We start from the raw sequence: 139838 nt of genomic DNA on the forward strand, positions 1-139838 counted from the left end.
AAACTCAGGTATGGGTGAGAGACACCCCCAGATACAGACCTGGGGGAGGAGGAGACACCCCCTGACACACAGGACATGGAGGAGGGGGACCCCTTACAATGACACAATGAGCAAGACCTCCCAAAAGACAGATATGGGGGAGAGACCCCCAGACATAGACATGGGGGAGGGGGACCCCCCACAATGACACAGCTATGGGGGAAGGAGAGACCCCCCAAAATACAGAAACGGGGGTTCCCAGAACCTCTTTATTCCTGCTTCCTTTGGAGGCTCTTTCCAAACAGGCAGGGGCGGGGTCAAGGCCTAGGAGGGGCGGAGCTTGTTCTCCCCCCCTCTCTCCCCGCCTCCCGGCTGAGGCCTGATGGCAGGATGTCCCGTGCAGGGCACGAGCTGTGCAGCCTGACCGCCCCGCCCCCATCTCCCAGCGAGGTGTGAACAGGAGGCGCCGGGGGGGGGGGGGGCGGGATGCGGGGGGGGGGCTGCCAGCAGGTGTCGGGGGCGGGGGGGGGGAGTGGAGATCACAGGGGCGTGTGGACAGCACGGGCCCAGCACGGGAGACCCCCCGTCGTCGCCCCAGCCTGGCTGCTCCGCCCCCTCCCGCTGGGCAACAGCTGGGAACATCTGTCCGCGCCTCGCCCTTCCGCCCCCCACACACAGGTGGCCGGGAGGGGATCAAAGGGACTGAGATAGATAGATAGATAGATAGATTAGATAGATGGGGTGGATGGGGATAGATAGATAGATAGATAGATAGATAGATAGATAGATAGATAGAGGGGGTGGATGGGGATAGATAGATAGATAGATAGATAGATAGATAGATAGATAGATAGATAGAGGGGGTGGATGGGGATAGATAGATAGATAGATAGATAGATAGATAGATAGATAGATAGAGGGGGTGGATGGGGATAGATAGATAGATAGATAGATAGATAGATAGATAGATAGATAGATAGATAGATAGATAGATAGATAGAGGGGGTGGATGGGGATAGATAGATAGATGGGGCAGATGGGGATAGATAGATAGATAGATAGATAGATAGATGGGGTGGATGGGGATAGATAGATAGATAGAGGGGGTGGATGGGGATAGATAGATAGATAGATAGATAGATAGATAGATAGATAGATAGATAGATAGATGGGGTGGATGGGGATAGATAGATAGATAGATAGATAGATAGATAGATAGATAGATAGATAGATAGAGGGGGTGGATGGGGATAGATAGATAGATAGATAGATAGATAGATAGATAGATAGATAGATAGATAGATAGATAGATAGAGGGGGTGGATGGGGATAGATAGATAGATGGGGCAGATGGGGATAGATAGATAGATAGATAGATAGATAGATAGATAGATAGATAGATAGATGGGGTGGATGGGGATAGATAGATGGATTACGGGGCCCTGATCTCGGTCGGGGTCTGTGCAGCGCCCGGCATGACGGCCCCTGATCTTTGCACCTGGTTGTTTCACCCCAGCGCCAGCCCCCCCCCCCTCTTCTCAGGCCCAGCATGGGTGAAGGGGAGCAAATATTGATTTATGACACAAGACCCCCCCTCCAATTTCCCCCCTCCGCCGATACCCTGTTCATGTGGGACCTGCTAATGTCATTGCTCTTCCCTCCCAAGCCCCTCGCCGCTCCCCCTGATCGCCCCAGACACTGTCACCCCCGTTCATCCTGCCAGCAGCCGCTCTGCGCTCCCCCTCCCCACTACAGGACCCAAGAGCACTGATTTGGGGGCGCTCTCTCGTTGACCCTCCCGCCTTAGTGTGGCGGGGGGCAGGCAGCCACCGGGGGTGTCCTGTACAGGGGTGATCATCTTCCCCCCCACCTCCGGGCCAGGGAGCCCCATAGGGGTCACAGATGGCCGTGGTATTGGGGGGGAGGGGGCGCAACCCCTTTATGGGAGGGGGGAAGCAGCCTCCTTTCAGGGTGTAGAGAGATCCCAAGTCTCCCCTGAGCTCGGAGACCCCTGCTCCACATCCTCCTAGGGTGCACAGATAGGGGGTCACCAGGCTCCCCCCCGCCCCCAGCCACACACAGTGATTCCTGGCAGGGGGGGGGGGCGGTTCCCAGCAAGCCCCCCCCCCCAGCCCATAATCAGGGAGGTGTTAATGGGCAGCACGTGTCCCCTCCCCCCAGCCGCCTGTGAATTGCAAAGACCCCTTTGATCTGCCGGCCCCTCCCCGCTCCCTTTCCATTGACACCTGGGGGGAAGGGGCCCAGGCGGGGTGTGTGTGTTTGGAGGTGCAAACTTTCCCAAGAGATCCAGCCCCAGCCCCCACTCCCAGCCCCAGCCACTCAGGGTTACCTGTGTGTGCCCCATAGATCTGTATAATACATATCAATATCACAGGGCTACATGTGTTTGCACCATAGACAGGGCCAACTAGGGGGGGGAAAGCAAATTACCGGGGCCCGGCGGTTCCCCCCCCCCCCAGGGCCTGGCTTCCCCCCCCTCGTCGGCCCTGTTTAGCCGGTCTGCCCTTGCTGGGGGGCCCGAAAATTTTTTTTCACCGGGGCCCGAACCCGCTCTCGGAGGTCCTGTCCATAGATCCGTATGATACACGTCAATATCACAGGGCTACCTGTGTGTGCCCCATAGATCTGTATAAATACACGTCGATATCACAGGGTTACATGTATGTGCCCCATAGATTTGTATAATATGAACCAATATCACAGAGCTACATGTGTGTGCCCCATAGATCCGTATAATACACGTCAATATCACAGGATTACCTGTGTGTGCCCCATAGATCTGTATAAATACATGTCCATATCACAGGGTTACATGTATGTGCCCCATAGATCCGTATGATACACGTTGATATCACAGGGCTACATGTGTGTGCCCCATAGAGCCGTATGATACACGTCGATATCACAGGGCTACATGTGCGTGCCCCATAGATCTGTATAATACACGTGAATATCACAGGGCTACATGTGTGGAAGGCAGGGCCGTAGCAACAAAGAACGTGGCCCCCTCCGAACCGTGGCCCCCTCCGAACATATGTCCGGGCGGGGCCCCTTACAATGCAGAAACTGGAATGCGGTATTTATTTTGCCACTTTTAGGGGCCCCCTTTCTTGCGGGGCCCCCTCCGGTCGGAGGGTACGGAGGGCGCTCGCTACGCCTCTGGTGGAAGGACCAGCATGGGGAGGAAATTCTGGGCTCCTAATGGTCTCTCTGACCCAGCAAAGAAAGCCAGGGCCAAAGTCCCGGCCGGCGGTCGAAACCAGCCCAGGTCCCGTTGGAAATACGGTGCCACTTTTACACGAGAATAAACCGGCCCGAGGAGTGGTGGACGGTCCGTGGCTCGGCAGCCTGGAGACCTTCCGGCAGATGTTTTAGCCCAGTGGGTCTCAACCAGGGGTGTTTGTCCCCCTGGGGGTACACAGAGGTCTTCCGGGGGTCCATCAACTCAGCTAGAGATTTGCCTAGTTTTACCACCGGCCCACTCCTTTCAGCCCGGGGCCGCGGGCCGAGAGCGTGTGCGTGCCTGCGATGTGCACTCGCTCACTCACAACTCGGAACTTGATCGGGCCTCAGCATCCCCCATTTCCAGGGGCCCGGCCCCGTCAGCCCCCCACCCCGCCCCCTTGGTGTCTCCGGCCTGTCCAGTCGCGCTTCGCCGGGTACTTTAATTAAAGGGTCGTTGGGCAAACCTATTAAAAGCCCCTCTGCCCCACACGCTCGGGTGGGGGGGAAGATTAAAGGGGGGGATTAGTGAGCCAGGGGGCAGCACTAATCCCCCGCCGCCCCCCAACCTGCCACCCTTGACTGCTCGCTGCAGCTAAGCCCCTTTGTGGCGGGGCGGAAGCGAGGGCTGCACATGCCATCGGGGGACCCTGGCCTCTGTCATGGGGCGATGGGGGGAAGTGGGTCAGAACCAGAACAACGACCTGGGGGGGGGGGGGGGAGATCAGAGCCCAACCGGGATTTGTGCCCAGCCCCCGACGTTCTTCTCCCCAGTGCACTTCTCCCCAGAACCCAACACGTGGGGATCCCTCCATCTATCCCCATATACACCCATCGATCTATTTAATCTATCTATCCATCCGTCCCCAGGCACCCCCTCTATATCTATCTATCCATCCGTCCCCAGGCACCCCTCTATATCTATCTATCCATCCGTCCCCAGGCACCCCCTCTCTCTCTATCTATCCATCCGTCCCCAGGCACCCCTCTATATCTATCTATCCATCCGTCCCCAGGCACCCCTCTATATCTATCTATCCATCCGTCCCCAGGCACCCCCTCTCTCTCTATCTATCCATCCGTCCCCAGGCACCCCTCTATATCTATCTATCCATCCGTCCCCAGGCACCCCCTCTATATCTATCTATCCATCCGTCCCCAGGCACCCCTCTATATCTATCTATCCATCCGTCCCCAGGCACCCCTCTATATCTATCTATCCATCCGTCCCCAGGCACCCCCTCTCTCTCTATCTATCCATCCGTCCCCAGGCACCCCTCTATATCTATCTATCCATCCGTCCCCAGGCACCCCCTCTCTCTCTATCTATCCATCCGTCCCCAGGCACCCCCTCTCTCTCTATCTATCCATCCGTCCCCAGGCACCCCCTCTATATCTATCTATCCATCCGTCCCCAGGCACCCCTCTATATCTATCTATCCATCCATCCCCAGGCACCCCCTCTATATCTATCTATCCATCCATCCCCAGGCACCCCCTCTCTCTCTATCTATCCATCCGTCCCCAGGCACCCCCTCTATATCTATCTATCCATCCGTCCCCAGGCACCCCTCTATATCTATCTATCCATCCATCCCCAGGCACCCCCCCTCTCTCTATCTATCCATCCGTCCCCAGGCACCCCTCTATATCTATCTATCCATCCGTCCCCAGGCACCCCTCTATATCTATCTATCCATCCGTCCCCAGGCACCCCCTCTCTCTCTATCTATCCATCCGTCCCCAGGCACCCCTCTATATCTATCTATCCATCCGTCCCCAGGCACCCCTCTATATCTATCTATCCATCCGTCCCCAGGCACCCCCTCTCTCTCTATCTATCCATCCGTCCCCAGGCACCCCTCTATATCTATCTATCCATCCGTCCCCAGGCACCCCCTCTATATCTATCTATCCATCCGTCCCCAGGCACCCCTCTATATCTATCTATCCATCCGTCCCCAGGCACCCCTCTATATCTATCTATCCATCCGTCCCCAGGCACCCCCTCTCTCTCTATCTATCCATCCGTCCCCAGGCACCCCTCTATATCTATCTATCCATCCGTCCCCAGGCACCCCCTCTCTCTCTATCTATCCATCCGTCCCCAGGCACCCCCTCTCTCTCTATCTATCCATCCGTCCCCAGGCACCCCCTCTATATCTATCTATCCATCCGTCCCCAGGCACCCCTCTATATCTATCTATCCATCCATCCCCAGGCACCCCCTCTATATCTATCTATCCATCCATCCCCAGGCACCCCCTCTCTCTCTATCTATCCATCCGTCCCCAGGCACCCCCTCTATATCTATCTATCCATCCGTCCCCAGGCACCCCTCTATATCTATCTATCCATCCATCCCCAGGCACCCCCCCTCTCTCTATCTATCCATCCGTCCCCAGGCACCCCTCTGTATCTATCTATCCATCCATCCCCAGGCACCCCCTCTATATCTATCTATCCATCCATCCCCAGGCACCCCTCTCTCTCTATCTATCCATCCGTCCCCAGGCACCCCCTCTATATCTATCTATCCATCCGTCCCCAGGCACCCCCATCTATATCTATCTATCCATCCGTCCCCAGGCACCCCCTCTATATCTATCTATCCATCCGTCCCCAGGCACCCCCTCTATCTAATCTATCTATATCTATCTATCTACCCCATCCACCCCCTCTATCTATCTATCTATCTAATCTATCTATCTATCTATCTATCCTCATCCACCCCATCTATCTAATCTATCTATATCTATCTATCTATCCCCATCCACCCCCTCTATCTATCTATCTACACACACACACACTCTATCTAATCTATCTATCCCCAGACACCCCCTCTATCTATCTAATCTATCTATCTATCTATCTATCCCCAGGCACCCCCTCTATCTGTCTATCTCTCTCTCTATCCACACCCACCCCCACCCCCCCTCTCTCCATACCCAGCACTCTCTGTCCCCTTTCAGAGTAGCGTCCCTAGTGGCAAGGGGGAATATTATGACAACGAGGGGCAGCTTGTATGGGCTGAGCTCATGCTCCCCTCTACCCCCCACCAGCTCCCTGTGTGCCACCCCCCGTCCCCCTCTACGTTAGGGGCTCCCTGCCCCTCCCCCATCGTCCCCTGGCATGGGCTCTGTGTGCCCCCCGTGTCCTCCGTCCCCTGTGGCAGGGAACCCCCCACACCAGGGTCTCTGTGTGCCCCCCATTCTGCCCCCAGGAGCTGTGTGTCTCCCCCCCAGCCTCTCGTCCCCCATGCCAGGGACCATGTGCCCGCCCCATTCCCCGCCTTGCCAAGGGCTCTGTGCTCCCCCACCCCCATTCCACCTCTGTGCTAGGAACGCTGTGTGCCCCACAGCCCTCCCCCCATACTAGTGACCTCCGTTTTCTCCCCCTCCCCCCACGCCAGCCTCGTTAGCCTCCTCCATTGGGCTCACTCCCCAGAGCCCCGTTATCCATGCCAGCGACTTCCAGTGGCGGTGAGTCCCACAGGCTAAGCCACGCCCGGCGGTGCGAAAAAGGTCTCCCCGGTCTGTCCATTGAGAATCCCCCCCCGCACCACCACATCCATTCCTCCAGCCGCCCCCCCCACACACACCTCCCTCGCCTGTAGGTTGGGGACGGGGGGGGGGGGGCAGCATCTCAGACTGCCACTTCTGGGGCGGGGCTTCTGGCTCCGGGCAGGGGGCACTTGGAAACGGGGAGAGCCAAATGACAATTAGCCTCCGGTGTCCTTAATGGACAAAGCCCTTGACCCCCCTGCTTTGGGATGTTATTGGGGGTTGCAGAAGCCCCCCCCCCCTTATCCTAAATGAGCTCCCATCCCAGGGACGGCCACCCGGGGCCCTCCTGCCCCTGCCCTATCCAGTGCGTCCCCTAGTGGTGAGCCTGGAGCATGTGCCGTTACCCACCGCTGTTAGCGATAATCCCCAGCATCAGCTGCCCAGCCATCGGCCGCCACGCCGTGAACTAAAACACTCCTGGGGCGCCGGGGCCTGCATGCCAGGGCAGTGGCGCCCACCAGCCTGGGTACCCGTGACTGTGTTCGCCACACGCTGACTTAGGCCGCTCAAGCTAAGGGTTGATCGGATGCCAGGACAAGACCGGGGGGATGGGGTGGGCACATTGATTGCACGGGAGCTGAGGAACAAAGAGGCGCAACTGGACGTGCTGTGTGATGCCCTGGAGAGCCTGGGTTGGCCCAGAGGCTGGCAGGCACAACCTGGGTGCAGACGGCGCAGGGTGGCGCGATGAAGGACAGGCGTCTGCCAGGGCTTCTCCATGCACGGGGGCTCCGAGCCCCCCGGCCTGCAGGAAATGAGGCCTAATGCAACAAAGCTAGTGTAACGCCGCTGACTCCTGATTCACATGGGGGTGAGTGAGCGGGGAATCAGCGCCTCTAACTCCACTGGAGTGACTCTGGAGTCACACTGGAGTGAGCGAGCAGGGAATCGGCAACTCTGACTCCACTGGAGTGACTCTGGATTCACACCGGAGTGAGCGAGGGGGAATCGTCAGCTAATGTGAGTGGCTCGATCAGGGGCCATTTCCAGCCACCAGCTGCAGACCCAGCCTGGCATCTCCGCTGTACCTCTGCCCTGGCCTGTCGGCGGATACATCCCTGCCGGTGTCTGGCTGGGGAGGCCACTCTGCGGGGATCAGGACTCTGGCACCGGGCTCACGTCCACAGATCGGCCCTGGGGGCAGAATCCCACCGGAGCTGGGGCCACCCCAAGTGGCTGGGTTTTGGCTGGAGAGTCGATAACGGGTTTGTTGGGTGGAAGGATCCCTGAGTCAGAGCGCGAGTCCTGAATGCTGACCACCCAAGGCCTGTCTCTCCGAGCGTCGGGGGATCCCTGCACCAGCTCCTCAGAGGAATTTGGGGGGCATTCTCCATGACCACAGAATTTGCTTTTCCTGGACCCAGCAGTGCCACCCACCCGGCCAACCCACAGGCCCCTGCCTGGCATTTCACCCCCGAAAATGCCCCGAGCCAGCGAGATCTCCGGGTGTCGCCTCTCCGAGCAAAAGCAGCCAACCGCTGCGAGCAGGATTTGAACCTACACGGGGATACCCCACGTCCAACGCCTTAACCACTCAGCCATCACAGCTGGTTACCTGTGACTGTCCTGCCTCTCACTGGGGTCGTTACCCAGCTACTGGTGTGAGACCAACTTCAGACAGCAAAATACAAAACCCTCCCGCTCTCATCCCAGATAAAACACAGACTCAGGGCAATTCAGCCCGGCCCTAAGGCCAGAGCTGAAGAAACCCAGCGGCGAATGGCTTGCGAACGGATGCTGAGCGGCCGGCGGGCGAGCCCACAACGCCAACTTTGGGGCCTGGCTTTCGATGCCAACGCTCGCTCGACGCCGGGGGAACGCGCTGGTTGCAGGGTTGATTGGAGGGAGCCGGCGAAGGGGAAGTATCTTTTATTGGCCCAACTTCGGGGGAAGAGGGAGACAAGTAGGTCCTGAATAAGCCTGCGGCATCGGAGCTGGGGGGCTAGAGAAGATGGGTGCCCCAGCGTGAATAGGGGGGAGGAAATACAGCGAAGGAAAACGGGCCTGACTGAAGACGCAAGAGGTAGGCCGGGCACGGGCTCATGCGGCCCAGCCATGCCACGGAGATGTCCTGGAAACAGGCAGGCCCAGGGACCACATCTGGGGAATCTATGGGGGCCTGCGTCCCCCCTTCCGCATCTACCCGCTGCCCCCCTCCCCATCTACCCAGGGCAGATCGTGGTCTCCCCGTGCAGCCATGGGCTGCCAACTGCCCTGCCCCCACCCCCCGTGCAGTTTCTGTGACTCAGTTTCCCCACTCCCACGGTACGGCTACCCGCTAGCTGTGATGGGGTGAATTCCTCCTGGCCTGCGGAGACCCCGAGGGAGGAGGCAGGCTCGGGGTGTCAAATACACGCTAGCACCACTGTGCCCCTGGGACCACCCGGAGAAACCCCGACCCAGAAACCCCGCGTGACAGGCGAACTCAGCCAAAGGACGGAGGGGGGGGGGGAGCTACACCCTGCCTGGGCTCCACTGCTTCTTCCAGCCCGGCTCCCAGGCTTGACTCAGAAACCCCCTTTTTCCTGGGCGCTAGAGAAACAGGCACTGGGGAGGGGATCCCAGATTACTGGGGTTGCCCTAAAGGAAGCGAGGGGCTGGCAGGGTAAGAGGGTGCCCCCAGCACCAAGGTGCCCCTAATCCAGTGAAGGTGGAGCACAGAGGATGGGGCCCCAGGTGTGGGGCAGAGATGCCAAAGGAGGGGGAGCAGGAGAGGCCCATGGTGCCAGCTGGAATTTGGCAGGGGGGTTTCGGTGGGCCTGATGGCCAGTCCCCGTTTGGGGTCACCCATCCCAGCCACATCGGGGCAAAGGGGAGTGCAGAAGCCAGCCCCAGACCCCGTCCATGGGGTTCAGGCCAGAGCCCACCCCATACAAGGCTGGGGTGAGGTAACAGCCTGGATTCAAAGCCCCCAGTGGGGCGTTTCTGCCAGAAAACCGGCGCTGGCAGCCAGTGGGGCGGCCCCGTGCTGGGCGGCCCCGCGAGGCTTGATGCAATCGTACAGGGAGGGATACAGCAGAAAATGACCTGGGGGTGCGCCTGTGGGGAGATGCCCCCGGGGATGGGGGCAAGGGAGGCCCTGCCCACCAGTAGCAGGAGGGGAGTGTGCCCTGGGGAAAGTAACCAAACACCACTTGATCCTTATTAGGACCCCAGCCTCTCTCAAACTCCCAGTTACTACAATGAGCAGCAGTGACGTGAAAACAGGGCTTCAGCCCTGACAGGAACGATGCCATCAGGGGTTCAGGCTCTTAGCAGACTCAGGCAGCGGTGGTCCCATGGGGGACAGCTCCCCCTTCTCGCAGCAATGGGCTCAGGCTCTCGGCAAACTCAGGCAGTGTTGGTCACATGAGGGGCAGCCCCCCTTTCTCACAGTGATGGGGTCAAGCGCTCAGCAGCCACAGATAGCATCCTGGGGGGCAGCTACAGGTTCAGGCTCTGGGCAGACAGGCAGTGGGGGTTACTCTCACTTGGCCCCCGGGGGCCACTACCAGGCTGTTGTTCTTCCCCACCCTGTTTTGCACAGGGCCTTTGTAAATAGGACGCACCGTCTCCTGGCCCTAGGCCCCCACCTCCGTACACTGGCACGCCCACACGTCCCTCCACCCCTCCCGCCTCCGCTGGCGTCACGGCTTGGAGAAGGGGGCTGAAGCGGGGCTGCCTCCGTGCATGACCCATAGGTCGGGCCGGACTTCCCAGCTGAATCTTGCCTACAAGGCCCAGGGTGATTTTTTTTTTTCCAGTTAATGGTGCTGGAGAATCCGCCAGGGCCCCCGGGAAACAGGGCCAAGGGGTTAATTCGCCTGGCGGTGAAAAACTCACACCGTATTTCCCAGCTGAATCTCGTCAGAGTTTGGCCAGATCAACGAGCTCTCCCCGCTCCCGTCTCAAACTGTCCCTTCCCCTACACGGGCTCCTAACGTCTTCCCCCTTTAACCACTCACAGGGCTCTTGGGCGAACCCTCGGGCAGCCCACCTGGCCACAGGGCTCCACAAAGGGAAAGCTGCCCTGCTCCCACGCCGGGGTTCCCATTCAGACACCCTTTCGGCCACAGCCTGGCCCGGGGGACGTACCTCGAGGGGGTCACTAAACTCCTGGGCAAGGATGAAAATCAGCCACGTTTGTGGGTGCTGCCCCCCCCCAGGGCAGGGGGGCACGTGGCTCAGAAACATCAGGGGATCCTGCTTTAGGGGGGCAGGCGCTGGGCAGCGGGCACGGCTCCCCCACCCCTGCCTTGGGGCAAGCAGGGTGGAGCCGGGGGCACACCCTGGGAGGGAGACGGCGCCCAGGCCTGGGCAGACGGGCGTGGGGGAAGGACCAGGTGAACATGGCACCAGGGTCAGACCTTTGCCCAAGCAGGCAAACCCCAGCTGGAGGATGGGATGCAAGGCTCAGGCAGGCACCAGCCCAGGCCGGCGGGCACGGGCAGCTGGAGCAGACAGTTCCCACCGTGGCACAAGGAACGTGGACTCAGGAGGGGAGTGGGGGCTAGTGGTTAGAGCAGGGAGCCAGGACTCCTGGGTTCTCTCCCCGGCTCCGGGAGGGGAGTGGGGACTGGTGGGTTAGAGCAGGGGGGCTGGGAGCCAGGACTCCTGGGTTCTCTCCCTGGCTCTGGGAGGGGAGTCGGGACTGGTGGTTAGAGCAGGGGACTAGGAGCCAGGACTCCTGGGTTCTCTCCCCAGGTCTGGGAAGGAGGTGGGGTCTAGTGGTTAGAGCAGAGACTGCAGCCAGGTGGACAAGGTTAGGGAGCCGCGTCACGGGATTGGGGAAGCCCATGGGCCACGCCACTCCCTGGGAACAAGGGGGCGGCACACAAAGGAGGCCTTGGATCTCGCTGGGACGTCGCCGCCCACGGGGGACAGCCGTGGCTACGGTTTATTGTCCCTTTTCGTACAAAAAACACCTTCCAAAAATAAATACTCCGCCCTGCGCAGGGCCAGCCCCGGCCTGCGGGCAGGGTAGGGTCCGGAGTGCAGTCCGGCTCGGCTCTGCGCTCGGCCTAGCTGAGTCCCGGGGCCAAGGCCGGGCTGGCACTTCTGGTCCATCCCGTGCGGTGCCTGGCTCCGAGGGGCAGCCGGCGCTGCCTGGGAGTGTGCGGTGAGGCGGGCCGGGGCCTCAGCCAGCGTTCTCGGTGCCCGCCTTGGGCCGGGCCGGCTGCCCCGCCTCCTCCTCCTCCATGGCCATGTCCGGGCAGGGGGGGGCGCTGCTGCCCTCCTCCATGGGCTCCAGCGTGGCGCTCAGCTCCATGGCGTGCGGCTCCGTGTCGTAGAGAGGCGCCAGGCGGGAGGCCGGGTTACTGCCGCAGTCCACGCAGGCCTGGGGGAGAGAGCAGGAGAGGCGGGTCAGTGCACCTGGGGTTGTTCTCCATAATGTTTTATGGAAATATTCTTATGAATGTAACTATAAGGTAACTGGAATATGCTTTCTGCAAAAGGTCTCTTGTAAGGCAGCATAACAAAGCTTATGATCTACTGCGTGTGGTCATCCTATGTATCGTTCTTGTATCTGAAACTTGAAATATGAAGTTAACTCTGAGGTGTGGGTTATTAGTGGTGGTTTGGAAGCTTGATGGCTCCCGTTGACTAGAGCAATTGGTTGTAAATGGTCTGTTTACTTGCAAACGTTCCTGGGGGAGTGTGGGCCAGTCTCACAGGACATGTGACCATGTCACCTGATACTGGAATCCATCTTAAACCTGGTGCTTTTCCATTTAGAAGGAGGGGTGGGGACCCAGAGAGACAAGAGATTCCCGCCTTGGGCCAAAGCTAGAAAAGGGGGTGGAACCGAACAAAGGGGGCTGCCAGTCATGAGAAATTCTCGAGTTACCACCTGAGCTGGAACAAACAAGGACTGTACCAGGAGGAAAGGATTGGGCCCAGACTAGGAAGGAGTCTAGTCTGTGAAAGCAGCTTATTGGAACATCTCTGAGGTTGAGATTTACCTGTATTCGGTTACTTAATGTATTAGGCTTCGACATGCGTGTTTTGTTTTATTTTGCTTGGTAACTTACTTTGTTCTGCCTTGGAACCACTTAAATCCTCCTTTTTATACTTAATAAAATCACGTTTGTTTATTAATGAACCCAGAGTAAGTGATTAATACCTGGGGGAGCAAACAGCTGTGCATCTCTCTCTATCAGTGTTATAGAGGGTGGACAATTGATGAGCTTACCCTGCATAAGCTTTATACAGAGTAAAACGGATTTATTTGGGGTTTGGACCCCATTGGGAGCTGGGTGTCTGGGTGCTGGAAAGAGGTGACCTGCTGAGCAGTTTTTGGTTAAAGTCTGCAGCTTTGGGGGTATGGACCAGACCTGGGTCTGTGTTGTAGCAGGCAGGTCTGTCTGACTCAACAAGGCAGGGTTCTGGAGTCCCAAGATGGCAGGGAAAATGGGCTCAGAGGTAATCTCAGCACATCAGGTGACAGTCCCAAGGGTGTCTCTGTGACCGAACCCGTCACAACCCCCCTACCCAGCGCCCAGGGAGCTGGGTGAGTCTGGACCCCCCTCACCGTGACATTGATGGCCTTGGGCAGCAGCCCCTTCTTCACCCAAGGGTGCACCTCGGCCAGCTCCTTCTTCTGCTCCTCCGTGAAGCGCGGCTGCTGCTTCTGCATCTCCCGCAGCTTCTCCCGGTCGGCCTGCAGCACAGCGGCCGCGGGGCTGTGGGGCACAGAGCGTCAAGGGGGCGATCCAGCCCTGCCCCCCGCCTGCAGCGCTGCCCCCTGCCTGTCATCCTCCCCTGTGACCTGGTCAGCTCCCTCCTCGCTCCAACCCGATCACCTTCCCCTCAGCCCAATCGCCAGCCCTGCCTCTTCCCCGATCACCTCCCCTGCCTCTGCCCCCAACATCTCCTCCCCCCGATCGCCAGCCCCAGTCACCTCCCCCGCACCTTCCCCGATCACCTCCCCCCAATTGCCAGCCCTGCCTCTTCCCCCGACAGCCAGCCCCGCCTCTTTCCCTATCACCTCCCCCCCTGCCAGCCCTCCTCTGCCCCCCCAATCGCCAGCCCCGCCTCTGCCCCCCGATCGCCAGCCCCGCCTCTTCCCCCGACATCTGCTCCCCGATGGCCAACCCCGCCTCTTTCCCGATCATCTCCCCCCTCGCCAGCCCTCCTCTGCCCCCCAATCGCCAGCCCCGCCTCTGCCCCCCAGATCTGCCCCCCGATCGCCTCCCCACCTCACCGGTCGGGCAGTTGGTAGGTCATCATGACCTTCTCGTCAGTGTTGGCCATGAGCAGCCAGAGGGGGTCCTGTAGCACGTACTTGATGAACTGCTCGCCAGCCCCCGCCCCGCCCGGCGGCTGCCCCGCCCGCTCTGGCTCCGACGAGTCGATGCTGCCGAAGTACTTGCTGGTGTGGCTGCTTTTGCTGCTGGCTGCGCGGGGCCGGGGGAGCGGGGGAGGCAGGAGAGAAGGGAGCAAATCAGCACCAGAGGCAGAAATAGAAACCAGAAGTCCTGGCTCCCAGCTCCCCTGCACTAACCCACCAGCTCCCACTCCCCTCCCAGAGTCGGGGAGAGAACCCAGGAGTCCTGGCTCCGCCCCCACCAAGGCTTTAGCCAATCCACTCCCAGCCTGTCACTTACTGGTGCCGCTGGCTGAGGTGCTGCCACCATTGGAGCCGCTGTGCATGAAGCCGCTGCCCGAGGTGGCCGAGCCGGTCCCGGAGCGTGAGTCCTCCTGCAGCAACAGGTCCAGCAGGTCGCTGGAGCTGGACAGGGCGTCGTTGTTGGAGGAGTCCTGACCTTCCGCCTGCCGGGATGGGAGTGGGGAGGAATGGGGAGATCAGGACTGACCTGGGGGGCTGCATACGCATCTCCCCCAACTCTCACCCTCCCCAAAAGACAGGGGTGGGGGCCCTGCCTGAATACACAGCTGGTGAGTGCCAGAGCTGGGGAGAGAACCCAGGAATCCTGGCTCCCAGCCCCCCTGCTCTAACCACCAGCCCCCACTCCCCTACCAGAGCTGGGGAGAGAACCCAGGAGTCCTGGCTCCCAGCCCCCCCTGCTCTAACCCACCAGCCCACACTCCCCTCCCAGAGCCAGGGAGAGAACCCAGGAGTCCTGGCTCCTAGCCCCCCCTGCTCTAACCCACCAGCCCCCACTCCCCTCCCAGAGCCGGGGAGAGAACCCAGCAGTCCTGGCTCCTAGCCCCCCCTGCTCTAACCCACCAGCCCCCACTCCCCTTCCCAGCGGGCGGCTCCTTACCAGGCAGGTTTCTTTCTGTGGGCCGAGTTCGCTGGCCCCAGGTGTCCCGCTGGCCCTGCCACCTCCCGGCCTAGCCTGGCCGCCAGGCACCTCCTGCCGCTCAGCCACCTTGGGGGCCTCCTCCATCTGCAGCAGGTTGAGCTGGAGCGGGGAGCTGCAGCGGGAGTCGAAGGGGGGCGAGTTGGGCCGCTCGGGCGTGGTGGAGCGCGAGGCCTCGGGGGGGGCAGGCAGGCGGGGACTGAAGGGCTCCCCGAAGGGGGCCGGGAAGTACGGCGGGGGCAGGACGTAGTTGGGGAGCATCAGGGCCACCACGGGGGCAGGGAAGTGGGGGGCGGGCTCGACGGGGGGCTGGCTGGGCGGGAAGATGGGCAGCACGGCGGGGAAGGGCAGGGAGGCCGCCGAGGGGGGCCAGGGGCCGGGGGGAGGCGGGGAGCCGGTGCTGTCGGATGCCTTGTACTGCTTGACGCGCTTGGCCTTGGATTTGCCGCGCCGGCCGGCGCCCCGCCGCGGGCCGCAGTGCCCTGCCGGGAGAAGACAAGGCGGGGGGTTAGCTAAGGGAGGGACGGGAGCCAGGCACGAGCCCCCCCCTCGCCCCCAGATGCGGCCCCCACCTGGCTCGGCGCCCTGTCCCTCCTGCCGGCTGCGCCCGGCCGGCGCATCGAAGACGTGGAGGCGGCTGAGCTCCTGGAAACGAGTCAGGAAAGCCTGCTCCTCCTGCTGGGTGTGCACGGACAGCACCTCCTTGGTGAGCCCCACGCGGCGGTACTGCTCCCGGTCGGGGGGCGCGGGGCCGGGGCCCTCCTCCAGCATCGCCGTGTCTGGGGAGAGACCAAAGGGGGGAAGGGGGGGGGTCAGCTGGGGGGGGGCCACCGCACGGAGCCACGTGCAGGGAGAAACGTTACGCAGTGAGCGAGCAGCAGAGCCGGGGATGGAACCCAGGAGTCCTGGCTCCCAGCCCCCCTCTAACCACCAGCCCCCACTCCCCTCCCAGAGCTGGGGAGAGACCCCAGGAGTCCTGGTTCCCAGCCCCCACCCCCAACCACCAGCCCCCACTCCCCCTCCCAGAGCCAGGGAGAGACCCCAGGAGTCCTGGTTCCCAGCCCCCACCCCCAACCACCAGCCCCCACTCCCCTCCCAGAGCTGGGGAGAGACCCCAGGAGTCCTGGTTCCCAGCCCCCACCCCCAACCACCAGCCCCCACTCCCCTCCCAGAGCCGGGGAGAGAACCCAGGAGTCCTGGCTCCCAGCCCCCCTCTAACCACCAGCCCCCACTCCCCTCCCAGAGCCGGGGAGAGACCCCAGGAGTCCTGGCTCCCAGCCCCCCCAGCTCTAACCCACCAGCCCCCACTCCCCTCCCAGAGCCGGGGAGAGACCCCAGGAGTCCTGGCTCCCAGCCCCCCCAGCTCTAACCACCAGCCCCCACTCCCCTCCCAGAGCCGGGGGAGAGAACCCAGGAGTCCTGGCTCCCAGCCCTTCCCCCCACCATGCCATCAGTGCCCAGGGAGGACCCTGTGCGGGGGCTCCCCGCAGCCGAGGGGCTGTTGCCAAGCAGCCGTGCTTTGTTTGGGGGACCTCCCCCCAACCCACCCCCATCCCAGTGGGGGCTTCGCCGGCGACTCGGCCGCCATCAAGGAAGGAAACAAGGGAGGGAAAAAACGTGTCAGCGGGAGGCAAAAAAAAAAAAAAAAGGGGGGGGGAAATGAAAATCCATTCGGGGAGGGCCACGAATCCAGAGGCCCCCCCGGCCCCCCCCCCGGAGTCACCCGCAGGGGCGTCCTGACGGCAGGCGTGGGGGTAAGGGGGGAAAAGGCAAATTAAATACACATGGAGAGGGGGGGAAAACCCAGCCACCCCCGCCCCCCACCGCGATGCCGGTGCGTCGCGGAGCCGTGGAAGGAAGCGGTTATGGGGTGCGGGGGGAGCAGAGGCTGCCGTGGAGATAAGGCCCCCTGAATATTATGCTGTTACTGAGATGCGGCGGAGGTGGGGGGGGGGCCCGACGGCAGGGGGAGACCGGGCGGCTCGGCTCTCTGCCACGGCCGGGAACGGGGCCGGGGAGCTGGCGGCCCCGGGCCCCTCCCGCCCGCCAGCCCAGCGGCGCTTCCCCTCCCGTACCCGATTCTGGGGCTTTCTTATCTCCCACGTGGACGATGGTACTGCTGAAGCTACACTGACTGGTGAGGGACACCACGCTTTCGGCTTTGCTGGGCAACGCCAGCGGGGCCAGCGGGGGTCCCACCGCCGCGGCGGGCTCCTCCTCCTCCCTCCTGGACCGGCTCGGCAGCATTTCCTCCGCTGCATCTGTTCAAAGAGACAACGAGGGGTTAATGAGGGGAGACGGGGAGTGCGCGCCGCGGTCCCTGGGGCGGCACGGAGGGCGGGGAGGACGGACGGGGGGGAAAACATCTTCCCGGGCCGTTTTCCCATGGGGAAAACATGGCCACGACACCAAACATGCCCCAAATCGTTTCGATTTCAAGGGAGTTTCGGCGTCGGGAGCCGGCAAACTTTAACACACGGACGGGAAGGAAGCATTTCGAGGCGGTCGAAGGGAGGGATGTCGACCGCCGCGAAACGTGTCTCCCGCTGGCCGAATTTCAGCTGGTTTTTCTCTGCTGGGCCGATCTCAGTGCCCCGGGCCGGCGTCACGACCCCCCTCCACCAAGCCCTGTCAGCAGCAACCGGGTAATATCCAGAGGGAGCGAGAGGGCGGCAGGTGGACCTGGGAGGGGTGGGGGGAACAGGGCAAGCGGGACGATACCTTTGGCCAAGTCGGCCGCCTCCCTGCCTGCCCGCTGTTTGTCGTCGTCCGAGTTGGAGGAGCCGGTGTACGAGGAGGAGCCGCATTTCCGCTTCACCCGGCTGGGGATGTTGCAGCTTTCCAGATACCTAAAAAAGCCACAGGTCCCAGGGTTAGCGGGGACAAGGGATCCTTATATAACCAGCCGTCCCGCCCCAGAGGTGGCTGCATCTCAGCACCGGGCGAAGGGTCCCTGTATAACCAGCTGCCCCGCCCCAGAGGTGGCTGCATCTCAGCACCGGGCAAGGGGTCCCTGGGTAACCGGCCGCCCCGCCCCAGAGGTGGCTGCATCTCAGCACCGGGTGAGGGGTCCCTGTAACCAGCCACCCCGCTCCAGAGATGGCTGCATTTCAGTGCCAGGACAACCCCCAGTGTGGGGAACGGCTCTGAGCTGGGGTTCCCGGCCCCTGCTCACCTGATGATCCCGTCTAGGCAGTTGATCTGCTGGTAGGAGTAACTGGAGGGCTCCTTCTGGCCGGACTCCTCGGAAGTGCCCACTTGGCCCGCGCCCCGCTGCGCCTCACACAGGGCCTCCCTGCCCGGCCCGGCGCCGTCCTGGGGCGTCTCCAGGCCTGCAACGAGGGGGGGACCCGGTTCAGCTGGAGCTGCCCTCGATCCGCCCCCCACGCCTGCGTCTCCCCAGCGACTAGGGGTGAGCAAAGAGGGGCTGGCAAACCCACTTCCCCTCCAATCTGCCTCCCCCCGGGCGCGGGGGCCCCAGGGCTCTCACCTGTGCAGGGGGGCTTGGCAGCTGGCGGCTTGGTGCGGGACTCGATAAACACCTGCTGGCCCCGGTTCTTCACCATGTGCACGTCCTTACAGAACTGCTGGAAGGTCATCTGGGGACAGGAGGTGGGGTCAGGGCAGCGGGAAGCCCCCCCCGCCCCCCCGCTCTCATCACTGGGCCCCACTCCCCTCCCAGAGCCGGGGGAGAGAACCCAGGAGTCCTGTCTCCCAGCCCCCCCCCCCCCCCGCTCTAACCACTAGCCCCCACTCCCCTCCCAGATCCGGGGAGAGAACCCAGGCGTCCTGGCTTCCAGCCCCCCTGCTCTAACCCACCAGCCCCCACTCCCCTCCCTGAGCCGGGGAGAGAATCCAGGCATCCGGGCGCCCTGCCCCCCCCGCTCTAACCCACCAGCCCCCACTCCCCTCCTAGAGCCGGGGAGAGAACCCAGGAGTCCTGGCTCCCAGCCCCTCCCCGCTCCCCTCCCAGAGCCGGGGCTCTTACCGGCCGCTGGGCCCTTGTCTCCTCGGCGGGGAGGCCATTGCTGTCGCTGGAGGAGGCCGTGCTCAGGAACTGCTCGTGGGAGGCGTTGCTGGCCATGCTGCAGAGCCCCACGGAGCCGTTGCTGTGCACAGGCTGTGGGGGGGAGGGAAGCGGGGGGGGTTAGCACCCGGAGGGAGGCGTCTCGGGGGGAGGCGATGAGGGGCTAAGGAGGGAGCATGACCCACCTGAAGGAGCAGCCGGTGGATCTGCTCCGAGAGCTCCTGGATGTCGGGCTCCAGCGGCCGCATCTTCAGCGCCTTGGGGGCCGTGAAGACGTCTTCGTTGAGGGGACCCCTGTGCGGCAGGGGAGAGAAGGGTGAGGGCGAGGACGGGCAGCCCCTGATACCGCGAGGCGGCCGGAGATCCCCGGAGGTGGGCGGGGGGGAGGACGGTACTCACGTGCGCACTTTGTGGCGCCCCATGACGAAGGAGACCTTGCGACTCCAGGGGTTGACGAAGCTGGACCAGCTGGTGTCGATGGTGACATACTCGCCGTTGCGGGTGCAGAAACGGAGCGGGGAGTGGTCAAAGGGCTGCCCGCCGTGCTGGAGAACTGGGGGGGGGGGGGGGGGGGAAATAAGGATCAGTGTCTGAGATACACACACCCCGTTCCCCTCCCAAAGTCGGGGAGAGAACCCAGGAGTCCCAGCTCCCAGCCCCGCCTGTTCTAACCACCAGCTCCCACTCCCCTCCCAGAGCCGGGGAGAGAACCCAGGAGTCCTGGCTCTCAGGCCCTTCTGCCCACGGCCTCTCTAATGCAGGGAACTGACTAGGCAGGACACGGCCAGATGATGCCAGTCGGTGAAAACTCCCCAAGGCCAGGCTAATCTGGCTGGGGGGTGCAGGGGGGGGGATAATTGCTTCCTGACCCCAAACCTGGCAATTCTTTGGACCCCAAGGAGAGCTAGCCCCATCACCCAGACAGCTAGGGAGAGGTTTTATGTGCCAGCTAAAGTCACCAGCCCACCCTGGAGCTGAGCTGTGACGTTTCAAAGGAAGGTGGAAAAAAATCCCTGAACAGATTTTGCCAATTGCACATGGGGAAGAATCTCCCTTCCTGACTCCCGGCAGGCTCCAGGCTGAAGCATGAGAGTGGATTAGAGTCAGCGTCCGAATGGGGAGCTGCAAATGACACTCACCCTTTGGTTCTTTCCCCCCGGCACCCTTGGGATTCCCCCCACCCACTCACTTTTTTTGTGGATGGCCAGCATGAGCGGCCTGTCCTCCGGGTGCAGGTAGAAGAGGACGGGCGTGCCAAGCAGGTCCTGGGGGAGGTAACCCAGCAGGGGGGCAGCCCTGGGAAAACAGACAGGCACCGTGAGCTGGCATCCCTAGGTGGGTCCCGCCGCCCGCCAAGGTCCCAGCCTCGACAGGCCCCACAGCCCAGCTACAGACAAGGCTGACCCAAAGCAACAGGAGGTTAGGGGGCGGCGCCGGTCCGCTGGAGACCCTCCAAGCCTCGCTGTGCTGCTGGGGGGCAGCACGGATAGATAGAGGGTGTCTCCCGCCCCCACCCCGGGCTCGGCCAAGCTGCTCACCTCTCGTCCACGTCCTGGAACAAGCAGCTGGGGGTGTGTCTGGTGGTGAAGATCCGTTTATCGGGCGGGATCCGGGGAGCTGGGGGGAAGAGACACGGGCTGGGGTTAGGGGCACAGGGCCACCTGCTGGCCAGGCAGAGGGAGGAAGCCGAGGGGTCCCCCGGCCCTGTTCCCCCGCCCCAGCTCACCTTCGTATCCCGAGTGGATGCGCTCGGCAATGAGCAGGCAGCAGGGCTGGCCCTCGGCACTGTCCGCGGGGCGCACCTTGGCCAGGTAAGGCGTGAGCCGGAAGGGGAAGTAACACAGCTCCCGCCCACGGGCATGGCCTCCACTGAGAAACAAACGCCTGCAATAAGACCAGAGGCCAGAGGAGACCGGGACCAACCAGCAACGACAACCGCCGGACCCCTCTGCCCCAGCCCCCCGGCATTGCTGCCCGCTGCCCGTCCCAGGCCCCAATCCCTTCCTCCTGGGTCCAGCTGGGAACACGGCACGTGGGGTCCCCTCCCCCGTCCCAGATCCCCCAGGCACTGCTGGGAACACGGGGACCCCTTCCCCGTCCCACATCCCCTAGGCACTGCTGGGAACACAGGGACCCCGTCCCCACCCCAGATCCCCTCCTCCTGGGTCCAGCTGGGAACACAGCACATGTGGTCCCCTTCCCCGTCCCAGATCCCCCTAGGCACTGCTGGGAACACGGGGACCCCTTCCCCGTCCCACATCCCCTAGGCACTGCTGGGAACACGGGGTGTGGGGTCCCCTTCCCCGCCCCAGATCCCCCCCCTCAGGAACGGCTAGCAACACAGGTTGTGGGGTCCCCTTCTCAGCCCCCAATTCTCCCCCCCCCAGGCACGGCTGGGAACATGGGACCCCCTTCCCAGCCCCCTGCCCGGGAGCTGCTGGGAACATGGGGCATGGGGTCCCCTTCCCTCCAGATCCCCCAGCCCCCCGGCTTCCAGGGAGCTGCTGTGAACACGGGGTGCTCTGCCCCTCCTGGCGGCACTGCCCACGCCGAAGGGAGTGAGTGGGAAGAGGGGGCACAGACAGGGTGAGCCTGGCTTCCCCAAACAGAGGGGATCTGGGGCTCGCTGAGATATTTCTCCCCGTTCGAGGATCTCCCGTCTCGCAGCCTGGCCCGGAGGGAGCGTGAAGGCGGCAGTGGAGAGGCTGGGATGTGGGACACAAGGCCACAGGGGGCTCGGCGCGGCAGAGGGAAGCTGGCTGGGGTTTGCAGCATGGGATCTGAACGCCGGGAACAGTCCAGTCCCTAGGGGTCCCCCAGCGCTGCACCCCCTCACCCCGTCCGAGACAACACCCCGCCTGCCGCAGGTGGAACTCACCTGATCCGGCAGAAGACCGATTTCTCTTGGGTGTAGTCCACAGCGGCTGCAGCTGGGGACAAGGCCAAGGGGTGGGGGGTTAGTGGGGGCTGGGAAGGCTCTGTGCCCCTTCCAGAGCTGGGGAGAGAACCCAGGAGTCCTGGCTCCCAGCTCCCCCACCCCCGCTCTAACCACTAGACCTCCCTCCTCCCTCCCAGAGCTGGGGAGAGAACCCAGGAGTCCTGGCTCCCAGCCCCCCCGCTCTGACCACTAGACCCCACTCCCCTCCCAGAACCGGGGAGAGAACCCAGGAGTCCTGGCTCCCAGCCTCCCCTGCTCTAACCACTAGATCCCAGATGAGAAGACCCTGGCCTCAGAGCCCCCTCTCCCAGGCACTCACTGGCCGAGGTGCAGGCACTCCAGGAGGGCAGGTGGAAGGGGGTAGTGGAGCCGTAGAAGATGCTGACGTCCTGGGGGGCCAAGAACTCGGCGAAGGTGGCCCCCTTGAAGACGTCCCTCTTGCAGTGCAGGACGAAGGCCGCCTGGTCCGAGATGTAGAGGATCTTGCCCGTGACGAAGGAGACGGCCACGGCGAACGTGTCCTGCGGGGACAGGGGGCAGTTGGGAGGCAGGCGGGGCACCAGGGGAGAGGAACAGGGCTCGCAGCACTGGGGGGTATCCCGGGAGCCGGGGGAGGGGGCACTCACAGGGTTCTTGAGGGTGTACTCGGAGGTCATGCCCTCCAGCTCAGCGATGGTGTAACTGGCCACATCCAGGTGGCAGGGCTGGTTCTCGTCAATGGTCCACTGCTGGTAGTAGTCGTGGCTGGCTGCGGGGGAGGGAGGAGAGCCCGTCAGCCCTGGGAGCGTGGGCACCCCCTGCCCACCACAGGCCGGGCACAGCCCAGCTGGCCCTGCCCGGCAACCTCCGCGGTACCACAGACAGCGGGCGGCTGGGTCCCTTGGATCCCGCCCTGGGGGCCCCCGCCGGGGCACCACGCCCCCCAGCCAGCCCAGCGCCCCCTACCTTGGACCTGTTTGACGCAGGACAGCGCGTACTGCAAGGTGGCCAAGGTGCCCGACTGGCCCTTGCCGCGTTTCTCCGAGGGCAGCCGGATCTTCATCTCCTTCAGCGCCTTCATCAGCTCCTTCTGGGTCTTCACCCGCGCAGACTGCTCGCTGCTACAGAGGGGGGGGGGGGGGGGGGGGGGGCGGTGAGCCACCGGGCTACAGGCCCGAGCCCCCCGCCACCAGCCCAACACCCCCCCGCTGGCCCCACACCGCCCAGTTGCAGGGAGGGGGAAGGAGTTGCCCAAGGTCACATTGTGAGTCAGTGGCAGACCAGGAAGAGAACCCAGGAGTCCTGGCTCCGAACCCCACCTGCTCTAAGCACTGCACCACACTCCCCTCCCCGAGGCAGGGAAAGAGCCCAGGAATCCTGGCTCCCAGCCCCTCTGCTCTAACCACCAGCCCCCACTCCCCTCTTTACTCCCACTGGTAATTCTGCACAGTCTGGCTTCTCCAGAGGGGAGAGGAGCCGATGAGCGTCAGCCACGGTGCAGAACATGGTGTGTATGGGGGGGTTGGGGAGGATCTCCCCTAGGGCCATGTGCCCCCCCCTCCAGGCCCCCCACCCCTTGTGCTCGCCTACCTGCAGCCGCTGGTGGAGGGGTTGTCCTGCTCGGAGCTGGTGCTAAGCAGGCTGTAGGCGATGGAGCTGCTGGGGGGAGACGGGCTCTGGGAGTTGGTGCTGTGGGGGAGAGAGATGGGGGCTGGTCAGAACCGCGGCCCCGCTGCCCACCGGGCGCTGCTGCTGCCTGGCTGGAACAGCACGAGGGGCAGGGAATGTGGGGCACCCCGAGGCAAACCCAGAGGGGCCGCCCAGCCCTTCTGGGGGGGGGGGGGGGGAAGAGATCAGAGCGAGCGTCCCAGGCCCCCATGGGCAGCCCCCCACCCCCAAAATGCCAGGCACTAATGGGCAGAGGGGCCCCTCCCCCCATTCCCAGGCTGGGGGTGCATAGACCACGCCCCTCACCGTGGCATCCCGGAGCCTAGGTCACCCTGACCTGCCTTCTAAACACCCCACCGTCCCCACGCCCCTCCATGCCCCCGGATGCCGGGGTCTGCCAGCCGGCCCAGCGCCCCTCCATGCCCCCGGACGCCGGGGTCCGCGCACCCCCTACCTCTTGCTGCTCTCGGTGGTCTCCAGCAGGGCCGAGTCCTTGCCGTTCCCGCTGCTGCTGCGGTCGCTGCGCAGGGAGTCCCGCCCGTGCGACTCGGTGCCGCTGGAGCCGTTGCTGTTGGCGTCCATGTCGTCGGTGGCCCGGCCCTGGGCCCGGGTCCGCCGGGGGGCTCCGGAGCCGGCCCCGCCCACACTTGCCCCCTCGAAGGGCGTCTGGCCTGGCTCACAGCCGGTGCTCATGATCGGGGAGGAGCCGGGGACATCACCCGGCCCGCGCGGAGGTGCAGGGTTCGGGGCTAGAGACAGATCCAGTCAGAGATGTCGTAGGCTGTACCTGTGAGAGCGGAGAGAGCTGCGGTTAGAGGCACCGGGTCCCCACCGACTCCTAGGTCCAGCCTGCCCCAATGGGCTGCAGGGGGACCCCCCTCCCTGGCTCCTGGGGGGTCAATTGGCTCCGACACAGACCCTCCATCCGCCAGCCAAGCAGACCCCGTCGGCCTAGGTCCAGCACACTGCAGGGAGCTGGGACATGCACTGAGCAGGGCCAGGGGACAAGGCCCAGGGAGACGGAGGAGCCGCAGCCGGCTGGCGCGTCCCAGGCCAGCTGTGCCCTTGCCGGCTGTCAGCACTGGGCCAGGATTTCGGCTGGCTCTTACCACTCAATTCACTCCCCATCCCAGAGCCCAGCCAGCCCTGGAATACACCCCACCCCGCTGGCTCTTACCACTCAATTCACCCCCCATTCCCTGAGCACAGCCAGCCCTGGCATACACCCCACCCCACGTGGTGGTGAGTGAAAGGAGCTCTCCATCAGACCCCATGGCTTATTACTCATCATTACACTGCTAAGGGACAAACGCTGCCCAGAGCCGGGGAGAGAACCCAGGTGTCCTGCCTCCCAGCCCGCCCTGCTCTCACCACTAGCCCCCACTCCCCTCCCCAAGTTCGGGAGAGAACAGAGAGTCCTGTCTCCGACCCCCACACCTCCCCCACTTTAACCACTAGACTCCACTCCTCTCTCAGAGTGGGGGAGAGGACCCAGGAGTCCTGGTTCCCAGCCCCCCTCTAACCACAAGACCCCTCTCCCCTCCCAGAGCCAGGGATAGAACCCAGGAGTCCTGGCGCCCAGCCCCCACCCCGCTTTAACCACTAGACCCCACTGTTCTCCCAGAGCCAGGGAGAGAACCCAGGCGTCCTGGCTCATAGTCCACACCTCCTCTCCGCTGCATCAATTCCGACAGCCAGGCCCAAGCCCCTGGCCATCAGTCGGGCAGAACCCTGGGACACAGCCCGGAGGTGCGGGCACCGAGCCCCACTCCAGATGTCAGCCCCTTTCTCCCGAGCCCACTGGAGCCGGTCACATGGGGCCCACAGCAGTGCAGTGAGCTCTGAGCCCAGTGAGCCGCTGTGGGTCTATTTCAGGCACCAAAGCCGGCCTATTCTTAGCGCAGCTGTTTGCTCTCAGCCTCTTATTGGGCCTCTTTACACTCGGCCGGTAAGTTCTCCGCCACCCGGCTATATTTAGCAGCCCGTCCGAGAGACAGGGAGCTAAGCTGGTCTGGGCCGGAGCCAAAGGTTTTGTAAACAGAGAGTCGGCAAAGATGCTGCGGAATGAACCGGATTCGCCGATTTCGAGGCCGCGAGATCCGCCCGGCTGCAGGGACCCCACGGCCGTGCCTATAAAGAATCGCCCATTTCAAATGGCCTCCTCTGCTTTAGCTACCAGCCGGGACCTGAGCACCGTGCTCCACGTTCCCCTGGCAACAAGAGGCAGCGATGGGGGAAGTCAACAGGCGGTTACCAGAGAAACTGGGAATTTGGTGCTCGGGTCCTGACAGATACGTACACCAACAAATGGATTTTAATTTTTTTAAATGCTTCTTTAGACAGACAGACATTGGGGATAGATGGACGAATAAATGGATGGATAGATGGATGGATACTTTTACTGCTGGATACCCAGATCTTTTGGGTGTGGAAAGCAAGAGACCTGATCCCCTAGTTAATGGAACCGAACAAAAGGTGCGGACCACCTCAACTCCTGGACCAGGATGAGCTGTGTGGGTGCTCAGCTGTTTTGGGAAGGGGAGCCTTTATATTTAAGGAGTGTCAACATAGATTTGAGGAGCCTCACTTTACGAACCCAGCTTTGGACATTTTGGCCCAAAACGTTACACCGATTGGGGATCATTCGGTTTACCAAGCGCTTGCCTACACCCCAACTGGCATGGAAGGAGCCAGTGGGGTGAGTGAAACAAAGATGTTTAAAAAATAAATAATAATCGCACCTTGATTCAATAGCCCCGCATCAATAATAAGAGAAAATTAAAGCTCAGAGTTGGCCCTGGAAAAAAAAAAAATCTACCTTTTCTAAAGACAACACTAAACCTAACATGTGCCAAGATTACACACACACACACAGGCAACAGCTGCAAACACACACAGAAGGAGGAGAAAAACACAACAGCTACGCGCACACACACACTTATTTAGCAGGGAAAGGCGTTCCTAAGTAAGCGAGCCTTGACCTGGCTGCGTCTGCAACCCAGATACAACCGCCCGGAAGGAGCTGTGTCTGTCTACACCAGAACCTTGCACCCATTTAATTTAAGGGGAGAGATTTTTAACCGATTGACACTGGTGCAAAGGGCTGCATGGACACTTTTCCGGTCTTCGCTGGGCTTATCAGTAGCTTCTTGAAACCAAAGATCAGCCAAGCCCCCAAAGCAGCCCCCGCCCCGGGGTTTGCACCAGCTGGACTCAATTGGTTTAAGACCTGATTTAAGTGAAACCAGCGGCAAAGCTAAAAACAAACCCAAAGGGGTCCGGGGGGGGAGGGAAATGACTGGTGTCTCCCAGCGAAGAGAAAATAAATTTCAGCTCCTGCCTGTCTGATAAGCTCAGGAAAGAAGGAGTCAAAAACACAGACTGACTCGATTTTAAACGCTTCCCCCGGAAGACTTTCGAGACCCATCTCCAAAACAAATCAAGTCACCCACGACCCCGCCCCCCGATCCCAAGACTGTTGCTTCAATTCCCGCCCCCCCCCCCAAGTTACAACTCTCGCATCCTTTTTTCCCCGGTGTTGTTTACTGACACATTTGCTACAAGCGCACCGGACAAACCAGCCGCCCGTCTCTCCAAAGCAGGCGCACGCATCTCCCGCGCCGGCTTTCCACCCCCTGCCCTGGTGGCGTTGCAAAACCTCGCCCTACAAAAAAAGAATATAGCTTTCCAGGGCTAATTAGCATGCCAGTGACAAAGGCCAAGGGCAGGGAAACCGTCGGCTGGCACGCCCTGCCTTGGCAAAGCGGGACAGTTGGAACGACTGCTCCCTTTGCACAGAGAACATTTTGTGCTGGCAGAACAGATCCCTGTGTGTCAGCACCAGCTGACCTCTGGGGAGGAGCCCGCAGCCCTAGATCCGAAAGGCTGTGCAGGGGGAGGGAAGGCGGTGAGAACAGGGGAGCGCCCGCAGCCATCAAGGGGGGCAAACGCACTGAAATCAACGACTTTCACACTCACAGTGACAGCGGCACGTCTCTGGGGTTCTGCCTCTCTTTGGTGCTGCAAACCCCACCACAGCCGGCCAGCTTCTCCTGGCTGCCCAGGGCTCCAGGGTGCATCCTCTGCTGCCGGGCTCCCCCCAAATGCCTGGTGGCTCCGGCAGAGACGCTGCCCCCAATTGTGTAACGCCCGGCGGCCTCGACATTGGCCGACCGCCGGGTGATGTCAGCGCCGTGTTACACAGCCCCGCACGTGGACCGTGGTGCTGCCACCCCAGGTTCCGGGGCGGCTCTCATTGGCCGAGCGGGCCGACCAATGGGAACCAGGTCTGCCTGCATAATCAACCAGCAAAAGCATCAACAAACCTCATGCCAGCAGCTGGCAGGGCACCAAAAAAAAAAAAAATCCGATCAGGGGAAAACACAGCCAAGCAGGACATGCCAGGATTTTTGTTGTAAGACCCTACAGGGCTGGTAACGAGGCAGATTTGGGAGGAGATTTTGAGATTCCCCACATTTTCCCATGTGGGAAATTTGGAAAATTTTTACAAACTGGGGGGTTGAGGGGGGAGACCTACAAATTTCATCCGGATCCTTTCTAACCATGTCACCCAATTTCCTTACCTTGGATCCACCACCCAGAGCTTGGGGGAAAAACCCCATTCCAGAGATGCTCGATCGAATGGCTCACGGTCAGCAGCAGGATGGCCTTAGCCACTCATAATAAGGAAGGGGACCCGGTGGGGCAGGACCCAACTAGTTGGGGGTTTGTACAGCTCCAAGCGCATCTGGGGTAGTCAACAGGTGGATGGCAGGCCAAATCCAGACCGCCAGATGCCAGGACCAAAGAGTCACAGATGGCCCCGGGAAGGTGGGAAAGACATTCAGTAGTAAGCAGCAGGCAGGAGTGCCGGCATTGGTAAATATTATTTTCTTTGGCAGATAAGAGATCCCCGAACAAGAGGTGCAGGGAAAACACTGCCTGAGCACGGAGGCACAGGAGGGGTGAAAATATTGACTCTGGCCCACACCGGCTGATAAGGCAGCCGCGTTCGCGTCCCCTCCGACGCAGCTTGCTGATAAATATTTGCGTTGTCGGCAAAGACGAGGAAAGAGGAGCACTCAGCGGGCGCCCCAGAGCAAACCCTCTGTTCCCGGCAACCTGACGACGGCCCAGAGTCTGCAAAGCCAAGCCCCGCCAGGGCCAGAAACGGAGGGGATCTCAGCCCGGCGAGCCGCGTTTGGGCCGAGCACTTGTATGGTCCCCACAGTACACGAGCGCCGCTCGGGCTTTCAGGCATTTATCCTGGCAACCCCCGGGGAGGCAGGGCGGGGCGATCACCCCCATTTTATAACTGGGGAAACTGAGGCATGGACTGGCGGCACAGATCTGAGACCCCTGGGCAGGCTCTTGTTGCAGCCTCCCTGGACCCCGATCTCGCCACGCCCTGTTCTCTAACTGCATGCGCTGCGGGGCAGGAGCTGGCTGCCCCAAGACACACTAGAATCACAGAATATCAGAGTTGGAAGGGACCTCAGGAGGTATTTAGTCCAACCCCCTGCTCAAAACAGGACCAATCCCCAGACAGATTTTTACCCCAGTTCCCTAAATGGCCCCCTGAAGGATTGAACTCACAACCCTGGGTTTAGCAGGCCAATGCTCAAACCACTGAGCTATCCCTCCTCCCCCCACTGCAAACCTGAGCTCGGGGTGGCACTGTTCTGCTACCATCTCCTGCCTCAGTTTCCCCACTGCACCATGGAAAAGGAGCGCAGCCAGCCTCAGTTTGCCTTGCAGACGGCTCTAAGGTCAAAGGCCTGGCGCTCCCGGGAGCCCGTTTTGCTACCGATGGGAGGCCCGGGTCCCCCACCTCAGTCCTCAGCATGAAAACTGGAGCCCTGCCAGCTTCACACCCGCGCTCCCCTCCACTCAGCTGCCGCGAGAGGCGCCCGCAGGTCAGGAGAGGACCCCATCTAGCCCCCTCTTCTCCCCGCCAAGCCGCTCAGCGAGCCCCCCTCTCCGCCGGCTACATTGTTTCCCACCGCCCGGAGACGCCCCGCTCATCTGCAGGGCCATTCTCCCGCCGCCCCCGCCAGCCCTTTGATGCAGGGCTCTGGAGAGCCGCGGGCCCCCTGACCCAGCCCACTCAGGGGAAGCGCAGTGTTCCTGCCGGGGGTTAATTACACAGGGCGGGCGAGGGGATGACAGAGCCGGAAGGGAATGAATGCTTTGAGAAGTTCACTGCTTCCCTCCCAGAGCCGGGGAGAGAACCCAGGAGTCCTGGCTCCCAGCCCCCCAGCTCTAACCCACCAGCCTCCACTCCCCTCCCAGAGCCAGGGAGAGAACCCAGGAGTCCTGGCTCCCTGCCCCCACCTGCTCTAACCACCAGCCCCCACTCCCCTCCCAAAGCCAGAGAGAGAACCCAGGTGTCCTGGCTCCCAGACCCCCTGCTCTAACCACCAGCCCCGACTCCCCTCCCAGAGCCGGGGAGAGAACCCAGGAGTCCTGGCTCCCTGCCCCCACCTGCTCTAACCCACCAGTCCCCACTCCCCTCCCAAAGCCAGAGAGAGAACCCAGGAATCCTGGCTCCAATGCATCTCCTGCACCTGGTCAGCTGTAACCGGAGCCCCCCTGAGCCAGATTCCTGACATAACCAGGTCACCCGCTCCGGCCTGCGGTGGCTCCATTCACAGGGGCACTTATGTAATTTTTCCCAGCCAGGTATCCGCCTGGCAGCTCCTTACACAACACGCTAGCCCCCCGGGGGACTTTCCAGGAGCCGTGGCGGCGTCACCAGAGCAATGCACCTGCCATTGGCCTGTCCCGGGGGGTGGAGGATGTGGGGCAGGCATAAAAGCGCCCAAGCTCTGCCCAGTCGCCCGCCCCAGGCCAAGTTTGCCGTGTGGAAATAAACCAAGGCAGAGCGCAGGGAACACTGCGTTCTCTCGGCTTAACCACAGGCTGGTCGGAGCCAGCGACTCCCTCCCCTGCTCTCACATGCTAATTTATTCCTTGGCTGCTCCCAGAGCTGGGGAGAGAACTCAGGAGTCCTGGCTCCCAGCCCCCCTGCTCTAACCCACCAGCCCCCACTCCCCTCCCAAAGCCAGACAGAGAACCCAGGAGTCCTGGCTCCCAGCCCCCCCGCTCTAACCCCTAGCCCCTACTCCCCTCCCAGAATCAGGGATCCCCCACTTCCAGTAGACAGACATGTGCTAGCTCGCTGAAAACAGCAGCGGAGGGGGGGGGGCGAGAGTATGTCTGGGTGTGTTTCTTGCCCATCCATTGTATACGGCTGGTCTTAGCATGCTCCAAGCCGCAGTGCAGATGTGCCCCAGGCATCACCCCTTCTTTCCCTCCCACCACCCCCCAAAACCCACTCCGGCACCACCCCTGCCGTCGGGCCTCAAACTGACAGCAGCCCAAAGCCGGCAGGCCAACGAATCGGGACTCATCTCCGGGGGACGAGCCGTGGGTACGTCGGTGGGACCGCAGAACAGACAGCAGTGGAGCTGGAAGCAGTCCAAGGAGCCCTGCACGTGGCAAAACACAGCACAGGCTCCCCGCCCCCCACCCCGCTCACACACCCCTGTGTGCCAACAAATACCGAGCGCTCCAATAACCTCTGCCCTACTGTATGTTTTATTATGGCAATCTCATGGGCTGACACATGCCAGGGCAGGATTGCAACATTTACAGTAACCCCGGCACGCTGGCTCTTTCCAAAACAACCCGTGACGCGCAGAAAGCTCGTCAGCGTGCTTTCAGCTGGCCCTGCGCGAACGGTCCTCCATTTCCCGGCACACGTCCCCAAACACGGGGCAGAATTTCGCTGGCTTTGTGCAAACGGGGGGGCTAGCACCAGACGATCGGGCTCTCTCCTGGTCATCCCGAGCCGGACAAAAGCAGGAATTTAGGAGGCGCCTGTTTTAGGAACGGAACCGATGGCGTTTAATTCGGGCCTGACGAGCGGTAAGGCTCCCAGGAAGAACCCGTGATCCTCTTGACGGCCCAGGGCATGGATGTTCTCAGCCGTAATCCGTATGCCGGGAGCCCATCATCGGCTAAGCTGGCTTTTTTAGCCACCCATCCCCCGCCCGGTGCGTACTATTTCCCCCCACACACAAAGGTCAGAGGGAACTGGAGAATCCAGGGCTCCCGGCTGGCGGACGGGGCTCCTCCTCTTTGGGCCCAGGAGGGATCGGGACGGAGACTCTTTTCGGTACAAAGCTGGGAGATTTCCCAAAAAGAGAGGGGGTATTTACCAGGCCCAGTAACTGGCAAGGAGAACAGCCATGGCAAGGAACACGAGCCCAGCTCCTCCGGGTCCCCTTGGAGCCTAGTTACCCCGAAAGGCTGCAAGCCAGGACTCCTGGGGTCTCTCCCCAACTCTAGGACAGGAGTGGGGGCTAGTGGTTAGAGCTGGGGGGATGGGAGCCAGGGCTCCTGGGTTCTATCCCTGGCTCTAGGACAGGAGTGGGGGCTAGTGGTTAGAGCAGGGGGGCTGGGAGCCAGGACTCCTGGGTTCTCTCCCCAGCTCTAGGATGGGAGTGGGGGCTAGTGTTAGAGCAGGGGGGCTGGGAGCCAGGACTCCTGGGTTCTCTCCCCAGCTCTAGGACAGGAGTGGGGGCTAGTGGTTAGAGCAGGGGGGCTGGGAGCCAGGACTCCTGGGTTCTCTCCCCAGCTCTAGGACAGGAGTGGGGGCTAGTGTTAGAGCAGGGAGGCTGGGAGCCAGGACTCTTGGGTTTTATCCCCGGCTCTGGAAGGGGAGTGGGGTCTAGTGGGTTACAACGGGGGGAGGGGGAAAGCCAGGACTCCTGGGGCCCCGGCTCAGCTTTGCCATTGTGCACTCCTGCGTCACTACCCTTGACGCGCGCGCACACACACACAAAGAGAACAGCTCACGCACAGAGCAAGGCTGCAGCAGCAGGACCGGGGAAAGGCACAAAGAGTTCACAGCCCAAACGCGCCGGGAGCTTCCCCAACGTGCCGCTCTCCCGGGGCTCTGGGCCCGCCAGCCGAGGGGGCGCTGGGGGGAATAAGACAATGACTCAGTCGCCGCTGAGGCGAGCCGGCCCCTCTCAAAGCCTGGATTACATAAGCCACTCGCGGCGATTATGAAAGGGGCCCACACACAGTTGTTAGCCCCAGCCACGGGGCCCAGCCAGCTCCCTGGCTCATCCGCTGGGGGTTTCTCTCCTGTTCCCCCCCCCCCCATTGCACGGCTAGCCAGGTGTGGGCTGCTGAGATGCAGCTAGCTCTAGGGTGGGGCACTGGAGTGTAGCACCACCGTCACGCCCCCTACGGGAGCAGAAGTGGGAGGGGGGGGAGGGGGCCCACCCCCGCCCGCTCCCGCCCGCTGCTGAGACCCCACAAGCCCTGTCTGGGAGCCCCCCAAAACTCCCCCACGGCACCGTCAGTTCCCAATGCACCCTCATCAGCCGATCCCCCAGGCACAACTCCTAGCAACTTAGCATGCCCCCGGCCCCCCGCACAGAGCCTCCAGCTCCTAGTGACTCCCCACCCGCCCCCCATCTGTCATGTCAGTAAAATTCAGGGGAGAGGGTGCAAAGCTGTGTCGGGGGAGGGGTTAATGGGCTGATCCCATGCCGGAGGGGAAGTGCCCTCCCCCAGCACCTCCTCCCACAGACCCCCAACTCTACCCCCCACAGATGCCCTATGGGACCCTCGCCTCCATAAACCCAGGACCCCAAACCTCCATGGACTCCCCCCATCCCCTACATAACCCCCAGGCCAGCCCCTCCCCATCCTACAGACACCCTCAAACCCCTTCCCCTCCCCATGGATGCCCCCCAATAGATATCCCAGACTCTCTGCACTAAGGGACCCCTACGGGCACCCCTCCGGGCTAGCCCTGCCCCCCACAATAAAGGATCTTCCCAGCCACCCCTCAGCCCTATGAAATCCCCCAAACCCCTTAGCTCCTCCCCTTATGGACCCCCGCATAGCCCCTCTGCACCCCTATGCTCCCCAGCCTCTCTACCCTATGGGACCCCCAACTCTCAAATCCTAGCCTCTCACACAGCCCCTCTACTCCCTCACCCTAGGGACCCCCAGCCTCTCTACCCTATAGGTGCCCCCACAGCCCCTCTGCCCTACGGGACCCCCCACAGCTCCCCCTCACAACCCCTCTGCCCTACAGGATCCCCCCAGCCCCTCTTACCTACGGGATCCCCATAGCCCCTCTGCCCTACGGGATCCCCACAGCCCCCCCTCACAGCCCCTCTGCCCTACAGGAGCCCCACAGCTGCCCCACCGCAGCCCCTCTGCCCTACGGGATCCCCACAGCCCCGCCCTTCCGGACCCCCAGCCCCACGGACTCAGCCCCACGGCTCCCCACGCGCCCCACTCACCGCGGCGCCGCTCCCCGTCTGCCCCTTTGGCTGCGCAGCCCCATGCCCAGCCCCGCCCCTCGCCGCTCGCCCCATTGGCCGCCGCCGGCCCCGCCCCTCTCGCGGCCCATTGGCCGCCCCGGCGTTCGGTGGCTCCCATTGGCCGGCCGGGCCCCGGGCATGCAGGCGGCCGCGTGAGGCCGCGCGGCCTCGCCCCCGAGGGGCGTGTCCCGGCCCGGCATGCAGGGCCGCGCGTGACCCGGCCCCGCCCCCCGCCGCGGCCCATTGGCCCTCGCCACGAACGGCCCCGCCCCGCCGACCGCCCATAGGTCGGCGCCTCGCCGCAGCGGCAGCTGGGGGGACACGTGCGGGCCCGGCGCACGGGGCAAGTGGCGGGGCTAGTGAGCGGGTAGGGAGCCCGGATGCCTGGGTTCCATCCCTGCCTCTGGGAGGGAAGGAGGTGGTCTGGGACCCAGGAGAGCAGGCGAAGCCTGCACTGCCCCCAGGAGCCCCATTTCCCAGCCTGACTCTGTACCCACCTGGAACAGGTGGGGAAACTGAGGCCGAGGCACAGGCAGGGGGACGCCCACAGCTACAGCGTGTCACTGGCAGAGCTCGTGGGCCTTCCTTCTACCACTAGCTTCCCCTGCTTTAACCTACCAGGCCGCATTGCCCTCCCAGAGCTGGGGAGAGAACCCAGGAGTCCAGGCTCCCAGCCCCCACTCCCCTCCCAGAGCCAGGGAGAGAACCCAGGAGTCCTGGCTCCCCCCCCCCCAATCAGCGCTGCCCAGGAAAGCGTATCTCAGCCACTCATCTGGGGCAGGAGGCAGGTGAGGCTCCCAGCAGCCCCACCCCATGGCTCATGGGGCTGTGTTTGGGAATAGGAGGTCCGTGGGTGGTAGGAGCTGGGGCGGGGCCTGTGGAGCTAGGTTAGGAGGTGAGAACGCCTTGTTCCCGCTGCTATGGGACATCTATTAATAGCCGGAGCTGAGACAGCCCCAGGCTTTGGCTCTGCGGCACCAACCAGGCAAGAACCAATCTCGCTCTGGCAGCTGGATGGGGCCTACACCAGGGATCTCTCCAACCCCCTGACCCTGTCTTCCTCGTGCAGATTCAACCTTATTATCCAGTCCTGGTCCCTCTAACCACTAGACCCCACTTCCCTCCCTCAGCTGGAAATCAGGTGCTGAAACCTGAGGGACTTGGTGCAGGATCCAGCGTGCGAAACGTAGAAATCGGGAGGATTTTGGTGCAGGATCCAGCGTGCGAGACGTAGAAATCGGGAGGATTTTGGTGCAGGATCCAGCGTGCGAGACGTAGAAATCGGGAGGATTTTGGTGCAGGATCCAGCGTGCGAGACGTAGAAATCGGGAGGATTTTGGTGCAGGATCCAGCGTGCGAGACGTAGAAATCGGGAGGATTTTGGTGCAGGATCCAGCGTGCGAGACGTAGAAATCGGGAGGATTTTGGTGCAGGATCCAGTGTGCGAGACGTAGAAATCGGGAGGATTTTGGTGCAGGATCCAGCGTGCGAGACGTAGAAATCGGGAGGATTTTGGTGCAGGATCCAGCGTGCGAGACGTAGAAATCGGGAGGATTTTGGTGCAGGATCCAGCGTGCGAGACGTAGAAATCGGGAGGATTTGGGGCAGGACCCAGCATGCGAGACGTCGAAATCGGGAGGATTTGGGGCAGGATCCGGCGTGCGAGACACACAAATCATCAATGCAGAAGAGGATTGGAATATCATTCAGGACGCTCTGGATGACCTTGAAGACTGGAGTGGCAGAAATGGGATGAAACTCCATAGTCCAGAGCAAGGCCATGCATTTAGGGCCAAGAATTTGTGCGGCGAGCTGGGGGCTTGGTCCGCTGGAAGCGACGGAGCAGGAGAGCGCCCTGGGCAGGTGGGTTGATCCTAGGCCAAGGAACCGCCAGTGTGATGAGGCAGTGAAAAAGGCAAAAGCGAACTAGGATGTATCTGTGGAGATGGATACAGGCCGTCGTGTCAGACGAGGCACAGGTAAGACCCCATCCGGGACGCTGCCTCCAATTTGGCTCACCCATGCTCGGGAAAGATGAATTCAGACTGGAACCCGGTGCAGAGAAGAGCTCCTAGGATGATCATGGACATGGAGGGCCTGTCTTATGAGAGGAGACGGGAAAAGCTGCTTTGTCTCGCCCAGCAAAAAGAGGACTGGGGGGTGGGGACGGGGACTGATTTCTCTATAAATACATCAGAGGGATTTGGGTCAGGATCCAGCGGGCGTGATGCCGAAATTGGGGGGATTTGGGGCAGGATCCAGCATCTGTGATGCCGAAATCGGGGGGATTTGGGTCAGGATCCAGCGTCTGTGATGCCGAAATCGGGGGGATTGGGCGCAGGATCCAGCGTCTGTGATGCCGAAATCGGGGGGGATTTGGGGCAAGATCCAGCGTCTGTGATGCCGAAATCGGGGGGGATTTGGGGCAAGATCCAGCGTCTGTGATGCCGAAATCGGGGGGATTTGGGTCAGGATCCAGCATCTGTGATGCCGAAATCGGGGGGATTTGGGTCAGGATCCAGCGTCTGTGATGCCGAAATCGGGGGGATTGGGCGCAGGATCCAGCGTCTGTGATGCCGAAATCGGGGGGATTTGGGGCAAGATCCAGCGTCTGTGATGCCGAAATCGGGGGGATTTGGGGCAAGATCGGGGGGACGACACCGAGGGGTACAACGAGCGACTGAAGCTAAAGGACAACGTTCCCGCAAGAACAAGTGGCTATAAACTGGCCCTGGACAAATTCAGGCTGGACATTAGACGGTTTCTCACCATCCGCAGGGTGATCTTCTGGGACAGTCTCCCACTGGGAATTGCAGGGGGGCAAACAGCTGAATTAGTTGTAAGAAGGAGCTGGGCAAATGGCTGAGGGCCATTGTATGGCGGGGTTGCTTGGGAGGGTGGGGAGTGGGGCTTGACGTCCTGGGGCGGAGGGAAACACGTTCCAGTTTCTTTCTTATGTTCTGAAGATCACAGGCTTCAGGGCTCTGGCCAGTCGCCTGCAGGGGTCAGGAAGAAATCCCCTCCCCTGCCTGCCCAGTATATTCTGTTTGTTTTTCCCTCTTTCTTCTGGAGCATCGGGGATGGCCAATCCAGAGATGGGACGCTGGCTGGGTGGGTGGCTGGGCCAGGGAGCTGAGGTGGCACCAAAGATTCTTTCTCTCCGGTGCTCGGCTGGCTGGGTCTTCCTCATCTGCTTGAGGTCTAACTGATCACCGTACCCAGGAAGGAATTCCCCCAATTAGATCAGCAGCTGTGTTTATGGGGTTTTTTCACCTTCCTCTGCAGCATGGGGTGCGGGTCATTTGCCAGGATCATCCATCCTATCCTCTCCCTGTAGCACATAATAGTTTATGGCCTGTGCTCTGTGATACTTCAGTCTGATTTCAGTTGTTGGGTTGGTGTGCGGGGCTTGATGGCATGTGAGGTACAGGAACATAAGAACATAAGAAAGGCCGTACTGGGTCAGACCAAAGGTCCATCTAGCCCAGTATCTGTCTACCGACAGTGGCCAGTGCCAGGTGCCCCAGAGGGAGTGAACCTAACAGGCAATGATCAAGTGATCTCTCTCCTGCCACCATCTCCATCCTCTGACGAACAGAGGCTAGGGACACCATTCTTACCCATCCTGGCTAATAGCCATTTATGGACTTAGCCACCATGAATTTATCCAGTCCCCTTTTAAACATTGTTATAGTCCTAGCCTTCACAACCTCCTCAGGTAAGGAGTTCCACAAGTTGACTGTGCGCTGCGTGAAGAAGAACTTCCTTTTATTTGTTTTAAACCTGCTGCCTATTAATTTCTTTTGGTGACCCCTAGTTCTTGTATTATGGGAATAAGTAAATAACTTTTCCTTATCCACTTTCTCAACATCACTCATGATTTTATATACCTCTATCATGTCCCCCCTTAGTCTTCTCTTTTCCAAACTGAAGAGTCCTAGCCTCTTTAATCTTTCCTCATATGGGACCCTCTCTAAACCCTTAATCATTTTAGTTGCTCTTTTCTGAACCTTTTCTAGTGCTAGAATATCTTTTTTGAGGTGAGGAGACCACATCTGTACACAGTATTCGAGATGTGGGTGTACCATGGATTTATATAAGGGCAATAATATATTCTCAGTCTTATTCTCTATCCCCTTTTTAATGATTCCTAACATCCTGTTTGCTTTTTTGACCGCCTCTGCACACTGCGTGGACATCTTTAGAGAACTATCCACGATGATGCCAAGAACTTTTTCCTGACTCGTTGTAGCTAAATTAGCCCCCATCATGTTGTATGTATAGTTGGGGTTATTTTTTCCAATGTGCATTACTTTACATTTATCCACATTAAATTTCATTTGCCATTTTGCTGCCCAATCAGTTTTGTGAGATCTTTTTGAAGTTCTTCACAATCTGCTTTGGTCTTAACTATCTTGAGTAGTTTAGTATCATCTGCAAACTTTGCCACCTCACTGTTTACCCCTTTCTCCAGATCATTTATGAATAAATTGAATAGGATTGGTCCTAGGACTGACCCTTGGGGAACACCACTAGTTTCCCCTCTCCATTCTGAGAATTTACCATTAATTCCTACCCTTTGTTCCCTGTCCTTTAACCAGTTCTCAATCCATGAAAGGACCTTCCCTTTTATCCCATGACAGCTTAATTTACGTAAGAGCCTTTGGTGAGGGACCTTGTCAAAGGCTTTCTGGAAATCTAAGTACACTATGTCCACTGGATCCCCCTTGTCCACATGTTTGTTGACCCCTTCAAAGAACTCTAATAGATTAGTAAGACACGATTTCCCTTTACAGAAACCATGTTGACTATTGCTCAAGAGTTTGTTTTTCTATGTGTCTGACAATTTTGTTCTTTACTATTGTTTCAACTAATTTGCCCGGTACCGACGTTAGACTTACCGGTCTGTAATTGCCGGGATCACCCCTAGAGCCCTTTTTAAATATTGGCGTTACATTAGCTAACTTCCAGTCATTGGGTACCGAAGCCGATTTAAAGGACAGGTTACAAACCTTAGTTAATAGTTCCGCAACTTCACATTTGAGTTCTTTCAGAGGAGTCCCTCCCTTCTGGCCTTCAACACTATGACTTTATATAATCAGGGGGTCTTTGGTGGAGAATTGAGCATGACAAAGAAATCAGGGTGATTTCATGGCGAATTCAGTGTGAGAAACACACATCAGGGGGATTTGGTGCAGATATCAGCAGGGGAGATGGAAATTAGGGATTCAGTGCAGAATTCAGCATGCAAAACAGAAATCGGGGGGAATTGGGTGCACAATTCGGTGTGTTTGAAAGCGAAATCAGGTGTGTGATGCAGGATTCAGTGTCAGTGATGGGGGAAATCAGGGAATTTGGGTGCAGAATTCAGTAAGTGTGAAACAGAAATCAGGGGAATTTGGGTGCAGAATTCAATGTGTGATGTAGAAATGGGGATTTGGATGCAGAATTCAGTGTGTGAGACAGAAGGCAGGGGGAACAGGTGCAGAATCAAGCAGGTGACACAGAAATCAGGGCAAGCTGATGCAGAATTCAGTGTGTGCAACACAGAAGTCAGGGAAATGCGATGCGGCAATCGGGGGGCTTACGTGCCGAATCCTGAGCACGTGCCATAGAAACCGGAGGGGAGGAGGAGGTTGGTTGTTGAGGCAGCGTTCAGCGTGGGCGAAGCAGAAATCAGTGGATTCTTCGAGCACGTATCCGGGTGGACCCCACGAGATCAGGCTCTTTTGGCCAGCGGTGCCCATTGTACCCTTGCCCAGCTGTAGACAAAGGACAGAGCCAACCCAGCCAACCTCTCCATCCCTTCTCATTGCCTGGCGCAAAATAGCATTTAGCCCTGCCCGCCTAAGCCAGATGGGCAAGGCCCATGGGGGGAGTTTGCCTTCTGGTCCAGCGTGGGGCACCGATGCCCTGCCGGGCTCAGCTGGGGGTGCGTCTCACCTTTGCAGGGACATCAGCCCCCCCCCTCCCCGTCTCTTGTGATCTGTGCCAGTTTAGTTAGCCGAGGGGTGAAAGGCTTTGGGTGTGGGACGCATTGCAGGAGGGGCTGAGTGAAATGGATGGGTCCGTGCTAGCCAGAGGGACAGGCTGGCTGGTTGAACAGGCCCTTTCTGGGCTTAAATGGGGTTCGTTTAAAATTATTCACCCCCACGGTCTCGGGGGTACCTGGGGTTCGGCCTCATGGCTGAGATCTAGGGGTTGGCTGTGCTGGGGACTACACAGCCACCAGACCAAAACTCCCCTCCCAGAGCTGGGGATAGAACCCAGGAGTCCTGGCTCCCAGCCCCCCAGCTCTAACCACTAAACCCCACTCCCCTCCCAGAGCCAGGGAGAGAACCCAGGAGTCCTTGCTCCCACTCCCCTCCCAGACCCAGGAAGCGAACCCCAGAGCCCTTGGCCGCTGCCCAGTGGCCCCTTGGTTCCCAGCTCAGCACTGGAGGAACCAGTCAAGGGTCCCTTGGTCCGGACTGTAGCCAGATGGGAATGGGGCTATGGCCCCGCCCCATTTCTCTAGCAGCGGGGAAGGCTGCCCCCTGCTGGCAGCCCTGGCACGCACCCAGCTCCACTGAGTGAGGAGGAGTCTTGATTTTTAACAGGGTCGGTTGTGGGGAAGGAGCCAGGACTCCTGGGTTCTCTCCCCGGCTCTGGGAGGGGAGTGGGGGCTGGTGGGTTAGAGCAGGGGGGGCTGGGAGCCAGGACTCCTGGGTTCTCTCCCCGGCTCTGGGAGGGGAGTGGGGACTGGTGGGTTAGAGCAGGGAGGGCTGGGAGCCAGGACTCCTGGGTTCTCTCCCTGGCTCTGGGAGGGGAGTGGGGGCTGGTGGGTTAGAGCAGGGAGGGCTGGGAGCCAGGACTCGTGGGTTCTGTTATGAACTGGGTCAAACCTTCTTATGAGTTGAGTTAAAACCTCACTGTGATTGATAGACATGAGTCCCCCTTTCAATTAACAGAACTGTAACCATAAATCAACCCCCAAGCCAAACACCTTCCCTAAGGGGGGGGGGGTGTTATGGGAAGGGCACCCCACCCCCCAGCACCTGAGCCAGAGAAGAGGCTGGCTGCTAAGCCCCAGCTCCTTTCATTCCTGGGGCTGCCTCTGGGGCGGCGCAGTTGGTTATGCAGGGACCTTTCACCTGGCACCAAGATGCAGCCACCTCTGGGGCAGGGCGGCTGGTTATACAGGGACCCCTCGCCCGGCGCTGAGATGCGGCCACCTCTGGGGCGGGGCGGACGGTTATCCGGGGACCCCCATGCCCAGCACTGAGATGCGGGCACCTCTGGGGCGGGGCAGCTGATTATCCAGGGCTCCCTCCCCTGGACAGTCGGCAGCACAGACAGACAGATGGACGGACAGCAGCTTGGGCGTTCTCAACAGGACATTTATTTATTGTACATTTTCACAGCATAAAGTCACTCCCCATTCCCTCCACACGGTGCCTCGCCACCCGCCTGCCGGGGAGCACGTGGGGGGGGGGGGGGGCGCGCGCAAGACCGACCCCCCCTCCCTCCGGCTGGGTCTAGGGGAATCCAGCCAGCCCTGCCCCACCTCCACCCCCATCCCAGGTGGCTTTAGAATTCGGGGGCGCTGGTCCCACCGTGGGGCACGGTGGGACCAGTGCCCCCAAAGCCGAGGGGCAGCAGTGACACCTGCCCCCTGGCCTGGGGAAAACACAGCCTGGGATCTGCCCCCCCCCCTTCCCCAGCAGTTCACAATCCACGCAGCCTGGTTGAAGGGACCCCCGGCCGCCCCACTGTCAAGCCAGCCTCATAGGGGGCAGGTGGGGGGCAGAGCCAGCCAGGTCCTCAGCTCCCGCGTTCCCTCCAGATGGGGAGCAGAGGACCTACCAGGCTGCCCCCCCCAAAAACAGGCATCGTAGGGGACCCCGCGCCAACGTCCCTCCAAGCTGGCGGGGGGGGCCCCCGATCCGCCCCCCCCCCGAGGGACACAGTCACACGTCACGTCTCCTAAGTGGGTGTGTGGGGGGGGGATCGTGCTATAGGGGCTGGCGGGGGGAGGGGTCGTGCTAGGGGCTGTCTCGGAGCTGGGAGAGGTTTAGCGCTATGGGGCTAGCAGGGAAGGTTTAATGCTACAGATGATTGACTCTAGGGGCTGGGGGGTGGGGCAGGGAAAGGTGGGGGTCACTCATCACACGACACAGGGATGCAAAGCCGGGCAGGATCCCTGTGGGGTGGTGGGGGGATCCGGCCGGCCAGCACCCCCCAATCGTACCCTTCCCCCCCACAGCCCGACCCACTGCTTCCTCCATTGCAGAGCAGCTCAGGGTCACCCCCTGCTGGCCACCAGGGGAACCCCCCCACTAGGGGGTGGGGGAGGGGAATGCCCCATAGGTGCCCACACCCTGTCTGGGGGGCGGGAGGTCGCTGGCTCTGGGCTGCGCCAGCTTCTTTCCCCCCTCCTAGACAAGACTTACCCAGCCCCCCCCGCTATGGGATCACCCAGCCCCCCTTCCCCAGCCAGGCCTGGGCCCTGCTGCTGGGTGGGGGGCACTCTGGGGCCAGACAGTTAATGGGGAGCCAGCCTGCCCCACCTTGGGGCCTCTCTGGCCCCATCCCGCCACCCCCAGATCCCCAGAGGAGAGAAGCTGGAACTGCTGGGCCATGGGGGAGGGGTGGATTTGGGGGCTCCCCCCCTTTCCCCATGCAACCCCCACTTTAAGACTCTTAAAGGGCTTAGAGCTGGGGGTGTGACACAGCACTGCCCCCTCCCCGACATGAGGTGGGGGGGCAGGAAGATCAACCCCGAGCCCCCCCCCCCCCCCCCAAGGACAGATTGCACAGTGGGCTCCAGGAATGGTACAAAAGCCCACAGGGTCGGGGGGGGGGGAGAGGAAGGTAAAGAAACTCATGACATCCCCCCTCCCCAGCCCCACGTGGTGTGAGATGCAACCGTCTCTGGGCCGGGGCAGCTGGTTATCCAGGGACCCCTCGCCGGGCGCTGAGATGCAACCGTCTCTGGGGCGGGGCGGCTGGTTATCCAGGGACCCCTCGCCCGGCGCTGAGATGCAGCCACCTCTGGGGTGGGGCGGCTGGTTATTCAAGGACCCCTCGCCCAGTGCTGAGATGCAGCCACCTCTGGGGCAGGGCGGCTGGTTACACAGGGACCCCTCACCCGGCGCTGAGATGCAGCCACCTCTGGGGTGGGGCGGCTGGTTATTCAAGGACCCCTCGCCCAGCGCTGAGATGCAGCCACCTCTGGGGCAGGGCGGCTGGTTACACAGGGACCCCTCACCCGGCGCTGAGATGCAGCCACCTCTGGGGCAGGGCGGCTGGTTACACAGGGACCCCTTGCCCAGGTGCTGAGATGCAGCCACCTCTGGGGCGGGGCGGCTAGTTATACCAGTGCTGACATAGCCAAACTGGGGGACCCAGCGCTCACGCTGCCCGGCCTCACTCTGAAAGGGCAGGGGTGGGTGCTTGAGTTTCTCAGGCTTCTGGGTTCCCCCTATTTTATTTTTGGGGAAGGGGGATTGGTCCTTAAAATATTTAAATTAAAACACTAGACACTGAAAACACCGGGGGGGGAGGGAGCAGGTATTGGGGGGCAGATCCATGACAGCTGGAAATCTAGTAATAAATCTACAAACAGACAAAATATAGAATATATATATATGTATAAATAAGTCAGCCTATATACAGGACGGCCACACGCACCGCAAGACACGCACACACGCCACGGGGGGGGCCCAGGGGGAAAGGGGAAGGGGGGGGGAGGCTGGAAGATATGGCTGAGATCATGGGGGGGGTCGCAGCCCCTCACGCCTCTCCCGGCCGCAGCTCCTTTGGGGGGAGGGAGGGGGGGGGCTTTGGCTTCCAAGGGTCCATTAAGTGCTGAAGTAAACTAGAAAGGAAAGAGAGACGGGAGCAGAGAGGAGTTAGTTCAAGATGCGGCCGCCTCTGGGGCGGGGCGGCTGGTTACACAGGGACCCCTCGCTTGGTGCTGAGATGCAGCCACCTCTGGGGTGGGGCGGCTGGTTACACAGGGACCCCGCGCTTGGCACTGAAATGCAGCCACCTCTGGGGCAGGCTGATGGTTATACAGGGACCCCTCGCCCGGTGCTGAGATGCAGCCACCTCTGGGGAGCAAGGGCAGCCTAAGAGCCCTACGGGAAGCACCACAGTTTAGGACAGGAAGTGGGGCTTTCTTCACAGCGAAGAGGAAGTCTCCCTGTTTAGCCCAATTGGATGTTAACCCTGGAACCTAATGATGGTGGCTGATGTTTACAGGGAGACTGGATGGGAGGGGGAGAGGGGGCAGGTGGCATTTGGGGATGGGACATTTCTGTTGCTTCATTCTGATGGGTGCCATCACCTTCATCCCAAGAATAGAGAAGGGGCTCGGGGGAAGAATGGGGGGGGATGACGGGACCCAGCAGACTCCAACAGCTGGAGAAGGGGAAGTCCAGGGAGCGAGGGAAGGAAATTTCAAGCCATCCAGGTCTAACCTGGCTCCTTTATGGTAAGGCTATTTGCCACCATGTGGGCGGGGCCACAGAAAGCCACACCCCTTCCCAATAACCCTTTTCCTGTTTCACCCCACAGGGTCCAGGTGCGGTTGTGGGTGGGGCCTCACAAGCCACACCCTTTCCCAATAACCCTTTGCCTGTTTCACAGCTGTACTAGGGGTGTCTGTGGGCAGGGCCAAGGAAAGCCCCACCCCCTCGAATACCTTGTTTCTGCACTATTGGCTGGACTGTGTAGGTGCTGTGGTGGGCGGGGCCTGTGGGGTGGAAAAAAGCTCCACCCCCTTTATTTCTGCACTAAGGGGAGAATGGTGGGTGGGGTCTCTGTGTGGGCGGGTCCAAGGAAAGCCACACCCCTTCCAATAACCCTTTGCTGCCCTCTTTAGGGGTGGCTGTGGGTCTGTATGTGGGCGGGGCCAAGGACAGACCAGCCTCTTCATTGCCACACCCCCATGACAGGTGCCAGGCTGTCTTTCCCACATCCCAAGAGAAGGTGGGAGCGTCCCTAGGGAAGGGGGTGGGGGTCACATAGCCACCCCCCTCCCCACCAGCCCCCCTTCCCCAAGCCCCCACTCACCAATGATAATGATCAAGATGATGGCGCATATCACCCCCAGGATAATCATCATCTGTGGGGAGAGAGACCATGAGCGTCAGGGTCGCGGGAGGGTGGTGGGGGGCAGAGGCTTGGGGCCAGGAGGGGAGCACTGGGGGAGGGCAGGGGGTCAGAGGGAGCCAGGAAGGGCAGCTATGGGGCAGAGAGTGGCAGGGATGAGGAAGATGTTATAGGGAGGGTTGTAGGAGGCCATGGGGAGACAGGGAGCTGTGGGGGGGAGGGGATACAGGGGTCCACAGGGGACTGTGGGGAGACGGGGGGGCCGCAGGGGGCCATGGGGGGAGTCAGTGGGTTGCAGGAGGCTGTGGGGAGATGTCAGTGGGGAGACAGGGGGCCGTGGGGGGGAGACGAGGGGGCTGTGGGGACTGCAGAGGGCCATGGGGAGACGTGGGGGGAGATGGGGGGCCACGGGGTCGTGGGGAGACGAGGGGGCCACAGGGGTGCCATGGGGGCTGCAGGGGGAGTCAGTGGGCTGCAGAGGGCCGTGGGGAGATGTCAGTGGGCTACAGGTGGTCGTGGAGAGACAGGGAGCTGTGGGGGGGAGACGGGGGGGCCACAGGGGGCTGTGGGGAGACCGGGGGGGCTTCGAGGAGACAGGAGCTGCGGGGGTAGATGGGAGGGCCGCAGGGGGAGTCAGTGGGTTGCAGGAGGCCGTGGGGAGACAGGGAGCTGTGGGGGGGGAGACGGGGGGGGCACAGGGGGCTGTGGGGACTGCAGAGGGCCATGGGGAGATGGGGGGGCCACAGGGGGCCGTGGAGGCTGAAGAGGGCCGTGGGGAGCCGGGGTGTCGCGTGGAGAGATGGGGGGCCGCGGGGGGGGGGGGGGGGGGGGAGCCGGGGGGCCGCACCTTGAGGTTCTTCCACCAGTACTTGCGCTTTAGCTTGGCGGCGCTGGTCTCGAACTGGGAGGCGCCGGCCTGCAGGGCGTCGGCTCGGTCGTCCAGCTCCGACAGCTTCTGGTCCCGCTCCAGCACCTTGTCCACGTTCACCCGCATGATGTCAACCACCTGCGGGGGGAGGGGGGGGGCAGGGGGAAGCGTCAGACACAGGGAGACCCGGCCAGAGAAGGGACCCAGGTGTCCGGAAGCCGCATGCCACCCCCTGAACTCACCTCGTCCACCTGGGCTTGGGTCTGCTGCAGCCTCCGGTTGCTGGTGAGGTTGGGGGGTGGTGGTGGGGGGCCACCCCCTTCTCCTCCAGCGGCGGGGGGCGCGGCAGCGGGGGCCGACCTGGGGGGCAGAGGGCAACGGTCACGGCGACCCCGCAAAGAAGAAATAGCCCCGAACAGAGCCAGCCTCAGTGGGCACTGCCCCTAGCTTTCATCCCATAGCCCCTCACTCCCGCCCATATCCCCCCTCTGCATTGCCAGCGCCCCTCGATCCTATCCCATAGCCCCTCACTCCCACCCTATAGCCCCCCTCTGTGCTGCCAGCGCCCCTCGATCCTACCCTCTAGACCCTCACTCCCGCCCCATAGCACCCCGTTGCCCCTCAATCTCACCCCATAACCCCCCCACACCGCCACTGCCCCCCAATCCCGCCCCATAGCCCCTCACTGCCACCCCATAGCGCCCTGGTGCCCTCAATCCCGCCCCATAGTTGCCCCCAGCAATGCCAGTGCCCTTCAATCCTTCCCATAGACGCCCTCCACTCCTGGACTACCAGTACCCCATAATCCTGCCCCATAGCCAGCCTCTCCCCGCAGCCTCCCCAGTGCCACAGGTGCCCCTCTATCCTGTTTTTTTGGGCAGGGGGGGACCTGTGGGGGCAGCACCGGGGAATGAACCCCTAGAATTTATCCCCGCCGGGCAGACGTAGGCTGCGATCAGCTGGGTAACGACCCAAACCCAGTGCCAGGGAGAGATGCAAACGGGGGCTGCACTGGGGAGGGCTCTGGGAGGGTAGCGGGGTCCAGTGGTTAGAGCAGGGAGGCTGGGAGCCAGGACTTCTGGGTTCTCTCCCCGGCTCTGGGAGGGGAGTGGGGGTGAATGGTCAGAGCGGGGGGACTGGGATCCAGGATTCAACTTTCAGGCGGGAAGAGCCCATCAGACCAGCCCCAGAGACACCCCCCCGGGGGGCCGGGAGGGGATTTGCCCCGGCTGCGGCATGGGTGAGCCCGCGACCAGCCCCTGCTTCCAACGCGGGCAGGCGGGGGCAGTTTTCCCAAAGGACCCCTAGAGCGGGGCAGAGAAGAGCCCCAGAACCGAGCCGAGCCGAGAGGGACCGTGACGGCATCTGGGGAGTGTCTCTGGGAGGACTGGCCTGCGGAGGAAATCCCGGGGGCGCCGGACACGAACGGGCCCCGGTGTTTAACCGGGAAGGGGAGGGACCCTTGGAACAAGCCGCCCGGGGCAGAGGGGGGCTGGTCCAGTGTTCGGATCCAGCCGGGAGGCCTGTCTGGAAGGCGCGTTAGCCAAACCCAAGTTACCGGCCTCCCTCCAGGGGGAGATTCTCTGGCCTGGGTGAGCCAGGAGTCCTGGGTCCCAGCCCCCCCTGCTCTAACCACCAGCCCCCTCTCCCCTCCCAGAGCCGGGGAGAGAACCCAGGAGTCCTGGCTCCCAGCCCCCCCTGCTCTAACCCATCAGCCACCCCTCCCCTCCCAGAGCCGGGGAGAGAACACAGGAGTCCTGGCTCCCAGCGCCCCCTGCTCTGACCCACCAGCCTCCCCGGGGAGAGAACCCAGGAGTCCTGGCTCCCAGCCCCCCCTGCTCTACCCACCAGCCCCCACTCCCCTCCCAGAGCCGGGGAGAGAACCCAGGAGTCCTGGCTCCCAGCCCCCCTGCTCTAACCCACCAGCCCCCACTCCCCTCCCAGAGCCGGGGAGAGAACCCAGGAGTCCTGGGTCCCAGCCTCCCCTGCTCTAACCCACCAGCCCCCACTCCCCTCCCAGAGCCAGGGAGAGAACCCAGGAGTCCTGGCTCCCAGCGCCCCCACTCCGCAGCACATAGGGAAGGGAAATTCGCTCTGTTTTATACTGTACTAACGTTTTTGTTGCCTTGCAATGCCCCAGCTCAGAAACACCATCCTACAGCGTCCTTGGGGGCGTGTGCAGACACCCCCCAGGGCCCTGGAGCGTCTATGGGCAGACAATCCCCAGCTGTAGGGGGCTGGGGTCATCAGGAGAGGGATAGGCGGCCGCCCCTGCTAGAGAAGGGGGTTGGGGGGCAGTGAGATCGGCCAGTCCCCCCCCCAACACACACACAGCTCTTGGGGGGGGCCCCAAACAGGCACAGCCCCCCCCCAAACACACGGCCAAAGACCCACAGCAGCCCTGCAGCTCGTCCACTGCAGGCCAGGGAGGGACCCCCGAGCCAGGACTCCTGGGTTCTCTCCCCCGTCTCTGGGATTGGAGTGGGGTCTGAGGTGGGGAGGGGTGGGACCACCGCCTTGCCCTGCCCCAATGTCCTATGCCCCTCCAACCTGCCCACGGCCCTGCCAGTCTCACATCCCAACCCCCACACCCCACTGCTGCCCCTTCTTCCATCCATCCCCCTCTTAATCCTCCGGCCCCTGCCAGCCCCACATCCTACACACCCCACTGCTGCCCTGTCCTCCATCCAGCCCCACATCCCAACCCCCACGGCCCACTGCTGCCCTGTCCTCCATCCATTCCCCAACCAGCCCCCCAGCCCCACATCCTATCCCCCCCCACCCCACTGCTGCCCTGTCCTCCATCCATCTCCCAGCCCCACATCCTACGCCCCAACCCGGCTCACTCCATTCTCCGTCTGTTTCTTTGTGACCTTCCCGTCTCCTCTAAAAATAAAAAACGACCCCCCCACCTCCCCGAAAATCCCAGACGGTGGGGGGCTGGGCTACAACTGGCCACGCGGCCTTCACATCGGAGGCTGGGGGGCTCTGCAGAACTGTGGGGGGGGACTGCCTCCCCACCGGGAAAGCAAAACATGTGTGTGTGTGTGTGTGTGTGTGTGTGGCGGGGGGGGGGGGGGGGGAGAGAGAGCCGGGCTGCCAACGAGCGGCCATGTTCAGCGTCATCCTGCCGCCGGAGCTAAAAATACCCAGCAGGAGAAACGGGGGACGCAGCCCCCCCGATCCTTGTATTGGGGGGCCTCGGATGCCCCCTGTCTATGGGGGGGGGATTGGGGACCCACCCAGAAATTCAGCTGGGCTGAGGCTCTTTTTAAACCCAGCATCCCCCGATGGGTGGGGGGCCCCCCCTGCATGACATGAGCGGGGGGGAGGGGGATTTCAGCTGCCTGGGTCTGCTGGGGTGGGGGTGGGAAGCGGGAGTGATGCTAGTTTTAAACCCACTTCCCCATGGCTGGTTCCTGCCCTCTCCTGCTGCCCCCCATCCCAGGCTCCCGCCCATCCCCCTCTGTCCCCCCCGCAAGACTCCCGCCCCACCCGACAAGCCCCTGCCCCCCATCACAGGCTCCCCCCATAGCCCTGGGCCCCTACCCCCCATTCTTCTCTCTCCAGCCCTCCCTCTGCCCCTTTGCAGGGGGTCCCCTAACCCAGCCCCCTGGCACCCACTCTCTTTTGTGCATGGCAGCAAACGCAGCCAGGGGCACCCCTGGGTCCTTTCTTTGCAACCGGGCTTTGCTGGCGCGGGTGCCATAGGGTGTGATGGGACCCCCCCGCGGGTGGGGCAGGAAGAATGCGGCTAGCTGATGCATGGGGGGGCGGGGGGGTAATGCAAGCAGAGGTGCATTGCAAGCGATCGATCTCCTTGCTATCGATCCCCTAGTCCCGTCCCTGCCCTTGCCTGGCTGCACCCAGCCCCAAGGGCCCTGGCTTTTGGGAATAAGCCCCCCAAATGCGGGAACGGGCAAGGAGATCACCCGTGCACCCGGGGCGATGCATCATCCCACGCCAGAGCCTATTTTTCTCTTTGCCCTGAGGATGCCCCTATCCCTGCTTTGCAGAGGCCGGCCACGGGAGGGTGGGTAAGCCATCTTCCCAGCGGGGGAGCCCGGATCTCGGGTGCACACCCCAGCCCTGGCTTTACGGAGACCATCCACGGGAGGGTGGATAATAGCCCTTCCCCTGTGGGGACTGGGGGGGTACCCCGGATCTCGCGTGCACCCCGCTTTATGCAGCCTGGAGAGCATTGCACGCTATTTAGCTCCTTGCATTGAGAACACCCCAGCTTGGCTTTACCGAGCCCATCCACTGGGGGGGGGGTGAATAAGCCCCCTTCCCTTGACAGAGGGACCCCGGATCTCGCGTGCACCCCGCTTTCTGCAGCCTGGGGAACATTGCACGCTATTTAGCTCCTTGCATTGAGAACACCCCAGCTTGGCTTTACCGAGCCCATCCACTGGGAGGGTGCATGAGGCCCCTGCCCTGGACAGGGGGACCCCGGATCTGGCGTGCACCCCGCTTTCTCCAGCCTGGGGAACATTGCACGCTATTTATCTCCTTGCACCCATCATGCCCCTGCCTTACTGAGACCATCCATTGGGAGGGTGGATGAGCCCCCTTTCCCTGCGGGGGCGAGGGGAAAGGGCCCGGATCTCGCATGCCCCCAGGTTTATGTAGCCCGCGGGGCATTGCACGCCCTTTACCGCCTTGCATTGAGCAGCCCCCTGCCCCCCCGTTTTGCTGAGCCCCGGGGTCGGCGGAGCCCCCAGCCCCTGCGGGGGCGGCGAGCCCGGCTCTGGCATGCACCAGAAGCGATGCAGCCCGGGGACCATTGCACGCTGCTTTCCTTATTGCATCGGGGGCTACTCACATGTCGGGAGCGGCGGCGGCGCGGGCCGGGGTCTGCGGCGGGGCGGGCGCTCGGCGAGTGGCGCGGGTCCCTGTGCCGAGCGGGGAAGATGGCGGCCGGGCTGGCGCATCCGGGCACCTGGGCGGGTGAGGGGGGGGGTAGGAGGGGGAGCTGCTGGGCCCGAGCCCTCTGCAATCAGCGCGGGGGCGGGATAGCGCGCGGGGGCGGGGCCACTCGGGGCAGGGGAGGGCAAATAATGGGGCATCGGGGCAGATGAAGGGGGGGGTCAGCAAGGGGGCAGATGAAGGGGGCAGATAAAGGGGGAGGGGCAGCAAGGCAGGGGATAGAAGAGGGGGCAGATGAAGGGGGCGGGGCAGATAAAGGGGAGGGGCAGCAAGGGGGCTGTTAGAAGAGGGGCAGATGAAGGGGGAGGGGCAGCAAGGCAGGGGATAGAAGAGGGGCAGATAAAGGGGGCCGATAGAAGAGGGGGCAGATAAGGGATGCCAGGGGCAGACAAAGATTGGAAAGGGGCATGGGGAAACGAGGGGGGGGGGGGAGCAGGGAGATGGGGGCCAGTAGAGGGCAGATAAAAAAGGGAGGGGGCAACAAGGGACCAAGGGGGCCAATAAAGGGCCCTGTCAGTCCTATTCTACCCCTCCTCCCCCCAGGTGCGATGCTGGGATGGGGGGCAGGAGGTGCCTGGCTCCCTGCGGCCCTACACACAGACCAGGCCGAGGGATTCCCCCCACCCCGAGCTGAGGCTGATGTTGGGGGGAGGAGATGGGGCAATCAGGGGGTGAGAAGAGGCTCCGCCCCCAGGCCTGCCCCCCAAGCCAGCAGGCAGCTGGGGGCCCATGTTCGACTCGTGGGGAGCCAGGCAGCCGAGGGCACTGCTGTGCCCCAGCAATGGCTGCATTTCAGGGCTGGGGGCATGAAAGGTGTGGGAGAGCACCCCCTGCTGTGTCCCTGCCCTACAGCACTCCCTGGTGCTCTGGGGCCAGCCCTGCCTGCCAGGGGAGAGCGCCCTCTGCTGAGCCCCCCGCCCCACAGCACCCCCTAGCGCCGCCCTGCGGCCAGCCCTGCTGCCAGGGGAGAGCACCCCCTGCTGAGCCCCCTGCCCCACAGCACCCCCTAGGGCCAGCCCCGCCTGCCAGGGGAGAGCGCCCCCTGGTGTGTCCCTGCCCCCCAGCGCCCCCCCACCTGCTGGGGAGAGCGCCCCCTGCTGAGCCCCCACCCCGCTCCCTGCCCCACAGCGCCCCTAGCGCCACCCTGGGGCCAGTTCTGCCTGCCAGGGGAGAGCGCCCCCTGCTGCTCCTGCCCCACAGCACCCCCTAGCTCCCATATCCTCACCAAGTCCCCCGGCTCGCAGCAGAGGACCCAGAGGGTGAAGAGGATGGTGCTGGTGCTATTGACCTCCGGGATAGTGTCCAGGTAGCTCTCCACCCTGCTCCCTGCCCCACAGTGCCCCCTTGCACCGCCCTGGGCCATTAGGGCCCCTGCTCCGCTCCCAGCAGCGCAGCGCCCCCTATGAACCATGGGGGGGTGAAAGCAGCAGGAGCTGGGTTGGGGGGACATCGGGACAGGTCGTATTGGGAAATCCAGGGCCCGTGGAGGGCAACTGGGGTGTGGGGAAGTAGAAGGGGGGCGGGTTAAAGGCTGGAGACGAAGGCTACTGAGCCCCCCTCCGGGGATCCCGGCTCTGCGGGCCTGAAGCTGCCCTCCCCCAACACAGACAGACGCAAGAGGACCCCACGGCAAAGTAACTCCAAATTTTATTAAAAGGAGGGCAGGGGGCATGCAGCCTCCCGCGGGGACATTTAAAACAGGCCAGGCCGGGGCACACCCCCGCCCCGTGGCACATGGGCAGGAAAGGAGAGGGGGGGCAGGGACCTGCTGCCCCTCTGGGCGTAGGTGGGGGCTAGCCCGACAGCTGGGAAGGTGGCCACAAAACCCTCCAGGGTCAGGGACTGACAGCCGCACCTTTATTTACAGGCCCGAGGGGTGTGTCGGCCCCGTGCCCCCTGCCCGGGACCGGCCGGGGGGGGGGGGGGGCAATCGCGGAGGGAGACTGGGCAGGAGGCGGGAACTCCCCCCCCCCCCCAAATGAGGGATGAAAGAGGCCACGGGGCAGGGCTAGTTAGCAGGGGTGGGGTTGAAGACGGGCGGCAGCACCCGCCGGGAATTGGCCTTCACCCAGGGGTGCTCCAGCACGGCCCGCAGCGGCAGCCGCTCCGCGGGGTTGTGGCGCAGCAGCTTGGCGATCAGGTCCCGGGAACCTTCCGACATGAACGGCGGGAACTGCAGATCCACCTGCCGGGGGCACGCAGAGTCAGAGAGAGCCCGGACACCTGGGTTCTATCCCCGACTCGGGGAGTGGAGCTCGGGGTTAGAGCAGGAGGGGCTGGAAGCCAGGACTCCTGGGTTCTCTTCTCTGCTGTGGCCCCTTTGCACCCGCCTTCCCCCTTGGAGCTGGGGTAACGCCCTCAGCCTGGAGCTCATGACTGAGGTGTCCAGTTGTGAGGGGCGAGAGCACAGATCATCCCAGACTTGGGGGACCCCTCCTAGGGATGCCAAAGGACTAGTGGCCCCCTTGGCCGAAACCCACAGCAGCAGCCCTAGGGTGACGGGATTGCCTGTGCGGCCCCCCACAATGTGCCGTGAGTTATTCTGCCACATCTCTGGGGCGGGGCAGCCGGTTACTCGGGGACCCCTTGCCCGGCGCTGAGATGCAGCCACCTCTGGGGCGGGGCAGCTGGTTACACAGGGACCCCTCACCCGGCGCTGAGATGCAGCCAGCTCTGGGGCGGGGCGCCTCACCTTGGTGATGCGGCGATATGTCTCCGTGTGGGTGGAGCTCTCGAAGGGAGGCTGCCCCACCAGGAGCTCATAGCACAAGACCCCAATGCACCATAGATCCACCTTCTCGTCGTGCGTCTTGCCCTCGATCATCTCGGGAGGCAGGTAATCGAGCGTGCCACACATGGTCCTCCGCCTGTGGGGGAGCGGTGCGGTGTGAGTGCCAAGCTGAGGATGGGGCAGGGACACCCCCCGCCCCCGGCCGGCTCTCACCTGAGCGAGGGCGCGTGCACGGACCAGCCGAAGTCGGCGATCTTGAGCTCGCCCTTGAGGCCCATGAGGAGATTTTCCGGCTTGATGTCACGGTGAATCACCTTCTTGGCGTGGCAGTAGATGAGCGCGTCAGCGAGCTCCTCCATGAACTGCGGGGCAGAGCGCGGGGGGGTCAGGGGGCTGGGCCAGCACAAACTCCCCATTTCCCCCCTAAAATCCAAGCTTTTCAAAAACACTTCGGAGGCAGAAAAAGGCCTTTGAAACAAGGAAAATCCCCACTTGTTTCCACCCGCCCCCTGCGCCCCCTTCTTACTGCCCCTGAAAAACAGGGGCGCACAGGTTAAAAATAAATGTTCAGGGGGGGAAAAAAATCAATAAGTTCCTCCGCCTGCAGCGGAAAATGTTAAATTATATTCTACTCCCCACAGCACAGCACCCCCTAGCGCCGCCCTGGGGCCAGCCCTGCCTGCCAGGGGAGACCGCCCCCTGCTGCCTCTGCCCCGCTCCCTGCCCCACAGCGCCCCCTAGCGCCGCCCTGGGGCCAGCGCCGCCTGCCAGGGGAGAGTGCCCCCGCCCCTCTCCCTGCCCCACAGCTCCCCCCTAGCGCCGCCCTGGGGCCAGCGCCGCCTGCCAGGGGAGAGTGCCCCCGCCCCTCTCCCTGCCCCACAGCTCCCCCCTAGCGCCGCCCTGGGGCCAGCCCTGCCTGTCAGGGGAGAGCACCTCCTGCTGAGCCCCCCCGCCCCGCTCCCTGCCCCACAGCGCCCCCTAGCGCCGCCCTGGGGCCAGCCCTGCCTGCCAGGGGAGAGTGCCCCCTGCTGATTGGGAAACTGAGGCAATAGAGAGAGGAAGTGACTTGCAGAAGGGCACCCAGTAGGCCAGGAGCAGAGCCGCAACCACTAGTCCCCACTCCCCTCCAGAACCAGGAAAAGAACCCAGGAGTCCTGGCTCCCAGCCCCCCCCCGCTTTAACCCACTAGCTCCCACTCCCCTCCCGGAGCTGGGGAGAGAGCTCAAGACTCCAAGGAGGAGGCGTGCTAGCAGAGACGGGCTCCACCTAACGAAGAGAGGGAAGAGCATCTTCGCAAGCAGGCTGGCTAACCTAGTGAGGAGGGCTTTAAACTAGGTTCACTGGGGGAAGGAGACCAAAGCCCTGAGGTAAGTGGGGAAATGGGATACCGGGAGGAAGCACGAGCAGGAGAGTGCAAGAGGGGAGGACCCCTGTCTCATACTGAGAAAGAGGGACGATCAGCGAGTTATCTTAAGTGCCTAGACACGAACGCAAGAAACCTGGGAAACAATCAGGGAGAACTGGAAGTCCTGGCACAGTCAAGGAACTATGACGTGATTGGAATAAGAGAGACTTGGTGGGATAACTCACATGACTGGAGTACTATCATGGATGGATATAAACTGTTCAGGAAGGACAGGCAGGGCAGAAAAGGTGGGGGAGTTGCATTGTATGTAAGAGAGAAGTATGACTGCTCAGAGCTCCGGTATGAAACTGCAGAAAAACCTCAGAGTCTCTGGATTAAGTTTAGAAGTGTGAGCAACAAGGATGATGTCATAGTGGAGTCTGCTATAGACCACCAGACCAGGGGGATGAGGTGGACGAGGCTTTCTTCCGGCAACTAACAGAAGTTACTAGATCGCAGGCCCTGGTTCTCATGGGAGACTTTAATCACCCTGATATCTGCTGGGAGAGCAATACAGCGGTGCACAGACAATCCAGGAAGTTTTTGGAAAGTGTAGGGGACAATTTCTTGGTGCAAGTGCTGGAGGAACCAACTAGGGGCAGAGCTCTTCTTGACCTGCTGCTCACAAACCGGGAAAAATTAGTAGGGGAAGCAAAAGTGAATGGGAACCTGGGAGGCAGTGACCATGAGATGGTCGAGTTCAGGATCCTGACACAAGGAAGAAAGGAGAGCAGCAGAATACGGACCCTGGACTTCAGAAAAGCAGACTTTGACTACCTCGGGGAACTGATGGGCAGGATCCCCTGGGAGAATAACACGAAGGGGAAAGGCGTCCAGGAGAGCTGGCTGTATTTTAAAGAATCCTTATTGAGGTTGCAGGAACAAAGCATCCCGATGTGTAGAAAGAATAGTAAATATGGCAGGCGACCGGCTTGGCTTAACAGTGAAATCCTTGCTGATCTTAAACACAAAAAAGGAGCTTACAAGAAGTGGAAGACTGGACAAATAACCAGGGAGGAGTATAAAAATATTGCTCAGGCATGCAGGAGTGAAATCAGGAAGGCCAAATCACACTTGGAGTTGCAGTTAGCAAGGTATGTTAAGAGTAACAAGAAGGGTTTCTTCAGGTATGTTAGCAACAAGAAGAAAGTCAAGGAAAGTGTGGGCCCCTTATTGAATGGGGGAGGCAACCTAGTGACAGAGGATGTGGAAAAAGCTCATGTACTCGATGCTTTTTTTGCCTGTCTTCACGAACAAGGCCAGCTCCCAGACTACTGCACTGGGCAGCACAGCATGGGGAGGAGGTGACCAGCTCTCTGTGGAGAAAGAAGTGGTTCGGGACTATTTAGAAAAGCTGGATGAGCACAAGTCCATGGGGCTGGATGCGCTGCATCCGAGGGTGCTAAAGGAGTTGGCGGATGTGATTGCAGAGCCATTGGCCATTACCTTTGAAAACTCATGGCGATCGGGGGAGGTCCCGGATGACTGGAAAAAGGCTAATGTAGTGCCCATCTATAAAAAAGGGAAGGAGGAGGATCCGGGGAACTACAGGCCAGTCAGCCTCACCTCAGTCCCTGGAAAAATCATGGAGCAGGTCCTCAAGGAATCAATTCTGAAGCACTTAGAGGAGAGGAAAGTGATCAGGAACAGTCAGCATGGATTCATCAAGGGCAAGTCATGCCTGACCAACCTAATTGCCTTCTATGAGGAGATAACTGGCTCTGTGGATATGGGGAAAGAGGTGGACGTGATATACCTTGACTTTAGCAAAGCTTTTGATATGGTCTCCCACAGTGTCCTTGCCAGCAAGTTAAAGAAGTATAGGCTGGATGAATGGACTATAAGGTGGATAGAAAGCTGGCTAGATCGTCGGGCTCAACGGCTCCATGTCTAGTTGGCAGCCGGTATCAAGCAGAGTGCCCCAAGGGTCGGTCCTGGGACCGGTTTTGTTCAATATCTTCATTAATGATCTGGAGGATGGCGTGGACTGCACCCTCAGCAAGTTTGCAGATGACACTGAACTGGGAGGAGTGGTAGATACGCTGGAGGGTAGGGATAGGATACAGAGGGACCTAGACAAATTAGAGGATTGGGCCAAAAGAAACCTGATGAGGTTCAACAAGGACAAGTGCAGAGTCCTGCACTTAGGACGGAAGAATCCCATACACTGCTACAGACTAGGGACCGAATGGCTAGGCAGCAGTTCTGCGGAAAAGGACTAGGGGGTTACAGTGGACGAGAAGCTGGATATGAGTCGACAGTGTGCCCTTGTTGCCAAGAAGGCTAACAGCATTTTGGGCTGTATAAGTAGGGGCATTGCCAGCAGATCGAGGGACGTGATCATTCCCCTCTATTCGACATTGGTGAGGCCTCATCTGGAGTACTGTGTTCAGTTTTGGGCCCCACACTACAAGAAGGATGTGGAAAAATTGGAAAGAGTTCAGCAGAGGGCAACAAAAATGATTAGGGGGCTGGAGCACATGACTTATTAGGAGAGGCTGAAGGAACTGGGATTGTTTAGTCTGCAGAAGAGAAGAATGAGGGGGGATTTGATAGCTGCTTTCAACTACCTGAAGGAGGGTTCCAAAGAGGATGGATCTAGACTGTTCTCAGTGGTAGCAGATGACAGAACAAGGAGCAATGGTCTCAAGTTGCAGTGGGGGAGGTTTAGGTTGGATATTAGGAAACACTATTTCCCTAGGAGGGTGGTGAAGCACTGGAATGGGTTACCTAGGGAGGTGGTGGAATCTCCTTCCTTAGAGGTTTTTAAGGTCACGCTTGACAAAGCCCTGGCTGGGATGATTTAGTTGGGGATTGGTCCTGCTTTGAGCAGGGAGTTGGACTAGATGACCTCCTGAGGTCCCTTCCAACCTTGATATTCTATGATTCTATGACTCCTAGCTCCCAGCCCCCTCTGCTCTAACCATTAGACCGCACGCCCCCCTCAGAACCTGGCAGAGAACCCAGGCGTCCTGACTCCCAGCCAGTACTCTCCCCATAGACCATGCCACCCTCACAGCCAAGGTGGAGATGGCACGTGCCAGGCCTGTATCTAACAGGGGTCTGCAGCCCCCATCTGCCCTTGCCTCCGGCCTGGGGGGCGCTGCACACTCACCGTGGCGGTCTTCTGCTCGTCAAATTGCCGGCACTTCTGCAGCTCCTTGTAGAGCTCGCCGCGGGGCGCGTACTCCAGGATCAGGTAGACCCGCTTCTTGTCGTGGAAATAGTTGTAGAGGCGCAGGATGTTGGGGTGTCTGCGGGCCAAAGGCGGGGGGCAGTGAGAGCCGGGCCTGAGCACAGAGAGTGCCCCCCGCCCATGGCACAGTGGCCACTAGGGAGCCCCCAGCCCACTCCCTACGAGGCTGCTCAGGGAGGGCCGGAGTCAGTGTCAGATCACCAAGGGGCAGGGCAGCTGGGGGGGGGTCTCCCCTCCCAATGGGGGGGCAGCACTCTTCCCTGCCCCAGATCCGCCCCGCCAGAGAGACCCCCACATGCACGGCCTGGGACATCGGTTACTGAGGGGGTGTCGTGGGGGTGCCCCAGCTGGCCCCTCCCAGGGCAGGACGGCCCCCCCAGACTGGTCCAATCCACAGCTTCAGGGCTGCACCCGGGACACCCCCACCCCAAGGGGCTTCCACCTCCTCTCTGCTTCCCGATCTCCTGGGTCCCTTATCTGCAGGCCAGGCTTCGGGGGCCCCCCACCAATCCCTTCCCAGGGTCGCGCCCCCAGCCAGGCCCCTGCCCCACACGGTACCCCCTGGAGGTGCCGGCATTGAGTCTGCCCAACCCCGCCCGCACACAGCCCCACCCACTGGAGATGGGACTGGATCTCGATCTCCCGCCGCAGCTGGTGCTCCACGCCCTCCTTCTCCATCTGCGACTTGAAGAGCACCTTGAGCGCCACGATGAACCGGGACGCCCGCTCCCGGGCCAGGTACACGTTCCCGAACTTCCCCTTGCCCAGCGGGCGCCCGATCTCAAAGTCATTGATGGTAAAGACTCGCCTGGGGGGGTGGGGGGGGTTAGAGTTGGGGGGTACAGAACGGGATGCCAAGGGACAGCAGGGGATTTGTACTCCCCCAGATCCCCCGTCCCCCACAGGGCCCCTGCTCCCACGCAGCCCTCCCCCCAGGACCTGGCTGCCCCACATCCCTTCCCCCGCAGGGCCCGGCCACCCCAGATGCCCCACCTCACCCCGGGATCCGACCGCCCCAGATCCCCGCCACACCAGATTCCCCCCCCCCCCCGGCAGCCCTCCCTCCAGGATCCGACTGCCCCAGATCCCCCCCCCGCCCCCAGGCAGCCCTTCCCCCGCAGGGCCCGGCCACCCCAGACCCCCCCTCCCCCAGCAGCCCTCCCCCCGGGATCCGACCACCCCAGATCCCCCTCCCCCCACAGGGCCCGGCTGCCCCAGATCCCCCCCTCCTCCCGGGCAGCCCTCCCCCCGAATTGCCCAGCCGCCCCAGATCCCTCCATTGGAGCCCAGCCTCCCCACATCCCCCTCCCCTCTGGGCAGCCCTGCCCCCGGGGCCCAGCCATCCCAGATCCTCCACCCCCTCCCCCACCGGAGCCCGGCCACCCCAGAAACCCCCCACCCCACCCCGGGGCCCGGCTGCCCCAGAAACTCCCCTCCCCCCAGCAGCCCTTCCCCAAGGCCCAGCTGTCCTAGATCTCCCCTCCCTCTAGTAGCCCCCCACCCCACCAACGCTCCCCCAGGGCCTGGCTGCCCCAAATCCCATCCTCTGCCCCAGATCTCCCTAGCCCAGGCAGCAGATCTCCAGGGAACCACCTGGATCGGGGTGAGGGGGATGTCAGCCAGGATGGGCAGCCCCAAAGTGAGCACTCTTCCCCCCCCCCCCCAAACGCAGGAGCCAGATCTCAGTGTCCTCTAAGGGAAAGTGCCACCCCGGCCCCCCAGCCCAGCCCAAGCCACCTCCCCTGCAGAAACACTCACTGGGGGGTGGGTTGAGCCGCCTGGGCACCGGAGCTGAGTTCGGCGGGCACCCTGCCCGGGACGGCTGCGGAGAGGGAGAGAGAGTCACATCCTAGCATACCCCGGTGCACCAGGCCCACCCTCCCCAAAGACAGGTCCCGGTGGGCAGCCCAGACATTATGGGTGCCCACAGCTCCCGGCTGAGCCAGACTGTGGGCGATGCCCTGTCCACCATCTCTGGCCTGGGCGAGCCCGGAGGTCGGGCTGGCTGATCGAATGGGCCCTACTAGACTGTCGGAAATCCCCACTTCATCTTTCTCCCCCATTCTTAGCTCCTAGACCCATCGATTGATTCCAAGGCCAGACGGGCCCCCGAGATCGCCCGCTCTGCCCTCCTGTCTAACGCAGGCCTCGAAACTGCCCTGAATTAACACCCGGCCGAGCCTGAGCAGATCTGTTGGGGGGGGGAGGACAAGGACAGATTTCCCGCCCCCCCACCAAGTGTACCCCCAGTCCCCAACTTGCCCCTCCCGACCTGGCTTCTGGATGCTGGAGGACTTCAGGATAATCTTATTGGTGCTGGCCATGGCCCTCTGCGCCAGCAGCGACTCGGAGGGGGTGCCGCTGGGCATGTAGGGATCCTTCCGGGGGACTCGCTGGGCGCCCGGCCCGCTCAACACCCCATACTGCAGGGGGGAGAGAGAGAGAGAGCAGCCGAGGGTTACAGGCAGGCGCCGGAGGCTGGACGGGGTCTCTCCAAAGAAAAGAAACCCTAGAACAGATCTGTTAGAAAACCAGCCTATCGCGAGTGGGAAATTGTCAGCGATGGCGAATCCCCATTGACAAATACTGGTTCCCCAGGCAGATATTTATAGACGTTCCCCCTTCACCTTCTGTTTGGTAAGTGAAATAGATCAAGCTGCTGGTGTCTCTCACCCCAAGGCCGGTTTTCTCCCAGTTTACTACATCGCTCGGAATCAGTGCCCGTATTTATCACTGGTCTGCGGCGGCTGCCACCGCTCCTGTACCGTAGCTAGGGACTGCGGGCGCTGAGCGGGGGCTTTCATTTTGCCTCAGCACCTGTGTCATAACTGTAAAGGGGAGGGTAACAACCCTCCTGTGTACAATACTATAAAATCCTTCCTGGCCAGAGGCACCAAAATCCTTTTACCGTAAAGGGTTAAGAAGCTCAGGTAACCTGGCTGACACCTGACCAAAAGGACCAATAAGGGGACAAGATACTTTCAAATCTTGGGGGGAGGGGGGGGAGGTTTGTGCTCTTTGTTTTGGTGGGTGTTGGCTCTTGGGACTAAGAGGTAGAGGGTGTTGTAAAGCGCCCGGTGGCGGGGCTCCGATATCTGGTGGGGGGAGAGGGTTTTGTGCAGCGCCCGGGTGGGGGGCTCTGATCTCGGGCGTGGGGGGGCGGGGCGAGAGGGTTTTGTGCAGCACCTAGGTGGGGGGGCTCCGATCTGGGGGATGGGGGGGTTGTGCAGCACCCGGGGGGGGGGGGGGGCTCCGATTTCAGGTGGGGGGAAGAGGGTTTTGTGCAGCGCCTGGGTGGGGGGGCTCCGATCTCGTGCGGGGGGGCGGAAGGGTTTTGTGCAGCACGGGGGGGGGGGGGTCTCCGATCTCGGGCAGGGGGTAGAGGGTTTTGTGCACCGCCCGGATGGGGGGCTCTGATCTTGGGCGCGGGGGGGGGGCGCAAGAGGGTTTTGTGCAGCGCCTGGGTGGGGGGCTCTGATCTCGGGTGGGGGGAGAGGGTTTTGTGCAACGCCCGGGTGGGGGGGGGGCTCCGATCTCAGGCGGTGGGTAGAGGGTTTTGTGCAGCACCCAGATGGGGGGCTCCGATCTCGGATGGGGGGGGGGGGCGGAGAGGGTTTTGTGCAGCGCCCGGGTGGGCGGGGGGGGGGGTGCGGGAGAGAGAGTTTTGTGCAGCACCTGGGTGGGGGGGCTCCGATCTCAGGCGGGGGGGCGGGAGAGAGGGTTTTGTGCAGCACTGGGGTGGGGGGCTCCGATCTCGGGCGGGGGGAGAGGGTTTTGTGCAGTGCCTGGCACAACAGAATCCCTCCCACCCTAGGCTCGCGAGTTCGGCTCACCTTGGCCAGGCTGGTGCCGGTACCAGGGGTCACGTTCTCCTTGTAGGCCATTCTGTGGGGAGAAGCAGACACAGCATCAGCACCAGCCTAAGCGGTCACCCAGAGTCCCTGCCCGCGGAGACCCTGATCGCCAGAGGGCCCTGGATCAGGGGGATCCCCTCGGGGCACAAGGATCCCCCTTTACAGAAGAGATCAGAGCGATTCAGGGTCACACGGGGAGTCGGGAGTCAAGTACCAGCCCAGTGCCCTAAGCACTACCCCAACCTTCCCCTGCTAAACAGATCGAACACCCGGCGTGTCTCACTCCCCGGCTGGTTTATGGCTCTTCTCTGAGCCCTCGCCAATTAACTCTCTGGAATTTAGCTGTACTAAAGCACATAGTTCGCATGCACCCAGGTCACCAAGCGATCCAGAGTGCCCTGGATCAGTGACCCGACCTGTTCGTTATTCACCACGTCCCCAGCTGTCGGGTCATCGCCAAGTTCTAGCGGGGACGATTTGCTCTTTTCTTCCAGGCCACTGAGGAAGATGTTAAATAGCGTCGGGCCAAGCCCCGATCCCTGTGGGACCCCACTGGAAACAGACCGGCTGTTTGAATTGGCCACGCCAGCATGCCCCAGGGGACCTAATGCACAGAGACAATTGCTCCCGGGGGACCGATTTGGGGAGGGAAAGAACATGAACCCTCCTTTATGACAAAGGCTGGAAAGTCGATTTCCTCCCCAAAATAAGCTTATTGAGCTTCCCCTGTCCCCACCCCACGGGCCTGGCCTTTGCCAGAGGTCTCTGTGGAGGACTAGTGATCACCCAACTCTGAAGGGGAATTTTAACACAGGGGTTTTTCCTCCCAGCTGTTTGACAGGCATTGGAGCGACACAGCTCTTTGCCCCCAGAGAACAGGCTATAAGATGGTCTAGATTTAAAGCCCCTGCCCATCCCATCTGCCCCAACCCCAGGCCAGCTTTAAAAACAGAGAGCCGGCAACGCTCTGTCAGAAGTTCTGGCCGCAGCCGTATCACGGATTCGGAGTCTCCCAGCCAAGCCTGGGAAACGCAGCTCCGACCGCCCCGTCCCGCCGGCGTTACAGATCAGCTTACGTCTATAACTACACGATCACACGCTATGGTTTCCACAGGAGCCCTGCCTCAATCCGTGGACGGCGCTTGCTCAATGAGCCACTCGTCGCTCCGTGGCTGTCTCCTCGTTTAACACCTGCACCCCCCTTCCCCGGCTTGTTTCATAGATTCATAGATTCTAGGGCTGGAAGGGACCTCGAGAGGTCATCGAGTTCAGTCCCCTGCCCTCATGGCGGGACCAAATACTGTCTAGACCATCCCTGATAGTAGGGATAAGGAGGTGCTGCTTCCATTATACAAGGCACTGGTGAGACCTCATTTGGAGTACTGTGTGCAGTTCTGGTCTCCCATGTTTAAAAAGGATGAACTCAAACTGGAACGGGTACAGAGAAGGGCCACTAGGATGATCCGAGGAATGGAAAACCTGTCGTATGAAAGGAGACTCGAGGAGCTCGGTTTGTTTACCCTAACCAAAAGGAGGCTGAGGGGGGATATGATTGCTCTCTTTAAATATATCAGAGGGATAAATACCAGGGAGGGAAAGGAATTATTTCAGCTCAGTACTAATGTGGACACGAGAACAAATGGATATAAACTGGCCGTCGGGAAGTTTAGGCTTGAAATTAGACGACGGTTTCTAACCGTCAGAGGGGTGAAGTTCTGGAACAGCCTTCCGAGGGAAACAGTGGGGGCGAAAGACCTCTCTGGCTTTAAGATTAAGCTTGATAAGTTTATGCAGGGGATGGGATAACGTGATTTTAGTCAATAGGTCAATAACGTGCCATCGCTGGTAATTAGTATCAATGGTCAATGTGGGTCTGGCTGGAGAATCTTGCCCGCATGCTCGGGGTTCTGCTGATAGCCATATTTGGGGTCGGGAAGGAATTTTCCTCCAGGGTAGATTGGCAGAGGCCCTGGAGGTTTTTCGCCTTCCTCTGCAGCATGGGGCAGGGGTCGCTTGCTGGAAGATTCTCTGCGACTTGAAGTCTTTAAATCATGATTTGGGGACTTCAACAGCTGAGTCAAGGGAGAGAATTATTCCAGGAGTGGGTGGGTCAGCTTTTGTGGCCTGCATCATGCGGGAGGTCAGACTAGATGATCATAATGGTCCCTTCTGACCTTAAAGTCTATGATAGACATTTATCTAACCTACTCTGAAATATCTCCATTTTACAGAGGGAGAACGGAGGCACCGAGGCAGCAATACGTTGTGTCACACAGTGCCTGGCATGTTCACAGCACAGCTCCCGGTGACTTCAGCTGCAAGCGCGTGGCCAGCTGCGAATCAGACCCTGTGGGCTCATTTTGGGCACCCAAAAAGGGAGGAAGTTTCATTGAGTGGCCATCTGGAAAGCATTTGGTGGAAGCGACTTGGCCAATGTCTCCTGGGAACTCTGTGACAGAGACATGGACAGAATCCAGCTCCCTGGGAACAACAAAGCCCACGTCCCTGACACCAGGGCCGTGATCCCTGCCAGATTTCAAGTCCCTGCTCCAAAGCTGGGGGGCGATGGAGAGTCTCAAAGAAAGTCTTAAGAATTTAACAGGGGGAAAGTGCCTTATTTTTTCCTATCTTCATTCTCACAAACGGCTGACCCATTTTGGCTGAAATTTTCTCGCAAAAGTCAGCCCGAGGTAAAGACCCGGACTGGACAATTTCAGGGCAAACAGTTAAAAGTTATAAGTAGGCCTGGCAGCAGCTGATTTTTTTTTTTTATAATTTCGATGGATAATATCCATATTTATTTTGAAGCACTTCCCCCCCACACACCAGTGTTTGCATATTTAAATCCCAGCTGTGCAAAATGATGGTTTTAAGCATTTCCCCCCCCCCCCCAATTTTTTTCATTTTAAATTTTCACAGTCATGGGAAATTGGCATCAGACAATTATTTAACAACTAGACAGATTGAAAAAGTGAAAGCTTTGCACAGTTAAACCACAGATTGTGTATTTTGGCACGTGATGTAGACAAAGTAAAGACCCTTAAGTCAAACTAATGAGTTCTCAAACAGCCTTACCTTGCCTGTCAATTTTGATGATTACGCATGGAAGTATTTCTCATCGGTTTGCTGCGTGCGGTGAAATCGACACTCACCCATAAAAATCTAACCTGTCCAAGCCTAGCTATAAGCAAACTGAAACAGGGCGCCTCTGATAAGCATTCGGATTCAATTCACTCCTTCACTTATAGTGAAAAACATCTCGCCTGCATAACCAACGCCGACTGTCAGCAGCTCTCCTCACAGAACTGCAAAGGTTTTCATCTTGCACAATGCAAATCACCCTGTATGTTATTTTGGGTCTCGTTAAAACCTCTACTGGTTCCCGCCGCCCAGACAGCAGCGGGATTTGTACAAGGTGGGGATAACAGAATTCAGCCCAGGTCAAGCAGAGCCGGGGGGGGGGGGGGGGGGGGAATAGAGAGGGGTTGTTGTTTTTTTAAAATACCCTTCAGATCAGGGGTAGGCAACCTATGGTACGCGTGCCAAAGGCGGCACGCGAGCTGATTTTCAGTGGCACTCACACTGCCCGGGTCCTGGCCACCGGTCCGGGGGCCTCTGCATTTTAATTTAATTTTAAATGAAGCTTCTTAAACATTTTAAAAAACCTTATTTACTTTACATACAACAATAGTTTAGTTCTATATTATAGACTTATAGAAAGAGACCTTCTAAAAACTTTAAAATGTATTACTGGCACGCGAAACCTTAAATTAGGGTAAACAAATGAAGACTCGGCACACCACTTCTGAAAGGCTGCCGACTCCTGCTTCAGATTTTCCAAAAAATTTGCATCGACGACTCTACCAGAAAGGTTAAGTTCTCTCTGGCTTATTAGAATCACTGAAATGGATTGATGAAACAGCTGGAAACCCACAGGAATGGACTAGGTTTCCGCTTAACTCAATGGCACCCAGTAATACCCTGCAGTGAACAACCCCCCTGCTCTTCCTCAAAGCCTGCTCCAACCTCGGGGGGAAGGAAAAACAGGGTCCCCGGCCTGGGGGGAAGGGGGTACCCGGCCCCTGGCATGGTGTGGAGAATGGAGATACTTATGGGGAGAGCTGCAGGGAGTCCCTGAAATAGGGGGGGGTGCAGGTAATGGAGGGACAGGAGCTTGGCTGACATGCTCTGAAGGGCGCCACCTTAGTTACAGGTATTACGACAGTGCTTGGAGATCCCAGCTAAGATCAGGGCCCCATTGTGCTGGCTATACAGGGCCTGCCCTGGGAAGTATCATCTGAACAGACAGAGGGCAAGAGAGGAAACTGAGGCACGGGAGTGTGGGGGGAAGAGTTGTCAAAGAGCCGGGAATAGATCCCCAGCATCCTGACCACCTCCTGCATAATCTCCTAGCCACTAGCCCATGCTGGCATGGCCCCAGGGCACTGCGCTCCCCTGCTGGCTTAGATACCACAGGGAGCAAAGAAGGGCTGGAAACCCGTCTGTCCAGTCCCCTGACTCCTGCCCCCCCAGAGCTCCCTGCCCCTGTCACAATCAGGGTCCAGACCCCCCAAGGCAAGAACAGGGTCTGGACCCCACGGAGTAAACAACTGAGCCACCTAGTACGTCAAGCAACATCCTAGCAAGAGCTGGGCATGGACGGGGGGGGGCAGGAGCGGATGTATTTGGATCACTAGAAAGCTGAGTTCAATTTGTGCAGCCCACCCCCCAGCGGGGCCAAGGGGCTGCCCCCCAGCCGGACGAGGGGCACTCCAACCACCCCAGGAAAAGCCAAGCGATGGCCCCACGCCTGGGGGTCCTGTCCAGTTGCAAGTTGTCTCAGTGTTTCCCCATTAACAGCCCAGTCACTAGTTAGTTCACTTGCTTACTCTGTGGGGTACCACGGGGCTCAACTGTCACAGCCCCCAAGCCCACCCCTCATCACCCCCCAACTCCCAGAGAACCCCCCACCCCAACCCCAAGCACTCCCACTCAGCCCACCTGCACCCCACACATCCCACCCTAGCCAATAACCCCCATGCCAGGCTGCCTCAGAGCCCCCCAACCCCACGCTAACCCAACCCATCAGCCACCTGAGCCCAGCGCAGCGACCCAATACCCCAGCCCCCTCCCTGGGTCCCCCACTGCCCCCCAACCCTAGCACCAGAGCCCCCTGCTCCCGAACCCACCCACCCTCACCCCTAGGATCTGCTCCCTAGAACTCATCCCAGCCCCCCCTCCAAATCCCCAGCCCCAACTCACCCATCCCAGATCCCAGCCCTCCACGTACCAGTTAACCCTGAGCCGCCCATCCTACCCACACTCCACCTGGCTCAAAGACCCCCTCCCATGCCAAAGCCCTCCCCCAAACTCACATCCCTGCTCCTCCAGCCCCCCATAACCCCTGCTCCTCATCCCCATAACACCCCCCCCCCACTCCACAGTCCAAGGCAGTCTGCAGCATGGGACCAGCAGAGGGGGATCCCAGGCCACGCTGCGGCGTGGGACCAGAGGACGGGGAGCCCGGGCCACGCTGCAGCGTGGGACCGGCAGAGGGGGAGGCCAGGGCATCTGGGCCAGGACTCCCCAAGATGGACTTGGCTGAAAGTCATTGATTTCTGTGCTAACAAATTCTGTTCTCCGCTGTGTTCCTCACGACTAATAAACCTTCTGTTTTACCGGCGGGCTGGGAGTCACGTCTGACTGCGGAGTTGGGGTGCGCGGACTCGCTGTGGGAAGCGCACAGTGTGGAAGGGGAAGCTGGATGCTCCGAGGTCAGACCCAGGAAGGTGGAAGCTGTGGAAGCTTCTTGCCCTGGAGACAGTCTGCTCAGAGAGAGGCGGCTCCCCCAGAGTCCCGACTGGCTTCGTAGGGAGCAGTGCCAGAGCATCGCCCAGGGACTCCGTGACAGCCCCCCAATTCCCTCATAACCCACTGATCCTCCAGCCCCCATAATCCTGCCACTCCCCCACAATCCCACGCTCCCCCAGCCCCCATAAGCCCCTTCTCCCCTAACCCCCACATTCCATAACCCCATACACCCCCACAACCCCCCGCTCCTCCAGCCCCCCATCCCCATAACCCCCCAGCTCCTCCAGCCCCACACATCCCCATTACCCCCCAGCTCTGCATCTCCATAACCCCCCAGCTCCTCCAGCCCCCCCACATCCCCATAACCCCCCAGCTCCTCCAGCCCCCCACATCCCCATAACCCCCCAGCTCTGCATCTCCATAACCCCCCAGCTCCTCCAGCCCCCCCACATCCCCATAACTCCCAGCTCTGCAACTCCATAACCCCCCAACTCCTCCAGCCCCCCCACATCCCCATAGCCCCCCAGCTCCTCCAGCCCCCCACCTCCTCCAGCCCCACACATCCCCATAACCCCCCAGCTCTGCATCTCCATAACCCCCCAGCTCCTCCAGCCCCCCCACATCCCCATAACCCCCCAGCTCCTCCAGCCCCCCACATCCCCATAACCCCCCAGCTCTGCATCTCCATAACCCCCAGCTCCTCCAGCCCCCCACATCCCCATAACCCCCAGCTCTGCAACTCCATAACCCCCCAGCTCCTCCAGCCCCCCCACATCCCCATAGCCCCCCAGCTCCTCCAGCCCCCCACATCCCCATAACCCCCAACTCTGCATCTCCATAACCCCCCCAGCTCCTCCAGCCCCCCACATCCCCAAAACCCCCAGCTCCTCATCCCCATAACCCCCCAGCTCCTCCAGTCCTCCCCCATCCCCATAACCCCCCAGCTCCTCCAGCCCCCCCACATCCCCATAACCCCCCAGCTCTGAATCTCCATAACCCCCCAGCTCCTCCAGCCCCCCCACATCCCCATAGCCCCCCAGCTCCTCCAGCCCCCCCCCACATCCCCATAACCCCCAACTCTGCATCTCCATAACCCCCCCCAGCTCCTCCAGCCCCCCACATCCCCATAACCCCCCAGCTCCTCATCCCCATAACCCCCCAGCTCCTCATCCCCATAACCCCCCAGCTCCTCCAGTCCTCCCCCATCCCCATAACCCCCCAGCTCCTCCAGCCCCACACATCCCCATAACCCCCCAGCTCCTCCAGCCTCCCACATCCCCATAACCCCCCAGCTCCTCCAGCCCCCCCACATCCCCATAACCCCCCCAGCTCTGCATCTCCATAACCCCCCAGCTCCTCCAGCCCCCCCACATCCCCATAACCCCCCAGCTCCTCCAGCCCCCCCACATCCCCATAACCCCCCAGCTCTGCATCTCCATAACCCCCAGCTCCTCCAGCCCCCCCATCCCCATAACCCCCCAGCTCCTCCAGCCCCCCCACATCCCCATAACTCCCCAGCTCCTCCAGCCTCCCACATCCCCATAACTCCCCAGCTCCTCCCCCATAACTCCCCAGCTCCTCCAGCCCCCCCACATCCCCATAACCCCCCAGCTCCTCCAGCCCCCCCACATCCCCATAACCCCCCAGCTCCTCCAGCCCCCCCACATCCCCATAGCCCCCCAGCTCTGCATCTCCATAACCCCCAGCTCCTCCAGCCCCCCCACATCCCCATAACCCCCCAGCTCTGCATCTCCATAACCCCCCAGCTCCTCCAGCCCCCCCACATCCCCATAGCCCCCCAGCTCCTCCAGCCCCCCACATCCCCATAACCCCCAGCTCTGCATCTCCATAACCCCCCAGCTCCTCCAGCCCCCCCACATCCCCATAACCCCCCAGCTCCTCCAGCCCCCCCACATCCCCATAGCCCCCCAGCTCTGCATCTCCATAACCCCCAGCTCCTCCAGCCCCCCACATCCCCATAACTCCCCACCACCCCATAACCCCCCCAGCCCGTCACATCCCCATAACTCCCCACCCCCAGCTCCCCCGCACTCTCACACCCCCCTTAACCCCCTAGACCGCGACGGTACCTACCCGGGGCTCGCGCGCTCCGCTCGCTCTCCCGAGCCGGCCTCCCACGGGCGCTGACAGGCCGCGCGCTCTGAGGGCACCAGCCAATCGCGGAGACCGGCGGCGCCCATCCAGGTGCGGTCCGGCCAATCAGTGGCCCCGGCTCGCGGTTCAAAAACGCTCCCGGCAGCTCATTGGGCAGACAGGCAAACGGAGGGCGGGGCTAGAGCCTACCGGTCACGCCTCTCCTGCTCAGCCATTGACCGCCGGATCCGGAAGACTCCGCCCCCGCCCTACTATTGGCCACTGGTCCCGACAGACCCCCGCCCCCCAGCAGTAGCCTCTCCCTCTAGGTCCCCGCCCTCTGCTCTGCCATTGGATGCCGACCCGGCCGGCCCCTCCCCGTCAGACTTCCCATTGGCGACCGAGCCCGCTGCTCCTACCATCCCATTGGCCGCCGCGCCATTCTCCCCTCCCTACTGCGCCCTCTCATTGGTTGGCACTGCACGCCCTTCTCCTCCCGTTCGTTCACTTTTGACTGCCCGGGCTTGGCCGTCCCCTCATTGGCTCTGCCAGGCCCCGTGTCCTCTCCTCGGCGAACACTCCGCCTGGGTAGGCTCGCGCGACGGTGGGGGGGCGAGGTCGTGAGCCGGGGAGCCTCGCGCCGCTGCTGCGCTCGCGTCTGTTACAACGTCACTGGGGAGCGGGCGGGGCTCGTGCCGGCGCCGTTACGATTAAAAAAAGAAAAACCGGAGACTCCTGTCAATCACTCCGGGCCGCGGCCAATCAGAGAAGGGAGGCGTGGCGCCCCCGCCATTTTGTAAGGGGTCCCGGCTTCTGCCCGGGAACAGAGGGTGGCGCCCAGCCAATCACGAGAGAAGAAGAGGCAGAGCCCAGCCAATCCCGGAAGGGGGGAGGGCAGTCAGCTAGTGGAGGGGGCGCAGGGGAGGTGGCCAGCCAATCAGGGGTGATGAGATGCACCGCCCTCAGCCAATGACAGGGAAGAGATGTCATCGTAGGGGAGCAAGAAAAAAAGGAAGGAGCCGGCCAATCACAGGGAAGAGCTGTTGTAGCACCCGGACAATCAGGGGGAAGGGGGAGAGAGGGCAAGGCCCAGCCAATCACAAGCAAGAGAACCGGCTGGTTCCAGCCAAGCCCAGGGAAGAGCTGTTGCAAACTCCCCGCCAATCAGAGCAGTGAGGATGGCGCTGGTCCCGCCCCCCTGGAGCCCCTCACCCTGGCACCAAGGCGTGTGTGTGTGTGGGGGGGGAGTTGGGCTCAGAGCCAGGGGGCCCAGGGACAACTGGAGCGTCCCTGGCTGGCTTGGGTCATAGCCAGCAGCTGGACCTGTGGCTTCCAGCTTTCGCCCACATCCAGTGGCAAGGAGTTCCGCAGGTTAACCGTGTGCTTGGTTTTCAACCGCAGCGCTGCCGGGACAGCAGGTGACCCCTGGCTGCCCAGGGGTTGTGCGAAGGGGTGAAGAACACTTATCGATCTCCTACCCACTCCGTCCATCGTCTCTTTTCCAGGCCAAACAGTCCCCCCTTCTTTTTACCCCCCTCGTCTCCCTGGTGTGGTGGGACTGTAACGTTATAACGTTTGCACTGGGATAGACTGTGATTGTAATGTTAACGCAACGGGATAGGTCGCTACAGCGTTGTCCCCCCACTATTGGAAAGGAATCGATTGTGACTGTAACATTACAGCATTGTCCCCCGCTATTGGAAAGGAACAGATTGTGCCTGTAAGGTTACAACTACAGAAACACAGGCTATATGCGCAGCACTAGAGTAATAAACCCCACGAGCCGCTCGCAGGACCCCAGCAGGTCCCCGTCCCAGCAACCCCCACCACGCTCCATAGCGGGGCACGCCAGTGAGGTTCAGATAGGAGCGAGCCGCGGTGTTGCAAACCGCGGCTGCGGAGACTCTTAATCACGTCTCATACGCTCTCCGATCATCATGTGCTGCACCCCAACGGGGGAACAGGTAAGGATGTACCTCACTGACGATGCAGAATACTCCCCGCCGCCGGAACCCAACACCCGGCCACGGCTCTATAGGTCAGGGTGAGCGCCGCAATCCCACCCCCCCCCCCCGAAGACACCCCCCCCCCCGCTGGTCCTGCCACCTCCTCGCCCCGCGGGGCTTCGGTCGGGGCCCCGGATGGCAAAAGGCTGCGCATTACCGGCCCCGTTCTGTCCTCCCACAATGCCCCGCGGCGCATGTTTGCATATGCCGCAAGCCGGTAGCGACCGTATGTGTCAGGAAAGAGGGGCATGTGGCTTTTTGTAACAGCGGTGTCAGGGCTGTGACCGTGACTACCAAAAAGACAGGCAAGCGGATTTGCAGCTCTCTCTCTCTCTCTCTCTCTCTGTGTGTGTGTGTGTGTGTGTGTGTGTGTGTGTGTGTGTGTGTGTGTGTGTGTGTGTGTGTGTGTGTGTGTGTGTGTGTGTGTGTGTGTGTGTGTGTGTGTGTGTGTGTGTGTGTGTGTGTGTGTGTGTGTGTGTGTGTGTGTGAGAGAGAGAGAGAGAGAGAGAGAGAGAGAGAGAGAGAGAGAGAGAGAGAGAGAGAGAGAACTGACCCCCCCCCAACTCTGGTCGTTCTGCACGGACGGGTTTGCAGCTCCCCACAATCTTCCATGGGGCTCTGGAGCAGTGGCAGAGCCCCCCTTCCCCCAGTCTCTGGCCTCATTGCTGGTGGGGGGCAGGTCTGAGCCCCATCACACTCATGTCACACCGGGGCACCGAGCTGCAGTAGCTGTGGCTCCAGGGAGCTACTCTTGTGACCCCCTGTGTGTGTGTGGGAGGGGGCAGTGTGAGCATTGGTCCTTTAACTGCAAGCGCAGGGGACTGTGTTTCTCCGCACAGCTCGCTGGGCATCAGAGTGATGGGCAGGGCCTCACACCGTCCCACTGCACATCACTGTTAGTTAATGTTGGCACGGGGCATTCATTCTACAGGGCGCTGCCCAGACCCCCCCGACCGAGACCGGGGCCACGTCGCGCGGGGCACCGCCCAGACCCCCCCCCCCAACTGAGACTGGGGCCCCGTGGCACCGGGCGCTGCCCGGACCCCTCCGACCGAGACCGGGGCCCCGTGGCGCTGGGTGCTGCCCCGACTCCCTTGGGGGGGGGTTTGGGGGGTGGATGAATTGGGGGGATGCGTGGGAGGGACAAAGATGTGTGAGGATGGATGGATGGGCTGGGGGAGGGACAGGGACGTGGGGGGACGGATTGGGGGGGTGGCTGATGGGTCTGTGGTTTACCCGTATGGGGGCATACTGGGGAGCCCCCGCAGCTCCACCCACTGATCAGCTCCCCAGAGGTGGGGACAATCCCTGGGTCTGAGCAGCCCCTCCCCCGATCAGCCCATTCCCACCTCCTGACCCCCACCCCAGGAAGACCCCCACTCTGCTCCCCAGGGAATCTCACCACTATGCCCAGGTGGGGCAGTGGGGGGTGGATGGACCCAACAGCGCCTGTGTGCGGGAGGGGTGGGGGGGCTTTATGATGTTAATGGCTGATCCATTCAACACAGTATTAAAGTTCCTGTTCTCAGCCCCAGATATTCAGTCAGCCCCCCCAGCCCTGTCAGTGCCCCTCACTCCCGAATCACAGCCCCTGCTAGCCCAGCCCTGCCAGTGCCCCTCAGTCCCGACTCACAGCCCCTGCTAGCCCAGCCCTGCCCCCCCCAGCCCTGCCAGTGCCCCTCAGTCCCGACTCACAGCCCCTGCTAGCCCAGCCCTGCCCCCCCAGCCCTGCCAGTGCCCCTCAGTCCCGACTCACAGCCCCTGCTAGCCCAGCCCTGCCCCCCCACAGCTCTGCCGGTGCCCCTCACTCCCAACCCGCAGTCCTCGCTAGCCCAGCCCTGGCCCCCCCCAGCTCTGCCAGTGCCCCTCACTCCCGACCCGCACCCCTGCTAGCCCAGCCCTGCCCCCCCACAGCTCTGCCGGTGCCCCTCACTCCCGACCCGCACCCCTGCTAGCCCAGCCCTGGCCCCCCCCAGCTCTGCCGGTGCCCCTCACTCCCGACCCACAGCCCCTGCTAGCCCGGCCCTGGGCTCCCCCCAGCTCTGCTGGTGCCCCTCACTCCCGACCCGCAGCCCCTGCCAGCCCAGCCCTGCCCCCCCCAGCTCTGCCGGTGCCCCTCACTCCGACCCGCAGTCCCCGCTAGCCCAGCCCTCCCCCCCCAGCTCTGCCGGTGCCCCTCACTCCCGACCCGCAGCCCCTGCTAGCCCAGCCCTGCCCCGCCCAGCTCTGCCGGTGCACCTCACTCCCGACCCGCAGTCCCCGCTAGCCCAGCCCTGCCCCCCCCCAGCTCTGCCGGTGCCTGCACTGCATTTGTCCCTCAAGCTTGACGCACAGCCCCCTGGGGCCAGCAGTGACTGTGAGGGGAAAGCGCCCCCTGCCAAATCAGCCCCCTTCTCATGGGATCACCCCCAAAGACCCTCGCCGTGTGAGTTCTGCCCCCCAGCCCATGGGGAGGGGGGAGCAGACTGGAACAGACCCCAGCTCCGGTTAGGAAAGCCAGTTTATTCACGGGGCAGGGCGGGCTCCAGGGCACAGCCCCAGCCCTGGGGTGGGGAGGGGGACACGGCCAGAGGGGGAGCAGCTGGTAGAAACAGAGGAATAATTCTTCTCCCTTGCCGCGTCAGCCGCTCCTTAGGGGCTCCACCCCACTGATCCTATCACTGCTGTGCAATGGGGCTGACGCACTGCCAAGTGCAGTACTGCCTGCTGCCACTGGGGGGCATTGCAAGGTCCCATGGGGCTGACGCAGGGTGCAGTATCTCCTGCTACCACTGCGGTGTCCTGGGGGGCGCTGCAAGTTGCTATGGGACTGACGCAGGGTGCAGTACCGCTTGTTGCCCATGGGGGTCTCCTGGGGGAGCGCTGCAGGTTGCTATGGGACTGATGCAGGGTGCAGTACCGCCTGCTGCCACTGGGGTGTCCTGGTGCAGGCCACTGCAGGCTCCTATGGGGCTAACTCAGCCCTGCCCCTTAGAGGCAGAGCACCAGGTCCTGACTGCCCCATGCAGCCACCCCATCACCAGCTGCCCCCGTCCAGCGCCAGGTCTGTAGGGCTGAGGAGCAGCGGCGAGCGCTGGCGAGCTCCCCGTCCGGCGTATCCACCACCCGGCTCAGAGCCTGTGGGGCCAGCGGTACAGACCTCCCGAGGGGCCCAGCTCCGGCTCACAGGGGCTTCCTCTTGAACCCGAAGACGGACACAAAGAGCAGGATCTCGAAGGCAGCGGGCAGGGCGCTGGGGGCACAAGGGCAGGCGGGATTAGTGCCAGGGGCTCTGCCATGGGCAGGACGTTCCCGAGGGGCCCACCCCGTCCCTCCCTCTCGGGGGCATCTACCTGCAGAAGGCCAGGATGTACCAGTAGGTGGCGCTCTCCCAGCGCTCCAAGACGAAGAAGGAGAGACAGATGGAGGCGCTGCAGTGAGCAGCCAGTGCTGGGGAGGAGCCGTCAGGAAAATAACCCGTCGTGGAGAGAACAGGCCCCGGGAGACAGGCCCTTTGCCCTCTAGGGGGTGCCGGCTTCCCTCCGGCCCCAGGGCGGGGACTGGCTGGGTCAGAGGGGCAGGGAATGGGGTCCGGGGCCTGTCCCCGCTAGGGGGTGCCGGCTTCCCTCCGGCCCCAGGGCGGGGACTGGCTGGGTCAGAGGGGCAGGGAATGGGGTCCGGGGCCTGTCCCCGCTAGGGGGTGCTGGCTTCCCTCCGGCCCCAGGGCGGGGACTGGCTGGGTCAGAGGGGCAGGGAATGGGGTCCGGGGCCTGTCCCCGCTAGGGGGTGCTGGCTTCCCTCCGGCCCCAGGGCGGGGACTGGCTGGGTCAGAGGGGCAGGGAATGGGGGATGGGGCCTGTCCCCGCTAGGGGGTGCTGGCTTCCCTCTGGCCCCAGGGCGGGGACTGGCTGGGTCAGAGGGGCAGGGAATGGGGTCCGGGGCCTGTCCCCGCTAGGGGGTGCTGGCTTCCCTCCGGCCCCAGGGCGGGGACTGGCTGGGTCAGAGGGGCAGGGAATGGGGTCCGGGGCCTGTCCCCGCTAGGGGGTGCTGGCTTCCCTCCGGCCCCAGGGCGGGGACTGGCTGGGTCAGAGGGGCAGGGAATGGGGTCCGGGGCCTGTCCCCGCTAGGGGGTGCTGGCTTCCCTCCGGCCCCAGGGCGGGGACTGGCTGGGTCAGAGGGGCAGGGAATGGGGTCCGGGGCCTGTCCCCGCTAGGGGGTGCTGGCTTCCCTCCGGCCCCAGGGCGGGGACTGGCTGGGTCAGAGGGGCAGGGAATGGGGGATGGGGCCTGTCCCCGCTAGGGGGTGCTGGCTTCCCTCCGGCCCCAGGGCGGGGACTGGCTGGGTCAGAGGGGCAGGGAATGGGGGATGGGGCCTGTCCCCGCTAGGAGGCGTTGGTTCCTGGGGTGCGGTGCAGAGGGAAGGGGTTGCGGCTCCTGCAGGGGGTGCCACTGACCTGCAGAAGGCAAAGATCCGCCAGTAGAGGCTGCTGTCCCACTGGTCGAAGAGGAAGAAGAGGAGGGCCACGGCGGCGGCAGTGTGGGCCCCGATGGCTGGGGTGGGAGCAGTCAGGGACCAACAACGGGGACCGATGTGGGGGGGCAGATGCAGCTGGGGCGGGGGCGGGGCAGGGGGCTGCCCCAGTCCCCCCTCTCCCAGACCCATCCAGGCCCTGGTCTCTCCACTGTGGATGCCAACAGTGCTAACCAGGGTGATCTTTTGGGGTTAGCTGAGTGACACCCTCTCCTTCCCATTCCCCACCTTCCTGAGCCAGGCAGTCCCCGCCCTGGGGCCGAAGGGGAACCAGCGCCCCCTAGAGGGGACAGGCCCAGTGTCCCATTCCCCCTCCGCCCCCCGAGACAGCAAGTGCAGACTAGAGGTGGCGCCCCCTGGGGACGACAGTCATTGTGCTGTGGGGGGAGAGCAGGTAGGTGCCCAGGGGGTGCTGTAACACCAGTCGGGGGGGGTTGCAGAGTTCGTCCCCCCCCCAGCAGGGCGGAAGGATACAGAGCAGACTCTGCGTGTGGTTGAACATGGACACCCCGGACAGGAAGCCGGCCAGCTCCACGGCGAACAAGCCCAGCGTCACCGACAGGGCCACCACCAGCCTGGGGTCAGCGTCGACGCCCGGACCGGAGACACAGGGATACGTGGGCCCAGGCCGGGGCGGGCACAACCCCGTACGCCATCCCTCACTCCCAGGCCACTTCTGCCTGCCCCGGTCTCCCCACAGGCCCAGCCCCCTGCAATCTCACGCCTCCCCCCTCTCTGAGCCCACTTCGGCCCCCTCTGCAGTCCCAGCATCCTCCCCCTGTGCCCTGCTGGGCCCATCCTCCTCCCACCTGTCATCCCAGGTGTCCCCGGTCCCCCGCACACCCTGGTCTCCCCCCAGTCCCTGGCTGACTCACTCCACGTCCTGGCGCTGGTACTGCTGCTGGCTGTACTGCAGGGGCAGCGAGGCGAGGACGTTGTTGTCCTGGAAGACAGGGGGCAGCAAGATCAGCCCTGCAGGCTGCAGTGTCCTGGGCGCGCCACTCAGTGGAGGGTGGGCTGGGGTAGAGTCGGGGGCAGAGCAGAGGCAGGGGAAAGGATGCCATCCTAGCTCCCAGCCCCCCCTGCTTTAACCCACCAGCTCCCACTCCCTTCCCAGAGCCGGGGAGAGAACCCAGGAGTCCTGGCTCCCAGCCCCCCTGCTCTAACCCACCAGTCCCCACTCCTCTCCCAGAGCTGGGATAGAACCCAGGAGTCCTGGTCCACATTGTTGCTACCCACCTCCCTGCAGCCACAACCCCTCCTGGATTCCTGCAGCCAGTGCTCCCCACACCCCTCCTCTCACCTCTGGAAAGTGACCGTGTGTGTGTGCGGTGAGTGTGCAGCAGGTGCACATGCTGGGGGATGGGAGGGGCACGATGTGTGGGTGAGATGGAAGCCCTGTTGCGTGAGGGGTGTGTGTTGGATGATCGTCTACACCAGTGGTCTCCAAACTTTTTTGATCGCGCACCCCTATCAGTAAAAAATTTTTGAGCACGCACCCCCTGCCGCGCCGAAGCAAAAAAAAAAAAAAAAAAGAGCGCTCCTTCTGCCGCGCACCCCCCAGGATCCTCTTGAGCGCACCCCACTTTGGAGACCACTGATCTACACCGTGTTAGGTGGTGAGTGTATTGGGAGATCTGTATGTGTGTCGCAGGGCTGTGCATGGGGTAGTGGCAGGCGGGTGTTGCCGGGGCAGCTGTGCACATTGTACGGGTGGTGTGTCATATGGATGGATGTTGTACAGGTGTGCGTCGTGGGGGCAGGTGGCCATCGTCGGGATGGGCATATGGTCTGGGGATGTATTGTAGGCGCGGGTGTGTTATGGTGGTGTGTGTTGTAAGCATGGTCGTCGTATGGGCGAGGCGTGCGTTGTGGGGGTGGGTGTGCATCACAGGCATCATCAGGGTCGGCATGTTGTATGGGTGTACATCACAGGCGCGGGTATCATAAAGGTATGTGTCATCGGGGCAGACATGTTGTACAGGTGTACGTCATATGGGTGTACATCCTTGGGGTGGGCAGGCAGGCATGCTGTATGGGTGTACCTCACAAGGTATGTACCTCATATGGGTGTGTGTTGTCAGGGCGGGCGGGCGTTTCCGGATGGGAGTGCTGTATGGGTGGGCATCGTCAGGGTATGCGGGCGGGTGTGCTGTATAGGTGTACCTTGTGGGTGCCATACAGGTGTGCGTCATTGTGGTGGATGGATGGGCATGCTGTACGGGTGAGCAGGTGTGCTGTATGGGTATATGTTGTGGGCGTCACACGGGTGTGCGTTGTCAGGGTGGATGGGCGGGCATGCTGTCTGGGTGTAGATCCAGGGTGTCATACAGCGTGGGCGTCGTCTGGGTGGATGGGCGGGCATGCTGTCTGGGTGTAGATCCTGGGTGTCATACAGCGTGGGCGTTGTCGGGGTGGATGGGCGGGCATGCTGTCTGGGTGTAAGATCATAGATGTCATACAGGGTGGGCGTCGTCGGGGTCTCTTACCCGGGACCAGAAGATGGTGATGATGATGACGAGATGGGCCGTGAGGGTCAGGAAACGGGCGGGCACCAATCCGCTGACCAGCGTCATCTCCAGGCGCCCCCCACGCAGGCAGGGTCCTTTGGGCAGGGCCTGGCCGGGGGAGAGCAAAGGCGTCAGGTTGGGCTGACCAAAGGCAGCACCAGGCCCCCCTGCCCCCTCCCTGGGGAGTCTCCCCCATTGCCCCCGTGGAGCCCCCATCTCCCGTCGTCCCCACCGCAGCCCCCCATGGAATGCCCCAATCCCCATTCCCCCCATTCCCCCCCACATCGCTGCCACCCCCGTACAGACCCCCTCCCCCAGCCCCATGCCCCCCTCATGGAACCCCCGCGCCCCATCCCTGAACCCCCCATAGAGACTCCCCCTCCCCATCCCCCCCTGGTGGAACCCCCCCGTCCCCTTCCCCCAGCCCCGCACCCCCCCTCATGGAACCTCCCCCATAGAGACTCCCCCTCCCCATGCCCCCCTCATGGAACCCCCGCGCCCCATCCCTGAACCCCCCATAGAGACTCCCCCTCCCCACCTGGTGGAACTCCCCCGTCCCCTTCCCCCAGCCCCGCACCCCCCCTCGTGGAACCTCCCCATCCCCGCCCCCCCCATAGAGACTCCCCCTCCCCACGCCCCCCCTCGTGGAACCCCCCCGCCCCATCCCCGAGCCCCCCCAAACTCCCCCTCGTGGAACCCCCCCGCCCCAGACTCCCCCTCGTGGAACACCTCCGTCACTGCCCCCGCATAGAGACTCCCCCGCACCCCCGCCCCGCGCGCCCACCCCCGGCCGCGCTCTGTCTCCGTCTCCGTCTCTGTCTCTCGCTCAGGCCCGAGGCCCCGTCGTTGCCCCTGGCAACCCGACCAGCGACCCAGCTGCGCCCGGCCCCGCCCTTCGCCGCGCCCCGCGCGCGGACGAGAGAGAGCGCGAGAGAGCGCCCGTGCGCTGGGAGGAGATCTCGCGAGATCGGCCGGCGGCGGCGACGGGCCGGCATCTTGACCGAGGGCAGAGAGAAGGGCAACGGCCCCTTCCCCCTGCGCTGAGCCGTCCCCCAGGGCCATATGGAACAAATAGGGACCCCACCTCCCCAGGGCAATAAGGGACCCCTCCCCCAGGGCCATATGGAACAAATAGGGACCCCACCTCCCCAGGGCAATAAGGGACCCCTCCCCCAGGGCCATATGGGACAAATAGGGACCCCACCTCCCCAGGGCAATAAGGGACCCCTCCCCCAGGGCCATATGGAACAAATAGGGACCCCACCTCCCCAGGGCAATAAGGGACCCCTCCCCCAGGGCCATATGGAACAAATAGGGACCCCCCCTCCCCAGGGCAATAAGGGACCCCTCCCCCAGGGCCATATGGGACAAATAGGGACCCCACCTCCCCAGGGCAATAAGGGACCCCTCCCCCAGGGCCATATGGAACAAATAGGGACCCCCCTTCCCGAGGGCAATAAGGGACCCCTCCCCCAGGGCCATATGGAACAAATAGGGACCCCCCCTCCCCAGGGCAATAAGGGACCCCTCCCCCAGGGCCATATAGGTCCCCCTCTCCTCCTAGGGCCATACGGGATCCATGAGGTTTAAAGGCTTCCAGTCTGCTGAGGGCAAATCCCGCCCCCATGGCATCAAGGAACCTCCCCCGCCCTCCATCAGTCCCCTCTCCAAATTTATGTCCAGCCCCTCTTAACTCCAGGCCCGTGTCCACTCCTGACCTCACCCTTGGGCCAAACGCCCCAGGTGGGGGAATGGATTTGGGGAGCTGGGCTGAGAACCAGGCATAGAAAGGAGTTCTCACAGGGGTAGGCCATAGTTCTGTGTGGGGGATGTAGCTCAGTGGTAGAGTGCATGCTTTACCTCTATGAGGCCCTGGGTTTGATCCCTGACATTTCTAAGGGTTTTGTTATTGCAGGGCTGCATCTGGAGCTGGAGCTGTTTCCGTCTGAGGCTCTAGATCCAGGTAGCTCACCAGGGACTGAAAAAATGAAGGTTTCAGTAAAGGCAAGATCCAGCAGCAATGGGCAAAATGATTTATACACGGGTATCAGCCAATCAGCAACCGGTAAAGTGATTTATACCCAGGTATCTGCCAATCAGCAATGAACACATTTATTTATATCCGGGTATCCTCCAATCAGCAAGAGGCAAAATGATTTATACCCAGGCATCTGCCAATCAGCAAGGAGCAAAATAATTTATATGCAGGTATCCTTCCATCATCACTGGACAAAACAATTTACACTCAGCTACGCTTCACTCAGCAAGGGGCAAAATGATTTACACCTGGCTACGCTCCAATCAATGTACGAAGCAACATGATCAGCGAGTGCTCCTCACTGACTGCGTTTGAAGAATGGTTGAGTCTTGAAACTATGGGCAGAGGGGGGGAATCTGGAAAAAAGGTATTTCTCGTCTAGTTTTGCTTTCGTAAAGTAAAGGTTAAGGAACAGAATCTATCTACCCACACCCTAGCTGTCTATGCACCCCTCTGCTCACACACCCCTCTATTTACCTACCTACCTACCCCAAAATGTACCTGCTTAGAAAGCCAGAGCTCTGAGCCATAACATGCCCATTGCACCCATAAAGAAAAGACTCTCTGCAGCAGGAAGGAGAGGCATTGGTATTACCCAGCTGTGATGGCTGAGTGGTTAAGGCGTTGGACTTGAAATCCAATTGGGTTTCCCTGCGCAGGTTCAAATCCTGCTCACAGCGATTAGCTACTTTTGCTCGGAGAGGCGATGCCCAGAGATCTCGCTGGCTCGGGGCATTTTCGGGGGTGAAATGCCAGGCAGGGACCTGTGGGTTGGCCAGGTGGGTGGCACTGCTGGGTCCAGGAAAAGCACGTTCTGTGGCCAAGGGGCCAAAAATGACCCCCACATTTCTCAGAGGGGCTGGCTAGAGGATCCCCCAATGCTCGGAGAGACAGGCCCTGAGTGGTCAGCATTCAGGACTCGCGCTCTGACTCAGGGCTCCTTCCACCCAACAAACCCGTTATCGACTCTCCAGCCAAAACCCAGCCACTTGGGGTGGCCCCGGCTCAATCCAACCCCGGGGCCGATCTGTGGACGTGAGCCCGGTGCCAGAGCCCTGATCCCCGCAGAATGGCCTCCCCAGCCAGACACCGGCAGGGACGCGTCCGCCGACAGGCCAGGGCAGAGGTACCGTGGAGATGCAAGACTGGGTCTGCAGCTGCGGGCTGGAACTGGCCCCTGCGGGACCGAGCCGCTGGCGTTGTCCAACCCAGAGCGAAACCCCCCACGGCACAGAGAGCCAGAGGGGTTCTGATCCCCACGCCACCTGCCCCCTGCCAGAGCCTGGGGGGCTGATCCCCCCTGTGTAAATCAGGAGTCACTTCAGTGGCATCAGAGGCGCCGATTCCCCTCTCGCTCACCCCAGTCTTTGGGCCAGCAGGTGGGATGGAGGGCGGGGCATCAGCCCAAAAGCTGCCTTCAAACGGGCATCCCTGATGACCCTCTTCCAAGCCCCTCCCACCAAATAAGCTCCACCCACTTGAGCCACCAGCTTTGTCTACATAGGGAAATTGACTGGCGCGGTGTCAGGAATTAGGGCTTGTGGCAGAAGTCCTTCCCTTAGCCAGATGGCCCGACTGGCTGGAGGAACCCATGGACCCGCGCTAAAATCCAGCAGCGGCGGTCGATAACCACTCTGAGTCCCTCTCATGGCGAAGAACAGAATTGTCTGTATTGCCCTCGGTATGATCGCCATGTTTGCTACGCGGCGTTCAGCCCACGACTCCAACCCACTCTCATGCTTCAGGGCTGCAGCCAGTCGCATGCAGGGGGTCAGGAAGGATGGGCTCTCCCCATCCATCTGTCTCGGCCCTTCCTGTTCTCTGCCAGTTTCGTCTCCTGAGAGCTAAGATGCTTTGGTCTAACTAATGTCAGTCTAGGGGTAGCTGCGTGAAATTGAGGTCAGAGTAAATGCTCCGATGGGCTCTTAAAACGTGATGGAACAATACTAACTAATCTTAATAAGATGCGGCTTTTCGGTGACACCTCAAGGTGTCGCCCTTTCCCTTCCATGGCGCCGTCTGTCCTACCGATACAACCCACAGTTGCTAATTAACATTAGACTGCCGGCCTTATGAGATTTGCCTTTAGCTATTTCAGAGACATTGCACCCTGCAGGGACCTGCAGGTGTGTTTGCAATCAGAGTGGGGTGTCCTTAGCCTCGGTTTGCCAGCAGCTGGGAATGGGCGACGGGATGGATCATTCAGTAATTGCCCTGTTCTGTTCATTCCCTCTGAAGCACCTGGCATTGGCTACTGTCAGAAGACAGGATACTGGGCTAGATGGACCTTGGGTCTGACCCAGTCTGGCCGTTCTTATGTTCTTACATCCTGCGTTGCTTTTTCCTCTGCTTTTTTTCCAGGGAGCAGCATTGAGCATAGGTAGCCAGCTTCCAGCTCCCCACCCGCCCTCCCTCAACCCCCAGGTCCTGGGGTGTCTTTCTCCAGCAACCTTCCCTCTGAATTCACAGTCACAAGCATAGTCTCGGCCCTGCAAACAAGCTAGGGGTGGCTGTCCCCACCACGCTTCCATGGCAGAGCCCAATTGTTCCAAGCATTCACACACCCCATTTCATATGGGGGTGCGTAGGCCAGGGTGGTATTTTCCTGGAAAGTTTGGGAAGGAAACAGGGCCGGATTTAGAGGCCCTAAGCACTGAAAAGATTATGGTGCCCCCCCCCCATGTAATTCAAAATAAAAGCAATACTATACTGTAAAATAAAATTTTATTTTTCGAAATGACACAAAACTTACATGTACGCTGAAATTAAAATAGCTTCTTTCTAGATTTTCTGATTGCAAAATTCTGGATAAGTTTATTGAAGCTGACTCGACGAAGCATGTCTGCTTCCATACACAATAGGGAAAGTGAATCAAGTCTGTCCTGACACATTGTTGTTCTCTGAGGGTTTTTTATTCTTTTCAGCTGAGAAAAAGAGCGTTCTGCAGAGCAGTTGGTAATCATCAATGTTAGAAAAATACGTAGTGCGATCTCTACATTTGGAAATACACATTGTATTCTATCTTTCAATATTGTGTCATGAAGATCAATGTGACTGAATTTCATTTTTCCTGTTTCATTAAACTTTGCGCGCATATAACAGTGGAACTGCCGTACTTCTCCACAGAGATTCATGTTTAAGTCAACAGGCTATGAGTCAACTAGCTTTTGGGAACCTTGTGAATATTGTTCATCAGATAAGTCCATATCATTTAGAAAAGAAAATCTACTTGATACTTCTTTGTACACTTCACCTCTCCTCTTCATATAAGCTTCAAGTATGTCAGTTATAGCGTATTAAGTAGATACGTGAAATTTGTCTCTAGGATTCAGTGCTGTTTCTGTTCCACTGCTATCATTTGCTTGTTTTTTCCTGATTCGCTTGCAGGACTGGGCTTCTTTGTAGTTAGTATCAGGCAAAATATCTTTTGATATGTCTTCAAATCTTTCGAAATCATTCCTCAAAGTGTGTAAGTGGTCTGCTAATGATTGACAGAGGTTTGCACATGTTTTCAAATCCAATTCTTTTTCTTGGAGAGCTTGACTTGTGTGGTAAAAGTGTTGTAAAATTTCATTCCACATGGTCAACATGAATACAAACTCTAGTTCTTGCATCTTGTTTGCAATGTTTTCTGCCTCTCGTATAGTTTCTCCCTTTTGTGATTGGTCTTCAGCTATACTTTCTAATGCATCCACAATCTTTGAGTAGGACTCCAGAATTGCACTTGTTGCCACTGCATGTGCCTCCGAGCGAGTATTAGAGACTTCAACACACGATCATTGCCCAAATATGTTTTAAGAACTGCCCATCGATGTGTTGAGGCAGAGAAAAATGTATAAAGTAACTGGACTCTAACATCCTGCCCCTTATCTCAGTTATCTGAACTTAAAAAAATAAATAAATTACACAACGTGCACTATTTTTATAAAAAGCGACGAAGAGTCCTGTGGCACCTTATAGACTAACAGAAGTATTGGAGCATAAGCTTTCGTGAGTGAATACCCACTTCGTCAGACGCATGTATTTTTATGTGTATATATATATATATATATATATATATATATATATATAAAAAAGAAAGAAAAAAAATGAATCGAGTACGTATAACTCAGAAGAATATATCAATAATAAAACATAAATTTATTGCAATACATGATAGGATCTGATTTCCTCGCATTATTTCGATTTACATTAGTAGGACGCCCCCCTGGTTTAGGTGGGGATAAGTAATAAAAAGAGAACAGAAAAACGGGGGAAGAGTGTGGAGTGGAGTGTAAGGAAGTCTAACAACGTTCTGATTTTTCCCATGATGACTACTTCGATGCTTTTTTTGAAATATCAAATATCAAATTTAAAAAAAAAAATCTAGGTTTTTTTGGTGCCCCCTGCTTTGCTGGTGCCCTAAGCACATGCTTAGTCTGCGTATTGGGTAATCCAGCCCTGGGAGGAAACCTGTTTGCTGGAGTTCTGATTTCAGAGTTTGTTAGATCTGATTTCCTGGCTAGTCAGTTTCACCCCGCTATCCCTGTATTAAGCCAGAGATTTTAGCTAGGTAAAAGTATTTAACTTCTTGGGAGACTAAACTGGCAGCGAACAAGGCCCGTGGGATGCCGGGAAAGTTTGGTCCCTGGCAATTCTGCAAAATAATAACAAAATAATCCCAGGCCAAACCACAAACCAATTTTTGTTTTGGAAATTTACAGCCAAACAAAACAAATGGACCCCTAACCCTAACCCACCCACATTGCTGGGAAACAGAGACAGCTGCAGGTACTTGGGGTCACCACAAGGCTCCCAGGGTGGCCAACCCAAGACCTCAGTCTACATACTTCCAGGTGAATTCAGGGTTTCGGGAAGCAAATGTGCTGAAGATGGCAGGGTGTCACATACTGGGTGCTCCACAGAATCATAGAATCAGAGAATATCAGGGTTGGAAGAGACCTCAGGAGGTTTCTAGTCCAACCCACTGCTCAAAGCAGGACCAATCCCCAACTAAATCATCCCAGCCAGGGCTTTGTCAAGCCGGGCCTTAAAAACCTTTAAGGATGGAGATTCCACCACCTCCCTAGGGAACCCATTCCAGTGCTTCACCACCCTCCAAGTGAAATAGTGTTTCCTAATATCCAACCTAGACCTCCTCCACTGCAACTTGAGACCATTGCTTCTTGTTCTGTCATCTGCCACCACTGAGAACAGCACCTCCGTAGGTAACCCATTCCAGTGCTTCATCACCCTCCTAGGGAAATAGTGTTTCCTAATATCCAAACTAGACCTCCCCCACTGCAACTTGAGACCCTTGTTCTGTCATCTGCCACCACTGAGAACAGCCGAGCTCCATCCTCTTTGGAACCCCCCTTCAGGTAGTTGAAGGCTGCTATCAAATCCCCCCTCACTCTTCTCTTCTGCAGACTAAATAACCCCAGTTCCCTCACCTCTCCTTGTAAATAATCTGCCCCAGCCTTCTGATTATTTTCATTGCCCTCTGCTGGACTCTTTCCAATTTGTCCACATCCCTTCTGTAGTGGGGGGACCAAAACTGGACACAATACTCCAGGTGTGGCCTCACCAGTGCCGAATAGAGGGGAATAATCACTTCCCTCTATCTGCTGGCAATGCTCCTACTAATGCAGCCCACTATGCCGTTAGCCTTCTTGGCAACGAGGGCACACTGCTGACTCATATCCAGCTTCTCGTCCACTGTAACCCCCAGGTCCTTTTCTGCAGAACTGCTGCTTAGCGAGTCAGTCCCCAGCCTGTAGCAGTGCCTGGGATTCTTCAGTCCTAAGTGCAGGACTCTGCATTTGTCCTTTTATACACCTTTTAATTAGAATATCCAATTCCATCAGGTTCCCTCTTCGATGACGGTATCCAGGAGATCGCATCACATCCGTCTTTGATGTTCATTTCATGGGCTTTTGAATTCACGTACACAGGGCCGGCTTTAGCAGGTGCGGGGCCCCATGCCGGGACGCGAATTGTCTCGCTGCCCCCCCCCGCCCCAACTCCGCCCCGGCCCCGCCCCCTCCCTGCCCCATTGGATCCCTCCCCAAATCCCCGCTCTGGCCCCACTCCAGCCCCGCCCCTCCCTGCCCCATTGGATCCCTCCCCAAATCACCACCCTGGCCCCGCCCCCTCACTGCCCCATTGGATCCCTCCCCAAATCCCCGCCCTGGCCCCGTGTCTTCCCCAAGCACACTGCATTCCTCCTCCTTACCCCTCCCTCCCAGGCTTGCGCTGATCAGCTGTATGGCGGCGCAAGCGGTGGAGGGAGGGGGGAGAAGCAGGACGCAGCTTTTTTTTTCCCCCCCGCTCCGCCGGCAGCCCCGGACATTGCGGGGCCCTCTTAGGCGCGGGGCCCTATTCCGGGGAATCGGCCGAATTGGCTTAAAGCCAGCCCTGCACATACATGTTCGCAGCCAAGGAAAAAGCAGAAATCTCTCAAGCTGCACTAAAAGACAGCAGCGGCTTTGAGGTAGATGGAAGAAATCTAGCAGTTAGACCAGAGTGGTGGGGGCTTTATTCTCCTAGCCCTCTGTTCTGGCTTTCTCAAAGGCCTTGGGGCCGGGGCAGTTCTTCAATCGTAATAGCTCATAATTCCTGGGCCTTAATTGCTGATCAGGGTTAATTAAAGCCACAGCTGTCCTTTAACCCCTTCCTGTCCACTGCAGGGTTTGGACACACAGGTATTTTGCTACCCATAGACAAATGGCTTGATGTTGGTTGGATGATTACACTTGAGCCTCGTGCCTCCCTGCTCTAACCCACGAGACCCCGCTCGTCTCCCAGAGCTGGGGAGAGAACCCAGGAGTCCTTGCTCCCAGGCCCCTGCTCTAACCACTAGACCCCCTCTGTTCTAACCACCAGCCCCCTCACCCCTCCCAGACCTGGGGAAAGAACCCAGGAGTCCTGGCTCCCAGACCCCCCTGCTCTAACCACCAGCCCCCACTCTCCTCCCAGAGCCAGGGAGAGAACCCAGGAGTCCTGGCTCCCAGCCCCCCCTGCTCTAAACCACCAACCCCCTCACCCAGGGCCACCCAGAGGATTCAGGGGGCCTGGGGTCTTCGGCGGCGGGGGACCCCCCCCCCCCGCCAAATTGCTGCCAAAGACCCAGTGCTTCGGAGGCGGGTCCCAGGGCGGAAGGACCCCCTGCTACCGAATTGCCGCCGGAGACCTGGAGCGGAAGAAGCTCCGGGGGCCCCACGAGAGTTTTCCGGGCCCCCCGGAGCGAGTGAAGGGCCCCGCTCCAGGGGCCCCGAAAAACTCTCGTGGGGGCCCCTGCAGGGCCCAGGGCCTGGGGCAAATTGCCCCACTTGCCCCCCCCCGGGCGGCCCTACCCTCACCCCTCCCAGACCTGGGGAGAGAACTCAGGAGTCCTGGCTCCCAGCCCCCCGTGCTCTAACCCACCAGCCCCCACTCCCCTCCCAGAGCTAGGGAGAGAACCCAGGAGTCCTGGCTCCCAGCCCCCCGTGCTGTACCCCACTAGACAGAATCAGCCATTCCGAGTAGAGCCAGGCTGTGGTTTATTGCTCCCGGGACAGGATCTCGGGGACAGAGTTGCCAGCGGCCGCAGGGGGCCCGTCCCTGGGGCTTGCCGGTCGGGCTCAGATGGACGTGCTGTTCTCAATTTGGTGGGGATCCAGGTAGCGGTAGGGGATGGGCAGGGATTTGTTCCTCTCGTGGATCTCCTGGGAGATCTGGGCCAGGCGCCCCTGGAAGGCTGCCATCAGCCGCTTGGGCTCCTCCTCCGTAAAGTGCTCATCGGGATACGTGCCCAGGGATCTCTGCAAGGGAATGGGAGAGCGGTGAGGGACAGCACGGAAGGGCTCCCTCGCCCAGCGCTGAGATGCTGCCACCTCTGGGGTGGGGCGGCTGGTTACACAGGGATCCCTCGCCTTGCGCTGAGATGCAGCCACCTCTGGGGCAGGGCAGCTGGTTACACAAGGATCCCTCATGTGCCCTAGAGTGCAGGGCAGCTGTTTAACAGCTCTGTTGCAAAACTGGGAGGAGTTCAGGCCAGGGAGGGAAGGAGAATCCTGCGGCCGGTTGAAACAACACAGTGGAATTTATGGGTGTTTGAATAGAATCCCCCAAAGTGCAGCTGGGCTGGGACACCTGGGTTCATGCCCCGGCTCAGGTGAAATGTCAGCGGGTCCTTTATTTCCTTTATTGTTACCACGGGGGGGGGGGGGGGAAAGAACTCAGCTGAATGGCTCATTAAAGAGACACCCCCAGCCGCAGCCCAGCGCCCCCTAGCACCACTCTGGGGCCAGCCCTGCCAGCCAGGGGAGAGTGCCCCCTGCTGCCCCCGCCCCGCTCCCTGCCCCACAGCACCCCCTAGTGCCACCCTGGGCCCAGCCCTGCCTGCCAGGGGAGATCACCCCCTGCTGCCCCCGCCCCGCTCCCTGCCCCACAGTGCCCCATAGCTCCCGTGTCCTCACCGAGTCCCCTGGCTCGCAGCAGATGATCCAGAGGGTGAAGAGAATGGTGCTGGTGCTGTTGACTTCCGGGATGGTGTCCAGGTAGCTCTCCAGGGAGATGGTGCCCTTGGCCTGGGGCGGGGGGTTCCTCATGGTGGCCGGGAAGTTGGGCATCCAAGCTCCAAGCTCGTACTGCGGCCCAGAGAGACCCCCGCAGTCAGAGCAGCAGGGGACCCCCCCCCCCAGCCCAGCCCAGCCGGGGATCCCCTCCTCACCCCACCCAGGGGGCACAAGCACAGGGAAGGTCTGGCTCAGCAAAGAGACCTGGGCACCCAGGGCTTGGTCAGAGTCTCACCCATGGGCAATGATTAGGAAAGTCAAGGCGGGGGTTGGGGGTGCTGAGTGTGGCAGTATGGGAGGGTCTTAGGGGGCTGGAGCAGGGTCCTACAGTGTCTGGGGTCTCACTGGGGTTGGGTGCTGGGTGGGGGATTGGCTGCTAGGGCAGGGTCCTGGGGATTGAGGTGTCAGTGGGGTGGGGGGCAGGGTGGGGGTGTCGGTGCCTGGACCCCAGGGCCCATGTGGGGGGAGCAGGGTGGGGGTGTCAGTGGCTGGACCCCAGGCTGCTGTGCAGGGCAGGGTGGGGGTGTCGGTGGTGGGACCCCAGGGCCCTGTGGGGGGCAGGGAATGGGGCCCCGAGCGCCCAGGCTGGCCTCTTCCTACCTGCCCGTTGTTGAGGGCGGCGTGCCGGGCCGAGCAGCAGTAGATCCACATGGTCAGGTACTTGATGAGCTCGGGGATGCTCTGAAGGGACGAGGGGAAGCCTGCGGGATGGAGAACAGGCGTCACTGACCCAGCCCGGCCCTGCCCTGCTCCATGGCCTTGGGCTGGGACCCCACAGAGCCAGGTTTGATGCTTCCCTCTGCCAGAGCCTCCCCCGGTGAGTTGCTGCCCTGCTCCGGGCCTCAGCTCCACCCCGCACCAGCTCCCCGCCCTGCCCGTTCCCACGGCGGGTCCGTTCCCAGTCACCCCATGGCCCCGTCCCACCACTGTGACCCAGGCCACCCTGTCCCTGCGGGGTCAGACACCTTGCTCCCCATCCGGGGGTCGTGATCCCTGCCTGCAGGGCCACTTGATATGAGCTGGCGTCTGCCCCGATTGACTCCAATGGAGAGACGCCCATTGACACCAGCTGGGATCTTGCCCCGATTGACTCCAATGGCGAGACGCCCATGGACACCAGCTGGGATCTTGCCCCATTGACTCCAATGGCGAGACGCCCATGGACACCAGCTGGGATCTGGCTGACAGACACGCAGTCCGGAGACGCCCCCCAGCCACCCCTGCATGGAGCCCGGTGACCAGTGGCTGCAGAGCTCTGGGTTTACATGGCCCCTACCGGACTCCTCGTTCCCCAGGAAGCCTTCACGGAAGATCTCGTCTGCCCAGGCCTGCAGCTCGCAGTCGGCCAGAACGTGGGCGTCGCTGCGGTAATAGTGTCTGACGATGCCGGAGACGAAGCTGGAAAGAGCAGAGATGTGTCAGCTTGGTGGGTCGATGCAGGCCTCATCGCTCCCCAGTGCACCAGCGTCACTCAGCCAGCATCTGCAAACAGCCCAATGCTACCATGCACCCTTGCCGGTACCTAGTGTCCCCTCCACTTTGCCCTTTCTTAACTGTGGGAGCATGGCCTGGTGGCTAAGCCGCTGGCCTGAACTCCAGGTGATCCTGGATCTCGTCTACAGCAGAGTTGAAGTTTTCATTTCAAATTGGACTTGCTCTTGTGGAAGTTAATACATTAAATAAGCGTCGCCACTGACACAAAATGTCTTAGCTTGACTGAAACCAAGTGTTTCCATTCACCCCCAACGAGACTTTTTCCCGGAATTTGGTTTTGGGCAAAATTCCCAAAAGTTTGACTTTTCCTCTCCATTTTTCTGTATTTACAAGTTTTCATTCATTTTTCCAAAGCCAACGAATCTACCACACAAAGTAAGTAACGGGGGTTCGGATAAAGGCAGGGAAGGGGATGACACATATCTATCTTCAGGGTCTACATTGATCATAGACCTCTAATAAATCAGCCCAAATTGCTTTGAATTTTTCGGGCATTCCCTTTCTCCGGAATGCCAGCCATTCGTTAGCTGTGTGATCAGCCAGATCACCAAGCCAGGCATCAATGTTTAATGGGGATTGACTTTTCCATTGTGGTAGGATTAACTTTTTAGTGCCCAAAGCTGCCTGTTGGCACCACGCTACCTTGTTACCAGGGAACCTCCAGGTATCAGGAATAGAATCTGTGACACACTGTACCTCAAAATAGCTCCCTGTAAAACCCATATGCATCATTCATATATAGTTGTGATATTTCATACAAAGCATGCCATGTACGATATCATACGAAAGGTAATGATCTGCTGAAAGCCCTTGTTCTTTCCAAATATGGGTATCATTAGTGTGTATGAAGTTATGAGATTTTGCTGGGTGGTTGTTACTGAAATATGCTGTAAATTTGCTAGTGACATATAAAGAACTTCCCCCCACCCCACCCAGGAGGGTGTTCACAGACCATTAATAAGCAGGGAAGTTGTAATCAAGGGATTTACAATTCAATGAGGGCTGCCCAAGCACCACACAATGGGGACTGCTCCCCTCTCTGACCCATTTGCACAAGACCCACCAGGGGGATTGCTCAACCCAGTGACTCAGCAAAGCCCATCAGGGCATGTCCGGGCAAGTGTCTTATAGGTACATGGACTGAGGGTATAAAATAAGGGACAGTGGCACCATTCCTTGGCCTCTCTCCTCCCTGACCTACGCTGGAAGCAACAAGAAAGCTGGGAAGACGAAAACTTTAACTGAGGAGACTGGTCCCAGGCTTCAGGGAGAAGCCTGTGTATGAAGAACTGTAAAATCCAGTGGGATGAGAAAATTGTTTGATCTAAATGCTGCCTAGGTAATAAGGTTTAAGATTCAGACAGTGCGCTTACCTTTTATTTTCTTTGGTAACTATCTCTAACCTCTTATGCCTACCACATATAATAACTAAAAAAACTATCTATCTTTCTGTAGCTAATAAACCTGTTTTATATTTTACCTAAAACAATTTGGTTTGGTTGAAGTGCTCAGGAAATCTCAGCTCAGGTACAAAGACTGGTGCATGTCCTCTCCACATTGAGGGAGGGACGGACTGGGTAATAAACTGAAACTGACCAGGCTTCTGACCAGGGCAAGATGGTATAGTTCTGGTGTGCAAGGCTGGCGAGAATTGGCTGGTGCCCTTCTCTGTGTGATTCACGAGTGGCTCAAGGAGCATTCATGCAATCTAGCTGGGGGGGGGGGGGCGGTGTCTTTGAAAAAGTGCCTTTTGGGAATTACCATTTTTTTAAAACTAGAATTCTTTACGTGGCAGGAAAGCTGTGTTTCTAAGCAACTCTGAGCTGGTGGGAATTTTCCACATGCCATCTGCTTCCTCGCCACCCTCTGCCCTGGCTTCTGCTCCTTACCTCTCAATGGCCGACCAGATCTTCAACCCATCATCCCTGTAGTAGTAATTGCGAATGCAGTCAACCCCACGCTCTTGGATGTCATCAGGGAAGCAGAGGGAGGAATAGGTCAGGGAGGACATGCCCTTGGCCATCAGCACCTTGGTCCCCTCAAGCCCTGAGCCCATGGCCTGGGAAGGGACCAGAGACAGAGCCTTCAACTGCTGAGTCACCGGGCCAGGGGGTGGGTTAGAATGAAATACCGTCACAATCTATTTCAGCGCAACCCAATGACCGACAATACACCCCGTGACAAATGTGCCTCCCCGATGTTTCGCTTTGCGTTGTACCCCCAAAATGACCAATCACTCGCAACCCCAGATGTTTGTCCAACCAATTCTTAGAAACCTCCAATGACGGAGATTCCAAAACCTTCTATGCTTGCTCCAGAGTTAACTATCTTTAGAGAGAGAAAGCTTTTCCAAATATCTAACCTAAATCTCCCTTGTTGCAGATTAAGCCCATTACTTCTTGTCCTGCCTTCAGCAGGACCAGAGAACATTTGATCATCATCCTCTTTGTAACATATTTGAAGACTATCAGGTCCCCCCCTCGGTCTTCTTCTCTCAGGACTAAATGTGCCCAGTTTTTTTTTTTAACCTGGCTTCATAGATCAGGGTTTCTAAGCCTATCATGTTTGTTGCTCTTTTCCGGACTCTCTCCAATTTGGTCACATCTTTCCTAAAGTGTGACGCACCCTCCCCCCCACCCCTGTTCCCCAGCTGAGGTCTCACCAGGGCCAGACAATTACCTCCCTGGTTTTACACATGACACTCCCGTTAATACAGCCTAGAATGATATTAGCCTTTTTCCCAACTGCGTCGCATTGTTGTCTTATATTCCATTTGGGACCCCACCACAACTCCCATATCCTTTTGAGCAGTACGACCCCCTGGCAGCCAGTTATGTCCCATTGTGCAGGTGGGCATTGGAGTTTTCCTTCCTCAGTGGCGCACTTTGCATTTGTCTCCTTTGAATTTCAGCTTGTTGATTTCAGCCCAATTTTCCGAGCTGTCGCAGTCGCTTTGAGTTCTAATCCTGCCTATTGAAGTGCTTGCAACCCATCCTGGCTTGGTGTCAGCCTCAGATTTTATCAGCAATCTCTCCACTCCGTTATCCGAGTCATTCATGACAATATTGAATAGTGCCGAACCAGGCCTGTCCTCTTGTGGGACCCCACTAGATTCCCTGTTTGACAGTGGACAATTGAGAACCCACTCTTGGCGTCTGGTCTTTCAACCACCCATAGTAATTCCATCCAGCCCAAATTTCCCTCGTTTGCACGTGGGATGTGTCAAAAGACTAAAATCAAGATATATCACATCTACTGCTTCTCCCCAGCCACTAGGCCAGCAACGCTGTCCAAGAAGGAAATTAGGTTGGTTTGGCATGATTTGTTCTTGACAAATCCATGCAGGCCATTCCTTCTAACCCTATGATCCTCTGGGTACATATTGATTGTTTAATAATTTGTTCCAGTATCTTCCAGTTAGACCGACTGGTTTGTAATTCCCTGGGTCCTCTTTGTTCTTCTTTTCAAAGACAGATGCCGTGTTTGCCCTTCTCCAGCCCGCTGGGACCTCACCCGTCCTCCAGGAGTTCTCGAAGTTAATTGCTAACAGTACCGATGAGCTGCAAGCAGAGGCTGCGTCCGCAGAGCCGTACGGTGCAAACACCGGGACTAACTGAGATGGAGGCTGGCCCGAAGGACCTGCTCTCCGGGAGGTTCCCGATGCAGTTTTCATGGCGAGACAATACGGGAAGAGAGCTTCGGGGTTCCAGGTGACCTCGGGCGACAGGTGCATTTTACTCCCAAGTACGTGGCTCTGGGATGGGAGTGGGGGCTGATGGGTTAGAGCAGGGGGGGGCAGGGAGCCAGTACTCCAGGGTTCTCTCCCGGCTCTGGGAGGGGAGTGGGGGCTGGTGGTTAGAGCTGGGGGAGCAGGGAGCCAGGACTCCTGGGTTCTCTCCCCAGCTCTGGGAGGAGAGTGGGGTCCAATGCCCCTGACCATGGCATCCTCTCACCCTTTCAATGATCCCTCCGCGTCTGAGTAGCAGGGTCCTGCCCACAACGTTGATGTGCAGCGTGTAGCGGGTGTGGGGCAGCAGCAGCTGGGGGGGAAGAGACACAGGAGTGGGTGAGGGCAAGCAACCACCCCCACCCCTGCATGTATCCGGGGGGGGGGCAAGGACCCGGCCCCTCTGATAAGCCAGCAACGGCTCCTTCTTCCCCATCATTCAGGAGGTGGGGGACGTGCTGGACCGCGATGGGTAGAACGCAGCCAGCGTGGGGGAAGCCCAGCCTGGCACACCGGGCACACACACCCTGCTGGGCAGATGCAGGTGGGGAGGGATAGCTCAGTGGTTTGAGCATTGGCCTGCTAAACCCAGGGTTGTGAGTTCAATCCTTGAGGAGGCCACTTAGGGATCGGGGGTAAAATCAGTACTTGGTCCTGCTAGTGACGGCAGGGGGCTGGACTCGATGACCTTTCGAGGTCCCTTCCAGTTCTAGGAGATAGGATAGGTGCGGCTGGGCACAGGTGTGTGCCGGCAGCAGGGCCCGTCTGGCACGCTTCCCCTGCTGGGCTCTTCTCTCCCGCACATCTGAGCACAGCTGGCTCGGGGGGGTGGCCCGGCCCCTCTCTCACCTTGAAGAGCGGGTGGCACATGGGCAGCTGGCGCAGGGTGGCCAGGGCGAAGGCCTCGTCGATCAGGTGGGTGAGCAGCAGGTGGCTGACGGCCTCATGCACCAGGAACTCGGCGTAGCGCACCCAGGTCTTGGCCAGGATCCAGTCCCACTCGGAGTCGCTGGGCAGGAAGATGGGGCTGGCGGGGCCTGGGCACTGGCTGAGCTGTGGGGGGAGAGACACAGGAGGGCTGGGGGTGCGGGTTTGCACAGGCCGGGGTGGGGGGGGTGAATCCTGCTGCTTCCCCTGGGGAGCCGAGGGGCTGGGACCTGGCTGCCAGGATAAGGGGACATGACGGTGCAGCAAATCGAGTGGTAGAAAGAGGAGACACACACAGCTTGGGTGTGTGTATGCACACAGCTGGGCACACAGAGCTGGAGTGTGCATATACACACACAACTGGGGTGTGCATACCCTACCTCTAGCTCCTTACTCCTAACCTAACCCTTATCCCTAACCCGAATCTTTACCCTCACCCTAACCTTACCTGGCCCCGCTGTGGAAGGGACAGACAGTGCAGGCGCCTGCATCGGGATTCAGCTCCGGGGACAAAGGGCTGGAGTTCAGAGCCAGGTGCCAGTGAGTCTGCAGAGACCCACTCGCTGCCAGCGGAGATGGGGGTGGCCCAGAATAGTGTCTGTCAGGGGTGCTGGGAGCCAGGACTCCTGGGTTCTCTCCCTGGGCCAGTCCTTTAGACAGCAATGCCCAGCCCTGGGACTGTGTAGGGGTGGGGGCTGCATGGGGGTCCTGCTGGGAAGTGTGTGGGGGCGCCGGGGGCTGTTACCTGGATGGCCACGGGGATGAGCTCCCCGGAGGGCTGCAGGTGCAGCAGGCAGAGGGGCGCGGCGATGTACTGCTGGTAGCCGTTGATCGTGTTGGCCGGGACGCCCTCCAGGATTTTATAGTCAGCGAGGAAGATGTTCCCCTTCTGCAAGACACAGGGAGAGCAGAGCAGAGTGTGGGGGCTGGTGGGGGCCAGCGCATCCGGGGGTGCAAAGAGGGGACCCCAGGGCATGGGGGAACGCTGGAATGCCAGTGCTGTGAGCTTCCCCGCAGCAGTGCCCTCTCCCAGCACCGTGAGCTTCCCCGCAGCAGTGCCCTGGGACTAGCCCCTGGAGTCGAGTGGCCAGTGTGAGCGTGGGCACTGGCTCTGGAGTTGGGCCAGCTGGACACCTCTGACCCGTGGCTGCTTGTGCCCGGAGCAACACTGGGGAGGAAGCCGGAGTGCAGCCAAGTACCCCCAGGGGTGTCTCTGGTGCCCCACTTACCTCCAGCTCGTCCTGCAGGCTGGTGCTCTCCCCCAGGGAGGAGGCCACCATGGCCGGTGTGACAGGGAAGTTGCAGGGGAGCTCCGTGCAGCGCCGGATCACCACCGGGTGGACCCCGTTCAGGAACTGGTACCCAAAGAACGTGTCCTCTCGCCAGTGCACCCGCACGTACTCTGGGGGGACACGGGCAGGGCAGCCGCGGGGTTAATGTGCCCTGTCGGGACTCAGGGGAGCCGGGTTCAAGTCCTACCCTGGGTGCCTGGGGCAGCTTTCGGCAACTCTCGGGGCCACGGCCTCCCCCTGCTGGAGAACAGGGCTAACGGTCCAGCATGAGGGGGCCTGATCTCAGTGGGGGTCTGGGCAGCACCTGGCACAAGGCTGGGGGGGTCCCTGATCGCAGTCGGGGGGGTGGTCTGGGCAGGTGTCATAACTATAAAGGGAAGGGTAACAGCTCTCCTGTGTACAGTACTATAAAATCCCTCCTGGCCAGAGACTCCAAAATCCTTTTACCTGTAAAGGGTTAAGAAGCTCGGTTAACCTGGCTGACACCTGACCCAAAGGACCAATAAGGGGACAAGATACTTTCAAATCTTGGGGGGGGGGGAAAGGCTTTTGTTTTGTGCTCTTTGTTTAAGTTGTTGTTCGCTCTTGGGACTGAGAGGGACCAGACATCAATCCAGGTTCTCCCCATCTTTCTAAACAAGTCTCTCATATTTCAAACTTGTAAGTAAAAAGCCAGGCAAGGCGTCTTAGTTTTACTTTGTTTTCTCAACTTGTAAATGTACCTTTTACTAGAGTGTTTATCTTTGTTTGCTGTACTTTGAACCTGAGACTAGAGGGGGGTCCTCTGAGCTCTTTAAGTTTGATTACCCTGTAAAGTTATTTTCCATACGGATTTTACAGAGATGATTTTTACCTTTTTCTTTAATTAAAAGCCTTCTTTCTAAGAATCTGATTGATTTTTCCTTGTTTTTAGATCCAAGGGAGTTGGATCTGTATTCACCAGGAGTTGGTGAAAGGAAGGAGGGGGGAAGGGTCAATTTCTCCTTAAGATCCAAGGGGTTTGGATCTGTATTCACCAGGGAATTGGTGAAAGGTTTCTCAAAGCTTCCCAGGGAAGGGAATGGTGGCAGCGGACCAGAACTAAGCTGGTAGTTAAGCTTAGAAGTCCTCATGCAGGCCCCCACACTTGTACCCTAAAGTTCAAAGTGGGGATACAGCCTTGACAGCAGGGCCTGGCACAAGCAGTGCTGGGGTCTCTAGCGGCTTGCGTCACACTTCCCAATCACCCTGCTCTGTGCGTGGGGGCTCTGGTGGGCCCAGGCGAGCTGGGCTCAGGGTGGGGGTGGGGGGGTCACCTACCTGTGATCGGGGTCTTGTTGAAACAGAAAACCTTATTGATGTCATCCAGCTTCGCCCAGGAGTTGGTGCAGCTCAGGAAACCCTTCAGCCGCAGCTCCACCTGCCTGGGGGGAGGGAGGGGCAGGGTGAGCGTGAGAGAGCCCCGAGGGGGGGCTTGGGAAGGGGATAGCCTTTCCTCCCCCCGAGAACCAGGCATAACAAATAGGGTTCCCCTTTTCTCCCCCCCAGAGACGCACTGGTGGCAAAGTGGAGCCACGCAAGGGGCAGCTGCCCCCTGTTGGAGTGATGAGCTCAGGCTCTCGGCAGACTCAGGCAGCAAGGCTGCGTTGGTTACACCTGGGTTTTCAAGCTCTTCTCCCCTACTACAAGGACTAGAGTGAGTAGTATGGGATGAGGGGGTGTATGGGGATGGATAGAAAGCCAGGTAGATTGATGGGTGGGGATGGAGAGAATGAGAGAGAGAGAGAGAGAGAATGGATGTGTATGGGAATAGATAGAGTTAGGTTAGAGAGTAGGGCTAGGGATAAGGGTTAGGTTTTAGAGCAGGGTTAGGGGTTAGTCCCTGGGGCTGGGCCTTGGGGGCTGGGCTGCACACACACATCCCTCCTGCACCGCAGGAAGGTGGATGACTTGGGGAAGGGTCAGAGTTAAGGTTACGGAAAGATGTCAGGCTACACGGTCGGGTTAGGGCTAGAGAAGGACTATAGGGCATAGGCAGAATGAGAGAAAGGGTATAGGATATGGGTTAGGGTAGGATTAGGGAAAGGAGAGAGTACAGGGTTAGGGTTAGGGCTAGGGTTTGGGTTTAGTCTCTGGGAATGACCTGGGCTGTGGGGGCCGGCAGTCACACATTGACCCCGTGCTCAAGGAAGGGGGAGGTCTTGATGAAGGGTTAGGGTTACTGTGTAGGGTTAGTGTATAGAGTTAGGGTTAGTGTATAGGGTTGTGTATAGGGTTATGATTAATGTATAAGCTTAGGGTTACTATATAGGGTTGTGTATAGGGGTAGGGTTACAGTGTAGGGCTGTGTATAGGTTATGGTTAGTGTACAGGGTTAGGGTTACAGTATAAGGTTGTGTATAGGGTTAGTGTATAGGGTTAGGGTTAGTGTATAGGGTTGTGTATAGGGCTAGGGTTAGTGTACAGTATTAGGGTTAGTGTATGTACAGGGTTGTGTACAGGGTTAGGGTTAGTGTACAGGGTTAGGGGTAGTTTCTAGGGGCAGGCGCTGGGAACAGGTCTGGCTGTGGGGAAGCACCACTCACGCGCTCGCCCCACGCAGCAGGAAGTTGGTGCTCTTGGTGAAGGAGTACATGCTGTTACAGTCCAGCTCAATGACGTTGTCCACTGCCAGACACCGGGGCAGTCCGGCGGCGTACTCCTTCCACCTGGGCAGGGAGAGATCGCAGGGGACGTTAGCCCTGGCCTGCCCCTGTGTCACGTTATTGACATGAACTGTGACCGTATAGACCATTGTTGCAACCAAGATCCTTTAGTGGCCCCAAATGTTGTACAAAGGAGGTCAAATAAGGTGTCTATAAGGAGGTTATGGTTTACTGTGTGGCAAAGTACCTTCTTCTCCTCAGCAGGCTCAGTCCTTTTTAGCCTTGGAGACACAGGCTTGGGCAAGGCAAATCCTTGCAGGTAGCACAGGGTTTGGCTATTCCTTTTCTCAGTCAGCCCCTTGTGCTTGGTTAGCTTTCCTTCTGGGGACAGAGTGCGGCCTTCCTTGCGGGAAGGGTTCAGAACCTTGCTGCTCCTAGCTTACTGGCAGCTTCCCTGGTTCTCTCCCTCTCTCTCCTCCCCCTTCCACGCCGGGGAGGGTTTAAAAAGGTCCCAAGCAGTTGGAGCCAGCTGAACCTAATTAGTTCCCTGGTAACCCCTTGTCCAGCTGAACCTTATTTCCCCATGGTTCTCTCTCCTCAGTGGCTTGGGAGAGGCCTTTTTAACCCCCTGGGACTGATTACTACCCCCCCCCTTTGTAGCTTTTTGTCCTGGGTTTGCTACATATCCCCCCCCCCCCCGCTCAACACTACGGGGTTGGGCTACTTGGGTCGGAAAGCAGTGCACTCTCGACAGGCCATCCGCATTGCTATGTTGGGTCCCAGACCTATGTCGTACTGTGAAGTGGAAGGGTTGAAGCGACAGGAACCATCTTGTTATTCTCGCATTTTTGTCCTTGTTTTGGTGCATCCACTGCACAGGGGCATGGTCCGTGACAAGGGTAAACCTCCGTCCAAGTAAATAGTAGCGGAGGTTCTCTATGGCCCATTTCACCGCCAGGCATTCCTTCTCCACCACGGCGTATTTCCGTTCCCTAGGTAGGAGCTTCCTACTAAGGAAGAGGACGGGGTGTTCATCATCTCCGACCATTTGGGAAAGCACCACTCCCAGCCCTACTTCAGAGGCGTCAGTTTGTAGGATAAACTCCTTCCCCCAGTCTGGGGCTACTAGTACGGGGTCTGTGCAGAGGGCCGTCCTCAGATCCACAAAAGCGCCCTCGGCTGCAGCAGACCATTTTACTATGTCAGGGCCCCGAGCTTTTGTTAGGTCCGTTAATGGGCATGCCCTGGTGGCGAAGTGGGGAATGAACCGCCTATAGTACCCCACTAGTCCCAGGAATGCTCTGACCTGTTTCTTCCGGAGTGGTCGGGGCCACTTCTGTATAGCTTCTAACTTGTTGAGCTGGGGCTTCACCATGCCCCTCCCCACTATATACCCAAGGTATTTGGCCTCAGCTAACCCGATTGAACATTTGGAGGGATTGGCAGTCAGCCCTGCCTTCCTCAGGGTGTCCAGGACCGCTTCCACCTTCTCCACGTGGGTCTCCCAGTCGGGGCTATATATGATGACATCATCGAGATAGGCTGCCGCGTACTTTCCATGGGGTCGCAACAGTTTGTCCATTAGCCATTGGAAAGTAGCGGGGGCCCCATGCAACCCAAAGGGGAGAACAGTGTACTGATATAGACCTTCTGGAGTTGCAAAGGCTGTCTTCTCCTTGTCGGCCTTGGCCAGGGGGATCTGCCAATAGCCCTTGGTAAGGTCAAGGGTAGACATAAACCGTGCCTTTCCCAATCTGTCAATCAGCTCATCTATCCTGGGTATAGGGTAGGCATCAAATTGGGACACCTCATTGAGTTTGCGGAAGTCATTGCAGAACCTCATACTGCCGTCCGGCTTAGGCACTAAAACCACGGGACTGGACCATTGGCTATGAGATTCTTCAATGACTCCTAAGGCCAGCATTTTCCTGACCTCCGTCCTAATCTCTTCTCTCTTGGCCTCTGGGATCTGGTATGGCTTAACGCTCACCTTCACTCCAGGCTTCATGAGGATGTGATGGTGAACCTCCGTAGTCCTGCCCGGCTTTTCGGAGAACACATCCTGGTTGCGTTTGATCAGGCTGATCACTTCTGATCATTGTTCCGGAGTCAACTCCGGGGATATCCCCACCAGGTCGGGCTGGTTGCTTTTAGGGGATGGCGCCCCCAGCGCAGCCACCAGAGCTTCTCTATCCTGCCAAGGTTTCAGCAGATTTATATGGTAGATCTGCTCCAGCTTCCGGCGGCCCGGCCGTCGGACCTTATAGTCGACTTCTCCTATCGCTTCTATTACCTCGTACGGCCCCTGCCACCTGGCCAGGAGCTTGCTCTCGGCCGTGGGTATGAGCTCCATCACCCGGTCCCCCACCTGGAACTTCTGGGTCGTTGCTCGGCGATCGTAGTTTGTCCGTTGTGCCCCTTGGGCCTTCTCCATGTGTTCGCGCACAAGGGGGGCGACTTGGGCTATTCTGTCTTTCATCTGCAACACATGTTCAACAACGTTTCTCCCAGGGTTCGGCTGTTTTTCCCAGTCTTCTTTAGCCAGGTCCAGTATGTCCCTGGGGTGGCGACCGTATAACAGCTCGAAGGGGGAGAATCCAGTGGAAGCCTGAGGAACCTCCCGTACGGCAAACAGCAAGTAAGGCAGCAGGGCGTCCCAGTCTTTCCCGTCACGACTAATCACTTTCAGTAACAGGTTCTTCAATGTCCTATTAAAGCGTTCGACCAGGCCATCGGTCCGGGGATGGTAGACCGATGTTCTAAGGGTCTGTATGTGGAGCATTGTACACAGGTCCTTCATCAGCTTAGACACAAAGGGGGTCCCTTGGTCCGTCAGGATCTCCTTAGGTATTCCTACTCTGGAAAAAATCTGAACTAGTTCTTTGGCTATGGTCTTGGACGTGGTATTCCGTAGGGGTATGGCCTCGGGGTACCGGGTGGCATAATCTAGTACTACCAGAATGTATTGATGGCCCCGGGCTGACTTTTCCAATGGCCCTACTATGTCCATAGCTATACGCTCAAATGGGACCTCAATAATTGGCAGAGGTACCAGAGGGGCCCTTAAGTGTGGTCGGGGCCCATGTATCTGGCATTCCGGACAGGATGTGCAATATCGTCGGACCGCTGCATAAACGCCAGGCCAAAAAAACCTCTGTAGAATTCGATCCAGGGTCTTATCTATCCCTAGATGGCCCCCAAACAGATGGCTGTGGGCCAGCTCCATTACGGCTCTTTGATGCTTCCGTGGGACCAAGAGTTGTAGTATGATTTGCTCTTGGACCCGGACTACTCTGTATAGCAGGTCATTCTTAATCATATAATATGGCCCCGCACCCTTAACTCTCCCCTCCACGGGTACCCCATTTACCTCGACTACTTCTTCGAGAATATTGTGGTATATGGGATCATTGGCCTGATCCTGACCAAAATTCCCGCGTGCGGTCCCCATTTGTCTAAACTCGGGGGGGGGTCTACCTCCGTCTCCCCCTCGGAGAAAGCCCCTGGGGAACCAGGTCCGGCGGTAGGGTTGTTGATCGCCGACCCAGTCCCACTGTCAGTCGAGCCCCTTCTTTCCCCTACAAGGGTAGACTTCTGGCACTGGGTCAGGACCCCCGTCCCCCTCCTTTTCTCCGCCCTCCGTTCCCTCCTAGTCTTCCTGGACTTCCCCGGCGGGGAGAACAAATCCTGGCTAAATTCATGGAAGGCCGGGGGAGGGTTAACGATCTGTACCACACCCTGGGTCCCAGGGTCATTATTTTCTTCCACCTCCTCCCCGGGGAGTAGGCTATCAAACCCCGGGAAGTCTCGTCCGATAAGGACAGGGTAGGGGAGTTTTGGAACTACTCCCACCGTCAACCTAGTGGGGTTTCCGAGAACTTCTATTTTTACGGGGATAGTTGGATAATAGTTGACATCCCCATGCACACAGGATATCCCCGAGCGTTTGGCCCGGGATAGTTGGTCTTGCCCGACCAGCTTCCCCGAGACTAACATGATTGCACTTCCCGAGTCTACTAAGGCTGTGGTCTTTATACCATTCATCTTAACTGGCCTAGTGTATCTATGAGGGACCATCGCAACCCCGACTAGACTTATTAGATCACATGGTCCCCCTATATCTCCCAGTTCGCATTGCATAGGCTCTCCTAGATTCGGGCATTGGGCAGCGATATGCCCCATTTCGCCACAGGCATAACATCGGTACCCCGCTCGGGGCAGCCCCCTATTTTTCGGGCTGCTGGGCTTTATCTCTCGAGTCTTTCTCCCCCAGTCCTCAAGTCTCTCCGGGACCGCTGGCTGCTCTTCTGCCTCCTTCCTCCCCTCCATTGTCCGGCCTGGCGCTAGGGCAAACCGGGGCCTCGGTGCAGAGACTGGTCTCCGATTCTGGCGCCTTCCGTCCCCGGGGGTCCAAGAAAGTTCTTGGGCTGCTAAGTGTCTCTCTATGAGGGCAACTAGTTCATCATACGAGGAGGGATCATTTTGATGGACCCACCCTCGTACGCCTGGCGGCAACCCCCTCATGTACCTGTCCAACACCAGGATTTCCACCACCTTCTCCGGCCCATGGGTCTCAGGGCGGAGCCACTTCCGGGCGAGGTGGATCAAGTCAAATAGCTGGGACCTCGGCGCTTTGTCATCCTGGTACTTCCACTCGTGGAAGCGCTGGGCCCTTATGGCCGGCATCACCCCTGACCTCGCCAGGATTTCCGCCTTCAGCTGGGGGTAATCCATAGCTGCTTCTATGGTCATATCGAAATAGGCCTTCTGAGCCTCCCCACACAGAAATGGAGCCAGGAGGCCTGCCCACTGATCTTGGGGCCAAGCCTCCCGCAGTGCCGTCCTCTCGAATGCAAGGAGATATGCCTCTATATCGTCATCCGTTGTCATCTTCTGTAAATAGTTGCTTGCGCGTAGCGGCCGGGTCCCCTGGGGCCCGTGCGTCAGCGTGGTCAGGGCTTTCAACTGGTTCACTACTTCATTCAGGTGGCTCGATCTTGGACCGCCTGGTTCACCAGCAATTGGTTTGTCTCCTGTTGGACACGCACTGACTCTTGCTGGGCTGTCATCTGTACTCTGGTAGCCTCTTGTTGGGCCGCAGTGGCCTGAATCAACGCCTTCACTACGTCCTCCATATTTTTATTTATTTATTTATTTATTTTTTTGTGATTTACCTTGCCCTGAGATGGCTTGCCACAGCGCCTCACTATTATCCCACCCCTGACACCACGTGTGGCAAAGTACCTTCTCCTCAGCAGGCTCAGTCCTTTTTAGCCTTGGAGACACAGGCTTGGGCAAGGCAAAACCTTGCAGGTAGCACAGGGTTTGGCTATTCCTTCCCTCAGTCAGCCCCTTGTGCTTGGTTAGCTTTCCTTCTAGGGACAGAGTGCAGCCTTCCTTGCGGGAAGGGTTCAGAGCCTTGCTGCTCCTAGCTTACTGGCAGCTTCCCTGGTTCTCTCCCTCTCTCCCCCCCCCCCTTCCACGCCGGGGAGGGTTTAAAAAGGTCCCAAGCAGTTGGAGCCAGCTGAACCTAATTAGTTCCCTGGTAACCCCTTGTCCAGCTGAACCTTATTTCCCCATGGTTCTCTCTCCTCAGTGGCTTGGGAGAGGCCTTTTTAACCCCCTGGGACTGATTACTACCCCCCCCCCTTTGTAGCTGTTTGTCCTGGGTTTGCTACAACTGGTTATGATTATGCTATCTGTATGCAAGTATCATTTGTGTATTTAAAGTTATAAGTATTGGCTCTATACTGTCTGTAGTTCAAACTTGTGCTGTGCTTCTGGGTGACACCCCAGACAACTTGGCATCAGCACTGCCTAACCTGCTTGATGGCCCATTAAGGACCATCAGCTGTACAACTGACCCATTGAGAGAAGGCAGATACGCCTTGTGACTCTGCAAGGCATGCAGGGACCTGCCTACGGAGAGAACTCGGAGGTTATTCCAAGCCATGTGCTGGGCAGCTTGTGTTTGGAACAACGAAAGCAGAGGCCACATGGCAAGAGAGACTATAACAGGCTGCTGCATCTCCTTCATCTTGTCTTCAATCCTGCTTCTTACTTCTGGAGGAACCTTGCTACCAACTGAAGCTCTGAACAAAGGACTGAATGACCCATCCCAGCTGTGGATGGACTCCAGAGACTTGATTTGAACCTGCAGCTTATTTCATCACTGCTACAAGCCTGAACCAAGAACTCTGCCATTAGTAAAAAGCAACAGAGGGTCCTGTGGCACCTTTAAGACTAACAGAAGTATTGGGAGCATAAGCTTTCGTGGGTAAGAACCTCACTTCTTCAGATGCAAGTGATGACTTCAGATGACTTGCATCTGAAGAAGTGAGGTTCTTACCCACGAAAGCTTATGCTCCCAATACTTCTGTTAGTCTTAAAGGTGCCACAGGACCCTCTGTTGCTTTCTTTTCAGATTCAGACTAACACGGCTACCCCTCTGATACTCTGCCATTAGTGTATGTAATTGATTCCATTTAACCACTTCTAGCTCTCATCTCTATTTCTTTCTTTTATGAATAAACCTTTGGATTTTAGATTCTAAAGGATTGGCAACACCATGATTTGTGGGTAAGATTTTACTTGTATATTGAGCTGGGTCTGGGGCTTGGTCCTTTGGGATCAGGAGAACCTTTTTTCTTTTACTGGGGTCTTGGTTTTCATAACCATTTGTCCCCATAACGAGTAGCACTGGTGGGGATACTGGGAAACTGGAGTGTCTAAGGGAATTGCTTGTGTTACTTGTGGTTAGCCAGTGGGGTGAGACCGAAGTCTTCTCAGTTTGGCTGGTTTGGTTTGCCTTGGTGTGCAAAGGAACCCCAGCCTTGGGCTGTGACTGCCCTGCTCTAAGCAATTTGTGCTGAATTGATACTCTCAATTGTGTCCCGCCAGAGGCAGCATCGATACACCCTGCCCCGGCAAACCCAGCCACCCTCAGCCACAGTCCTGGGCCTACCTGTCCTGCAGTTCCTATCGCCCCCTCCATCCCCAGGACCCCGCGCAGGCCTGAGCCCCGGGGAGCTCCCCCAACCCCCACAGGGTCTCACTCACCCATAGCACTCGCGTCGGTGCTTCAGCTCAGCCTGCCGCTGCTCCAGCAGCAACGGGGAATCGGCATCGTCACAAACCGTCTGGCCTGGGGGAGAGGAGAGAACGTGAGAGACAGAGAGAGAGAGAGGGGTGTGTATGGGATAGATAGATAGATTAGATAGCGGGTGTGTATGGGGATGGATAGACAGACAGGGGTGTAGACGGGGATGGGTGGATGGGGACTGATAGAGGGGTGTGTACGGGGATGGATAGACAGAGGGGGGTGGATGGGGACAATTAGACAGAGGGGTGTATATGGGGATGGATAGACAGAGGGGGGTGGATGGGGACAATTAGACAGAGGGGTGTATATGGGGATGGACAGACAGAGGGGGGTGTACGGGGATGGACAGACAGGGGGGGGTGTACGGGGACAGCTAGCTCGCTATGACCCCAAGCAGCACCAGGCCAACTCCCATGTCCTGCTCGCAGCCCCCTACCTTTGCCCTCCCGCAGCTCCAGGGTGCGGTAGCCCTCAATCCACTGGTAGCAGGGGAAGCGGTAGCGCTGGCCGTGGGGGGAGATGACCTCCACGAAGCTGCAGTACCAGTTGTCGGTGGGGTAGAAGGAGTAGGGCTCCTTGTGGAGCCGCACCAGGACGATGTCCCCCAGCCAGCGCCGGCTGCACAGCTGGAACTCCTCCACCTGCGATGGGGGGGGGGGGGACCGGAATGTGAGGGTGTGACTCAGGGATTAATCCAGCAACTCAGGAGTGAACCGTCAGCATCTGTCTCCCCCCCCAAATAAAATACTTGTTGGCCTCCTGTGCCCCCATTGTGTGGAAGTCTCCAAGGAAACACAGATCGGCCAAGTCACTGTTGCAACTACTGTTCTACTCAGCACCCGCCTTTCATTACCCTGGAGGTAGAGGCCAAGGTTTACCGGTTTGGCTACATCTTGAGGTACCTCAGCATAGCCGAGCAGTGTATAGGAGAAGGACACAATCTCTTTAAAGCCTTTGTGAGCCCTCTAGCGGTGCCCACCATGTTTTAGGAGCTGCCAGAAATGGGTCAGAGCAGCCGTGTGCATCTAAGCTTGGCCTCAGTTAAAGCGCAGGCTGAGGTCCTGCCCCTTACCCATCCAGCCCTCTACCGTGGGCTCAGCCCGCCCCATCCATGCCTTGTGGTTTAATGAGAGGGGCACCCTGTGTGACGTTGCGCTCCATACGTTTTATAAAAATATGCTTATAAGTGTGGATATGATGTAACTGGAATATGCTTTATGCAAAAGGTCTCTTGTAGGGTATCATTACAAAGCTTATAATCTACTGTGTGGTCATCCTATTTGTATGAATGTATCACTCTTGTATCTGAAACTAGGAATATGAAATATAACTCTGAGGTGCTATTGTAATTATGCAAAGTGTGGGCCATTATCGGTGGTTTGGAATCTTGATGGCTCCCGTTAATCAGGACAATTGGTTGTAAATGGCTCTGTTTACTTGTAAGCTTCCTGTATACGTGTATGCCAGCAAGTGGGTAATGAAGTCTGACAGTGACATGTGATCATGTCACCTGAACTGGAATCCATATTAAACCTGGTGCTTTTCCATTTAGAAGGAGGGGTGGAGACCCAGAGAGACAAAGGATTCCTGCCTTGGGCCAAAGCTATAAAAGGGGGTGGAAGAGAACAAAGGAGGCTGCCAGTCATGAGAAATCCTCCAGTTACCACCTGAGCTGTAACTAACAAGGGCTGTACCAGGGGAAAAGATTGTACCAGGGGAAAGGATTGGGCCCAGACTAGGAAGGAGTCTAGTCTGTGAAAGAAGCTTATTGGAACATCTCCGAGGGTGAGATTTACCTGTAATCAGTTTCTTGATGTATTAGGCTTAGACTTGTTTTTTTTGTTTTATTTTGCTTGGTAACTTACTTTGTTCTGTCTGTTATTACTTGGAACCACTTAAATCCTCCTTCTTATACTTAATAAAATCACTTTTGTTTATTAACTAACCCAGAGTAAGTAAGTAATACCTGGGGGAGCAAACAGCTGTGCATATCTCTCTATCAGTGTTACAGAGGGCGGACAATTTATGAGTTTACCCTGCATAAGCTTTATACAGAGTAAAACGGATTTATTTGGGATTTGGACCCCATTGGGAGCTGGGTGTCTGGGTGCTGGAGACAGGAGCACTTGCTGAGTTGTTTTCAGTTAAGTCTGCAGCTTTGGGGGACGTGGTTCAGACCTGGGTCTGTGTTTGCCCCAGGCTAGCGTGTCTGGCTCAACAAGGCAGGGTTCTGGAGTCCCAAGCTGGCAGGGAAAACAGGCTCAGAGGTAGTTTCAGCACGTCAGGTGACAGTCCCAAGGGGGTCTCTGTGACTGAACCCGTCACACCCCACTCCCCAGGGCCCCGCCAGGGCCCCAGTATTGAACCCCGGCCTGCCAGGCCCCCGATGGGCTGGGTTGGCCACGCTCTCTGTGGGTATCCGGACTATATAAAGACCCCAAGAGCCAGAGGAAGCTGGCTGAGCAACAGACCGATGCCTGTTGCCTCGCTCAGCCCTGCCCCATGGCTTTGCCCGGCCCTGTCCCACTGCCTCACCTGATCTCCAACCAACCCGCTGACCCGGCCCCATGCACCAGATCTTCCGGCCCTCCATGAAAACTCCAAGCATTGCCCCAGATATCTCCGATACTGATCGACCTCCCGGCTATCCAATCCCTTGAGTCTTGCTCTAGGCCCCCCCCCCCTTAGCCTGCCCTGTCCCCCAGGCATTACGGTCTCTGCGAACTGTTCCCTTGTGATCTCCAGCCCCTGATGCTGGCTACTCACCAAAACACCAGGCCTGCCATCCCAAAGGAGCAGCAGCTCGGGGCTGGCATGGCACTTAACGCTGCTGCAGTGAGCTCTAGTGCTAGCGTAAGGGAGACAGAGTTCGTTTTCTGAGTAGATGCAGAACGTGAGTCCGGGTGTTGGCCTCTAGGGCCTACCGTGAAACATATCAATGGCAGTTTGGTAGCTTCTCTTCTGTCTCTTTAGAGACCAGGCTGTGACTCCACAAAGGAATACAGCAACTTCTGCACTTGGATGGGTCCAATGGGCCCATCTAGCCCAATATACCGTCTCCCACCGCGTTGCGAAAAGCCGCTCAGTTTGAGTAAGACAACCCACAGAAACATTTTGCAATAACCTTCCCATGAGTAAGGCGTCTCCCTCTCTTAAGGCACTTGGGAACTGGCTGGGGACCAGGAACCGCAGGGCAGACAACCCTTGTTTATTGCAGCAGATGGAAATCTGGATGATATATTACAATGATTTATTGAATTATTTAATCCCTCTGCTCAGCCCTGCTAAGGTCTTCCAATTAGTAGCAGTGAATCCTGGGGTGAATGTAAAGCCCTTTAATCCGATTACATGTTTGCTGCTTTTGTTGAATGTCCTGTTATTTATTTTTCAATTATTATTATTATTATTATTATTAATATAAAAAGAGGTCACATTTTCCAGATTTTTTCTGCCCCGCAAACAGAAAAAATTCAGTTAAAAAAAAAACAACCAAAAACCCTAGAGTCTCACAGATTCACATGACTCCAGGTGCTTGGGGCTTTAAGATATATCCCAAAGATCACATGATGTGCAAAAAAGTCAGGCGAGTTAGCAATGCTGTAGAAATGCCAGCACTGTTAACTATTTCAGTGCCATGTGCAAGTATTCACACACCATCAGTGTATAGGCTTGTTTGTCAGCCTGAGATTGAATTTGGGGTGTGACTTTTTCATATGCTTAGATCTTGTTTGTGTAAACAAAAGACAAAGACTAGGGGCATGCACAGCAGGTATATTTGGGCCTGCTAAGGAGGAGGAAGGGGGAATAGGGAAGGGGGACACAGGCCGGGCTCTGCAGCGTCAGAGCAGGGTACGGGGGACAGTGGGGAACAGACACTGCTGGCGTGTAGAGCGATGGATATGCCTACTTGGAACTAACCTTGATAAACATCGCCTGCACTTCGGACGGCTGGCCGCCTGCTTTCTGTCCACATGACGAGAATCCTCTACATACTCCCATCGGGACTAGGGTGCATGACTGGATCTGTGGAACTCATTGCTGTGTGCAATCGAACCAGTGCACACTACCCGGTTCCATACCAAGTGCTCAAGCCAGTGTGGACAATACCCCATTTGCCTGTGACTATCCAGTGGACTCATAAACATGGACAACAGCACGCGAAACCTGCAGGAGCAGCTCGCTGCCACTGCCAACAACGGGACAGATTTAAAATATACACTCCAGAATGGTGTTAAAAGACCTTGACCCTGTCAAAGGAGGAGAAGCAATTCTGGTGGTGGCCCAGATGTTGGACTATATTACAATGATCAGGGCTCCAGATGTTACTGTGGATTATTATGGCTATTGGCCTGTTGTTAAGTATGCTAATTTTGCAATGTCTACTGTGGTGTTTAAGGGGGGCACAGACCCACAAGGTACAACCACTAAATGTCATGGAAGAGCCCTACACCACAGTGTGACAGATAACCCGGACCCAACCTCTCAGGCACACCATTATGGGGCGTCTGGCACACTCATTGGAATATGGATATCCATACGAGGGAAGGTGCAGCGCATAGGGGAAAGTGGGGCAAATGGAGCATCAAGACATTCCACCTTGATGCCTGGCCCTATCAGGAAATGTGTCGCCATATAGCATAGCGGAATTTGACGTATCTGATCCGACTTACCCAGCTGTGAGGACGGCGGCAAATCGACCGCCACGGCTCCCCCATCGACGGCGCTTACTCCTACCTGGGCTGGTGTAGTACGCGCGTCGATTCAGGATCGATTATTGCATCCCGACGAGACGCGATATATCGATCCCCGAGAGTTCGATTTCTACCCGCCGATCCGGGCGGGTAGTGAAAGCCAGCCCTAAGACTCCAATCCCTCGTTCCTCCCAGCCTGACTCACAGGAAGGCCTGCAAGCAAACAGAGCCATCTACAGACAATTGTCCTGGTTGATGGGAGCCATCAAGATTCCAAACCACCATTAATTGCCCACACTTTGCATAATTACAATAGGCCCTCAGAGTTATTTTTCATATTTCTAGTTTCAGATACAAGAGTGATACATTTATACAAATAGGATGATCACACTCAGTAGATTATAAGCTTTGTATTGATACCTTACAAGAGACCTTTTTCATGAAGCATATTCCAGTTACATTATATTCACTCATTAGCATATATTTATAAAATCATATAGAGTACAACATCACACCCGCCCCTCCCCCTCCCTGCCACCGAACAGCTGATCACCTGTGCCAGGGAGAGGGGGGGGAGGGGAGGAGCGGAGCTGCAGCACGCTGGCCTTGGGGGAAGGAGGCGGAGAAGAGGTGGGGGCAGGGCCTTGGGGGAAGGGGGTGAAATCAGGGCATACCCCCTCCAGCCCTCTGCCATGAGCCGCTCAGGGCAGGGGGCTGGGAGCATCCCCACGACCCCAGCTCACATCCCCAGCCCTCTGCCCTGACCCCTGAACCTCCCCATGCCCTGACTCCTGTACCCCTCCACATCCCCACCCTGAGCACCAAACAGGAGCTCCTGCACCCCCTCCCCACATTCCCACTTGCACCCCTCACACCAAATGGGAGCTGCCCCGGGTAAGCGCTCCACACCCCTACCTCCTGCCCCAACCCTGAGCCCCCTCCCTCACCCTAGCTCCTGGTCAGACCCTGCACCCCAACCCTCAGCCTGCTCCTGCACCCTAACTCCCTCCCAGCCCCTGCACCCCCAGCCCCGTGCTCAGTGCACCCCCACCCTCAGCTCGGTGCAGAGAGAGACAAAGAGAATGGGCCAGAACCAGGGAGAAGGTAGGTACCCACACTATGTGGGCAGGGGGGAGCCTGTTTATCCCCTCCCCAGCCCTGCTTTGTGGTTGAGGGGAGAGGCATATGACACACTAAAAGCCAGAGAAGAGGCTGGCCTTGCCCAAGACACAACCTCACTCCTTACGCCTCTGTAGTGGTGCAGATAGCCTACTCCAGCCGGGGGTGGGACAGAAGCAGCCAGAGAGGCTGTGGAAACATTCAGCTAATTAGGGTGAGACTTGTTAGGAGCCAGATGGGAGACAGCTGCTGGGACAGAGCAGATATAAGGAGCGGCCCAGCAGAGCCAAGGGGAGTCTCTCCTCGACAAGCCAGGGAGGAGGACTGGCTCCCAGGGATAGCACCGGAGATAGAGCAGTGCTGGGCAGGCTCAGGGGAGCGGAGGGGGAGCTCTGGCCTGTTACCTGCTAGGCTGGGCAGGGAGGCTGCTGCTAGAGGGTCCCTGGGTCAGGACCCAGAGTAGCAGGCGGGCCTGGCCCCCCCCTCCCCTGCACTGCACCTGGCCACGGAGGAGCAGGGCCAATACAGATGGCAACTTGCCCCTGCAGTAAGGGGCCAGACTTTGGGTTGTGGTTGGCCCCTGCTGTGGGTGCAAGCCACAGGACTGCCGTGACCCCCGGAAGGGGGGTGAGGAAGAAGTAGTGGGCACTGCCGGAAGGCAGCGTCCTGAAGAGAATCCCACCGAGCGGGGGAGCAACGTGGGTCTGAAACAGCAGAGTAGGGTAGACAACGGGCAGGGCACCCCCTGCAGAGGGCGTGCCGGAGCTGGACTGAGCTAATCCTTGGAGCAACCAGCAGGAGGCACCACGGTGGTGAGTTGTGCTCCATTACACCCTCCCGTAGGGTACAAAAGTGGTGGGACGAAGACCCCAGACCCACGCCCCTCCAAAACGGAACATGACCATAAGCTGTAAGGGGTGGGACCAGGGGTGTGCACAGCTGGTATATTTGGGGCTGCTAAGGGGGGGGGGATGGGAAACAGGGACACAGGCTGGGCTCTGTAGCATCAGAGCTGGGAACAGAGCCCTGGGAAATAGACTCTGCTGGCGTGTAGAGCGATGGATGTTTGTTTGGAACTAACCCCAATAAACATCACGTTGCCTGCACTTTGGACTTCTGGACCTCTGCTTTCTGTCCGTGTGGCAAGAACCAGGGGAGGGGGTGAAGGGAAAGCCCCCTAACACACACCATCCCTCAGCGTCCCTCCGAAACCATTATGAGTTTGGTTTACAAATCTTGAGATTAAAGCAGTAACCCACGCACTTTGTGTTTTTGAGGCATTTCTACAGCTAGTCTATTTTAGGTACTTATCTGGCACCCACCACTGCTGTCTTGAGGCACCTTGAATCTTTAACACATTTACTCTCACAGCACTTTTGTGAAGTAGTACAGTGCTGTTATCCCCATTATATAAAGGGGAAACTGAGTCACAGGCTTTCACACAGTGAGACTGCAGTAGCACAGGGAATAGAACCAGGATCTATCATAGCCCTGGCAATGACTCTAACCACTGGACCATCCTCCCCACGTAATATAATGAGGACATAGAATGGATTTTTCAGTTCTGGCAATTCCAACAAAGTGGGGGGGGGGGGAATTCACTTCTGGTCAAACCGAAAAAATGAAATTTTTGGCGAATCAGAAAGTCAGGGGACATCATTTCGGTTTGAACAAAATATTTCATTCGACCTGAAACAAAATGTTTTGTTTTGATCTCAAGCAATTTTTTAACGTTTTAAACAAAATGAAACATAAAAGAAATGCTCTTTGCCTAGAAAAATTGAACACTTTCATTTTGAAATTGAGAAGACTGAAACTTTCTGATTTTTTTGTGTTTTGGAACTCAAACAGTTCAGTGGAATCAGTGCAAAATTGTGAAAGTTAGTGCCAAATAGCCATTTTTCACCATTTAAAAAAAAAATTACAAGTTGAAAATTTGCACCCCTTTCTCCTCCTCTGGCATAAGCAATAAACATTTTCACAATAAAATCTGCCAATCTTCTGTCATAATCACGTGACTCCAGGCACTGGAGATTTAAGAAAAACACACCAACTATTTGGAGATCTTTTAAACTGCACTTAGTTCAGATTTTCTAAGCAACCACAAGGACTAGACACTTCAATATTTTTTTTCAAATGAATGCAGTCGCCCAATGTAACCCCATGACTCCAGAAGCTGGGGATTGAAGATCAAAAAGCCCCAAGTCACGAGCGTTGGCGACCCCCCCCCCCACTTTCTACTGGGAGGTTCTGTCCACAGAGCCTGGCCCCGTTCTACTAGCACTCACTGCCCCAGGGTTGAAGTCCTTCCCGCAGTTGTCAAAGGGCTTCTTGTCGCTCTCCTCGTGGGTCCCCACCAGGGTGATGGAGATAGAGCTGAATGTCCCGGCTAACAGGAAGTTCCCGGTGGCGACACGGACTTTGTAGGTGCCCATCGTAGTTGATGAGGCAGGGAGGAGTGTATCTGGCGGGATCCCTTCTCTGGCTGGCTGTCCTTGCCGGAGATCGGGTGTTATCACCCAGTCCTGCCCCGCTGCTGGTTTTTATATTGCCCTCATTAAGCAACTGGTGATGTGAGGGGTGAGTTCTTCCATGGATCAGCACTGGGGGTTGGACACAGGCAAAGGGCGGTGAGGTTGACTTGGCTAATTTTCATTTCCAGTGAATGCTTAAGGAGGCCTCCACCCGCTGCCCACACATAAAACAAAGTAGTGACAGCCCAGGGACTCTCAGGGGGCCCCTAAAGTGGAGAAATCCCATGACACAATTTTGGGGGGCACATTATGGGTTCTTCTTGCTGCTTCACAAAATTCAGCAGGTGATCGCGGGGCTTTTTATAGGAGAGCTGGTAGCAGGGGATGATTTTCAGGCAGTCGACCTGTAGTCCATAGAGAGATACCAGCAGAAGGCTCTGGAGTAGGGAGAAGGAAGAACTCAAAAAAGATATATTGGAATTGAAAAAAGTACAGAAAAGGGCAACCAAAATGATGAGGGGTATGGAACGGCTTCCGTATGAGGAGACATTAATGAGACTGGGACTTTTCAGCTTGGAAAAGAGACGACTAAGGGGGGATATGATAGAGGTGTATAAAATCATGGCTGGTGTGAAGAAAGTAAATAAGGAAGTGTTACTTACTCCTTCTCACAACACAAGAACTAGGGGTCACCAAATGAAATGAATAGGCAACCGGTTTAAAACAAACAAAAGGAAGTATTTCTTCACACAATGCACAGTCAACCTGTCAAATTCCTTGCCAGATGTTGTGAAGGACAATAGCGAGGAAGATTTATTTTAGATATTCAGAAAAGCTTTCTAACACTAACAATTAAGCTCTGGAATATCTGGTTGGTCCTGCTTTGAGCAGGGGGTTGGACTAGATCAGGGGTCGGCAACCTCTGAGAAGTGGTGTGCCAAGTCTTCATTAATTTAAGGTTTCACGTGCCAGTAAAAGGTTTCGCTTGCCAGACCGGCAGCACGGGCAGCAGACAGAACCCTGTCTGGAACAGCGTGCCACTAAAAATCAGCCCATGTGCCACCTTTGGCAAGCATGCTGCAGGTTGCCAACCCCTGGACTAGATGATCTCCTGAGGTCTCTTCTAACCCTAATCTTCTATGATTCTAGGTGGCCAAGAAATGTTGTGGAATCCGCGTCACTGGAGGGTTTTAAGAAGAGGTTGGACAAATACTGGTCAGGGAAGGTCCAGGTTTACTTGGTCCTGCCAATCTACCATTTCTATGATTTTGATGCTTGCGTTTGATGCCAAATGTCATGGGTTCAAATCCCCTACGCGGCTGTGAAAGGGGCAGCAAAAATGGCTATTCCTTCCCGTGAAATCCCATGCCCTGCGATAGGAGGGCAGACTAGATTATCACTGAAGTCCCTTTCGGCCTGGGAAATCTCTGAATGGCGCTCCCCCCCCCATTTTTACAGATGCGTGGGGAAGCTAAACCTCTGTCCCATAGCATTGTAGGGTGGCCCAAGGACCCAACAGACAGCTGACCTGCTTTCTATTCCCAGCTCTTGCCTGCCAGCTGATCGCAGGTGACTTCCTTCCGCCTTTGTGTGACTCAGTTTCCCCATGGTTAATTGCTGTCGCCACTAATTCCAGTCTCAGTTTGCCTAGTTTCTGGATCACGTTATACTTTGTCAGCTGGACTGAGGAGCCCACGATCCAGTATTTGTTCCCCGTGACAGTATCTATAGACTGGGATCAAGTCCTACCTTAACCTCCCCTTTGTTAAGCTGAATAGATCTAAATAGTCTCTCACTCCAAGGCCCGTTTTCTAACCCTTTCATCATTCCCGTGGTTCTTCTCTGAATTCCCCTGCACTCTTATTTGTAGCCACGCCTCCCTCGCAGCCTCCTACCCAGCTCCCCAGACCAGTTCCCCACCTGACGCACTGTCCCATGGTGTCTTGCCTGCAAGCTATTCCAGCCAGGAAGTGCTTGCCCGAATCACGTTGCAAAAGGTCCCAGCCTCGTCAGAATGCTCATTAACTTGTGACTTATAGCCGGGATGAATGCTGCTGCTAGATCACACTGATTCCACGACAAGGAATCCGCCGGAGTGGAGGGTCCTTTTGTTGCCAGGATATGACTCATGGGCTTGCACGAAGGTGCAGTTAAAGCTAATTTGGGTTCTTTGGAAGGTGACATATGACGAGGGGAAAAAATTCAACCAGAGCGCTGAGGCTACGTGAGCTTTTGGACTTTAATTATTTCCTGCAGCAGGGAGTTCCACAAGTGAGTTACATTTCCAGTGATGGGTATTTCCTTTTCTATTGGACATCCGTTCATTGCGCTATTGATATCACTCCCGTAGTGCCTAGAGGTCCCAGATGAGACCACGGCCCCCGGGTGCTGGAGATTTAAGCAGCTGGTGATGTGAGTGGTGAGTTCTTCCATGAATCAGCCACCCCCAGCACTGGGGGTTGGACACAGGCAAAGGGCAATGAGGCTGACTTGGCTAATTTTCATTTCTAATGAATGCTTAAGGACGCCTCCAACCGCTGCCCGCATAGGGTGATAAAACAAAGCAGTGACAGCCCAGATGTTGGACTAGATTGATAACTGGTATATTTCTGATATGGGAAATGTAAGAAAGAGTGACTCCACAGCAGAACCCAGGATTTGGACTGACTATTAGAAAGAAATATGTCTCTCAGCCGGCTCTCTCAACCAGCTGAGTTTGTGCTAATTGAAACAGGCCTGCCAGTTTGCAAGGACTGTGCTAATTGTAGAAAAACATCCAGAGACAAAGAGTTTGCTGGTACAACTTTGTTTTCCTGAACTCTGGAATAAGACGAACCCCCCACTCTTGCATGCTTATCTTGTTCATTTCCTTTTAGATATAACAAGTGGGATGAATAGACTTATTGAAGTCTGCCATGTCCCACTGATTTTAGAATGGTTTTGTTAAAGGATGGGTAGATGATTAAAATGCAGATGTGACAGGATATACATTGAAGTGTGATTGTATGTATGTATGATTGAATGAGGAATGACAGATTAAAGGTTGAGGTGCCAGCCTTAAAATAAGTTCGTCTGGCTGAAGAAAGCAGTGGACGAGATAGCCCAATAACCCTGAGGGCATACTTGCCCCAAGGACAGGAGGGCCGAAGAACAAGATAACAACCTACTGTCATTCCATCATTGCTGTGCCATCTGCATGATTGACTATCACCTCAAATGTGAGAACAGCATGATGAAGCAAACCCTATAAACTTGTCTGAGGATAAATCCCTATAAGAACAGACCCTGAAGACTGAGGACTTTGGGTCTGATTCTGCAAACCAACCTCCAGGAGCATCGGAAGTGCATCTCACAAGACCCTGCTCCACCCTTGTGTCCAGGCCACCTGGCCAGTGACTTGGCACGAGCAACTCCTAGGCTGGGAACTATAACAACTTTGCAGAACTTGAACCTGTCTGTCTGTCTCTCTGTGTGAGTGCGTGAATGAGATGTTAAAGCTATAACTGATTGCTTACTCTGATTCTTTCTGTACTCACAATAAACGTGGCATTTTGCCTTATCCCCTTTAAGATCCTGCTGGTTTTTATTTTCTTGGTATAACATTTTGGTGGAGAATTGCAAAAGGGGGAATATTGGCATATGTCTTGGTTATTGTGAAAATTGGTGTGCACACCGCCAGCTCTAGAGAGCTTGGCACTTCTATCTTACCAACCAGACAAACTCTGAAGGATATAGAAGTTTGTCAACTCCCTAGGTCTTGAAGGAGATATATACAGACGGGGTAAATCAACCTCCTTGCCTTAAAGGATATATATCGGCAGAGGTAAATACTATTCAGCTATGATTTCAGAATCCAGGCTGTGTCCCTCGCTGACCTGTGTCAGGGGTGATGGGAAAATTTGATAATCTACGATTTCAAAATCTAGGCTGTGTCACTCGCTGAACTGTGTCAGGGGTGACGGAAAAGTTTGAACAAGCTTTTAAAAAATGTTCAAGAGAAGGCAGGGTAAGCTTTTGCCTGAAGGGGAAGTAGAACTGGAGGTGGTCCCAACCTCACCTGTTGTTAAGGAAATCACTCCTTTTAAACAGATCTTGTTCTGTTAACCCAAACTCTGAAGGATATGGGAGTTTGGGCAGTGTAGTATTTTTTGTGAGTGATATTGTGGTGATTTAACAATTTGGAAAGAAATGTCCAAGGAAAGGCAGCAGGAGGGGTGGGGGCTAGTTAAGGAGCCCACTCTCCCTGCTAAACTGGTAGTGGAACAAAGCCTCTGCCCATGAAAAGGGACGGTTCAGTGAGGAAAGCAGGATTCGGCCCAGACAAGCAGGCAGGCAACAGATAAAGACATTAGAAAACAGGTTGGAAGCCCTGAGGGCAGAGTGGCAGGAGTAAGGAAAGGAGTAAGTGAGTACAGCCGTGGGGAATTCAGATCCCTGGGACAAAGCTTGAAATGGTAAAATCTGAGTTGATGAAAGTGTCATTTTGGGAGATAAGCAAGTGATTTAAGGAAAGAGAGTGAGACGTTAACTCTGCAGAGGCTGGAGGGAATTAAGCAGTTAAACTTTGTGAAAATGTTAAAAAGGAAAATTGTTAGAGAAAAAGGATTCTTGGTTTCTTTGCAGCCATTCTGAAGGGGAAATGGGCCCTTTTCCAAAGGAATGTCTGTAAATAAGCCAGGCAAAGCGACAAGCTGATTGAAATCATTTGACTATGGACAATTTAGTCAAATTTGCTAAAAGAACATAAGGGGTTTCTATTGGAACTTAACTTCCCCCAAATGTATACAAATGTAATCTATGGACAGCTGTGTAAAAATTAAAGCAGTGTAAAGGATGTTAAAAAAAAAATAAAGAATATGTGGGAGTATTGATATATTGAATAAAATATGTAAGGTTCTAAGGACCAATTGGTTTTGTTTTCTTTTGAATAATGCCCCACAACATGTGCAGTATATATTGTAGAAGGGGTAAAAGAAATGCAAACATACCATGCTACTTAATTAAAATCCTATGAGGGCTCCAAAGGGAGCCACAATAGGTTGTGTTTTCTCTTTCAGATGACTGTGTGGTTTGGAAGCTGGAGTTAAAAGTAAAAAGTAATCAGCTCTGGTGAAAGTTGATTGTGTCCCTTTTAAGTCAGAGTCTCTGAGCTGCTGATGGCTTTGGATCCAAAAGCAAGCCAGAAAGCATCTGTGTTAATGCAAATTACCTAACTAATAAAGATAGAAGCCATTGAAACCTGGCCTGCCTATAGAACAAACACAGGAAAATATGGGGGTAATTCCTCTGTTTTGCCTGCAATCAGCAAGGGTATTTGTAAAAGAAAGGAATATTTTAAGCAATAATCTGCCACCCCAAAAGGGGTAGAAACAAGTTCTTTTTGTCTTTCTGAAAATCAGGAAAAACTGATACCAGCTGAAGAGCAACCCAAAATACCATGAATTTGCTGTCACAATCGAAATTGTGTTTTGTGTTCTATGTTTTGTCTTGTGGTGTTTATCTTGTTGCTAGCACTGTTGTGTATTAAAAACTACTGCATTAGGCAGAAAAGAATTAAGCATTTTAACTGTATTTACAGAAGCCAATGTTGCAGATGGGTGGAGGTCAAGGGATGCCAGTCGGTTAACAGGGAAACATCCTCAGGTAGGTATCAGAGGGGTAGCCGTGTTAGTCTGAATCTGTAAAAAGCAACAGAGGGTCCTGTGGCACCTTTAAGACTAACAGAAGTATTGGGAGCATAAGCTTTCGTGGGTAAGAACCTCACTTCTTCAGGTAGCAGACACCATATTAGGAGGAATTGGTTTTGGAGCAGGAATTCTAAATACTGTAGACCTGAAGGTAACTAAGAATACATTAAGCTCTCTGTCCCAGCTACAGGACAGCCTAATACAGAAACAAATAGAAATGAAAAACCATACTGCTATGTCTATGGTATGTACTGAAATGCAAATACTTGCTTTGTCCACCTTGGAACACAAAATGTTTTGGGTAATATCAGGAAACACCAAGGTTTTGATACACTTGCTAAAGCAAAGAAAAAGGTCACTGTTTGATACTTATCAGTATGAATAGATGCAGTATGTTTCTAGCATAGTAAGGCCAGACCTTTTAATTGGAGAAATTGTTGTTAAAATCGCACACCAACAGGCTCTGGAAGCAAAGATATGGAAAGTTAGCCCACTCCTCATATTGCACGTGGGATCCTTCTGGCTACCCCGGACCTCGAGCCAGTGGGCTGGGGAGGGAGGAAAGCTATTGGACACCAGAGGTTGTACAGAGTGGACTCTGTGAGGGGTTGGATCACAGAAACTCCCTTGGGAGCTGCCACCTGATGTGCAAAGACTACCCCTGCTTCTGTTTTCCTTGCCAGCTCAGGACTCCAGCACCCTGTCTTGCTGAGCCAGACACTCCCGTCTGCTCCAACACAGACCCAGGATCTGAATCACTTGTCCCAAAGCTGCAAGTTTACCTGAAAACAGCTCACAGAAGTGTGCTTGTCTTTAGCACTCAGATGCCCAAGTCCCAATGGGGTCTAAACACAAATAAATCCGTTTTACCCTGCATAAAGCTTATGCAGTGCAAACTCATAAATTGTTCGCCCTCTATAACACTGATAGAGAGATATGCACAGTTGTTTGCTCCCCCAGGTATTAATACATACTCTGAGTAAATTACTAAATAAAAAGTGATTTTATTAAATACAGACAGTAGGATTTGAGTGGTTCCAAGTAGTAACAGACAGAACAAAGTAAGCCACCAAGCAAAATAAAATAAAATGCGCAAATCTATGCCTAATCAAACTGAATACAAATAATCTCACCCTCAGAGATGCTTCAGTAAGTTTTTTCCCCAGACTGGACACCTTCCAGGCCTGGGCACAATTCTTTCCCCTGGTACAGCTCTTGTTCCAGCTCAGGTGATAGCTAGGGGATTCTTCATGATGGCTCCTCTCCCCCTTTTGTTCTGTTCCACCCCTTTATATATCTTTTGCATAAGGCGGGAACCCTTTGTCCCTCTGGGTTTCCACCCCCCCTCACTGGAAAAGCACCAGGTTAAAGATGGATTCCAGTTCAGGTGACATGATCACATGTCACTGCAAGACTTCATTGCCCACTTACCAGCACACACATATACAGGAAGACTCACAGGTAAACACAGCCATCTGCAGACAATGGTCCTGGTTAATGGGAGTCATCAAGATTCCAAACCACCATTAATCGCCCACACTTTGCACAATTACAATAGGCCCTCAGAGTTATGTTTTATATTTCTAGTTTTAGATACAAGAGTGGTACATTTATACAAATCGGATGATCAAACTCAGTAGATTATAAGCTTTGTAATAATACCTTACAAGAGACCTTTTGCATGAAGCATATCCCAGTTACGTTATATTCACTTATTACCATATTTTTCTAAAACTATCCCAGTTACATTATATTCACGTATTATCATGTTTTTATAAAACCATATAGACTGCACAACATCACAGACTCCTCAAAAGGTGGGTGTGCTTGTCCTGCCTGTTGCTCCAGAGCCCTGTAGTAAAGACATATCACTAGGATCATGTATGTGGGATGAGTTAGATAATGAGACCAAAGTATTGTATAATGGGCAATGTGTATGTGTTAATTCTTGGGAAAACGTGTTTTGGGAAGATGGAAGTGTTAGCAAACCACCAGTAGACAAATGTAAATGCAATGTGAGTACTGTGTTTACCAATAAGCACACTTATTATTTGCCACAGCCAGAAAAGTCCCAGCTTACTGTGGGCACTGATCTGACCAAGTTTTCTGTCAATCTTGATATTGAGTGGCAGGAACTCACCAATTACCTACTAAAAGGTAAAAAAGTAACACGGTTCTTAAAACAGACAAAAGGCAATATAGGAAACCGAACCATCCATATTATACATGTAACCCTTCTGCCCATCAGAGTTGGCAGCAACAAGGGCCGGGTTCAGTATCTAGGGGTTCTGTTTTAATAACACAATGCAAAACCGGCTCGAGCCCCCACCCAGTGTCCTGGTACAATTACATACCACCCCCCTGGGTGCCTTTAAGAGGCAATACTTCCCCTCTCGCAAGCATGGAGTCTGAGTGTAGCAAAAACCTTTTAATAAAGGAGGGAAACAATGCAGCATTATGTTGGGGAAACACCACAAACAGGATTCATAACACAAACCATGAGGAAAAGACACACCCCAAGTTAGTTTGACAGTGTCCTTTTCCCCTCAGGAACTTAACAAAAGGTAATAACAAAATGTTTTTTAAGTACATCAGAAGCAGGAAGCCTGCTAAACAACCAGTGGGGCCCCTCGATGATCGAGATAGAAAAGGAGCGCTTAAAGACAATAAAGTCATTGCGGAGAAACTAAACGAATTCTTTGTTTCAGTCTTCACGGCCGAGGTTGTTAGGGAGATTCCCAAACCTGAGCCGGCTTTTGAAGGTGACAAATCTGAGGAACTGTCACAGATTGAAGTGTCACTACAGGAGGTTTTGGAATTAATTGATAATCTTAACATTAACAAGTCACCAGAACCAGATGGCATTCACCCAAGAGTTCTGAAAGAACTCAAATGTGAAATTGCGGAACTATTAACTAGGGTTTGTAACCTGTCCTTTAAATCGGCTTCTGTACCCAACGACTGGAAGATAGCAAATGTAACGCCAATATTTAAAAAGGGCTAGACCGGTAAGTCTAATGTCAGTACCGGGCAAATTAGTCAAAACAATAGTAAAGAATAAAATTGTCAGACACATAGAAGAACATAAATTGTTGGGCAAAAGTCAACATGGTTTCTGTAAAGGGAAATCGTGTTTTACTAATCTATTAGAGTTCTTTGAAGGGTCAACAAACATGTGGACAAGGGGGATCCAGTGGACATAGTGTACTTAAATTTCCAGAAAGCCTTTGACAAGGTCCCTCACCAAAGGCTCTTACGTAAATTAAGCTGTCATGGGATAAAAGGGAAGGTCTTTTCATGGACTGAGAACTGGTTAAAAGACAGGGAACAAAGTGTAGGAATAAATGGTAAATTCTCAGAATGGAGAGGGGTAACTAGTGGTGTTCTTCAAGGGTCAGTCCTAGGACCAATCCTATTCAACTTATTCATAAATGATCTGGAGAAAGGGGTAAAAAGTGAGGTGGCAAAGTTTGCAGATGATACTAAACTACTCAAGATAGTTAAGACCGAAGCAGACTGTGAAGAACTTCAAAAAGATCTCACAAAACTAAGTGCTTGGGCAACAAAATGGCAAATGAAATTTAATGTGGATAAATGTAAAGTAATGCACATTGGAAAAAATAACCCCAACTATACATACAATATGATGGGGGCTAATTTAGCTACAACAAATCAGGAAAAAGATCTTGGAGTCATCGTGGATAGTTCTCTGAAGATGTCCACGCAGTGTGCAGAGGCAGTCAAAAAAGCAAACAGGATGTTAGGAATCATTAAAAAGGGGATAGAGAATAAGATGGAGAAAATATTATTGCCCTTATATAAATCGATGGTACACACACATCTTGAATACTGCGTACAGATGTGGTCTCCTCATCTCAAAAAAGATATACTGGCACTAGAAAAGGTTCAGAGAAGGGCAACTAAAATGATTAGGGGTTTGGAGAGGGTCCCATATGAGGAGAGATTAAAGAGGCTAGGACTTTTCAGTTTGGAAAAGAGGAGACTAAGGGGGGATATGATAGAGGTATATAAAATTATGAGTGATGTGAAGAAAGTAGATAAGGAAAAGTTATTTACTTATTCCCATAATACAAGAACTAGGGGCCACCAAATGAAATTAATAGGCAGCAGGTTTAAAACAAATAAAAGGAAGTTCTTCTTCACACAGCGCACAGCCACCTTGTGGAACTCCTTACCTGAGGAGGCTGTGAAGGCTAGGACTATAACAGTGTTTAAAAGAGAACTGGATAAATTCATGGAGGTTAAGTCCATTAATGGCTATTAGCCAGGATGGGTAAGGAATGGTGTCCCTAGCCTCTGTTTTTCAGAGGGTGGAGATGGATGGCAGGAGAGAGATCACTTGATCATTACCTGTTAGGTTCACTCCTTCTGGGGCACCTGGCATTGGCCACTGTCGGTAGACAGGATACTGGGCTAGATGGACCTTTGGTCTGACCCAGTACGGCCGTTCTTATGTTCTTATGTCTTAAGTCCAGCAACCCAAAAAATCACCCCACCCACAGTTTCCGACCTTGGTCAGTGCAGTCCCCAGAGTTCAGAAGTTCATCTGCAGAGTTTACCTCCCAGCCTGGGTGGAAGCGGGAGGAGGTATGGGGGGCATCTTACATGCTCCGCTGCTCGGGTTGATGGCCAAGTGCCACGCCTCTCCATGGGGTTCTGCTACAATCTTCACCACCAGCTGTGCCTCTTCGCCAGCCATCCTGCTGGCCGCTCCTCTTTGCTCCGCTCTCCGCCAGCCACCCGGCTATCCGCACCGCCCTGCCAGCCGCCCGGCTATCCGCTCCGTCAACTTGTCTTCAGGCTCCCCCCCACTTAACACAGCTCTCAGTGAGTTTAGCTGGTAGTAGGAGAGTCTCAGTGCTGGTACACCACTAGCCCAAAGTAGGTCTAATGCTTAGATCTAGGTATCAGTGATTTCAGCTCTGCAGCATATAACAAGACTCCTAATGGAGTCAGAATTAGCTCTGTTATTACACAATGGAGAGAGGAGAGGTCAAAGTGGTGTTTAGGGCCCTCAGAAGGGGTCCAGACATACACATACCTGGCCCCAGCCTCTCTCAGTTCACTGGTCTTTGGAACCCATGTCCCTTGCCTAGTGAGTGCTGCTTAGTTGAGAGCGAATCCCTCCATCATAAAATGACAAGTACAATTCTACTGTCCTACACTACAAAATTAGGTCGGATTTATAGAAGCCGGTTTTATAGAAACCGGTTTTATGCAGCCGACTGTGTGTGTCCCCACATAAAATGCTCTAAGTGCATGAAGTCGGCGGACCGCGTCCACAGTACCGAGGCTAGCGTCGACTTCCGGCGCATTGCACTATGGGTGCCTATGGGTACCTATCCCACAGTTCCCGGAGTCTCCGGCGCCCATTGGAATTATGGGTTGAGATCGCAATGCCCGAATGATGCAAAGCAGTGCCGCGGGGGGTTCTGGGTACATTGCGTCACGCCCCTCCCCCGCCGTCACAGCAATGGCAGACAATAGATTCGCGCCTTTTTACCTGGGTTACCTGTGCAGACAACATACCACGCCAAGCATGGAGCCCGCTCAGCTCAGCTCACCGTCATCATATGTCTTCCGGGTGCCGGCAAACGTGGGACTGCATTGCTAAACAGCAGCAGCAGCTTACTGCCTTTTGGCGGTAGACGGTGCAGCATGAGTAGTAGCCTTCATCGGCGCTCGGGATGCTGGTAGCTGTGGGGCTGGCAGCCGTAGGGCTGCATTGCACCAGCCCCTTGCCTTTTGGCAGTAGATGGTTTATTACGACTGGTAACCGTCCTGTCAGTATTGTCTGCTGAGCATCCAGAAGAGGCCGAGGGCGATCTGGGTGCTCAGCAGATCTGCAAGAAGAGCTTTCCTCAGGTCTGAAAGCAAGTAAATTTACAGGTTGCCTGAAATGCTCATAGATGTCCTCGTTGGACAATGATGGTTACCAGTCGTAGTATACTATTTGCTGCCAAGTATTTGCTGCCAAGCACCCAGAAAATGCCGAGGGCTATCAGTCATGCTGCACTGTCGTCTTAAGATGTAAAAAATAGATTTGTTCTGTATTCATTTCCTTCCCCCCTCCCTCCGTCAAATCAACGGCCCGCTAAACCCAGGCTTAGGAGTTCAATCTCTGAGGGAGGGGGGGCATTCTGTGTGACAGTTGTTTGTATTTCTCCCTGATGCACAGCCACCTTTCTTGATTTTAATTCCCTGTACCTGTACGCCATGTCGTCAGTCGCCCGCCCCTCCCTCCCTCCCTCCCTTCTTCCCCTGGTCTTTAGATACTAGTTTCGCGCCTTTTTTCAGACCAGACGCCATAGCTAGCACTGGGATCATGGAGCCCGCTCAGATCACCGCGGCAATTATGAGCACTATGAACACCACGCGCATTGTCCTGGAGTATATGCAGAGCCTGGACATGCCAAAGCAAAACCAGGAGGACCAGCTGAGGAGGAGGAGGCGATTGCAGCGCGGCGACGATAGTGATGAGGAAATTGACATGGACCTCTCACAAGGCACAGGCCCCAGCAATGTGGAAATCATGGTGTTAATGGGGCAGGTTGATGCTGTGGAATGCCGATTCTGGGCCCGGGAAACAAGCACAGACTGGTGGGACCGCATCGTGTTGCAGGTCTGGGACGATTCCCAGTGGCTGCGAAACTTTCGCATGCGAAAGGGCACTTTCATGGAACTTTGTGACTTGCTTTCCCCTGCCCTGAAGCGCCAGAATACCAGGATGAGAGCAGCCCTCACAGTTGAGAAGCGAGTGGCGATAGCCCTGTGGAAGCTTGCAACGCCAGACAGCTACCGGTCAGTCGGGAATCAATTTGGAGTGGGCAAATCTACTGTGGGGGCTGCTGTGATCCAAGTTGCCAGGGCAATGAGAGACCTGGTGATATCAAGGGTAGTGACTCTGGGAAACGTGCAGGACATAGTGGATGGCTTTGCTGCAATGGGATTCCCAAACTGTGGTGGGGCGATAGACGGAACCCATATCCCTATCTTGGCACCGGCGCACCAAGCCACCGAGTACATAAACCGCAAGGGGTACTTTTCAATGCTGCTGCAAGCCCTGGTGGATCACAAGGGACGTTTCACCGACATCAACGTGGGCTGGCCGGGAAGGGTACATGATGCTCGCGTCTTCAGGCACTCTCTTCTGTTTCGAAAGCTGGAGGAAGGGACTTTCTTCCCGGACCAGAAAATAACCATTGGGGATGTTGAAATGCCTATCGTGATCCTTGGGGACCCAGCCTACCCCTTAATTCCATGGCTCATGAAGCCATACACAGGCAGCCTGGACAGGAGTCAGGACCTGTTCAACTACAGGCTGAGCAAGTGCCGAATGATGGTGGAATGTGCATTTGGGCGTTTAAAAGCGCGCTGGCGCAGCTTACTGACTCGCTGTGACCTCAGCGAAAAGAATATCCCCATTGTTATTGCTACTTGCTGTGCGCTCCACAATATCTGTGAGAGTAAGGGGGAGACATTTATGGCGGGGTGGGAGGTAGAGGCAAATCGCCTGGCCGCTGATTACGCGCAGCCAGACACCAGGTCGGTTAGAGCAGCACAGCAGGGCGCGGTGCGCATCAGAGAGGCTTTGAAAACTAGTTTTGTGACTGGGCAGGATATGGTGTGAAACTTCTGTTTGTTTCTCCTTGATGAAATCGCAGCCCCCCCACGCACCCGGTTAACTCTACTACCCTGTAAACCAAGCACCCCAACCTCCCCTACCCTCCCCTCTTTAAGCACCACTTGCAGAGGCAATAAAGTCATTGTTACTTCACATTCATGCATTCTTTATTAATTGAGCACACAACTAGGGGGATAATTGCAAAGGTAGCCCGGGATGGGTGGGGGAGGAGGGAAGCAGCACACAACTAGGGGGATAATTGCAAAGGTAGCCCGGGATGGGTGGGGGAGGAGGGAAGGAAAAGGACACACTGCACTTTAAAACTTTAAAACTTATTGCTGTGGAAATCATCTAGGGTGGAGTGATTGGGTGGCCGGAGGCCCCCCCACCGTGTTCTTGGGCATCTGGGTGAGGAGGCAATGGGACTTGGGGAGGAGGGCTGGTGGTTACAGAGGGGCTGTAGCGGCGGTCTCTGCTCCTGCTGTTGGTTACAGAGGGGCTGTAGCGGCGGTCTCTACTCCTGCTGTTGGTTACAGAGGGGCTGTAGCGGCGGTCTCTGCTCCTGCTGTTGGTTACAGAGGGGCTGCAGCGGCGGTCTCTGCTCCTGCTGCCTTTCCTGCAGCTCAACCATACGCAGGAGCATATCACTTTGATGCTCCAGCAGCCGGAGCATCGACTCTTGCTTTCTGAGTACAAGTTGACGCCACTTCTCCTCTTCAGCCCACGATTCAGCACGCCACCTCTCCTCTCGCTCATATTGGGCTTTTTTAAAATCAGTCATTGACTGCCTCCACACATTCTGCTGTGCTCTGTCAGCGTGGGAGGCAGTCTGTAGTTCAGTGAACATTTCGTCACGCGTCCTTCGCTTCCTTCTTCGAATATTCACTAGCCTCTGTGAAGGTGAAACATTTGCAGCTGGTGGAGGAGAAGGGAGAGTTGTTTAAAAAAGATACATTTTTGAGAACAATGGGTACACTCTTTCACTTTAGATTTTGCCGTGCATCACACAGCACATGTGCTTTCGTTACAAGGTCGCATTTTTCCTCTTATATTGAGGGCCTGCCTGTTTGGTGTGAGAGATCACTCACGCAGTTCCAGGCCACAGATTTCAGCTTGCAGGCAGCCATGGTAAGACACAGTCTTTTGGCTTTTTTAACCTTGTTAACAAGTGGGGATGGTTTAAAACAGTACTGCTCTCATTAACCATACCAAGCACCCGTTGGGTTGGCCATTTAAAATGGGTTTGCAATGTAAAAGGAGGGGCTGCGGTTTCAGGTTTAACATGCAGCACAAACCCAACTAACTCCCCTCCCCCACACACCCAATTCTCTGGGATGGTCACTTCACCCCTCCCCCCCACCGCGTGGTTAGCAGCGGGGAATATTTCTGTTCAGCAGAGCAGGAAGGGGCACCTCTGAATGTCCCCTTAATAAAATCGCCCCATTTCAACCAGGTGACCGTGAATGATATCACTCTCCTGAGGATAACAAAGAGCGATCAGGAATGGATGTTGTCTGCATGCCAGCAAACACCGGGACCATACGCTGCCATGCTTTGTTATGCAATGATTCCAGACTACATGCTACTGGCCTGGCGTGGTAAAGTGTCCTACCATGGCGGACGGGATAAGGCAGCCCTCCCCAGAAACCTTTTGCAAAGGCTTTGGGAGTACATGAAGGAGAGCTTTCTGGAGATGTCCCTGGAGGATTTCCGCTCCATCCCCATACACGTTAACAGACTTTTCCAGTAGCTGTACTGGCCGCGATTGCCAGGGCAAATTAATCATTAATCATTAAACACGCTTGTTTTTAAACCATGTGTAATATTTACAAAGGTACACTCACCAGAGGTCCCCTGTGTGCCCACAGGGTCTTGGGTGAGTTCGGGGTTTACTGGTTCCAGGTCCAGGGTGACAAACATATCCTGGCTGTTGGGGAAACTGGTTTCTCCGCTTCCTTGCTGCTGTGAGCTATCTATGATGTTCTCTCCATCCTCATCTTCCTCGTCCGCCGAACCCGCTTCCCTGTCTCCAGAGAGGGACTGATAGCACACGCTTGGGCTACTGGTGGCTGCACCCCCTAGAATGGCATGCAGCTCCTCGTAGTAGCAGCATGTTTGCGGCTCAGCCCCGGACCTTCCGTTTGCGTCTCTGGCTTTGTGGTAGGCTTGCCTTAGCTCCTTAATTTTCACGCGGCACTGCTGTGCGTCCCTGTTATGGCCTCTGTCCTTCATGGCCTTGGAGATCTTTTCTAATGTTTTGCCATTTCTTTTACTGTTTCGGAGTTCGGCCAGCACTGCTTCATCTCCCCAGATGGCGATCAGATCCCGTACCTCCCGTTCGGTCTAGGCTGGAGCTCTTTTGCGATCCTGGGACTGGGACTGGGACTCCATCACGGTTACCTGTGCTGATGAGCTCTGCGTGGTCACCTGTGCTCTCCACGCTGAGCAAACAGGAAATGAAATTCAAACGTTCGCGGGGCTTTTCCTGTCTACCTGGCCAGTGCATCTGAGATGAGAGTGCTGTCCAGAGCGGTCACAATGAAGCACTGTGGGATAGCTCCCGGAGGCCACTAATGTCGAATTCCGTCCTCACTACCCAATTCCGACCCCCATAAGGCCGATTTTATCGCTAATCCCCTCGTCGAGGTGGTGTAAAGAAACCGGTTTAAAGGGCCCTTTAAGTCGAAAGAAAGGGCTTCGTCGTGTAAACGTGTCCAGGTTTAAGTCGACTTAACGCAGCTAAAGTCGACCTAAACTCGTAGTGTAGACCAGGCCCTTGATTCACATAACCAGGATAATAACCCTTTATTACTCCTGCCCCAATAACAAAGAGACTGGGGATCCCACAGCAGACAAAGGGACCATTTGGGCAAGCAGTCCATCATGTTAGGCAGGGTGGGTGTGCCCATGCAAACGAGATCAGCCCCTGAAGTTCTTTTCCACAGCTCACCACCAGATGTCAGAGTAGTGCTCATTCTGACTCTGCTTACATCCATGCAAATGGGGATATTCTAATGTGACAAGATGGCCCATGTTCGTCCGGAGGGTCCTGCACTTTTCTTGGTGGAGGGGCTAACACGCCACCCCTTGCCCCTGCTCTTGGGCGCTGAGGGCCCCGCTAGTGGCCCGGGAAGGTGTTAGAGGAGGGAAGCGGGGGAGGGATCTGGGTTTGCTCCTCGCTCTGAGTCCCAGCCCCTCTCAACCCCTGCGGGTTTCTTACTCTCTTCCCCCTTGGGTGGGGTTACCCTTGGTCCTTAGACGCTGTGGGGGGAAGTCTCCCTGCCCTGCTGGGGCAGGGTCTCCCTTACTTCGGTTCTCTGGTCTCTCAAATCTCACACACCTCCAAGCTCCAGTCCTTTCTCCTTCCTCCCCCCTCCCTGACTGCCTGAAGCAGGGGGGTTTATTAGGTTTCTGTCAGGGCCCTAATTGACTCCAGGTGCTCCAATTAACCTGTAGCAACCTTCCCTAGTCTATAGGTAACCACGCCTTAATTAGCCTAGGGCTTATATCAGGGGTAGGCAACCTATGGCATGTGTGCCAAAGGTGGCACGCGAGCTGATTTTCAGTGGCACTCACAGTCACCTCCTGGCCACCGGTCCAGGGGGGCTCTGCATTTTAATTTAATTTTAAATGAAGCTTCTTAAACATTTTAAAAACCTTATTTACTTACTAAACAATAGTTTAGTTCTACATTATAGACTTCTAGAAAGAGTCTTTCTAAAAACGTTAAAATGTATTACTGGCACGCGAAACCTTAAATTAGAGTGATTAAATGAAGACTGGGCACACCACTTCTGAAAGGTTGCTGACCCTGGTTTATATATTTCCCCTCTACCACTCTACCACTGCTCCCTAGCACTCCTGTATCACATATCCCCACCCCTGCTCAACACCATGGGGTTGAGCTACTTGGAACAAGAGACAGTGTTGTCATGATAGGCTGTCCGTGTTGCCGTGTTGGCTTCTGGCTCTATGCTGTATCCGGAGCATAGGCGCCGACTCCGTGGGTACTCTGGGGCTGGAGCACCCACGGCAGCTCCCCGCTCCGCCCCACCACCCAAGCTCACCTCCACCTCCGCTCTGCCTCCTCCCCTGGGTGCACCGCATGCCTGCTTTTTTCCCCTGGCTCCCAGCGCTTGCGCCATGAAACAGCTGATTTGTGCGGCAAGTGCTGGGAGGGAGGGGGAGGAGGGGGAATGCGGCGTGCTCGGGGAACAGGTGGGGCCAGGGTGGGGATTTGGGGAGGGGGACAATAGGGGCAGGGAGGGGGCAGAGTTGGGGCGGGGACTTTGGGGAAGGGATTGGAATGGGGGCGGGGCAGGGGCAGGGAAAGGGTGGAGTCAGGGCAGGGCCAGAATGGGGGGGCACGAGCACCCACCGTTGCTGGGGAAAGTTGGCACCTATGTCTGGAAGTGGAAAGGTTGTAAGGTTGTAGGGGGGAGGGATAGCTCAGTGGTTTGAGCATTGGCCTGCTAAACCCAGGGTTGTGAGCTCAATCCTTGAGGGGGCCACTTAGGGATCTGGGGCAAAATCAGTACTTGGTCCTGTTAGTGAAGGCAGGGGGCTGGACTCAATGACCTTTCAAGGTCCCTTCCAGTTCTAGGAGATAGGATATCTCCATATATTATTATAGGAACCATCGAGTCACTCGTGCATTCCTCTCCTTGTTTGTGTGCATCCATTGGAGTGGGGCGTGGTCTCTCACAACGGTGAACTGCTGCCCAAGCAGGTAATACCGTAGAATCTCCATGGCTCATTTAACTGCTAGGCATTCCTTTTCTACTATGGCGTACCATTGCTCCCTCGGCAGGAGCTTTCGGCTAAGGTAAAGGATCGGGTGCTCCTCATCCCCCACCATCTGTGAAAGGACGGCCCCAAGTCCTACCTCCGAGGTGTCTGTCTGTAGGATGAATTCCTTTTTGAAATCTGGGGCTATGAGCACTGGATGGCTGCAAAGGGCCGTCCTTAGGTCTGTGAAAGCTTCTTCTGTCACCTTGGTCCACTTAACTATCTCTGGGCCCCAAGCTCTTATCAGGTCCATCAGAGGCGCTGCCCTTGTGGGGAAGTGAGGGATGAACCGGCGATAGTACCCCACTATCCCTAAGAATGCTCTGACTTGCTTCTTGGAGATCGGGCGGGGCCATTCCTGTATTGCCTTTACTTTGTTCCATTGGGGCTTCACCAGGCCCCTTCCGACTACATACCTGAGGTATCTGGCCTCGGCTAGCCCTATTGCACATTTGGATGGGTTAGCGGTGAGGCCAGCCTGTCTAAGAGTATCTAGTACCACTTCCACTTCCCCAGGTGTGTCTCCCAGTCAGGGCTATGGATTACCACATCATCTAAATAGGCAGAAGCATACTTGGCATGGGGTCGAAGTAATCTGTCCATCAATCGTTGGAAAGTTGCGAGGGCCCCAGGGAGCCCAAAAGGGAGGACGGTATATTGGAAGAGGCCGTCGGGTGTAGAGAAAGTGGGTTTTTTCCTTGGCGTCCTCAGCCAGGGGGATCTGCCAGTAGCCTTTTGCCAAGTCCAGGGTGGTCAAGTATCGAGCCTTGCCTAACTGATCCACCAGTTCATCAACATGTGGTATCGGATAGGCATCAAATTGGGATACCTCGTTTAACTTCCAGAAGACATTACAAAACCTCAGGGTGCCATCAGGCTTGGGGACCATGACAATAGGGCTGGACCACTGGCTGTGTGATTTCTCAATCACCCCAAGTTCCAGCATCTTCCTTACTTCTGCCATAATTTCTTCTCTTTTTGCCTCTGGTATGCACTATGGTTTTATCGTCACCCTTGCTCCGGGACAGGTGACAATGTGGTGTTGGATCAGTGTCGTACAGCCTGGTTGTGTGGAGAACACATCTTCGTTCCGCTGGATCATTTCGATGACCTCTGTTCATTGTTCTGGGGCTAATTTGGGGGATATCTTTACCAGCCCTTGTGGGTCATCTGCCTGGGATGGAGCCGGCAGGACGGCCAGGCACGTCTCCCGATCAATCCAGGGTTTCAGTAAGTTGATGTGGTATATCTGCTCTGGCCTTCGGCAGTCTGGCTGTTTCACCTTATAATTCACATCCCCAAAGGCTTCCACAATCTCATAGGGTCCACGCCAACTGGCCAGGAGCTTGCTTTCTGTTCTTGGTACCAGCACCAGCACCCGTTCTCCTGGTTGAAATTTCTGTGGTTTTGCCCGATGATTGTAGTAGGTTCATTGGGACTCTTGTGCTTCTCCAAATGCTCTCGTACTATGGGGGTCACTTGGGCTATTCGTTCTCTCATCTGGGCCACGTGTGCAATGACATTCTTCCTGGGTTCGGTTGTTCCTCCCATTCCTCTATAGCCTGATTTAGGGTGTACTGATAATATTAATTTGGATAATATGGGAATTTAATTTATTCCTTTATTTTTATTTGATCTTAATAATAATATTAATAATTATTATCATCATTATTAATTAGTATGGGTTTTAGGCTTGCCAATCTGTTTGATCAGAAGATAAAAGTTTTTGTCCTGAATCAGGCTCCACAGAATTTATAAAGGACCCTCAGGGGTATGACAGGACGCTCACACTGAGACAGATATACCCTTAAAGACTTTTTAATAAATTTAATAACAGTAAGTAAATGGTAAAATACCCAGAGTTACAAAGTTACAGTTGCATTACTGCTATTCAAAAGATACATATGATAATATAGTATTACATGCAACAAACCTTTGGTTAACATACTCACACCCTTCCTTGATAACCTGGTGGTAAGAGACACAGGACCAGCCTTGCGGTTCAGGTTTCTCAATTCTTGAGTGGTTTCTGTAAAGGGAAATCGTGTCTTACTAATCTATTAGAGTTCTTTGAAGGGGTCAACAAACATGTGGACAAGGGGGATCCGGTGGACATAGTGTACTTAGATTTCCAGAAAGCCTTTGACAAGGTCCCTCACCAAAGGCTCTTACGTAAATTAAGCTGTCATGGGATAAAAGGGAAGGTCCTTTCATGGATTGAGAACTGGTTAAAGGACAGGGAACAAAGGGTAGGAATTAATGGTAAATTCTCAGAATGGAGAGGGGTAACTAGTGGTGTTCCCCAAGGGTCAGTCCTAGGACCAATCCTATTCAATTTATTCATAAATGATCTGGAGAAAGGGGTAAACAGTGAGGTGGCAAAGTTTGCAGATGATACTAAACTACTCAAGATAGTTAAGACCAAAGCAGATTGTGAAGAACTTCAAAAAGATCTCACAAAACTAAGTGATTGGGCAGCAAAATGGCAAATGAAATTTAATGTGGATAAATGTAAAGTAATGCACATTGGAAAAAATAACCCCAACTATACATACAACATGATGGGGGCTAATTTAGCTACAACGAGTCAGGAAAAAGATCTTGGCGTCATCGTGGATAGTTCTCTAAAGATGTCCACGCAGTGTGCAGAGGCGGTCAAAAAAGCAAACAGGATGTTAGGAATCATTAAAAAGGGGATAGAGAATAAGACTGAGAATATATTATTGCCCTTATATAAATCCATGGTACGCCCACATCTCGAATACTGTGTACAGATGTGGTCTCCTCACCTCAAAAAAGATATTCTAGCACTAGAAAAGGTTCAGAAAAGAGCAACTAAAATGATTAAGGGTTTAGAGAGGGTCCCATATGAGGAAAGATTAAAGAGGCTAGGACTCTTCAGTTTGGAAAAGAGAAGACTAAGGGGGGACATGATAGAGGTATATAAAATCATGAGTGATGTTGAGAAAGTGGATAAGGAAAAGTTATTTACTTATTCCCATAATACAAGAACTAGGGGTCACCAAATGAAATTAATAGGCAGCAGGTTTAAAACAAATAAAAGGAAGTTCTTCTTCACGCAGCGCACAGTCAACTTGTGGAACTCCTTACCTGAGGAGGTTGTGAAGGCTAGGACTATAACAATGTTTAAAAGGGGACTGGATAAATTCATGGTGGTTAAGTCCATAAATGGCTATTAGCCAGGATGGGTAAGAATGGTGTCCCTAGCCTCTGTTCGTCAGAGGATGGAGATGGATGGCAGGAGAGAGATCACTTGATCATTGCCTGTTAGGTTCACTCCCTCTGGGGCACCTGGTATTGGCCACTGTCGGTAGACAGATACTGGGCTAGATGGACCTTTGGTCTGACCCAGTACGGCCTTTCTTATGTTCTTATGTTCTTATGTTCTTATGAGTGAGGGATGCAGTGCTTAGAAAATGCTAAGTGCTATCAAAGCTGACTAGGGTTTACTTGACTAACTTAAACTTAAATCAAAACCTAATAAACAAACTAAGAATAAAACTCAGGGAAACCGAGCTTAGCCTAGTTCCCTTGAAACTTAAAGTTTAAGAAGAACAAGTACAGCCTACAAATAGTAGCAGTCATCGTAGATAGATAGAGTGGAGGAAGTAAATGAGAATAGAGTAAAGTGAGAATGGAGATAGTGAGAAATGGAGAACAGAGAGAGAGAAATGGAGATACTCTATTGAGGTGGGTTACCTCTTTTATAGGGCAAATGCCGGACATCCTTCCTCTTATGCCCAAATTTCATTCCTCACCCACAGAAATGTTAGGGTACACTTACCCCATAGGCTAATATGTATGTGCATATTGATGACAGGTATGTACACACATCAGTCTCTTGTGGTGTACTTGTTAAGTCTGTGGGAAAACCCCCCTATGCCATTTTCCATTGTCTATTGGTCTAGATAAAAGGTCATAGACATAGGCGTGGGTACTCATCTATTTAGGTAACAAGCTATAGGTCAACTTTGCTTTTTGAGTAAAAGGTCTTAATATAGATATGCTAACTTTGCCTTAGCTTAACATACAGGATATGGCCTGTAGGTCTCTTGCATTACAGCCAAACTTACTTTAATATAACTCTATAAACCTATTACAATAAACCAAATACTTAAACTATAAGAAAATATATATATATATATATACAAGCAAGCAGGTTAGTCCTATAGGCTACACCTCCTTCGTGATGTCTAATATGCCACGTGGGTGGTGTCTGTACAGTAGCTCGAAGGGGGAGAAACCAGTAGATGCTTGGGGAACTTCTCATATTGCAAACATCAGGTATGGTAGGAGGGTATCCCAGTTTTTTCTATCTTGGGCCACCACCTTTCAGATCATGCTCTTGAGAGTGCGGTTAAATCGCTCAACCAGACCATCTGTTTGGGGATGATAGACCGAGGTCCGCAAGGGTTGGATGCAGAGCAGGGTACATAAGTCTGTCATTACTCTTGACATGAAGGGAGTCCCTTGGTTTGTCAGGATCTCCTTAGGGATGCCTACCCTAGAAAAAACTTGTACCAGTTCTTTTGAGATTGCCTTGGATGTGGGGTTTCTTAAAGGAATGGCTTCGGGGTACTGTGTAGCGTAGTCCAGGATAACGAGTATGCTTCGGTGGCCCCGGGCCGTTCTTTCTAGTGGGCCCACTAGATCCATTGCTTTCCTTTCAAAAGGAACTTCAATTATAGGCAAGGGTACCAACGGGGCCCTTAACTGAGGTCAGGGACTATGCAGCTGGCACTCTGGGCAGGAAGTGCAATAGTGCTGGACTTCTGCCTGTACCCCCAGCCAGTAGAACCTCCTGGACTCTATCCAGGGTCTTGTCTGCTCCTAAATGTCCCCCCAATAGATAACTGTGAGCTAACTCTAATACAGCCCTTGTGTGCTTCCGTGGCACCAAGAGCTGTTCTACTACTTCCCCCGCATATTGGCACTACCCGGTACAGCAGATCCTGCTGGATTACACTGGTCTACAATTTTTGAGAAGTCGTCTGCTTCAGAGATAAAATGTGCTATTTATTATGTATTTTGATGTGCTGAATTCAAATATGACAATTAAAACAACTGATTGGCTACTGTTTCTAAGATATTTAAGTTTTTACATTTTATGTCTATGTATATTGTGCAGATAGTAGAGTTTTAATCATAAATTGTAAACCTAGGTCTTTTCATGTGTTTATGGTTGCTTTACATGATAATATTTCACCTGTCCTGTTTATGTAACACTTTAAAAATCAACAAAAGGGTTATATAAATAAAATTTATTACGAAACAAAAGGCAAAAAACTATTATGTACATAGTTCAGTCCTATTCAGTGTCTACTCGGCGCTTCTTGGCTTGTCTCTTGTATTCATTAAATGGAGCATCTCTTGTCACTGTCCAGCAATAGTCTGCAAGCATTGATGGGCTCCATTTGCCCTGATAGCGTTTCTCCATTGTTGCAATGTCCCGGTGAAATCGCTCGCCGTGCTCGTCGCTCACTGCTCCGCAGTTCGGTGGAAAAAAATCTAGATGAGAGTGCAAAAAATGTATCTTTAGTGACATGTTGCAACCAAGGCTTTTGTATGCCTTGAGGAGGTTTTCCACCAACAACCTGTAGTTGTCTGCCTTGTTGTTTCCGAGAAAATTTATTGCCACTAACTGGAAGGCTTTCCATGCCGTCTTTTCCTTGCCACGCAGTGCATGGTCAAATGCATCATCTCGAAGAAGTTCACGAATCTGAGGACCAACAAAGACACCTTCCTTTATCTTAGCTTCACTTAACCTTGGAAATTTTCCACGGAGGTACTTGAAAGCTGCTTGTGTTTTGTCAATGGCCTTGACAAAGTTCTTCATCAGACCCAGCTTGATGTGTAAGGGTGGTAACAAAATCTTCCTTGATTCAACAAGTGGTGGATGCTGAACACTTTTCCTCCCAGGCTCCAATGACTGTCGGAGTGGCCAATCTTTCTTGATGTAGTGGGAATCTCTTGCACGACTATCCCATTCGCAGAGAAAACAGCAGTACTTTGTGTATCCAGTCTGCAGACCAAGCAAGAGAGCAACAACCTTCAAATCGCCACAAAGCTGCCACTGATGTTGGTCATAGTTTATGCATCTCAAAAGTTGTTTCATGTTGTCATAGGTTTCCTTCATATGGACTGCATGACCAACTGGAATTGATGGCAAAACATTGCCATTATGCAGTAAAACAGCTTTAAGACTCGTCTTCGATGAATCAATGAACAGTCATCTGGATCATGAACGATGTTGAGGGCTGCCATCACACCATCGATGTTGTTGCAGGCTACAAGATCACCTTCCATGAAGAAGAATGGGACAAGATTCTTTTGACGGTCACGGAACATGGAAACCCTAACATCACCTGCCAGGAGATTCCACTGCTGTAGTCTGGAGCCCAACAGCTCTGCCTTACTCTTGGGTAGTTCCAAATCCCTGACAAGGTCATTCAGTTCACCTTGTGTTATGAGGTGTGGTTCAGAGGAGGAGGATGGGAGAAAATGTGGGTCCTGTGACATTGATGGTTCAGGACCAGAAGTTTCATCCTCTTCCTCGTCTGACTCAAGTGAGAATGATTCTGGTGCATCAGGAACCGGCAGTCCTTCTCCGTGGGGTACTGGGCGTATAGCTGATGGAATGTTTGGATAATGCACAGTCCACTTT

General features: G+C 56.9%; 4 protein-coding genes and 2 non-coding genes across 6 annotated transcripts; 1 reads left to right on the forward strand and 5 right to left on the reverse strand.

Moving 5' to 3' along the window:
* Positions 1-11904: 11904 nt before the first annotated feature.
* Positions 11905-24339, reverse strand: PER1 (period circadian regulator 1). Its single transcript, XM_065416921.1, has 22 exons — positions 24101-24339; positions 23569-23667; positions 22945-23099; positions 22626-22747; positions 22319-22520; positions 21940-21991; positions 20788-20930; positions 20600-20678; positions 20251-20357; positions 19461-19614; positions 19247-19355; positions 19023-19154; positions 18525-18633; positions 18210-18366; positions 17756-17883; positions 17110-17295; positions 15607-15813; positions 14996-15516; positions 14375-14540; positions 13972-14164; positions 13300-13450; positions 11905-12105 (listed from the first exon to the last, which is right to left on the reverse strand). Exons 1-22 carry the CDS (start codon positions 24337-24339, stop codon positions 11905-11907), a joined length of 3612 nt encoding a protein of 1203 aa, XP_065272993.1.
* Positions 24340-52900: 28561 nt separating this feature from the next.
* AURKB (aurora kinase B) lies at positions 52901-70028 on the reverse strand. The gene is made up of 9 exons (XM_065417131.1): positions 69984-70028; positions 62058-62109; positions 60497-60647; positions 59983-60046; positions 58841-59032; positions 58144-58282; positions 53837-53985; positions 53585-53759; positions 52901-53077 (listed from the first exon to the last, which is right to left on the reverse strand). The coding sequence occupies exons 2-9, from the start codon at positions 62106-62108 to the stop codon at positions 52901-52903; spliced, it is 1098 nt and encodes a 365-aa protein (XP_065273203.1). The 5' UTR covers position 62109; positions 69984-70028.
* A 1812-nt stretch (positions 70029-71840) lies between these two features.
* LOC135889702 (U8 small nucleolar RNA) lies at positions 71841-71970 on the reverse strand. The gene has a single exon (XR_010562034.1). It is a non-coding gene; the product is annotated as a U8 small nucleolar RNA (small nucleolar RNA).
* A 3181-nt stretch (positions 71971-75151) lies between these two features.
* Positions 75152-79074, reverse strand: TMEM107 (transmembrane protein 107). The gene is made up of 5 exons (XM_065417389.1): positions 78988-79074; positions 77374-77441; positions 76973-77073; positions 76422-76518; positions 75152-75221 (listed from the first exon to the last, which is right to left on the reverse strand). Exons 1-5 carry the CDS (start codon positions 79072-79074, stop codon positions 75152-75154), a joined length of 423 nt encoding a protein of 140 aa, XP_065273461.1.
* Positions 79075-81644: 2570 nt separating this feature from the next.
* TRNAS-UGA (transfer RNA serine (anticodon UGA)) lies at positions 81645-81726 on the forward strand. The gene has a single exon. It is a non-coding gene; the product is annotated as a tRNA-Ser (tRNA).
* Positions 81727-88647: 6921 nt separating this feature from the next.
* LOC135889193 (arachidonate 12-lipoxygenase, 12R-type-like) lies at positions 88648-114994 on the reverse strand. Its single transcript, XM_065417023.1, has 14 exons — positions 114848-114994; positions 107186-107390; positions 106707-106791; positions 99588-99710; positions 98323-98426; positions 96961-97133; positions 96477-96620; positions 95654-95857; positions 95031-95117; positions 92967-93136; positions 90860-90981; positions 90184-90284; positions 89485-89655; positions 88648-88827 (listed from the first exon to the last, which is right to left on the reverse strand). The coding sequence occupies exons 1-14, from the start codon at positions 114992-114994 to the stop codon at positions 88648-88650; spliced, it is 2016 nt and encodes a 671-aa protein (XP_065273095.1).
* Between the last annotated feature and the right edge of the window lie 24844 nt (positions 114995-139838).

The sequence above is a fragment of the Emys orbicularis genome, chromosome 15 (genome assembly GCF_028017835.1).
Source record: "Emys orbicularis isolate rEmyOrb1 chromosome 15, rEmyOrb1.hap1, whole genome shotgun sequence".
NCBI lineage: Eukaryota > Metazoa > Chordata > Testudines > Emydidae > Emys > Emys orbicularis.

What these genes read in the sequence shown, in the direction of transcription:
- PER1 (XM_065416921.1), bottom strand. Translation starts at nt 24,339, where the DNA reads ATGAGCACCGGCTGTGAGCCAGGCCAGACGCCCTTCGAGGGGGCAAGT. An exon ending in GAGTGCCTGCACCTCGGCCA is followed by an intron (nt 21,992 to 22,318) that starts GTGAGTGCCTGG and finishes CCTTGTCCCCAG; the next exon opens with CTGCAGCCGCTGTGGACTAC. An exon ending in TGCCTAGACGGGATCATCAG is followed by an intron (nt 17,884 to 18,209) that starts GTGAGCAGGGGC and finishes TGGCTTTTTTAG; the next exon opens with GTATCTGGAAAGCTGCAACA.
- LOC135889193 (XM_065417023.1), bottom strand. Translation starts at nt 114,994, where the DNA reads ATGGGCACCTACAAAGTCCGTGTCGCCACCGGGAACTTCCTGTTAGCC. An exon ending in AGGACTTCAACCCTGGGGCA is followed by an intron (nt 107,391 to 114,847) that starts GTGAGTGCTAGT and finishes CCCCCATCGCAG; the next exon opens with GTGGAGGAGTTCCAGCTGTG. An exon ending in GCGGAGGGATCATTGAAAGG is followed by an intron (nt 93,137 to 95,030) that starts GTGAGAGGATGC and finishes GTCCCTTCCCAG; the next exon opens with GCCATGGGCTCAGGGCTTGA.
- AURKB (XM_065417131.1), bottom strand. Translation starts at nt 62,108, where the DNA reads ATGGCCTACAAGGAGAACGTGACCCCTGGTACCGGCACCAGCCTGGCC. An exon ending in GCGGCTCAACCCACCCCCCA is followed by an intron (nt 59,033 to 59,982) that starts GTGAGTGTTTCT and finishes CCACCCCCCCAG; the next exon opens with GCGAGTCTTTACCATCAATG. An exon ending in GTGCACGCGCCCTCGCTCAG is followed by an intron (nt 53,760 to 53,836) that starts GTGAGAGCCGGC and finishes GCTCCCCCACAG; the next exon opens with GCGGAGGACCATGTGTGGCA.
- TMEM107 (XM_065417389.1), bottom strand. Translation starts at nt 79,074, where the DNA reads ATGACGCTGGTCAGCGGATTGGTGCCCGCCCGTTTCCTGACCCTCACG. An exon ending in TCACCATCTTCTGGTCCCGG is followed by an intron (nt 77,442 to 78,987) that starts GTAAGAGACCCC and finishes CCTGTCTTCCAG; the next exon opens with GACAACAACGTCCTCGCCTC. An exon ending in CCACACGCAGAGTCTGCTCT is followed by an intron (nt 76,519 to 76,972) that starts GTATCCTTCCGC and finishes CTCCCACCCCAG; the next exon opens with CCATCGGGGCCCACACTGCC.